This window comes from Enhydra lutris, unplaced genomic scaffold (genome assembly GCF_002288905.1).
Source record: "Enhydra lutris kenyoni isolate GAN:26980312 unplaced genomic scaffold, ASM228890v2 scaffoldscaffold4, whole genome shotgun sequence".
NCBI lineage: Eukaryota > Metazoa > Chordata > Mammalia > Carnivora > Mustelidae > Enhydra > Enhydra lutris.
This window is the reverse complement of record NW_019154088.1, coordinates 37,167,803-37,304,363: the sequence shown is the minus strand read 5'-3', so window position 1 is coordinate 37,304,363 and position 136,561 is coordinate 37,167,803. Positions and strand designations below refer to the sequence as shown.

Here is a 136,561-nt window from a genome sequence, read left to right as displayed (position 1 = left end):
GAGAGGGAGAAGCAGGCTCCCTGCTGAGCAAGGAGCCCGATGTGGGACTCGATCCCAGGACGCTGGGATCATGACCTGAGCCGAAGGCAGCTGCTTAACCAACTGAGCCACCCAGGCGTCCCTTTCGTTTCTTTTTTTTAAAAAAGATTTTATTTATTTATTTGATAGAGAGATAGTGAGAGAGGGAACACAAGCAGGAGGAGTGGGAGAGGGAGAAGCAGGCTTCCCAACAGATAAGGGAGCCCTATGAAGGGCTCGATCCCAGGGCCCTGGGATTATGACCTGAGCCGAAGGCAGATGCTTAACGACTGAGCAGGTCGTTAGGTGCCCCTGCCTTTTCTGTTTTAATTGGTTGCTGGTCTTTCAGTGATTTTTGATTTTTTTGGTTTGTTTTTTAAAGTAGGTTCCACACCCAGCATGGAGCCCAGTGTGGGGCTTTCACTCATAACCCCGAGATCAAGATCTGAGGTGAAATCAAGACTTAAATGCTCAACCTACTGAGCCACCCAGGTGCCGCAATTTTTAGAGCTTTTACATTTTTTGGATCAGTTACTTTTTTTTTTTTTTTTTTAATAAACATATATTTTTATCCCCAGGGGTACAGGTCTGTGAATCGCCAGGTGGATCAGTTACTTTTAAATGAGATAAACACACAAACTGTAGGGCCAAGAAGCAGTTGGCACATGATTTATGATTAGAATAAAGCCATGGGAAATATAAGTATACCTTCAAAATGAATATCAAAATGAATATGAAACCAGAATATGAAAGCTACTAAGCATTTTTAAGCCCCTGTGTCATGTTTTCCTTTGTTTCCTGGACTACGCAAAACACATAACCCTTTAATGCTTAATCATTAAAAAAAAACCCCTGAATCCTATCTAACTCAGGAAGTTATCACATAGCTAAAACTTAAGAGATACAAAGCCCACCTAAGAAAAGTCATAGTACGGGGCGCCTGGGTGGCTCAGCTGGCTAAGCATCTGCAATCATCTCAGGTCACGATCCCAGAGTCCTGGGATGGAGTCTCACGTTGGGCTTCCTGCTCTGTGAGCCTGCTTCTCCCTCTCCCTGCCACTCCCCCTGCTTGTACTCTTTCTGTGTCAAATAAATAAATCTTAAAAAAAGAAAGAAAGAGGGGCGCCTGGGTGGCTCAGTGGGTTAAAGCCTCTGCCTTCGGCTCAGGACATGATACCAGCGTCCTGGGATTGAGCCCCGTATCGGGCTCTCTGCTCAGCAGGGAGCCTGCTTCCTCCTCTCTCTCTCTGCCTGCCTCTCTGCCTACTTGTGACCTCTGTCAAATAAATAAATAAAATCTTTAAAAAAAAAAAAAGAAAGAAAGAAAGGTAGGTCACAGTACATTGTTTCAGAAACTGGGCTGCACATTTTTTTTTTTTTTAAAGATTTTATTTATTTATTTGAGAGAGAGACAGTGAGAGAGAGCATGAGCGAGGAGAAGGTCAGAGAGAGAAGCAGACTCCCCATGGAGCTGGGAGCCCGATGTGGGACTCGATCCTGGGACCCCAGGATCATGACCTGAGCCGAAGGCAGTCGTCCAACCAACTGAGCCACCCAGGCGTCCCTGGGCTGCACATTTTTAAGTAAGAGAGCCAATTAGCTAGGTCATAGCTTGGCAAACATTTTCTATAAAGAGCCAGACAGTATTTTAGGCTTTGCAGGCCATACACTCAGTAACTTAGTATTATTTAAAAAACACTCTTGGCTCATAGGCTACACAAAAACAGGCTGCAAACTAGATTTGGCCTAGGTTATAGTTTCAGAATCTTTGTATCAAATCATACACCAAAAGTAGAACTCTTTTGGTTTATCCACAGATCACCTACTTGCACATAATCGATTCCAGGACCTTCACTGGTAGCTGGTCCAACAGCCCCTTCAGCACATAACCTTTCACCCAGACAAAATTTTTTCCAGCCTTCTTCATCTTCAGATTTTGGCTAAAAGAAAAAAAAAATTATCTTATATCTATGTTGTTTTTGTTTTTAACTGAATAGTTAACTGAATAGTTAAAAAAAAAAAAAAAGTGAAGTCTTTTATATTCCTACCACTTCAACAGAAAGATATGGTGCCTATTATGGGATGAATTTGTCCCCCCAAAATTTGTATGTTGAAGCCCTACCCTCCAGTATCTTAGAATGTGACTGTATTTGGACAAGGCCTTTATAATGGATTATGTTAAAATCGGGCTTTTAGGGTGGGCTTTCATCATATGACCAATGTCCTTCTAAGAAGAGGAAATTTAGGGGTGCCTGAGTGGTACAGTCAGTTAAGTGTCCAACTTTTGGTTTATGTGCCAGTGGTGATCTCAGGCCCCTCGTTGGGCTCCATGCTCAGAGTGCAGAGTCTGCTTGAGACTCTTTCCCCTTCTCCCTTTGCCCTTCCCCACATGTACACACACTCTCTCTAGAATAAATAAATCTGGGACTCCTGGGTGGTCAGTTGGTTAGGCAGCTGCCTTCAGCTCAGGTCATGATCCCAGCATCCTGGGATCAAATCCCGCATTGGGCTCCTTGCTCGGCAGGGAACCTACTTCTCTCTCTGTCTCTGCCTGCCACTCTGTCTGCCTGTGCTCGCTTGCTCTCTCTGACAAATAAATAAATAAAATCTTTAAAATGAAAGAAATCTTAAAAAAAAAAAAAGGAAATGTAGACATAACAAGAGGCACTAAAGATGCCTGTGCACATAGGAAAGACCATGTGAGGACACAGCCACATGGCCACCTGCAAGCCAAAGAGACTTCAGGAGGAACAAAACATGTTAATACTTTCATCTTAGACTTGTAGCCTAGAGAACTGTGAGAAAATAAATTACTGTTTGCTAAAACACCCGGTCTGTGGTGTTTTATTATGGCAGCCCTAGCAAATTAATAAAGTGCCCAAGTGTTACACATCATGTGGGATGTGTTTAGTTTGGATCACACTTTAATGGATACTGACAAACAAGGGTTTTTTCAAGAGGATGATGAAGATGGAAACTAGTACGGGAAAAAAATGCACTAAAAACACTTATAAGAATGAAGGATGTTTATACCAGGGAAGGAGACAGAATTATATGCTTCACATACTTGAAAGGACAGTCCAACCAAAGAAAGATTTATTCTACACTACCAAATGCAGTTCCAAGGGGGAGAAGCACTGATAAAAAATTTTATTTGCACATTACTTTGCACAGGTGTAGTCTTCCCCTCTGAGGACAAATAGCTTTCATTAGAGTCTCAGGACAAACATGAGACCCCTGAAAGATTAAAACCTATTGTACTAGAACACTGTATCTCCCCTTTCCTTTACTCCATTAGGTCAGAGACTATTTCTATTTCAGGTAACACTGAATACCCTGATTACTAAAAATAGGTCCTTAAGGGCACCTGGGTGGCTCAGTGGGTTAAGCCGCTGCCTTCGGCTCAGGTCATGATCTCAGGTTCCTGGGATCAAGTCCCGCATCGGGCTCTCTGCTCAGCGGGGAGTCTGCTTCCCTCTCTCTCTCTCTCTGCCTGCCTCTCTGCCTACTTGTGAACTCTGTCTGTCAAATAAATGAATAAAATCTTTAAAAAAAAAAAATAGGTACTTAATAAATGACTGACTAAATCAGTAAATAAATGTTTGTATTTACCTTGTTGCTTTAAATAAACTATTAGAGTGCTCTACTTAAAAAATTCATTTTATTATTTATGTAACATTTATTTTTGCCATGATGAACATGGTATTACTATTTCACTGTTTTCTTGGATCATTCAACCACGTTCAGTCATTTACATTTTTGACAAAATTGTATTGTCATATTACTGATGCAGCTTCTTTTTGAATTAGTAAGCATCTACCCAAAAGTCCTTATACTGAGCAAGAAAAAAATGTGTCTACTCACTTACCCCCTTCTCCCTCCACTACCTTTTCCCAGGAGGCCTCAAAGCAGAGAAAAGCTTTATAGACAAACTTTGGTTTGAATCTCAGCTATACCTTTTATGAGTTAAATGATCTTAGGCAAGTGATGTTAGTTTGTTTCACACTTTTCCTAGAGCAGAGCTTTCAACTGGCAGGAAGAAGCAAGTAGAGTCCATATACTGAATTTCTCAGCTTTCAGCTCAAGTCTAGGGCTATGCAAGCAGCCTCCTCCATTTATCCGAAGGTGTTACCATGTAAAAGATATTAGGAAGCACTGCCTAGAGGAAGCTTCTAAGATCTGAAATCTATGAACTACATGAAACTGGGAGCAAAACCCTGGTTGCACACAATTTTTTTTTCTGAACATAAACAGCTTTTGTGTGATTCTCAGGAAGAATATCATATTCCCTAAAAAAGTTAGAAGTCTTGTCCTAGAACAATGTATCCATCTCTTCTCCAACTCCCCTTTTTATTCAGTAGTCCAGATATAACATACCTCCTGAAGTTGACAATTGTATCTAAGCTGCTAAAGCACAGAAAATACTACTTTCTAATATGCACAACAGGCTTTACTAAAATGTCACTGGTATTGGCACCATTACCTTACCAGGAAAATCCAATAAGCCTTTATTCAATCTTTTTGTAAATACTGAAAATGCATTTATTTTCTAAAAAATCAAGGTCTAGAAGAACCCTTAAAAATTTGTAGAGGCTTGGGGTGCCAGGGTGGCTCAGTGGGTTGAGCCTATGCCTTCAGCTCAGGTCATGATCCAGGGGTCCTAGGATTGAGCTCCGCATCGGGCTCTGTGCTCAGCAGGGAGCCTGCTTTTCCCCCCCAACCCCCGCCTCTCTGCCTGCCTCTCTGCCTACTTGTGATCTCTGTCTGCCAAATAAATAAATAAATAAATCTTAAAAAAAAATTGTGGATTAAAACTGTTATAAAAATAACAACTTGCATTACTGATTATATACTATTTTTTTTTAAATTTTTAAAGATTTTTATTTATTTATTTATTTGACAGACAAGAGATCACAAGTAGGCAGAGAGGCAGGCAGAGAAGAGAGGAGGAAGCAGGCTCCCGGTGGAGCAGAGAGCCCGATGTGGGGCTCAATCCCAGGACCCTGGGATCATGACCTGAGCTGAAGGCAGAGGCTTAACCCACTGAGCCACGCAGCCCCAATTATATACTACTTTTAAGGCTACTAATACAACAGAATTATTTCTACTAATGGTCAATGAAAAAGAACAAAAGTAATATAAACTAACTAAGTGAATCTTTAAAGTATGGCAGTAAATATGGACTATTTCAAATAGGTACACACTGTACAATTTAAACAAAGAAACTTACATACCATGGTCACATTACTGTCTAACTGTTGTGATTTCCAGTGACTCCTGTGTCTGATCACACTCTAAAGAAAGAAAAGTTAGGCAAGTGATCTTCAGAGAATGGATACCTGAAAAGAAAACAATTGTGCAACATCCTAACAATCCTGAAACTTGGAAGCTGGGTTTCAAACTGTATTATGTCTAATGATCATAATCTGGTAATTGATTCATAAATATTTTAACTTTATCCTTCAGAATAACGAATCTTGGGGTGCCTGGGTGGCTCAGTCAGTTAAGTGACTAACTCTTGGTTTTGACTCAGGGCATGATCTCCTGGGTCATGGGACTGAGGCCCTCCTCAGGCTCCACACTCATTGCCCACCAAGGAGTCTGCCTAAAGATTCTCTCTGCCTGCTCCTTCCCCCACTCACATGCCTGCCTGCATGTGTGTGTGCTCTCAAATAAATAAATCTAAAAAAAAAAAGAAGAAGAAGAAGAAGGAGCAGGAATCTTATTTTTCCAAATATAGTCTAAGAACGAAATAAATCTTGAGGGAGGAAGATAGAAGGGGTCTAATTTTTTTTTTTATTCAATTAGCCAATATATATTACATCATTAGTTTCTGATGTAGAGTTCAATAATTCATCAGCTGCTTATAACACCCAATGCTCATCACATCATGTGTCCTCCTTAAAGCCCATCATCCAATTACCCCATCCTCCACACACCTCCCCCCCAGCAACCCTCAGTTTGTTTCCTATAGTTAAGAGTCTCTCATGGATTGTCTCCCTCTCTGATGACTTCCCATTCAGTTTTCCCTCCCCTCCCCCCGATCCTCTGTGCTGTGTATCATATTTCACATATGAGTGAAACCATATAATGGTCTTTCTCTGATGGAAGGGGTTTAATTTGATTAAATAATTAAAGTACACTTACTTGTCGAACAGATGAAAACTGTGCCACTTGTTGTTGCTGCCACTGAAGTGTGGGAGAATATCCTTCTGGAGCAGGCTGGCATCCTGAAAGCTGGAGATCAGTTCATAAATATTAGAATCAATGTTAGTGTTATAACTAGAATCTCATGCCTCTACAAAGTAAAAGCAGAATCAAAATGAAGAGTAATAAATGATTAAGGTTATATAAGAAAGATACTATACACTTGCAGATGCAAAAAAGTAGGCCCTTCTCTTTTCTATGTCCAAGTTTAAACATTAGGAAAAGATCCCTGTAGAGTCATTTCAATAAGAGCAATCTGAAACGGTTCATAGTTGGAATTTCTAACCTAAGAAATCTAAATTATATGGGCCCTGAAGATATAATTTAGTCCTACCTTTCTATAATTAAAAAAAAAAAAAAACAGTTTGAAATAGAAGAGATATATCCCAAACTAAAGAATGTTGGTATAGGAAGAATGTACTCAAATAATCTAAGACACTTGACTTTACAAAGGCTACTTTAACTTTCTAACACAGCATAACAGTTCAAAACTGATGACAGATTGCCTTGAAATAAAAGTGTATATTTCAAAAGCAAGGTATGTAAGACATTCTCATCCATCACCTAAAAATTTCTGAGAAGAAATTATATGAAACAGTATAGTATCTGAATTAAAAATATCCCGATAATAAACACTAGACAAAGAAATTACTTAGAACATAAAAGGAAAAGGACTTATCAAAATTTAAAAGCTGCTGCTCTCCTTTGACCTTAGGTTAAATAGCATGACCTTAGAGAGACCTTCTGCAACAACTCTACCTTGTTACTTATTGGTCATTACACATGCTAATTTTCTTCATATCAATAGTTGCAATATACAATTACTCTGTTTGCTTGTTTACTGTCTTCTTCAGGAGAATGTAAACTCTACTAAGGTGGGGATTTTTCTGTCTCATTCTCTGTTGTATTCCCAGTGCCTGGCACAACCTAGTTGCTTAATAAAAAATGTGCTGGTTAAATAAAAGAACAAAAATGTTTCTGGTGTGCAAGTAATTAGAAAAAATTTAAGATACTTGAGTTTCCCTTCTTAAAAAACAAAACCCAGTCAAATTCAGAACATGCAAACTACACTAAATAACGTTAAACACTAGTCTAAGAATAATTATGAAAGCAAGTGGAAAAAGGTTCCCTAAAAATAAACGATAATGTAAGTAACCTATTTAAAGAGTCCTTTAGGACTGCCCTAAAGTATGAGGAGTCTCCACGAATGCCAGCGTTACTGAAAACCTCTCTGGAGGCAGTAAATGCCAACTGTCCTTTTGGGGAAAATGTACAAGCTAATGTCTAATGTTACAGGGAATAGTGAAATCTTACATATATCATAGAGATATTGTGAGACCATAGGAAAAGCATTGATCTTTCCGTTTGGGCGGGGGAGGAGAAAAGGGAAGAATCCCGGGCTGGGTAATAAAACTCACAGAAACATTCACACTTTGCTTCCTTTTCAACTTCTTTGGATCAATCTGAGCTACCACAACATCTGGACATCGAGCTGCTTCGATCCTACAAATAAGTAATAAATGCAAGAAATGTGATTACGGCTGTGCTTTGTTCATGGGCAGTAAAAGGAGCGATCCATTTCTACGGTTCTTTACGAAATCTTAATAATAGTACAGAATTGCAGTTGACGTACTAAACAATGTATTTCCAAAATTAACTGGACTGAAATCAAGGAAATCTGAAAGTACACATCTTGACATGGGTAAACAGAATTACGTTCATAAAAACTCGCCCAGTTAAAGAAGTAATCAAGTGATCTTGATTCGACCCTACCTCGCGTTAGGCTGGGAAGGGAAACAGAGGCGGGGAGGGGTGGTGTAGAGCTGTGCCCAGGGGCAGAGCGGACGACCAGCCCACCCTTCCAGGACCGAGTCACTTACTGGACCCGCCTCAGGTATTCCTGAGGCGTCCTCGGGGGTACGGAGGGATCAAAACTTTCTGTCAAGTCGCAGGGCTCCACTGGCAACAGCCTGGGCATCAACTCTTCTACTGCAAACTCCGCCGGTACCCACGCCATGGTTTTTAATCCAACCAGTCCCACTCAGCGCATGCGCCAAATCTAGGTCACGGCGCAGGCGCAGAGGTAGGCACCTTCGGCGCGGAGTCAAAGGACGCAGGGCTTAGGAGGCGTAATTGCACTTGAGGAAGCCTGCTGGTTGTCCCTAAGGTTAAGGTTCCGGTGGTGTAAGAAGACAGTGAATTTAGTTCCTCGAAGAAGTGGTTTTGAAGTGTTTCTGTTTTCCCTGTTCTCTCGTACAAGGCGAGGGTAAAGACTGAGGATTATTAATCTTTATGCATCTGCAGGAGTGAGGAATCCTTGAATATTTTTTGAATTAAGGAGCAGTGCCCCTGGTAGACACATCACGTATATTTCCTCGTTTAATTTTTAAACCAACTTTTTGAAGTAAGTGGTATTGTGGTATTATTCCGGTTTTGTAGAGGAGGAAATCGATGGGTTTAAGTACTACAACTGTGACTTTTTCCCAAAGGGGAAGATCCATTTCAACCCGGATTTATCTGATGCCAAATGAATGAGAAATTAATTTTCCAGAAGAATTTCATGTGCTTGGCTACTTGAAAGATCGCTTTATACTTGCCTGAAATAAGTATTAGTTCTTGAGTAGCCATTACTTTCTTCTTTTTCTTTGGAGAAATATGAATTGTAAAAGGATAAAACTAATGTTAATTCCCTAAAGTTACCATGGTTAATCTTAGGGCCAATCTTGTGAGGCAGGTAGTATTATCTCCATTTTACAGGTGAAACAAGCCAGAAATGAATTAAGTAACTTGTGCTGAGTGACAAATGCCAAGAAACAATGAAAGTATTATATTTCATTCTTTCTAAACAAGCTCTAAGTGAATACAATTGACTTTTATTTTCTAACATTATGTTTATTTTTAAGGCTTTATTTATTTATTTTAAAAGATTTTATTTATTTATTTGACAGACAGAGATCACAAGTAGGCAGAGAGGCAGGCAGAGAGAGAGAGGGAGAAGCAGGCTCCCTGCTGAGCAGAGAGCCCGATGCGGGGCTTGATCCAAGGACCCTGAGATCATGACCTGAGCTGACGGCAGAGGCTTAACCCATTGAGTCACCCAGGCGCTCCAGAATGTAGTTTGGTGATTTTGGAAGAAATAAAGTTAAAGAGACATATGAAGATTCTTGTCCCCATTTTGATAAAAATCAAGAAAAAATTAGGAAATGTAATCAATTACTTCATTTTGGATTTTTTTCTTTTCTTATTTTTTAGGATTTTATTTACTTATTTGACCGAGGGAGAGATGGTGGAAGAGGGAACACAAGCAGGGGAAGCCGGAGAGAAGCAGGTTTCCTGCCAAGCAAGGAGCCCTGGATGCTCGGCTTGATCCCAGGACCCCCGGATCATTACCCCAGCCGAAGGCAGATGTCTAACGACTGAGCCACCTAGGCACCCCTTCATTTCTGGATTTTCTTACTTTTTTTGTGTGTGGGGGGAACCTTACTTGTTAGCATTTTCCACCCACTTTTTGGATACAAGAACAAATAACTTCCTAGGAAACCAATGAACCACCAAAGGAACTATGTTTAACACTGGATTTCATGTATAGGTACGTGGTGTAACTACACATAGATGAATGAAGAAAGGAGAAGAATAGCAGAATGGAACACAGGTTGTCAGTAATTATTTTCCAAAAGAAGGGATGAGTAATAAAGTACTCGAATGATTTGAAATAGTTCTAAAATTTAAAATACACAGGAATGAATTCATTCAGGAAAGAAGAAGGTAAGTTAAAAATTCATAAGGGTTGCTTTCTGCTACTGCAGTGGAGTAAGAAAGATTTATACAGGAAAAAAAGGGAAGGCTTTAGATATGCCCTGGTTGGAGACTGTGACATTTGAAAGCTCTAGGTGGGCTACTGTAAGAAAGGTAAAATTTCTCCTCCACCCTCTTAGGGTCTCTGGCTGGGCCTAGTAATTAAACTGACATAAGACTGCTTAACAAGAGAAAAGCATAAAAATTTTATTGAGTATTTCTTACACGTATGTGGAACCCTTTAAAGAAAAATCAAGACTCCAGTAAGGTTGGACTGAAAGCTTATATAATGGGTTGCACAAAGTAAATTTTTAGGGGCACCTGGGTGGCTCAGTGGGTTAAGCCTCTGCCTTCAGCTCAGGTCATGATCTCAGGGTCCTGGGATCGAGCCCTGCATCGGGCTCTCTGCTTGGTGGGGGGCCTGCTTCCCTCTTTCTCTGCCTGCTTCTCTGCCTACTTGTGATCTCTGTCTGTCAAATAAATAAAATCTTTAAAAAAAAAAAGTAAATTTTTATAATGTAACAACACAAAGGAATTTGGGCTGGGGCGGTTAATTGTGGGAAAGTAACCAGGAAGATAAGGGTTTAGTTTATATATATATTTTTTAAAGATTTTATTTACTTATTTGACAGACAGAGATCACAAGTAGGCAGAGAGGCAGGCAGAGAGAGGAAGGGAAGCAAGGCAGGGAGCCCCATGTGGGGCTTGATCCCAGGACCCTGGGATCAGGACCTGAGCCGAAGGCAGAGGCTTTAACCCACTGAGCCACCCAGGCGCCCCAAGGGTTTAGTTTAATAAGGTTTGTTTGTACACATTTATCTCAGCTTCAACTTCCCATCTCTCCTAATAGGAAAATCCTGCTGGTATAGGGAGGGTACCCTTCACATGACAGTTTTATTTCCTGATTTCAGGGAAAAAAAGGAAGGTCAGAGGTGCCTTTCTTGCATATGCTTTTTTTCAAGGACCTTTAACTCAAAATAATTAATATGCTAAGGTAGCATATTAGGGTAGCATTCTCTGACCCCACTATTCTACCTAGAAGAGGGACATTCCATAAAATTGGTTAAAGGTGCATATTTGGCTTTCTTTGGTTGGTTGGTCCTAAATTGGAAGCAGGGAAAAATATTAGGAGAGCTGTCAATTGTTAATCAAGTCGTGGCTATCATGGGACAATTATTATGAGGTTTTTGTTTGGCTTCCTGGATTGTTTCTAGAGATAGCAGTATGACCTACTACAAATTTAACTTCTAGGCTGCTTTTCCTGGCTGGTTACTGCAGATTATAGGTCAGAGTCCTATATATAATACACATATATATATATACATATATACATATGTATGTATATATATGTATATGTGTGTGTGTGTGTGTGTGTGTGTGTGTAGGTCTGGCCATTGTCCATTTGTATATTGAATCTTAGCAGGTAGATGAAAGACTGTTCAGGACCTTATTACTAGAAGAAATAGGTCATGTTGGAAAAGTTGAAGGAGGTCAATATGGTTGATGCATAGAGAGTAGGGAGTGAATGGTGCTAGACAGGGTTGTGAGAAACATAGCTGTATGTAGTTATGTATGCGGCACCTTCTTACTGTGTTTTGGGGGTTCTCAGTGCCCTCCAACCACAGACTACCAGAACACTCCTGTAGTCACATGATTATTGAGACTAGGGTTATGTTTCAGTAAAAGGATGCTAAAACTAACTTACTTATCATAGGATTTGGGCCTTGGTGATTTGGGGCTGTGATGCAGCTTTACTGTCAGGAAATGGGAGTAATTCTGAGTCTGACTGCTGGTTTAAAACCTATGGGTGATTTTTCATGCCTGATAATAGCAGTTAAAAAGGCTTTACCTGGCAGGCTTCACAGGCGAAAACTGCCCTACCCATACCAGACTTGGTGCACAGCCAGTGCATGGCAGTCTCTGAAGAGAGTTGCAGTCAGACTCAGTCCCTCCTAGCTGGCAGTGCTCTTAAGCATAGTTGCATTCCTAGCCAGGTGTCCTCATTTGGAGGTCTCCCTATCGGGAAAATGACCCATTCCCTCAGTACCTAGTACTTTTCCATTCCTACCACCCTTTCCTCCCCAACCCTCACAATGGCTCTGGTTCTATAAATCTGCACTTGTTAGGGACTCCCTCAACAGTAAGATGACCCACAAGTTTGCACTGATCCACCTGGCCCTCAAATAGAGGGAGAGTTTGTTCCTTGGGGTGATGAACAGGCTCTTGCTTATACAATCATAGTAAGTGATTAGTGGCTTCACCATTAATTCCGTTTTGGTTCATTGTTGATTTAATTGCCTACTTTGACATCTAGCAGCTGAATTCTTTCTCTAGCTCATCTGAGCACAAATTCTGTGATTAGGTATCTTAGTAATTCTTTTTTCTTAAGATTTCATTTATTTATTTATTTATTTATTTATTTTTAAAGATTTTATTTATTTATTTGACAGAGATCACAAGTAGGCAGAGAGGCAGGCAGAGAGAGAGAGAGGAGGAAGCAGGCTACCTGATAAACAGAGAGCCCGACGCGGGGCTCGATCTCAGGACCCCGGGATCATGACCTGAGCCGAAGGCAGAGGACTTAACCCACTGAGCCACCCAGGCGCCCCTCATTTATTTATTTGAGAGAGAGAGCGAGAGAGAGCACAGGAGCAGGGGCAGAGGGAGAGGAGTGAGAGAAGCAGACTCCGCTGCTAAGTAGGGGGCCCGACACCAGGCTCCATCCCAGGATCATGACCTGAGCAGAAGGCTGACGCTTGAGGAACGACTGAGCCACCCAGGCACTCCTGATTAAATAAACTCTTAGTAATCATTTTGGACTTGATCAGAGTGGCAGGATGAAGTGATGTTGAAATATAGTATTGGTGGGTCACTCTGTGGAACAGAAACACCTGCTGTTTGAACAAGAGCGAGAAACTTTTTTTTTTTTTTAAGATTTTATTTATTTATTTGACAGACAGAGATCACAAGTAGGCAGAGAAGCTGGCAGAGAGAGAGGAGGAAGCAGGCTCCCCGCTGAGCAGAGAGCCCGATGTGGGGCTCGATTTCAGGACCCTGGGATCATGACCTGAGCTGAAGGCAGAGGCTTTAACCCACTGAGCCACCCAGGCGCCCCAAGAGCGAGAAACTTTGAAAGCAAGTCTTGTTAACATTTAAAGGGGAAAACACAGACATGAAATGAAAACTCAGTGTTATAGGTTTTAAATGGGCATCAGCACCTTGACCTTGGATATGCTATTTAACCTCTTTTATCTTTACTTTCATTGTTATGTATAGGGGTTAGACCAAATGATCACTAAGTTCTATTTGAATTTAGAATTCTGTAACTCTCGTGTGTAATTTATAAATTAGCCTTATTTATAATTACTATATTGAATGTGATTCTAGTGTGTGTGCACACACTAGAGCACACTAGTCCAATATATATGGACTTGACGCACTACTGATGCTGAAAATTCAAAGTTAGAACAATCTGAGTATTGCTTTTTCTAGTGAGTACTACAAAAATAGTTGGTGAGTGCCTTATAATGTCACAGTCTGAACAAATGAAAGAGAATCCACATTAGAAAAAACTGCAGGCACTTGATTTATATTAGAAAATGTGTTAAACAAACAAACAAAAAACTGGGGAAAGCTCCATCTGGTGGTGATCATATGAAATTCCAAGCAAATTACATTATTATATTTCCCTTGACTCTTCAAAGTTCTGGAATCGTCAGTTGAGAAACATCTTTGGGGGACATGTGGGTGGCTCAGGGGGTTAAAGCCTCTGCCTTTGGCTCAGTCATGATCCTGGGTCCTGGGATCGAGTCCCGAATTAGGCTCTCCGCCCAGCGGGGAGCCTGCTTCCTCCTCTGTCTCTGCCTGCCTCTCTGCCTAATTGTGATCTCTGTCAAATAAAAAAAATAAATAAATCTTTAAAAAAACAAAAAACAAGAAACATCTTTGGGTTCAGAAGTAGGCAGGAAAATACTGGTTGTTACACACTAACTATTATTTAAGGTAATTAATGACTGAAAACAAAGTCATAGGGTGTTCAGAATACTTGATCCTAGATAGTCCTAGGGAAAAAAGTTTCAAGGTCAAATATCTTTGGGAAATGTATGTATTTATTTATTTATTTTTTTAAAGATTTTATTTATTCACTCGACAGACAGAGATCACAAGTAGGCGGAGAAGCAGGCAGAGAGAGGAGGAAGCAGGCTCCCCGCTGAGCAGAGAGCCGGATGTGAGGCTCAATCCCAGGACTCTGAGCCGAAGGCAGAGGCTTTAACCCACTGAGACACCCTGGAGGCCTGGGAAGTGTATTTAAATGCTGTCCTTAGGGCGGGTGACTCAGTGGGTTAAGCCTCTGCCTTCGGCTCCTGTCATGATCTCAGGATCCTTGGATCGAGTCCCGCATGGGGCTCTCTGCTCAGTGGGGAGCCTGCTTCCTCCTCTCTCTCTCTGCCTGCCTCTCTGCTACTTGTGATCTCTGTCAAATAAATAAATAAAATCTTAAAAAAAATGCTGTGCTTAAAGATTCACAATGAATATTAGCATATTAAAACCCCTGACGTCAGAAGACCTATTTTACGTAATTTCACTGGTGTTACCAGACCTTATTTGACTCTAGAAGCTCTCCCCCGCTCTCTCTCTCTCTCTTTAAAGATTTATTTTAGAGAGAGGGGCAGAGAGAGAGAGGGAAAGAGAGAATCTCAAGCAAATTCTCTCCTGAGTGCAGACCCCCATGCAGGACTTGATCTTAAGACTCTGAGATCATGGGGCACCTGGGTGGCTCAGTGGGTTGAGCCTCTGCCTTCAGCTCAGGTCATGATCTCAGGGCCTTGGGATCAAGCCCCACATTACGCTCTTTGCTCAGCGGAGAGCCTGCTTCCCCATGCCTCTCTGCCTACTTGTGATCTCTCTGTGTCAAATAAATAAGTAAAATCTTTAAAAAAAGAAAAAAAGAAGACCCTGAAATCCTGACCTGAGCTGAAATGAAGAGTGGACACTTAACTGACTGTGCCACCCAAGCGCCCCTTCTCTTTTTATATATATATATTTTAAAGATTTTATTTATTTATTTGAGTGAGAGAGACAGAGACAGAGAGCAGGAGCAGGGCAGAGGGAGAAGCAGACTCCCTGCTGAGCAGGGAACCCGGCTTGATATTAGGACCCTGGGATCATGACCCGAGCTGAGTCGATGGCAGATGTTTAACCCACTGAGCCACCCAGGAGCCCTACTCTCTCTTTTTTAATTTTTTTTTTAAGATTTTATTTATTTATTTGAGAGCAAGAGAGAAAGCGTGAGAAGGGGGAGAGTCAGAGGGAGAAGCAGACTCCCTGCCAAGCAGGGAGCCCAATGCGGAACTCGATCGGGGGACTCCAGGATCACGATCTGAGCTGAAGGCAGTCGCTTAACCAACTGAGCCACCCAGGTGCCCCTCTCTCTTTTTTTTTTTTAAGAGGAGATAGAATGTTGAATACACTGCAAGGGAGCAGCAGGTAGGACAGCAGAGAAGAGGCTCTCTGCCTCCCTCTCTTTTTTAACATTCTCTGGCATTTTGAAAATGCCAGTTTGAAAAAGTAATGATCTTAGAGTATTGGGTTTTAAAAAAAGGAATTTTGTTTATTGCAGCATTATTTGCAATGGCCAAATTATGGAAGCAACCCAAGTGTCTATTGATAAATGAATGGGTGAAGGACATGTGTATGTACACATACACACACACAAAGACATGCACAACGGGATATTCTGCCATAAAAAAAGAATAAAATCTTGCCATTTGCAACAAAATGGTTGGATCTAGAGAGTATAATTTTGTTGTTGTTGTATTTAATTTTTTATTTATTTGACACAGAGAGAGAGAGAGACAGCGAGAGAGGGAACACGAGCAGGGGGAGTGGGAGAGGCAGAAGCAGGCTTCCTGCTGAGCAGGGAGTCCAATGTAGGGCTCAATCGCAGGACCCTGAGATCATGACCCAAGCTGAAGGCAGATACTTAACCAACTGAGCCACCCAGGCACCCATGGAATTAAAATTTTTAAAAATAATGAAAATAAAAAAGTTTTTTGGGGGGGCTTATGTCAGATTTTATATTTTTATAATTAATGCCAAAGCTTAAAAATGATGATAGTAATAATTTTTTAAAGATTTATTTACTTATCTGGGTGGGGGGGCAGAGGGAGAGAGAGAAAGAATCTCAAGCAGACCCTGTTGCTGACTGCAGAGCCCAACAATGTAAGGCTTGATCTCATGATCCTGAGATCATTACCTGAGCTGAAATCAATAGTCAGATTTTTTTTTTCCCCCTAAAGACTTTATTTATTATTTGTCAGAGGGGGAGAGAGAGAAAGAACAAGCACAAGCGGGGGAGCGGTAGGCAGAGAGAAAAGCAGGCTCCTCAAGGAGCCTAAAGTGGGCCTCAGTCCCAGGACCCTGGCATCATGACCTGAGCTGAAGGCAGACACTTAACTTACTGAGTCACCCAGGCATCCCAATAGTCAGATACCTAACCAACTGTGCCGGGCACCCCAATAATAATAATAATAATAATAATAATAATAATATATAATTATTTAGGTTTTCATGCTCATTCTTTAATTTTTTTTTTTAATGCTGCAAAATGGTGGTTATATAAAAGCATGGGACAAGACCTATGGGCAGAAAGAGCTGCTGCTCATTCATGAACATTTAAGGAAAAATTATTTTGTGCCAGGACCTGTAGTGGTGTAATGAAAGTAAACAATTATAGTCAGTTGCATGTTGGTAAATGTTTAACAACCTTCAGATTCACAGATTAATCCCAAATGCCTTGGGCCAGGGATGTCTATAGATTATGTTAGAAAGCCAGAGAAGGTTGTTTTAGGAGAGTCTTCCCTTTCTCCAATTCCTAGTCTAACTCTCCTTTCCCAGTAGCTCAAGATATTTTCCATTCTTTCTCTATTCTTCTCTTCCTCAAATCAAAACCTCTTAACTTTCAGTATACCAAGAAAAATAGTCTTTACAATTTATAATCTGAGTCCAATGGACTCTATAATTTTTACATCTTCATGAGATATTTATACAAATTAGAGTAAAGAGATATTCAAAGCTGTTATAAAAAGAGTAAGCTTGTATAAAAAGAGTAAAGGCATAATGGAAAACAACTGTATTGGAAATTTAATTATGTAAATATAGCAAATCCCAATTTTTATTCCATATTTTCCTGGTTTTGTAGACATACCCAAAATGAGCAATGTCCTCTGAATGCAACTGCGATGCATGAGTATGGAACATACCCATCTTGTAAATAGTGACTGCAGATTTCAAATGCATCACTACTATATCCTAGCTAATTGTTACGTTTGGTTCTTCATGCATTTGTATCATTAAAACATAGGACTTGAGGACTTTTTTGAGACCTTTAAAGTCTCGTAATTTTTGTTGAAAAGACGACAGCCATCTTTTTTTTTTGCTCTGTAATTGCAAATTTTTTGTATTTTTAGTTTTATAAATAGGCCTGTTTTGCCTACTGTACCTGGTACATAGTGTTCAGGAAATATTTGTTGCACTAAGTGAATAAACGAACTTTTCACTTTGTTTGTTTTTTTAGGGGAGATGTAGTTTTGTGGTTTTAGCAATCAACCAGGGCTCTACATGAGGGGATGTCCTACCGGACGCCGCCCCCGCCCCACCTCGAGTTGAGGAGTCTGAATGGCGACAGAAGTTCCTACTCTCGCCTGTGGCCCTCAGGGAGTGGGATCTGCCCTAGATCCGTGGAAAGGGTGAAGGCGCTCCAATTCCGCTGGGGCCACTCTCCCTTCAGGTGGTCTCCAACCTGGTCAGTTTCGGTTGCCTCGCCCCCCAGGTTCCGTCACCGCCCCTTCCCTCCCCTTTCTCCTTCTCGTCTCCACCCTCACGGCTCCGCCCGGGTGCCGCGCCCTCCCATTAGTTCGCTCATCCGATAGCCCCGCCCTGGCTCCGTGCACGCCCCTTCCCCTCCCCTCTCTCCTCCTAGTGCCCTATCTCCGCTGCATTCCGCCGGGTCCCGCACTCTCCCCTTCGGTTCCCTGGCGCGGTCGTCCCGCCCCTCCAACCCATTGACGTGGCAGAGGCGGCACCAGCCATGTTGGCCCAGCGGTGTTCTGCGCGGAGGCCGGGGGCGGGGCGGCGCCGGCCGTGATTGCAGTGCCACGGTTGCTCTGGGTCGGCTGAAGGGACCGATTTTGCAAGGTGGTGGCTGCGGCCGGCGCGGATCTCGTTTGGAGGCCCTGGGGTAAGGACCGGCTTCGGGTCTTCCTCCTCCCGGCTCCCCGGAGAGGCCGCGGGCGCTCAGCGGAAAGCGGGGGAGGGGAAGCTGTGCTGCTGTGGGCCGGCAGGCGGGTGGGCCGGGGTCTCTTGGGGCTGGTGCCCGCTCTGCCCTCTTGGGGTGCTCCGGAACAGACGGGGGCGCCGGCGGCAGCGACCGGCCGGCGGGGGCACCTTTGAATCCTGACCTCTTCACCATCTCAGCCACCACTCCGCTTCGTTCTTCCGGGCCTGGGGGCCCGGGCCCTTCACCAAGCTCCCCTGGGTAAGGTGCGAAAGATGGGAGTCGGGTGAAAAACGGCAGTTCAGCATCTCGCCCAGCACCCACCCCCGACTCCCGGGCGACCTGCCTTCCTCGCCCCAGCTTATCACTGCTTCTGGACACTTGGCTTCTCGGTTCATGCCTTCCCTGATCTGAAGTGCCCTAGACTTTGAACCCAGGTGACTTCGTCACGGGTAGTTCGGCCTTGGGAGTCGAAGAGGATAAGGAGAATTAAGTGGCAGGTCAAGCTAACGCCTTAGGCCTCGATTACAAGTGGTGTGCAGTTTTCAGATCGGACCAGTCTTTTCTGTTGTGCTAGCGTTTTCCCGTTTTGGTGGGAAAGGAAAAGTACAGTCTACATGTAGTCTCTGGGGTATGTTGAATTCACGTGAATTTCCTCAACCTCCACCCGGTAAAGCCGCGTATATCCAGACAAATTAACTTGGTTAAAAAAAGTTTTAGGTTTAATATGGATTTAAGTATAAATGTTAAGTTTTCCTTCTCTTCCTTTCCAGTAGTCTAACATCGTTTTGGAAGTCCGACCATTTTTATTTGACTCATAGAGTTTTAGAGTTAGAAGGGGCCTTGTAGTAAAAAGCCTCAACCCCTCATCTTACCTGAGAAATTGAGGATCAGAGAAGTTAAGTTATTTGTTCAAGATCATAAATTTAGGCATGGAAAGCAGTTGAAAACACTTCATTGAGGATTTTACAACTGGAAAGTAGAGAGGCACACTTAATTGGTAAGCACATATGATTGGAAGAAATTCAGATTTTACTTGCAATTTAGGATATTTTTCACTTGGGATCTATAAAAGTGCTATAATTGGAATATTGCAAACTCCTGATTTTTATTGAATAGAAAAAGCTTTAAAAGTACTGTGGGCATGTGTTTGATATGGTAGGTTAAAGAGACATGATGTTTTGCTTCTTTGCTTTTAGTTATATCATGAGAAATTATTTAACTAAAGTAAGTTCTGCTGATTATACATAAGTTGTCCTGGGAAATGAGACATTTCTTTAGCATAGTCTTTTGTGTTTTGTACCACTTTAAAAAATATTATGACTACTATTTTATTTTTTTTATTTTTTTAATGACTAGTATTTTAAATCTCCATCCTAATACAGTGTCTGAATCATATTTATTTGGTTTTAACATAAGATTAGGTGATAAGAGTGCTGATGAAATAATGCTATTTTATAAAAAGCTAGTTTGTGGGGTGCCTGGGTGGCTCAGGGGTTAAAGCCTCTGCCTTCGGCTGGGGTCATGATCCCAGGTCCTGGGATCGAGCCCCGCATCGGGCTCTCTGCTTAGCGGGGAGCCTGCTTCTTCCTCTCTCTCTCTCTCTCTCTCCCCGCCTGCCTCTATGCCTACTTGTGATCTCTGTCAAATAAATAAATAAAAATAAAATCTTTAAAAAAAAAAACTAGTTTGTGAAAGGAATTTATTTTAGATATGCCATTGTTGGATATGGGGTCCAGAGTGGAAAGGTTTGTACTAGAATTAGTGATTTTAAAATTGAGCCATTCCTACCTTGGAAAGGTGAGGGAAGTTGGGGAGGTGTTGTGCATGGCCATGTAACTGGACCAGTTAAGAAGAAGTAGGTGGGACTTTTTCAAAATACTGCTGAAAAGTGAGAATGTACAAAATACAATAGATGTGATTTAGTAAACAAATATGATCTTAGAGCAGAGAGGAAAAGGAGGGTAATTGTGCTCAGATATCACACAGGTGATATTTAGTATTTCATAATAAAAAGCACGGATGTTAGGATACAGCCTTGTTACTTGTAGAAACTTAAACCTGTCTATTGTGTGTAAATGTCTTTATGTTAAATCTAATAGAGCCTTTCTCTACTAGGCTCTCTGATTGAATTGAACCCTAATGTCCTAAGACCTTGCTTCTTAGGACCCCTTTGTACTCTTGAACATTGTTGAGGATCCAAAACAAAACCCAAAAAAACCCAACTACCCCCCTCCCCCGAAAAACCCACCCTGCCTTAATAGAAGACAGGTGGATTTTCATATTTACTTCTGCATTCAGTCTATTGTAATAGGTTATTTTGCTTAAATTGTATGAAAGAAGTCTTGCCTTACTTAGATACATAGTTGGAAAAAGGAGGAATATTTTAATAACTTTTCCAGATAATTGTGCATATTCTTTTTTCATACTACACTACAACCTGACAGTTTTAATTCAGAAATCAAGGGTTAATAGCAGTGTGAATAATGAAATCTTAGAAATGAACTTTTTGTACTATATTGCATTGAAATTCATTGGTCTGTCCTGCACTTTGAATGGATCTCTATCCATGCATGATTTTGTAATATCATGAACTGATCATTTGGGAGATTTGCCTTACTGAATAAAGTATATTTTCCAAATGTTGACATGTTTCATTATACAATAGAAAATTCACATTAGTATCAGCACTGATCTTATCAGAAAAATCTTTACATATTAGCCAGCTGTGAAGCTCAGGGTCATGGACACCGGTTTTCATAAATTTTGATATTTGCAGGGTGCCTGGGTGGTTCAGTGGGTTAAGCATCTGCCTTCTGTTCAGGTCATGATCCCAGGACCTTGAGATGGAGCCCCACATTGGACTTCTTGCTCAGCAGTGAGCCTGCTTTTCCCTCTCCCTCTGTCTGCCACTCTCCCTGCTTGTACACTTTCTGTGTATTTATCTGTCAAAGAAATAAATAAAATCTTGAACATTTTTTTTCTTTATATTTGCTTGAAAGCTCACATTTTATCCTGGTTAATAACTACTGTCAGTTATTTTCCAGGTGACAGACTTACTTCATCAGTTGAGAAAATGTATGCCAAATACCTAAGTATTAGTTATGTACTATTTTTGGAGAATTGAGAAAATAGTCAAAACATTTTTTGTGATTTTATGGTTCAGATGAAAAACCCTGATTGGTCTAGTATTTTATTAGGTATTGTAATGCTTTTTGGTGATGCATTTTATTTATTTATTTTTTTGTATTTAAAAAATTAAAAAAATTAAAAAAATTAAAAAAAAAAAAGATTTTATTTATTTATTTATTTGACACAGAGAGAGAGATCACAAGTAGGCAGAGAGGCAGGCAGAGGGAGAAGGGGAAACAGGCTCCCCGCTGAGCAGAGAGCCTGATGTGGGCAGGATCCCAGGACCCTGAGATCATGACCTGAGCCGAAGGTAGAGGCTCAACCCACTGAACCACCCAGACGCCCCTAAAATTTTTTTGATGATACATTTTAGATTACATAGATTCTATTATATATGCAAAAATGGAAAACTTCATTTGGTTTTTGTTCTGTAGAAATAATGGGAGGGATTGCATAGTCCTGGAATTTATATTCACATACATAGCCTGGAAGCTGTTGGTAAGAACGATTTCTCTCCCAGAGGAGGTTGTTTCTTCTTTAAAACTGTGGTTGGCATCTAACTGTCCTCTGACTATTCCAGACTTTTGTTTTATCATGATTTTTCAACACCTACTTTTTCTTGGGAACTTGTACTGTCCTTCTTGAATCTGGCTTCTGTATTTACCTTGAAGATCGGCTTTTCTAAACAGGTTAGTTATTTTAGGATTCCTCTCTATCCCTTACCAATCTTTGAAAAATCTGTGTTTGCTTTTGATTAGCATATAGTTTTCTGGTTGTCTGTGAGATTCTGATAGGAATACAGTGTTTAATTTTTTTTTATATATATGTATGTGTATATATATTTAAAGATTTTATTTATTTATTTGATAGGCAGTGAAAGAGGGAACAGAAGCAGGGGGAGAGGGAGAGGGAGAAGCAGGCTTCCTGCTGAGCAGGGAGCCCAATTGGGGGGGAGGTGCCCATTCCAGGACACTGGGATCATGCTGAGCAAAAGGCAGATGCTCCTAATTTTTCTTTTTTTAACAAAGATATATTTAATATAGAACATTCTTATGTCTTTTAAATAAAAGAAAATTCTTAGCTGCCAAGGAAGAGAAATAACCTAGATTTGTTAAGCTTCGCTTTCTGTAATACTTATTAACAAAATCTATTTGAAAATGTTCCTAAAATTAAAACCATTATATTCAGTATGCTTTTTTCAAATAATATCTTTTCTTCCCTCAGTTACATTTTAGAATCAGTTCCTCGTGCTATTGTCATTCTTAGCAACTTCAGTATTCCTGTTGGCTCTTTTGGTACCCTACCTTCCTAATTCTTCAGTTCTTGGTATCTTTCATCTCTCCTTCAAATCTTTGGCCAGCCACATAACAATTTAAACTCTCTATCCTCTCAGAACTTTAAATTTTACAATTTCCTTCCTTTACAAATCACTGTTGCAGTTTGAGAATGTGAGATAGAACTAACTGTTGTCTAGGTAGGAAGGCTGGCATTCTAGATAGGCAGTAAGAAGAGTAACAAGATGGAGATATGTCTTGATACTGGGCCCTAATGAGAGCGGAATCCTCCTTCTATTAAATTTAAGAGAGTATATTGAAATTGTGTGTATCAAATTGGAGTTTAAAATGCTCTCCTTGGGGCACCTGGGTGGTTCAGTGGGTTAGGCCTCTGCCATCGGCTCAGGTTGTAATCCCAGGGTCCTGGGATCGAGCCCCGCATTGGGCTCTCTGCACAGCAGGAAGCCTGTTTCCCCCTCTCTCTCTGCCTCCTCTCTGCCTACTTGTGATCTCTCTTTCTGTCAAATAAATAAATAAAATCTTAAAAAAAAAATAAAATGCTCTCCTAAGTTTGAAAGTTAAAAATATTCTTTTTTTTTTTTTTTTAAGATTTTATTCATTTATTTGTCAGAGATAGAGTACATGCAGGCAGAGTGGCAGGCAGAGGCAGAGCGAGAAGCAGGCTCCCTGCGGAGCAAGGAGCCCGATGTGGGGCTTGATCCCAGGACACTGGGATCATGACCTGAGCCAAAGGCAGCCGCTTAACTGACTGAGCCACCCAGGCATCCCTAAAAATATTCTTAATTAAGTTTCTGCAAAAGAAGTCAAATGGCTTATGTAGAACACCACTTAGCAAGCATTTTACTTATTGTGCCACAAATGGTCCTATATTCACACAATAGAAAAATTTACCTGTCTCAAACAGAAGTACTCAGTTTTAGAAAAATGTTTTTGTTATGCACTGTTAAGCATTCTCTTCTAGCAGGTTTTGTAGAAACATGTCATCTTCTGGTTAGAAAACCATATGAGCTTTAGAATTTAATGTTTTTGATAATCTGTTCATTAGAATAATGTAACTTAGAGGGCTGATACCGAAAACATAGGCTCTAAATTTACCCCCATCTTTGACTTTCTTTCCTACACACCTTAAATAAATAGGACACCTATTATACTTTTTTTTTTTTTTTTTTAAGAATGACTGAAAAAGGATGAAATACCTCTTACTGGGCCTAATGAACACTTAGTTCTGTAGAGTCATTCATTTGTTATAAGTGAGATTATTGTTGCTTGCTAATTTTTTTTCTGAGATTTCTCATTTTTCTTGGATGAATATGGCGGACAGTGGAAAAAAATACTTTAGTTTTTTAAGAGGATTTTTAGGGGCGCCTAGATGGCTCAGTCGGTTGTGTCTGTCTTCCGCTTAGGGGCTCAGGGTGTGATCCCAGTGTCAGGCCCCCCTGTTCAGCCGGGAGCCTGCTTCTCCCTCTCCTTCTGCCTGCTGCTCTCCCTGCTTGTGCTCTGTTTGTCCCATAAATAAATAAAATCTTAAAAAGAATAAGATTTTTAAACATCTTTAATTTTGTCGCAGAAGTAAGCATCACGCACTACGATGACAACGTATTTGGAATTCATCCAACAAAATGAAGAACGAGATGGAGTCCGATTTAGTTGGAATGTTTGGCCATCAAGTCGACTGGAAGCTACAAGAATGGTCGTTCCAGTAGCAGCCCTATTTACACCACTGAAGGAGAGACCTGATTTACCGCCTATTCAATATGAACCTGTTCTGTGTAGTAGGACCACTTGCCGTGCAGTTTTGAATCCTTTATGGTAATTAAAATATATTGAAAAAACTAATGTTGCAATCCTATTTAAGATTATAGTTTCTTGTGCATTTATATGAAGGTGTTTGTTTTGTTATAGTTATTTTTTCAAATTAGGGTAGTCACATCCAAGGAGCTGTAAAATTGAAGGATATTCTAGTTGTAGTGAGTTGATAAGAGACCAAAGGTAAAATTATCACTATATGAACTGTTAGATCCTATCACTAGTATTGCTAGGTACTGGTGATGGCTGTGCATCATTAGACCCATCTTGTGTCATTAGAAAAGTCATAATTGAGTGGTATGGTGTTGAAAATGTTATGATTTTTTATTTAAGATTTTATTTATTTATTTGACAGACAGAGATCACAAGTAGGCAGAGAAGCAGGCAGGGAAAGAGGAGGCCTTAACCCACTGAGCCACCCAGGCGCCCCTGAAAATGTTATGATTTCTTAATGCATAAACCAGAATATCAAGAATCATCTTTTACTCCTCTTTCCACCCTCTCTCCCTACTCAGTCCACTAACAACTCTGAATCTGCCTCTGGAACATTACTGATTCTGTCTCTCATATTCAGTCTCTGCTAGTACATTCTACTTCAAAGTATACCATCTTTTTTTCTGGACAATTTTCTGGACACCCTGTTTCCATTCTTGTCTTTTAGCAGTTTATTCTTTATCCAGAAGCTAAAGTGTTACAAATGGATATCAGATGATTAAAATCCTTTAATAGTGTCTTATAGACTGAAAATCCAAACTGTTTGTCAAGACTTATAAAACCCTTTATCATCTAGCCTTTGTATATTTCTGCCTTCATCTTATCCATTTCCTTTATTCTTATCTACATTATACCTTACCCTCTTTCTGATCCTTGAACATACGAAATTTATTCCTACCTTGAAACTTGTGCAATAGCTATATATTCTGCCTGGATTGTTCTGCCTGGATTGACTGCTTCCTTTCCATTTAGACCACATTTCAGTTGTTTATTTAAGAAGGCTTTCTTTTAAAGTACCCCTCCCAAACACATTCTTACACCCTGCTTTATTATCTTTAATCTCTATTATCACTGTCTGAAAGTATCTTCTGTATTTATGCACCTACTTTTCTATTGTATGTTTTTCTGTTCTAGATTATAAACTCAGTGATAACAGGGACCTTTGATCTCTTGTTTACTGCTGTATTATCAGTACCTGGAATAATGGCGGGTACATATAAAGTATTCAAGAAATATACTTCTGAATTAAATAAATATTTTCTAGATCTGAGTGTAGAAGTTACTAAATTATTTGAAGAAAAAAGGATTATCTTAATTTTACTGATACTTGCTATGTATTAAAAGTTCATTTAGGTAAACTTTGCTAAAAGTATGAATTAGGTACTGGCAACATCTAGAAGTAATAGCTTTTAAAGATCTCTTTAACTATTTGAATGTTTTCATGTTTCAGAAAAATTAATTTATTAAAATTAAATCATTGTACAGTTGAACTGAAACATGAGCTCTGTTTTATCTTTTCTTAAAACAGTCAGGTGGATTATCGAGCAAAACTCTGGGCTTGCAACTTTTGTTATCAAAGGAATCAGGTAAGAAAACTCGCAATGCAGATGTTAATGCTTTGGTACTAATCTAAATATGTAGAAAAATGTGTATTAAAAAAAGATGAAATAAATTTTCATATGAAAAACACTTTTTAGTAACTAAATGATCAGAAAATTATTTGCAGTTTAGAATTTCATTACTCTTTCTGGCAAGTAACTTGTTAAAAATTTCTTTTTTCCCTCCATAGTTTCCACCTACTTATGCTGGTATATCTGAACTGAATCAACCCGCTGAGCTTTTACCTCAGTTTTCTAGCATCGAATATGTAGTTCTGGTAAGAGCACAAGAATAAATCCTTAAGAAGGTTTTAAATATCTAGTAATTTACTTTATACCAAAATAATTGTTAAATTCAGATGAATTAATGGGCATCATTCTTGATTCTCACATTGAATTGATGGAGCTTTTAAGAGGTAAGAACTGTCTTGGTCAATTTGAATAAGATAGTCTCTCTGTTGTAGTCATTTAATCGGTTGCCAGGATATTGGGTGATGGGATGATTTGCTGTATTGAGTAGACCAATAAATAGTACAGAGTCAGTGTTGCTGTGTAGTTGGAAGGTTAGTTCAGAAATACTTAAGTCAATATGATGCTAGAACCTGACGGTATATCTCCAAGTCTAATTAATAAAGTTACTCTTGCATTGGTCCTTGTTAAGAAAGTCATTTTTCTTCCCTTTCTGAAAGGCTTTACATAGTAGTTTACATATATAAGTATTAAAGTTATAATATTCTTTGTAAGTGTTGTAGAGAAAGCAGAATATGGATCACTTGAGCCAGTAAGTAATTTGTCCAGCCTACCTAGTTTCCAGGTCTCTTGCCGTAAAATTCAGGTTTGGATAATTACTTTATAAAAATCACCTTATTTTGTTTTTAAGCTTTATAGCTATTGTTTTCTTATTTTGAGAGAAATAAATACTTGTATAGGAGATGAAGCCTCATGCAATTAAATGAAACCAAAAGCTTTTGAAACTATAAATAATGTTTGTAAATTTAGTTTTTCTCTTGATATGTCTTAGATGTCTCTGTGTGTATATAACTTGTTTCATTTCTGAAATAACTTAAGATTGCATTGTATGAATGAACTATAAATTATTTTTTTGAACTGTAAATTATTTAATTAGTCCTCTACTAATTATGCTTGTATATTGTGCTGAGTGTTAATACATTAACATTATTTTCTTATTATTGCAACATTTTTTAAAAGCGTGGTCCTCAGATGCCTTTGATATTCCTCTATGTGGTTGATACTTGCATGGAAGATGAAGATTTACAAGCCCTGAAAGAATCTATGCAGATGTCATTAAGTCTTTTACCACCTACAGCCTTGGTTGGACTTATTACTTTTGGGAGAATGGTACAGGTTCATGAACTTGGATGTGAGGGCATTTCAAAAAGCTACGTGTTCAGAGGAACAAAAGACCTGTCTGCCAAACAACTTCAGGTAAGCAGCAAGAATGGTAGTTTGAACCTTGTCTGTGGGCATCACTCCATAAATGTCTGTAAATGCATTCTGGATAGAAGTTTGTAGAAAATATTTTTATAATAATGACTAATTGTATTATTATCATTATATTACAAAGCCTTTAAATTTAATGTTGGTATCAGTTTTCCTTCAGTTGTCTGAAATTGTTATTATACAGATTGAACCCCTCACTTTTAATGGTGAAACTGAAGGTATTTTGCTAGAGATTTGAAGGGCTTACGGAATTCATGCTAAAGACTGAGGGAAAGCAACCACAGAATATTACCTTTTGCTTCTTGACATCTCATTTAGGACCTAAACACTTTTTTTTTTTTTAAAGATTTTATTTATTTGTCAGCGAGAGAGCACAAGCAGAGGGAGGAGTGGCAGGCAGAGGGAGAAGCAGGCTTCCTGCCGAGCAGGGAGCCCGATGTGGGACTCCATCCCAGGACTCTGGGATCATAACCTGAGCCGAAAACACACGCTTACCTGACTGAGCTGCCCAGGTGTCCCATGACCCAAACACTTTTATTAGGTTTGGCAAAGGGAATATTTTAAGGCTTGAGGGTTATTAATGTATGAACTAAGAGTATATATTTTTTCATACACTAGGACTTCTTTATTTTGGGGGCAATTGAAGCTTTTCTTCCAAGATAGGGAGTTATGTGTGGCTTACTAGGATCATGTGGGGATATTTTTCAATATATATTTTTGCTTAGAGATTTTGCTAGACTCTAAGAGTGTAAATGAACATGTGCTTGTATTGGGAAGTTATTAATAGGGTAAGATTGTTCACATAAGTATTTTGAAAAACTCTGTGATTCTGATACAACTCCCAGTTAAGAATAGTTATCCTAGAAGATGATAGGTAAGCCTTGTACAAAGTAGACAGACATGAAGTCAGACTTTGGAGCATCCAGGTAGTCCAAAATGAAAAAGAAAAGAAGATTTTAGGAATGGATTTAAATGATTCTAATTTGAAGGTTGGCAGACTGGGGTAGTGGTGCGACAGTTAATTGAGATAGAAAATAGTGGAGAAATTTGCAGGTTTGGATGGGGAGGGTAATGAACAGTGAATAGGATCATGAATAAGATTTGAGGAGGTGGAGAAAATTAGAGTCTGTTCTTTTTTTTTTTAAAGGTTTTGTTTATTTATTTGACAGACAGAGATCACGAGTAGGTAGAGAGGCAGGCAGAGAGAGAGGGAAGCAGGCTCCCCGAGGAGCAGAGAGCCCGACGTGGGGCTCGATCCCAGGACTCCAGGATCATGACCCGGGCCGAAGGCAGAGGCTTTAACCCACTGAGCTACCCAGGCACCCCTAGAGTTTGGTCTTTTAAGAGGTTTGTTGAAGGTAAGCTTAGCAATAGTGTGGGAACTTGAGAGAGGGAACTGAGTTCACGGGTTTACTCTAGGAGGGACACTTGAATGTGTTTACACACAGGAGGGAAAGAGAAATTAAAGAGGGTGAGTGAAAGGTGAGGTTTCCGAAGAGGTGATGGGGATTCCTTCAGGAGCATAGGAAGCAGAGTACCTTGGAGTGCAGGATCATTTGTTTCTATGAGACAGGAGAGAAAGTGGGCAAGTTTTAGTCTTTCTATGCCTTAGGTTTTTTTTGGTTGTAGAAGAGAGGTAATAATGGTATCTACCTTACTTCGTGGTCATGCAAATTAAATGGATTGTGCCTGTAAGTATTTGCTGTTGTTTTTTTTAACTGTAATTTTTTTTTTAAGTTGTTTAATGTTAACCTCTGATTGTAGAGTACATTTTACTTAAATTATATAATACATACGTAACACATAATATTCCTCCTTTTTTGTAGCAGGCAATAAATGCCTACAGACTAAATTTTTTTTTTCCATTAAAATGTTTTTATTTTTCTTCTCTATTTTCTCAAAAAGAGCTTGGTCTCTGCTCCCCAAATAGTCCTGGATTCAAATCTTAAACTCTTCCAGTTATGCGGTCTTGGTTTGATCTCCTTGCTTGTTTTCTTATCCTTTGTGGAAAGGGATAAATACCTGTTTTACAAGACTGTTATTAGTACTAAGTGAAGTGACATGAGAGTACTCAGAATTGTATAAACTCTTAACAAGGCTTTCCGGCAAAACCTGGATTAATATATTGCTTTACCACTTACTAGTTGTGTAACCTTTAGCAGGTTATGTAGCCTTTCTGAGTGTCAGTTTTCATTTTTAAAGTAAGGATTAAAAAATCTACTTCATTATTGTTCTGTGAAGAAATAGTGTATATAAGGAATTTGGCACAGAATCTAACATGCAGTAAGTTGTTAGTAAAAAGTTGTTTTTCCTGCTAAGAGTATAGGAAATACTGTAGTACTAGTTCAGTATTTTTTCTTTCCAAATATTTAGACTTTATGATTTTCTGTTACATACTTTTACTCTATCACTTCATGACTAAGCATTTCTAAATTCAAGAAGACTTTAGTAAAATAATATTTTCATGTGTCTAGAAAGGAATTTTGTGCACATTTAAAATTCAAAATGAAACTGGCAGTTTGGTTAGGCAGTAGGTTAAAAATTAAAAAATATAGACATACAAGGTATATGTACCTTATAATCCCATTTATATGATTCCTTGTACCTTTCCTTTATAACATTTATTACAATTGCAATTTTATACTTTTTTATGTATTGATTTTATTAACTGCTATTTGTTTTGTCAGATTTTAATTTCATAAGGTCAGGGACTGTATATATTTTACTACCACTAGATTTTCTGGCACATAGCAGACTCTTGAAATATAGTTGCTCAAAGGGGTGGATGAATATGAGTTAAGAAATACATTCAAGTTACCCAGTAACTTTTTGACTATTAATTAGAAAGAATTTCTGAGCTAGTATCCCTCTTTGCTTCTGTAGCACCTTGTACTTTGCTCTCTTATTGTGATTATTTCATTGTACTGTTATTGTTTACCTGACAGTCTTCCCACCTGGACCTTTTGCTTTCTGAGGAAAGAGACTTTTTGTTCTTCATTTTTGTGTTCCTACTACCTAGCATAGCACCTTGCACATGTTAAGTAGTTGATACATCTTTGTAGGAGTAATTGAATGGATATCACAGAAATCATCTCTTTACAGGAAATGCTGGGACTCTCTAAAGTACCTGTTACTCAAGCAACACGTGGTCCTCAGGTACAGCAGCCACCTCCTTCCAATAGGTAATAATTAAATATGGCAAAGTTAATTTTACAATTTGTGCAGCTCTTTTAAGCATCCCGTACCCTTAATTTGAACATAGACATTCAGTGATACTATGTTGTTAAATATTTTTAGTAATATAAATACATTGCTTTAGTATATTTTCTAAAGAGATGAGGCAGAATCATGTCACCAAAATGGTTTCTCATCATTACAATGTTAAGGAGTTACTTTAGTTTTGATATGATCCTAATCTTCTGTTTTTAAGTTCATAAAAACTTTTCTGCTTGAAGGCCGCCAAGCAAAAAAATAGGGCCTCAAGAGCTTTTCAGGGGTGCCTGGATGGCTCAGTCATTAGGAGTCTGCCTGAGGCTCAGTCCTGGGATCAAGCCCTACTCAGGCTTCCTGCTCCGCAGGAAGCCTGCTTCTCCCTCTTCCACTCCCCCAGCTTGTGTTCCCTCTCTCGCTGTCTCTCTCTGTCAAGTGAATAAATAAAATCTTTAAAAAAAAAAAGCTTTCATTTTGCTTTTTAAGCTTTTGAGGTAGTTTTTTTCCCCCTAAACTTACTAATCAGAGGTGGTATTACTAAAATTGAGTTGATGTATATTATAATTATTTCAGTAGCCTTAAAACGTTCTCGACTGGTAAATAAAAGATGCAGTCCTGATACTCGGTGTGAGAGCGTTTCGCTTATAGCAGTTGTACTCAGACTGTGGTTCTGAACCAGCAGATAGCATCACCTGGGAACTTATTTGAAAATCAAAGTCTTGGACCCTACCCCTGACCTACTGAAACAAAGCTGTGCAACCAGCAATCTATTAAAATAAAACCTCCCACCAATTCTGATGCACACAAAAGTTAGAAAACCATTGGTCTCATTTGCAACGACGTGGATGGAACTAGAGGGTATTATGCTGAGCAAAATAAGTCAATCAGAGAAAGAAAATTGTCATATGATCTCCCTGATATGAGGAACTTGAGAGGCAGGGTGGGGGGTGTTGAGGGGTAGGGAAGGAAAAAAATGCAACAAGATGGGATTGGAAGGGAGACAAACCATAAAAAACTTTTATTCTCACAAAATAAACTGAGGGTTGCTGAGGGGCAAGGGGGGGTTGCTGAGGGGCAAGGGGGGGTATGGAGAGGGTGGGGTTATGGACATTGGGGAGGGTATGTGCTATGGTGAGTGCTGTGAAGTGTGTAAATCTGGCGATTCACAGACCTGTACCCCTGGGGCTAATAATACATTATATGTTAATAAAAATAATCATAATACAAAAAAGGAAACCATTGGTCTGCTATGTATTTAAATTACTTTTTTCTATTTCTTTCTTTTTTTTTTTTTTTTTTCTTTTTAAGAGAGAAAGAACAGGTGAGCTGGGGGAGGTGGGGGGAAGAACAGAGGGAGAGAAAGAAGCAGGCTCCCGGCCGAGCTTTTGGTTATAGTGTTTCATTAGTCATCACAAGCCTATTCAATTAGAGGTTAATATGAGTTATTTTAATATGATGAACACCTGTCTCCTATTTCATAGAAAAGAGCTTAAACAGAGGCACCTGGGTGGCTCAGTCAGTTAAGCATCTGTCTTCCATTCAGGTCATGAACCTTCAGGCCCTATGCCCAGCTTGATCTCAGGACCCTGGGATCATGACCTGAGCAAAAGGTAGATGCTTAACCAGCTGTGCCACACAGGCGCCCCATGCTTTTCTCTTTCTAAAAAAGTAGACAGCTTGGTTCTTAAACTCTCACCCACAAACATTTATAAATGACTTTTTTTTTTTTTTTTAAGATTTTTTATTTATTTATTTGTCAGAGAGAGAGGGAGAGAGAGCAAGCACAGGCAGACAGAATGGCAGGCAGAGGCAGAGGGAGAAGCAGGCTCCCCGACGAGCAAGGAGCCTGATGTGGGACTCGATCCCAGGACGCTGGGATCATGACCTGAGCCGAAGGCAGCTGCTTAACCAACTGAGCCACCCAGGCGTCCCTATAAATGACTTTTTATTTAATTTTGTTTTACAGATTCTTGCAGCCAGTACAGAAAATAGACATGAATCTCACAGACCTTCTGGGAGAACTGCAGCGAGACCCTTGGCCTGTACCACAGGGAAAGAGACCCTTGCGTTCCTCTGGAGTGGCACTCTCCATAGCTGTGGGACTACTTGAGGTAGTGACGATAGCTCTGTTTTGGAATGTAAATGTATATGTATGTGTATCAGTAATATGTACAAGGTAATGTTGAGTGAAAAAATCAGGTCATTAGGACAGCAAGTATATAATTATATTTGAAGTTGGACCTGCAGGGTATCCTTTTGTGTCCAGAGAGGCACCTAGAAGGGTGTTTGTCCAAATATTAACAGTGGTAGAATAAGGGGAATTTCACTTTTAAGTAGTATTTGAAAATTTTACACATCTCTTAGGCTTTGTAATTATAGTTAGAACTTTATAATTATAAAAATGCTTTTTAAAATTGTGAAATGATAGCAAATTTACAGAAAAGTTGTAAAGAACTTTTTTCTCCTTGAACTATTTAAGTTGCTAGTATGTTCTCAATCCCTTGAATACTTGAGTTGTATTTTCTATAAATGAGGATGTTTTCCTACATAACCACAATACAATTATGAAAATCAGAGTGTTAACACTGATACATTACTACAACCTAATTTTCAGACCTCATTCAATTATTTCAATAATTTCTTTTACAAAAGAGATACAGTTCAGAGACATGTATTTAGTGGTATGTCCATTTAGTCTCCTTCGGTCGGGTACAGTTCCTCAGCTTTGCGTTTCCTTTCATGACCTTGATGCTTTGGAAGATTCAGTCCAGTTATTTCATAGATTCTCTCAAATGAGGTTTGTTTTGATGTATCCTCACAATTAGATTCAGGTCTTGCATGATTGGCAGGAGTATCAGAGAAATAATGCTGTGTTCTCATTACACCCTATGAGGTGACCCATGATTTTCATTTGCCCCATTCAAGGTGATATAATCACCACGATCACTTACTAAGATTGTGTCTGCAGGTTTCTCCACTGTAGAATTACTTTTAAAATTTCTCCTCCTTTTGTGATTAATAAACATTAGATGGTAAGGAACTTGAAACCATGCAAATATCCCATTCTTCATCAAACTTACAGTTTATTTATTAATACCATTATGGAGTTTACATCTCCTTCTCTCTGTGTATAGTTACTCTACTTTGTCCCATAATTAGAAAAATTTATATAATCATTTTAGAAATGCTTTTATTTGCAATTTCCCTAGTCAGTTACTGGACAAAAATACAGAGCACATTTTTCATGTTATGTTATAGCTTCAGAAAAGAAAGAAATGACAACTTTGTTATCCATTGTGTTTGGATTCCTTAAATTTCTGGTCTACTGATAGCAGTCTTATTTTAAAAATAATACCATTTTTTTCTCATGTCACTGGTACTTGGTAGGAAGGAGAGGTAGATTGGAATGCTTAGTCCATCATCTTGAACTAGAAACATAAGGTATGCTTGTGTTTTAAACATAAAAAGTAAAACAACAACAACAAAAAATAGAAGATGTGCTCTTGGGGCACCTGGGTGGCGCAGTGGGTTAAGCCTCTGCCTTTGGCTCGGGTTTATGACCTCAGGGTCCTGGGATTAAGCCCCGCATCGCATTGGGCTCTCTGCTCAGCAGGGAGCCTGCTTCCCCCTCTCTTTCTGCCTGCTTCTCTGCCTACTTGTGATCTCTGTCTGTCAAATGAATAAATAAAATCTTTAAAAAAAAAAAAAAAAAGATGCTTTCTTTCACTCTTTCTCTACTCCTCCCAGTCAGGCTTTAAAGTAAGTAGGAGAAGCATCCTTGTTTAGAGAGATCAGGTTTATAGATTATTTTAAAGTTAGGAAGGCACTATTGTTAAGGATAGGATTTCAAAAGAAAGGTATTCAAATAAATACCTTGTTTTTAAATTTCACTTTACAACATTTGGTTATTTCCTGAAAAATATATGCTTTCCTGTTTTCTAGAAAGAATATATCAAAATTCACTTTTAGAAATGTATATCCTTATATTTTCTTTTAAATTCTTTTGACAAGTTACTTTTTTGCCAATAGTGTACTTTTCCCAACACTGGTGCTCGTATCATGATGTTCATTGGTGGTCCAGCCACTCAAGGGCCCGGAATGGTGGTTGGTGATGAACTGAAGACACCTATAAGATCATGGCATGATATTGAAAAAGACAATGCCAAATATGTTAAAAAGGGAACTAAGGTAATTTTGGTTTTTAAGCCTTTTTGCTTTAGTAGAAAAATTCATTTTATGGAAGAGGAAGTATACAAATACTTGATGATAAGTGATCTGATATTGTGAAGTCTGATATTGTTACTACTATTCAGAATTGGAGAAATAGTGTTTTTTTCCTTGATAATTTTTCTGGTTTTAAATATTTAAAGACTTAATAGCACCAATAAGTATCTCTTTAAAGAATATTCTAGAGAGAAGCTCTGTGTGCCTTTTTAAACACTCATTTTTAAAGAATATTCTGCCTGCTTTGGAAAAATTCCTTGCATTTTCCTTTTTCATTTCCAAGAGGCTGTCTTGTAGATACATACATTGTTCATAGCCTGAATAGTCCATTATTTTCTTGTGAGTTGTTTTCTGTTCATGTTACTTCAATTTTATTTGGGTTTGTGGCAATATATTCTCATTTTGACTGTGGACTCCCTTGAATTGGTTTTGCTGTTAATGTCCCTTTTTAAAAAAGAAATTCTCTGGAGTTGACAATTTTATTTTAGTTTTGCTGTATTATCTCTTTTCTTTTTGGTAGTCATTATATATAATATTTTTAAAAGTATAACAACATGATTTTTGTCACTCTTTTTCCCTGCTACCTAATTTCCCTTTTGAGCTTGGAATTTTTATTAGAGCTTCAAAAAGTATTTCTTTTATTGTTTATCTAATAGCTTTTGTTACTGTCTTTCTGTACTTGATGTTTTTGTTGCCTGGATGTGGATTTAGCCAGGAAAACCAGTTCTGTGTTCTACTATGTTCATGTATGAAGAGCAAGATATTTGGTATGCCTTTTCTCCAAAGTTAGCTTCATTTAGGAGTATATTTAGAAAGAATTCTTAAAATGTGAAAGTGTCACACTTATAGAAGTTATTATATCACTTTATGAATAATTTTTTATCATAGAAAATTAAATTAGAACATCATATTTAAATTCTAATGGATTGTTCTTTTAGAATTTTTTATGTTATTTTGATCTCTTTATGGAAAAATGATTTATAGGATGGTTAAGTTTGTGCATTGCTTTGATTTGATTAAAAAAATCTTTTGTAGCATTTTGAAGCATTGGCTAATCGAGCTGCTACGACTGGTCATGTTATCGATATCTATGCATGTGCGTTAGATCAGACAGGTCTCCTGGAGATGAAATGCTGTCCCAACCTTACTGGGTATGTATTTACAGTGTTTACGGTTTTTGCAATTATAGACTGATAAATTACAGTTTACAAATATAAACCGATAATGAGAGTTTAGGAAAAAGAGTCATCATCCTGCCACTCCAGGACAACTATTAACAGTTTTTGATACTCCTTTCAGTAAAGCTCACTTTAAATTTTTTCTGAAATTCAGTTATAAAGGCACAAGTTCTGTTTGAAAAGCTGTCTTGATATTGTGCATTGTTTTATTATTGTAGCAGCTTTTTTTTTTAAAGATTTTATTTATTTATTTGACATACAGATATCACAAGTAGGCAGAGAGGCAGGCGGGGTGGGGTGGGGAGCAGGCTCCCCACCAAGCAGAGAGCCCGACGCAAGACTCGATTCCAGGACCCTGAGATCATGACCTGAGCTAAAGGCAGAGGCCCAACCCAGTGAGCCAACCAGGCCCCCCTGTAGTAGCTTTTTGAGATATATTTCACACACCATAAAATTTCCCGTTTAAAGCTTACAATTTAATGTTTTGTTTTTGGTTATTTACAGGTCAAGCAACCATCATCAAGTTTTGTTTTAGAACATTATGCTACCCCAGAAAGTAGCTCTGTACCCATTAGCAGTCATTTCCCTTCCCTGCTTCCTTGTTCCCTACCCCCACCCCCGCTCCCCGCCACCCCTCAGTCTGGACCACTAATCTACTCTCTGTCTATAGATTTGCCTGTTCTTGATCTTAGGGGGAAACTGTTTCATCTTTCACCGTTATGTGTGATGTTAGCTGTGGGGCTTTGTAGATAGGTTTATCAGGTTGAAGAATTTTCTGTCCTTAGTTGAGATTTTTTTCATCAAGGGTGTTAGATTTGTAGCTGGAGTGGGGTAAGTGAGAAGGACAGATTGTGAAGGTCTTTTGACTGTTGTAAGGCTTCAGATTTTACTTTGAGTGAGATGCAAAGTCATTGGAGAGTTTTCAGTTGAGATGTGATATGATCTGATGTAATGTTTTAAAGGGACCATTTGACTTCAGCTGTCTACAGTAGAGATATATAGGGATACAGGAATACCAAGTGGTGGCTGAGAAGTGGTTGGATTTTGGGTATATTTAGAAGTAGAAGATTTGCTGATAGGTTGGATCTGGGGTTTGGGAAAATCAGAGGGAGTGTACTGGAAGGATTGCCTTTTGTTGAATAAGACTGTGGAAAGGAGTATTTGCGGAGAAGATTGGGAGTTCAGTTCTGAATATGTTTGGTTTCAGATGCCATTTGACATCCATGAGGAGGTATTGAGTAGGCAATCAGATATTACAACATAGAGTGCAGGAGATAGGTCTGGGCTGGAGATAAAAATGTGGGAACTTTCAGAATTTTGGTGTTTCTTTTTTTTAAAATAGCAATAAAAATGGTAGGGTTGTAAGATTTTGCAATTTAACACCACAAAGATGATTGGTGAACTTCCTAAGAGCAGTGAAAGTTGACTTAGAGTGAACTAGAAGAATAAGAAGATGGGATTGGTAACAGCTGGTATAGATTACAACTTTTCTAACTTTCACATATGTAGGTCAGCTGGGTATCTTGTTAAAGTGCAGATTCTGGATTTACTGTGCGTGGGTTGAGACTTGGAATTCTTTTATACAGAATCCTTGGTGATGCCAATATTGCTGGACCAGGGGCCACACTGAGTAGTTAAAGGTATAGATAGCTATTTCATAGTGGTTTGCTGTAAAGGGGGAAAAATTAGTGGGGTGGTATAAGTTGTCCTTAATGTATTTTGCATTACCAGGTTTAGTGATAACAGAACATCATAGATGGACATGTTTGTTGAAATAGAAAGTCTGAAAGAATTTATATACTGCTATTGGAATTAAAATGTTAAGTTGTTAAGACTTCTAGATAAAGGTCAGCATACAAAATTCAACTATATTTTTGTATACTGGTGACAAACATAGAGAAAACAGCATTTACAAAGATATAATATAGGGGCGTCTGGGTGACTCAGTCTGTTAAGTGTCTGCCTTCGGCTCGAGTCATGATCCCAGGGTCTTGGGATCCGAGCCTCATGTCTGTCTCCCTGCTCAACGGGGAGTCTGCCTCTCCTTGTCCATCTGCCTCTCCCTCAGCTCATGCTCTCTCTCTCATGTGCACATGCTCTCTCACTCTCAAATAGATAAAATCTTTAAAAAAAGAATGTATAATAGCATCAGAGATAAGAGTTCCATAGTATCAAAATTAAAATTATCATTAATTATGACATATCAGTTTTATTCTTTGGCCTATTATAAATTTTGATTATATTTTGTTTTAAAGCTACTTAAAGTATTTTAAAAATATGAGGAAATATATGTAAATATTTGTATACATGTGAGTATATGGGTGTGTGTATCCTCTTTTTGAATGAGAAGCAGAAAGTTCTACATATCTTTACCAACTTTGCATTTTCACTTATACCCTACAAAGTGGTCTGTAGGAGTTTATTACCTCATTGTGTGGATGTGCCATATTTTATTCAACTAGTCTCTAATAGATGATCATCCGGATTGTTATCTGGAGTGTTTCTGATCTTTTATTACTAGAAATAGTGAATACTCTTGTGCGTATATTCTTCTTTTGTTTTTGTTTTCCAGAATATCTTTGGGTTAGATTCCCAATAGTGGGTTGGCTAGAGTAAAGAGAAAACACATAGGTAATTTTGTTAGATATTGTCAAATTCTGCATTCAGGTTCCATCGTTTTGCACTCCCATCTGTGTTTCCATAGTCTCATCAACAGAATATGTTGTCAAACTGTGATTTTTGCCGATCTGTTAGAACAAAATGGTATCTCAGAATTATTTTTGACAGTTAATGTTTTTTAAAACTTAAAAAAAAATTAAAATAGGTATATGCTTACTGAAAAAAATCAAGCAGTATATAAGAGCTTAAAGTGAAAACGGTCCTTAAGTCTCCTATTCTAACAGAGTGTGATCCTGTTAAGTTTGATGTGATATACACAGGGACAGTATATGCAAATATATACATACACAGGTATATATTTGTTTTTAAGAATGAGAACATGGGCCGTAAACTGTCAGGTATCTTCAGTATGGAGAACTGGGTGGCTGGAATGGGAGAGACGTATTTGCTACCATGCACCATTTTGTACCTTTTGAATTTTGTAATGTGTGGCTGTATTATCTGTTTATAAAGGAATGTTAGTAAATTACTGAGGACCAATGCAAGTGTTAGGGGCACTCAGATACCCTTGGGATTGAGATTATTTGTGGGGTGAAGATAGTCTCATATATTTGAGTTTTTTAAAAATTGATGATAATATAGCACATTTTGGAAAGCATCTTCAAAATTTGTTGGTAGTACTGAGAGGTAATTTACTTTTCTGTTTTTAACACATGGACCCAATACTTGTGTCACTTACATTATTTTTTGTTCTTTCCATGCAGAGGATACATGGTAATGGGTGATTCTTTCAACACTTCCTTATTCAAGCAGACTTTTCAAAGAGTCTTTACCAAAGATATGCATGGACAGTTTAAAATGGGCTTTGGTGGTACATTAGAAATAAAGGTAAGAGCCAAAACTTGATATGTATGGTATGTTATCAAAGAAATTTGTAGGCTTGAGTGTGATTTTAAAATATCATTAATCAAATTCAATATATGTATTAAAAATAGTGGTGGTTTTATTTCAAAAACCAGAATTAGAGATTTTACCAGAAAAATGTCATCATTAAATGTACATGAAATTATACTTGAGCATTTCCAAATAATTGTTAGAAAGAAAGATACTATATAGGTAAACTTCCATTTTAACTGTGCTTTATCTTTTTAGTGTTGTGTTTGCTATTGTTAATGCTAGATTTTTTTTAATTGTAGGAGTTAGTAACTAACTTAAAAGAAACCTGTTCTGTTCTATTTAGGTAATCAGTAATTGTTTTATGGTTGGTAGGTTGTTGATATTGGTCACTTCTGTCATTCACTTCAAATTTGGATTTGAAGAGTCCAAAGGCTTGGGGTACCTGGTTGGCACAGTCGGTTGGGCATCGGACTCTTGGTTTTAGCTCAGGTTGTGGGATTGAGCTCCGCGTCGGGCTCAAGACTAAGAGGGGAGTATGCTTGAGATTCTTTCTTGCCATCCTTTGTCCCTCCCCTCTCCTCTTTCTCTCTAAAATAAATAAATCTTTAAACAAAACAAAACCCCAAAGGCTTAGTGTTAGTTACAAGTGTATTACAAACACATTGATTTTGAATTTCCATTAAATGTTTCTTATTAATCTTTTTATTTGAATGCTTGCTCTATGTCCAGCATTAAAAAAGGAAATTACAAATTATAGAGATCTCAAGGGATATATAGGGCACAGGTTTTATTAAGAAGAAACTCAATCTTGGGGCACCTGGTTGGCTTGGGCAGTAGAGTGTGCATTTCTTGATCTCAGATCTTGAATTCACGTTCCACCTTGGATGCGAAGCTTACTTAAAAAAAAAGTTTTGATAGAAAGATAAGATTAACACTTGTGATAGAGTGAAATAACAGATTATAAAAGTCCTACAAATGTTTAGGGAAGAAACACAAATATACGCAGGACACAGTTTACTCTTGATAAATGGTTTTTTTTTTTTTTTTTAAAGATTTTATTTATTTATTTATTTGACAGACAGAGATCACAAGTAGGCAGAGAGGCAGGCAGAGAGAGAGAGAGAGAGGAGGAAGCAGGCTCCCTGCAGAGCAGAGAGCCCGATGCGGGACTCGATCCCAGGACCCTGAGATCATGACCTGAGCTGAAGGCAGAGGCTTAACCCACTGAGCCACCCACGTGCCCGATAAATGGTTTTATAGTAATTTACAGTGGTTTTGAAAGATGGCAGAATTAAAGCTGGTTGAGGAGAACACATTTTAGTTAGGATCCCGTTTGAGGAGAGGTAAAGAAGTGAGAATCAACATGGTATATTTGGGGAAACTTCCCAGTGAGTGAATGGTTTTTATTGCAATGTAAGGGAAATAGTTTCAGTTATGTGGTTGGTTGTAGTTTGGAGATGCATGTCTAGGCCAAAGAAGCCATTGTAAATTAATGAAGAACAGTGTTTTCGAGTAAAATTTGTCTGCCTGTGATATTCAGTTTGTTGGGGAAAAGAATCTCAAGAAATTTTTTTTTTTTTTACGATTTTATTTATTTATTTGGCAGACAGAGTGACACAAGCAGGGGGAGTGGCAGAGGGAAAGGGAGAAGCAGGCTTACTGCTGATCAGAGAGCCTGACCTGGAGCTTGATGTGGAGCTCAATCCCAGGATCCTGGGATCATGACCTGAGCTGAAGGCAGATACTCAAAAGACTGAGCCACCCAGGCACCCCCTAATTTTTTTGATAGAAAGAACAATAGCTTGAATTTTGGTGTCAGTAGAAATTGGAAAGAAACCAATCTTGGTGACAGATTTTCAAAGGGAGGAAAAACAGAAGATAGCATTTAAGGTTTTGAATTAGGATGTATGAATTTTGGATATGGTATTATTTTGAATTGAGGGTGAGGTTCCCAAATGGAGTCCTCCTATGGGCAGTAGGAAGTAGAGTATTAAAGTTAGGTCAGGGCTAGATTTTAAATTTGGGCATTATCAATCTAGAAGTACCTGATGATTCATTATTTCTAATATTAATATTTTTTCGTTGACTTTTGAGTTTTAAATATGGAAAAAATGTCTATTCTTATATACTTGTAGTTGAGTGTATGTTTGAGTTTGTCTTTGAGTACACTGAGGTTTTCACTGTATTCTTAATTTGCAGACCTCAAGGGAAATAAAGATTTCAGGAGCTATTGGACCTTGTGTGTCTCTCAATTCTAAAGGACCTTGTGTATCTGAAAATGTAAGTCATCTTTAAAAAGAAAATACAGTTAATTCAAATGGCAGACCAACAAGAGACCTAGAGTGGCAGCCTATAGCATTCCTTTCAGAATTATTGTGTGGGCTAAGTTTCAGTAGAATGTGGTTCAGTTTCCATTTCCATTGGTATAATCTACTTGTGCTCATTCCTTTTGCATATCCCTTTTACCATCTACCCCTAAATCTAAACCTTGTTTAAATTTGTACTGTCAGCAATCTATTTTTTTTTTGCCCAAGTTATTCCTTGTCCCATTATGTCTAGAAAAACTGAACAACTGATTTAAAAATTTGGAGACCTTTGAAAGTCAAATCCGAAATTTTTTTTGTTAGTAGGATTTCCAGGAAAGTAACCAAATTAGCCAGATTTGAGTTTCAATTCCTTTCTTTTTTGTTATCCCATCTAGTGGCCATATAATACACTTTAAAATGGTAGAATTAATATAGCTATAGAGAGGATGATGAGACAGATAACAAAGTGAGTAATCATCTCTAAAAATATAGAGTTTAAAAGTTACTTTTAAGCAATTTTCATGGTAAAAATTGATACTAAAGTGTGTTTTTTTTTTTTAAATCAGACTGCTTACATTATGGAATTCCGATCTAGAGAACCTGTATTCATATGTGCATATATTATGAGTTAAATCGATATCACTTTACACAGATCAATTAGTTGGATAGAAGGATAGTGTTAATTGTAATTACTTCATTAAATGGTATATGCTTTTTTAAAGTCATTAAATGGTGTATACTTTTTTTTTTTAGATTTTATTTATTTATTTATTTGACAGAGATCACAAGTAGGTAGAGAGGCAGGCAGAGAGAGAGAGGAGGAAGCAGGCTCCTCGCTGAGCAGAGAGCCCGACACGGATCTTGATCCCAGGACCCTGAGATCATGACCTGAGCCGAAGGCAGAGGCTTAAACCACTGAGCCACCCAGGCGCCCCTAAATGGTATATACTTTTAGGGTTGCCTGGGTGGCTCCATTGGTTAAGCATCTGCCATTAGCTCAGGTCATTATCCCAGGGCCCTGGGATCAAGGCCTGCATGGAGCTCCTTGCTTAGTGGGGAGCCTGCTTTTCCTTCTCCCTCTCCATCAGCCTGCCACTCCCCCTGCTTGTGTTCTCTCTCTGTCAAATAAATAAAAATCTTTAAGAATTAGGAAAAAAGTAAATGATGTATACTTTTTAAGTCTGCAATATGAAGAGCTTGTATCAATACTTAGCAAGAACTTGAATTATTTTATAATTTTATTTTGTAAAAATTGCTTAATTTTATTTAATGATATATTTATATGACTTCAAAAAATCTTAAGCTTTTAACATTCATTAAATTAGAAATGTGAAATTTTTTTTTTTTTTTAAAGATTTTATTTATTGATTTGACAGAGAGAGATCACAGGCAGGCCGAGAGACAGGCAGAGAGAGAGTGGGAAGCAGAGAGCCCCAGGCAGGGCTTGATCCCAGGACCCTGAGATCATGACCTGAGCTGAAGGCAGAGGCTTAACCCACTGAGCCACACAGGCACCCCAAAACAGTTTTTCTTAACTGCAGTTTTTTCTTCCCCTTTTTACCTTACTATATATTGTAGTAGTAGGGATGCCTAGGTTGCTCAGTCAGTTCAGTCCTGGGATCAAGTCCTGCATCAGCCTCCTTGCTCAGCGGGGAGCCTGCTTCTCCCTCTTCTTCCTGCTTGTGCTCTCTCACTCCCTTTCTCTCTGACAAATAAATAAAATATTAAGAAAAAAAAAGAAATGTGAAACAGTTTTTCTTACTTCAGGTTTTTCCTCCCCTTTTTACCTTACTATATGTTATAGTACTAGATTGGGGGTACGTGGCTGGCTCATTCAGTGGAGCATGCAACTGTAGATCTTGGGGTTGTGAGTTCAAGCCCCACCCTGGGTATATAGATTACTTAAAAGTACAGTCTTTAGAAAAATTGTGTTCTCTAGCTTTCACATATACTCTTTTATTTTTACAGGAGATAGGAACAGGTGGCACTTGTCAATGGAAGATATGTGGACTCAGTCCCACTACAACCTTAGCTATCTATTTTGAGGTTGTCAATCAGGTATGACTTTTTATATTATAAGTACTCAATTTAGGCCATAAATGTTTCATATTTTTTCCAGTACTAATTATGACTTGAAACTTAATCTGTTTTGGAATTTTTGTTACTCATTTTCTGTTTCTCAAGGCTAAACTTCTTGGTGAGAGGATTAACTATAATAGAGATGTTAGGGAAACCCACAAATGCCCAACATTGGACAACCCAACTTTTAGTCTCAGTTTTTTTTTCTTTTTTTCTGTCTTAATATAAAATTGAAGCATAAATAAAATCTTAAATTCTGTTCTAGTTATGCATTTTTGTAATTAGTGATTGAGGTCCTCCTAGTTGTCACAAGGTATATAAAGATATATGAAGTCCCTACAAGAAAGTTTAATATATCAAAATTCATAGAAAAAGATTGGAGGTAAAGTAATATGTGAAAAATTTTTTTCTGATATAGGAAGAAGTTATATTAAAGAATGATGTAATGTACAAATTATTGTGTTATATACCAATAGAGATTAGGCATAAAATGAACCACAGAGGTTCATGGTTAGCCTTCCCAAGATACAGAAGTTTTTTTGTTTAACCATCAGAATTTATGAAAAAGAGGTAGCTCTTACTGACCAGTCAGTCAATAAAGCAAGAATCCTTATTGTTAAAGGTCATGAAAGTTTCTTGTATTGACCACCTGCTATTTCTTTCTAAGGATCATTATTATAAATTACTGTTGGGCTCTTCTTATTAATAGTTTTCCATTGGTCATCAGTTCATCATGTGGTTTTCTTCCTAAAAGTTCTGTTTTCATTTCCTATACTGAGGGGAGAAGGACTTGGTTCTCTTTATCCAGCTATGATTTGGCAAAATTGCCTTGCTATGCCTTTGTATCTGTTAATTTCTTTACACTTACCCCTTCATTTTGTTCTTTTACCTCTTCCGATTATATATTACTTGAAATTGATATCCTAAATGGACTCACTTCTCTTTTTTTTGTCCTTTTTCCCCTTTCCCAGATCCATTTCTCTTATATGTGGTAAATCACAACTGTTTGGTATGCACTGGAAATAAGCATCCTTCTAATCGATTTTAGAATGACTTTCATTAATGCTAGGGAAACTGTATAACATTGTAATAGATTTTACTTAGTTTTTACTCTTATTTTTACATAGCATAATGCTCCAATTCCTCAAGGAGGACGTGGTGCAATCCAGTTCGTGACTCAGTATCAGCATTCAAGTGGGCAGAGACGCATCCGAGTGACCACCATCGCTAGGAAGTGAGTTGTATTTGTTAGACACTTAATTTACATATCAAAACTATTCTGGGTCCTGTTTCCAAACTGGGTTTCTGTTTTGAGCATTATCTCTAACTAGAAAGTGGACATTTATGATTAATAGCATTTTATTTTTTTAATTCAGCTTATTGGCTAAAATATTCATTGTTAGGAACCATAATTTTAAAAAAATGACTCCTAAGACACATTCTTCAAAATATTTTTGTATTTACCATAGTCCTCGGAGAGGAGGAGAAAAACTAATAAACATTATCCTATAATAGGCAATAATAATATGTATTTACGTGTAGCATAATATAGCATAATAATAGCATTACTTTTCAATTGATAATAAAGTTCTTAGCTACTTTTATCATTGTATATTTTTTTCAAGTTTTTATTAGCTATTTAATTCATTTACCAAACCTTTATTCATTGTCTTCTTTGTGATTAGGTACTTCTGGGGCAGGCTATGGAATGCAAAGGACTTGAACATACTTGGTCTGCTATATGATAAAGAATAGTCCAGTCCTTAGAATTCTCTGTAGTGAAGGGACAGTTGTTTTTTTTTTTTTCTTCCAATTTTTTGGAGACTAATACTTTTATTAAATACAATAAAAATGAATTATTAGAAAATATAACTTTACAAATTCAAAATATATGTCTCTATTTTATTATTAGATTTACTAGACAAAAAATTATTTTATTAAATTGCTTAAAAATTTCTAAACATTTATTCTCAGTTTCTGTTCTTATCTCATGGCAAACTGACACTAGATTTGCGTACCACACTTTGTATAGCACTGCTTGAGTCCCCAAAAGGTGAAAGTCTTTCAACAGTTAATATTATAAGGTAGTATTTTATGTAACAAAGTAATGTCCTATATTTCTTGAGGTAGTTACAATTCCCAAAGAAAGTGATAAGATATACCAGATCCCTTTTCTTGCTCATCTCTATATGATGTATTTTCTGAGTAAGGCAAAAGAGAGAGTTGATTAGGATAAACTTACCTGATTTAAGCATGTGCTAGAAAATGGACACAGAAGGCATCAAAGCTTGTTTTATTGAACTGTATTTAAACTCTGGCTTCATTCCTGAAAACCATGAGATTGTTTTGGTGAGTGATGGACATTAGCCTTATGCTTAAACTGAGTATTAGTTGGTTGGATTGTCTTTTGGTTAGCAAAGGATTGTACATAGGTTTGTTGTCCTGCTCTGCTACCTTGGTTGGACTTAAAATCCTGGACCAGTTTTTTGGAAGTTTTGATTCTTGGCAAACATGTCAATTTATTTATTTTTTATTTTTTTATTATTTATTTATTTTTTAAAAGATTTTTATTTATTTGACAAATGGAGATCACAAGTAGGCAGAGAGGCAGGTGGAGAGAGAGGAGGAAGCAGGCTCCCCGCCAAGCAGAGAGCCCGATGTGGGGCCCAATCCCAGAACCCTGGGATCATGAACTGAGCTGAAGGCAGAGGCTTTAACCCACTGAGCCCCCCAGGCACCCCCATATCAATTTATTTATGCCCCCTCACACACACACATGCATGCACGCACATGCATGTGCAACTTAAATTGGACATTCAAAACATTTACTTAAGGAAACAACTGGACATACCAACTGAGGGATATTTTATAAAGCTACTGACTTAGACTTGTCAAAAATGTCTTAGAAGGCAAGAAAAGCATTAGTAACCAGTCCAGATTAAAGGAGACTGAAGAGATGTTATGACTAAAGCCAGTATGTGATTCTGGGTAAAATCCTGTGTCAGGAAAAGTTTTGCTGTAGAGGACACTACGGAGACAATTAGACAAATTTGAATGTGGTTCATATATGGGATAATGTTACATCAGTGTTTAATTTCATGAATTTGATAATTAAGGCTTTATAAGAATAGAAGATAATTTTCTTGATCTTAAGAGATACACACTGAAGTTTTCAAGGGAGAGGGTCATATCTCTAACTTACCCAAGAAGTTTGACAAAGGAAAGAGTATGTGTATGAAGGAAGAGAGAATGATAAAGCAAATGTGTTAAAATGCTAACAATTGATAAATCTAGATGATGGATGTATAGGAGTTTATTCTAATCATAGATTTTTTTTTTTTTTTAAGATTTATTTGTTTATTTGAGAGAAAGAGAGCATGAGTGGGAGGGGCAGAGAGAGAACAGGAGACAATCTCAAGCAAACTGCACTGAGCGTGGAGCTGGACACAGGGCTTCATCTCACAACCCTGAGATCATGACCTGAGCCAAGACCAAGACTCAAGTTGCTTAACTGACCTCCCAGGCACCCCTCTAGTCATAGCTTTTATGTTTAAAATACATTTTAAAAGAATATATATTTATTTATTTGAGAGAGCGAGTATGTACATGAGTAGGGGGACGGGCAGAGGAGGAAGGGGAGAGAGAATCCTCAAGCAGACTCCCCACTTAGTTCGGAGCTCAACTCAGGACTTGATGGCAGGACCCTGAGATCATGACTTGAGCCCAAATCTCAAGCTTGGCCACTTAACTGACTGAGCCACTCAGGCATCCCTATTTAAAATATTCTTAAAGTGAAAAGTTTTAAAAAGTTAGGTAATAATCCAGTTAAGAAATGGGCGGCAAAAGACCTGAATAGATATTTTTCCAAAGAAGACACACGGATGGTTAATAGACATATGAAAAGATGCTCAACATCACTCATCATCAGGGAAAAACAAGTAAAAACTACAGTGAGATACATATACCTTACACCTGTCAGAATAGTTAAAATTAACAACACAGGAAACAACAGATACTTGCGAGGATGTTAAGGAAAGAGGAACCCTCTTACACTGTTAGTCGGAATGCTAACTGGTGCAGCCACTCTGGAAAATAGTGTGGAGGTTCCTCAAAAAGTTAAAAATAGAATTACCCTACCCCCAGCAATTACACTACTAGGGATTTACCGAAAGGATATAAAGATACTGATTCAAAGGAATACATGCATCCCGATGTTTATTTATTTTTATTTTTTTAAAGATTTTTATTTATTTGACAGACAGTGAGAGCAGGAACTCAAGCAGTGGGAATGGGAGAGGGGGGAGCAGGCTTCCTGCTGAGCGGGGAGTCCGATGTGGGGCTCAGTCCCAGGACCCTGGGATCAAGACCTGAGCTGAAGGCAGCCGCTTACTGACTGAGCCACCCAGGCGCCCTGAATCTCAGTGTTTATAACAGCATTATCAATAATAGCCCAATCATTGAAAGAGCCCAAATGCCCATCAACTGATGAATGGATAAAGAAGAAGTGATATAAATATATATACACACACACACGGAATATCACTCAACCTTCAAAAAGAATGAAATCTTGCCATTTTCAATGATGTGTGTAGAACTAGAGTGTATTATGCTCTATATGTATATGTATATGTAAATGAAATAAGTCAGAGAAAGACAAATACTTCTGATTACACTCATATGTAGAATTTAAGAAATGGGACATATGAGCATAGCGGGGAAAGAGGGGGAGAGACAAACCATAAAACAGACTTTTTTTTTTAAAGTAGGTTCCATCCTAGGGGTTGAACTCATGATCCTGAGATCAAGACCCGAGCTGCAATCAGGAGTCTAATGCTTAACTGACTGAACCACCCAGGTGCCCCTAAAACATTTTCTTAACTATAGAGTACAAACAGGGTTGCTGGAGGAGAGAGGTGGTCAGGGAATGGGCTAAATGGGTGATGGGCAGTAAGAAGGGGACTTGTTTTGTTTAGCACTGGGTGTTACATGTAAGTGATGTGTCACTAAATTCTACTCCTGAAAATAATACTACACTATATAAGTAACTGGGGTTTAAACAAAAATCTGAAACAAAACAACAAAAAAAGTTAGGTAAATTTTTTAAGAGAAAGGGAACTCTCTTGTGAGAAATTTCATGGGTTTATATATTTTCAGTTTGTACAGAATTTATGAGGTTATTATAGAGATATATATTATGTGTGTTTTGGTGCCATTTATGTCATTATGTCTCATCAAAACACCCATCTTTTCAAATTAACTTTGAAAAGTTAATTAATTCAAATTAACTTTGAAAATAATCAGCACTTATTTATTTTTTTATTTTTTAGGAGTATGATTTTAGGGGCCTAGGCAAGTGTAATTGTTTAAGTGAATAAGCCATGTGAAAATAAAGGACTCAGGTTCCTGAGGTACAGTCAAAAGGTAGCCCTATTTTGGGGCGCCTGGGTGGCTCAGTGGGTTAAGCCTCTGCCTTCGGCTCGGGTCATGATCTCAGGGTTCTGGGATCGAGCCCCACATCGGGCTCTCTGCTCAGCGGGAAGCCTGCTTCCCCCTCTCTCTCTGTCTGCCCCTCTGCCTACTTGTGATCCCCCTCTCTCTGTCAAATAAAAAAAAAATTAAAAAAAAAACAAACTTGATTCTAAGGGCATAATTTTTAAGTTATAGCTAAATAAGTTTTAATTAGTAAATATGCATGTGCTTACTTGTCAATGTAGTTAAAATGTCATCTTTATGTTTCATTTTGAAGCAAGTGAATATCATGGTCATCCAAGCTGGGAAAATACTGATTTGGATAATTTTGTTTTTAGTTCTTTGAGTTTTTTAAATTAAAACTTAAAAAATAACTGAACTATTAGTATAACCATTGTTTAAGTTGTATTAAAAATAATTTCAAAATTACTAGTTCTTACTCTTTTTCTCATTCTCATTCTTTTTTTGCCTCTTGCCTGTTTCACTAGACTGAGATACTTAACAGTTGTTAGTCATCTAGAAAATATTAAAAAATTGTTTGTTTGAAACAAAAATAGAGGAAGAAGGGAGAAGAATTTTGAATATGTTACTGCCTAAATTTTCATGGGATCACTTCTTACATTTTTGAGTCATGCAAAAGTGGTCTAGCTTTTCAAAAGCGCTTAAGTATTACCAGACTTGGTTAAAGTGAGGTACTTTAGAATTAGGATCAGCTGAAGTATTTCAAAACTCTGTGAAACATTAAAGTAACAAACAAATATAAACTGTTGCTGTGTCTACCCAAGATCAATTTGACTGGATTGGATTTATAAAACATGTGAATTTAATAAATTACTGCTATTTTTATACATAATAGCAAATTAGTCCCTTAAAGTAAAATTTTCAGTTACTAACTTTTGATTAGTTTTGGTCATTGTATTAACATGGAGAGAAAAGAATACATAGAAACTTCAATTATATAATTTTTATCATTAATAATTGAATTAAAGACCAAATGAGAAAACTTTCTAAATAATTTTGTTCATTTTCCAGGTTAGTAAATGAGAATTATTTAGGCTGGGGGAAAACTTTTATTTTTTGTTTTATTTCCATGTTGCTGCCTTTAGAAAATTGAAGAAATAATTTCAAAGTCTGACATAGAGACTTGTGTATCTGTGTGCACATGCACCCAAACACATATACCTGTGCCATTTTTTTACTTGTAAAAGTCTTAATGTTTTAAGGAATGTGTTTGGAGATCTGTCTTTACAATTATTTTTGAGGGCTTTATTAGATTTGGATATGTTTTTCTGAAAAATAATGCTATACTGAAACTGCTATTAGTGATTTTAAAATGCTCGTTTTCTAGGTAATGTTGGAGTTTTCAAGTATTGAAGTAATTTTCTGCATCATTTTAATTTAAGTCTGTGTGGTAGCCAACTGTGATATTGTAACTTTAGTAATTCAACAGTATCTCTATGCTTTCTTCTTGCCTTTAGCTGGGCAGATGCTCAAACTCAAATCCAAAACATTGCTGCATCTTTTGACCAGGAGGCAGCTGCCATTCTTATGGCCCGGCTGGCAATCTATAGAGCAGAAACAGAGGAAGGACCAGATGTGCTCAGATGGCTAGACAGACAGCTCATTCGACTGGTAAGAAGTAAACATAGCGCTTTTCTCAATTTGAATGCTTTTGTTTGTCGTATTTGTTGCTTTTGTTAAGTATCTCTTTCAACATACTTAACAGTTTAACTGAAATACTCTATGGGAGATTCCTAATCAAGTTGCTGAGAAAGGCATAGTACATTTATCTCTTCCAGTAAACTAAAATACATTTTTTTCCTTAAAACTAAAGAGTGACACTTAAGTAACCTATTCTTTTTCTTTCTTTTTTTGGGGCTAGAATCATATTGTTCCAGATTTAATCCTAAATTATTGAAATGTTTTTTTCTTAGTGCCTTTTTGGATATTTTTTCTTCATTGCTATGATTTTAGTTTATTTTTACTTAAGAGAAGTTAATTGTGACATAAAAATTGTATACATTAACATACAAAAATATAGGTAAGTCTTGATTATTTGAATCTATATTAGCAAGTTAGTGTTAGTACAGTTACTGGTAATGCTGATTTACTTGGGTTTTTAATGTGGCAGGAATCCAATACTTACATTTTGACCTAGAATTCTTAATTAAGTTCTAGTCTTTTTTTTTTTTTTTTTAAAGATTTATTTATTTATTTGAGAGGGAGAGAGAGAGAGCATGAGCACATAGAGGGAAAGGGAGAAGGAGAAATAAACTCTTCACTGAGCAGAGATCCCGATGCAGGGCTCAATGTGGGGCTTGAACCCAGCACGCTGAGATCATGACCTGAGCCAAAAGCAGACACTTAACCAAGTGAACCACTCAGACACCCCTCAAAATTCTGTTCTTTTTTTTTTTTTTTTAAATTTAATTTTTTTAGTGTTTCAAGATTCATTGTTCATGCACCACACTCAGTGCTCCATTTTTACTCAGCAAACTCTGGCCTATTATTTTAGTCAAACACCCTGTTGAGAACTCTCTCTGCTAAGCTATCAGATTTCTGTTTGTAATAGGACGTTTTGTCCTCTTTGTTTAGATTTTCAGGTAGTTTTTTAAAACATTCTTTTTTTTTTTTGTCAGAGAGAGAGAGCGAGCGAGCGAGCACAGGCAGACAGGCAGGCAGAGAGGCAGGCAGAGTCAGGGGAGAAGCAGGCTCCCTGCCGAGCAAGGAGCCCAATGTGGGACTCGATCCCAGGACGCTGGGACCATGACCTGAACCGAAGGCAGCTGCTAAACCAACTGACCCATCCAGGCGTCCCAGTTTTTTAAAACATTCTTGAGTGAACTAGTCTTTGTTTAGTATAATTAGTCATTTTTGTAGCATCATCCAGGACTTTTTTTTTCACTTTACCTTCAAGGGGGTTTTTATATTAAATTCTCTGTGATAAAAGCAGTGTTATAGTATCAGCACGTCTTTTTTTTTTTACAAGAAGAGGCGTAAAACCTCTCATAGAGTTAATCACAGATTGAACACCCTCGGTACAAATGCCAACTCATTTCCTCCAAGATGAACCATTATTTCTAGATAGGAAGATAAAATATTAAATATATTTTGACTTTTGCTAGTTTAGAACAACAGAAACATTTTCTTTCTTTTTTTTTTTTTTAAGATTTTATTTACTTATTTGACAGACAGAGATCACAAGTAGGCAGAGAGGCAGGCAGAGAGAGAGGAAGGAAAGCAGGCTCCCTGCTGAGCAGAGAGCCCGATGTGGGGCTGGATCCCAGGACCCTGGAATCATGACCTGAGCCAAAGGCAGAGGCTTTAACCCACTGAGCCACCCAGGCACCCCAGCAGAAACATTTTCTTGAATCACACTATCATTTAGCAATTTGACATGACATTAGTGAAATCTGTTGACTCATCAACCTGAATAGAAAAGCTATTATTTTTCAGCTGATTGTGTAAACCTCTTCAGTATCATGTGACATGTTATCAATGCATTCACTTATTGTAGTGTTTTAAAATGGAACTTTTTCATTTTCTCAACTGCATCTTTTTTTTTAAGATTTATTTATTTTGTTTTTTATTTTTTTTAATATTTATTTATTTATTTATTTATTTATTTAATTCCTTTGAGACAGCGCATGAGCAAGTGGAGAGGCAGAGGGAGAGGGAGAAGCAGCAGGACCCTGGGATCATGACCAGAACTGGAGGCAGACACTCAACCATCTGAGCCACCCAGGCACCCCAAGATTTATTTATTTTAGAGAGCGCGTGCTTGTGTGAGTGGAGGGAAGGGCAGAGGGAGAGAGAGTCTTAAGGCAGATACCCCACTGAGCACCGAGCCCGACATGGGGCTTTGTCTCATGAGTCATGAGATCATGACTTGAGCCAAAACCAAGACAGAAGCTTAACCAGCTGAGCCACCCAGATACCTCACAGATTGCATCTCATCCCAGCATTTTACTTATTATAATTTTACATATTGGTATTATTAGGTTTTATCACTAGTTCTGTGACTTTTCCTTTTCTGGGTAAGAACTTAGTAATCTGAAGAATCTTGCTTCCTGAACCTTTTCAATGAACATGACTTTGTTTTAATAAATACTTTATTGTTTTAAGAAGGTATTTGAAGTAATCACCTTTATTTGCCAGATGACTGTGGTTTGTAATAAAGTGCTTTTGCTGTTTTGGTAGAACTATTACTGCATTTTTAGGTTATCACACGTGATACAAAACTGAGTAGTACAGCTTGGGTTATCAGCCCTCATAAAACCCGTTGATGGGGTGCCTGGGTGTCTCATTTGTTAAGCATCTGCCTTTGGCTCTCTGGGATCAAGACCTGCATTGTGCTCCCTGCTCAGCAGGACGCCTACTTTTCCCTCTCCCACTCCCTCTGCTTATGTTCTGTCTCTCTCTGTCAAATAATAAGTAAAATCTTTAAAAAAACAAAACCCATTAATTAGTAGCTTTCATTGTAAAGATCAACCTTTTCTGTGTCCCTTATTGCCTAAGTGTAGTGAAATGACTCAGAAGATTGTAATTCTTAGGAATTCTCTGTGGGCTTATGTTGAATCTTTGTCTTCTATCTCACACCTGAACTTCAAAATTTGCCATATTGTTTGACATGCTTGTAAAACATAAACACTATTAATATATAAAACAGAATGGTTTTGTAAAGAACTAAATGAGATACTTACATAAACTATGAAATTACAAAACCTACAACATAATTCACTTCTACGCATTCTGTAATTTTGTAGCATTAAAACAGGAGCACGAGGCTTCTGAGGATAGAGAATAGATGAGTCATGGGATGATGAAAATTTTACTCTTATCTTTTGCCACACCAGTGTAGCTTCTTTGTTCCTATCAGTCAGTTGGCAAATGTATGTAAGAGGAAGTTGGTGGAGGTAATTTGAAGGAGAGGCTGACCTTACCAGACTAGTGCCCTGCTTTCTGTGCAAAATAGCTTTCACCAGTTACTGGTGGCCTCCCTTACATGTCAAAAACTGAGAATGGAGTTCTCCAAATGAACATAGTGCTACTGCATACTGACACATGGGACTGAAAGGTGGCTTAAAGAAATTGCTAACAGGATAACTTGGAAACTGTCTGTCCTGTGGCTGGCGTCATATGGTATGCAAAGTTCAGAAAACAAATTAAAAAAAAAAAAGTTTCGGGGCACCTGGGTGGCTCAGTTGGTTAAGCCTTCGGCTCAGGTGGTGATCCCGGGATTCTGGGATCGAGCCCCGTGTCGGGCTCCTTGCTTCAGGGGGAGCCTGCTTCTTCTTCTGCCCGCCGCTCCCACTGCTTGTTCTCACACTCTCTCTCTCCCTCTCTCTCTCTGTATAATAAATAAATAAAATTTTGTAAAAAAGTCTTGTGGAACCCCTAGCTACTGAGGGGCCCTCATCTATGGTAAAAGTGGTGAGAATATGATCTTTACATTCTTTTAATTGATTGAATCAAATTAGCATACAGTTGAAGTAAAGCTCCCAGTGATGATCAGTGAACCTTAGTTACAGAGGCTGTTCTAAGATTCATTTTTTGTACTGATTCCTCATTGCTAAAATTTTAGTTCTAACAGTGATAACAACACAAATAGAGAAGGAGTTAATAATACCTTTTAGGTACTATACTTCTGTAAGTTTTTTCCTAATGAAAAAAATCTGTGAAATTACACTAACTTCTTTCCTCAATTTGGCATAGTGAATATAATGTTTTCTTTTTTCTTGATGACTTAGACTAATTTTTGTTAAAAATAAACATCTTTTTGGGGGCACCTGGGTGGCTGGCTCAGATCGAAATCTCAGGATCATGAGATCGAGTTCGACATTGTGCTCCGTGCTTGGTGCGAAATCTGCTTGAGATTCTTTTTCCCTTTCCCTCTGCCACTCCTGCTCATGCTCTGTCTCTCTGTAAAATAAATAAATCTTTTTAAAAAGCCAGTCATCTTTTTAAAAATTGTTTTGTAGATGATGGGAAAATTATGGCCAGATTGGTGCTGTAGCACATTTGCTTCTGACCCTTTTATTTTATTTTATTATTATTTTTTTTAAAGATTTTATTTATTCATTTGACAGGTATAGATCATAAGTAGGCAGAGAAGCAGGCAGAGAGAGAGGAGGAAGCAGGCTCCCTGCTGAGCAGAGAGCCCGATTCGGGGCTCGATCCCAGGACCCTGGGATCATGACCCGAGCCAAAGGCCTTAACCCACTGAGCCACCCAGGTGCCCCCTGACCCTTTTAATATAAGTCCTTGCTCCCCTTGGTCATAATCACTTAAGATACTGGTATCAACATTTGATCTGTCACCTCCATCCAGTCTCTTGTTTGGATTCCTCTTGTGCCCACCTCCATGGATCTGTTCCTTACCTTTTTTTGTTGCTGTGCCTTTTTTGACTCCTGACCTTTTCTATTGAATGGCACCCTTTTTACAACTTAAACCTGATAATTTGATTTTTTTCCCCCCATCTTTGACCTTTGGTTTACCCACTAACCACAAATTGTATTTTCCCTTTAGCTGTGCTGCTAGCTACAGTGGATAAACAGTTCATCTGATTAGACTTGGCTCAGGAAATCGCTGTTGTATAAGACCCTTGGACTTTCCTAGCAAATCCTACCCCTGCCAGGTTTTTTCTTGTTATACCAGTGGGACCAGGCACTTTAGTTGTGCTCTTTTGTGTGTGTGCGTGTGTGTGTGTGTGTGTGTGTGTGTTTAGAGAGAGCGAGTAGGGGTGGGGGAGCAGACAGAGACTCTTAAGCAGTTTCCACAGCCAGGTCAGAGCCCGACACAGAGCTTGATCTCACAACCCTGAAATCATGACCTGAACCAAATCAAGAGTCAGCCTCTCAACCAACTGAACCATGCAGGCACCCCTGTTGTGCTGTTTTAAAAGATGACCACATTTGTCATACCATATTCTTTTAGAGGTTAGGCACTGACCAGTAGGGCCCTTTTATATGTCTGCCTTTGTGTGTAAATAGTTAACTGAATTAAAGACGGGACTAGATTTCTTATAAGTGTTGTTATTTTCCTCAAGAAAATTATATTATTATTGCTTTTTCTGCCCGATCTTATTACTTCTAAATAACTCAAGCCATGGATCTTTGATATACCTCCTTTATTCTTAAATCTGTTTTTTTTTTTTTTTTCCCATCTGTGTTAGTGTTTTGGTTAGGTTGTTAATAAGGACTATTCCTCATGATTCCAATAATTAATGCTAGGGCACTTGATATGTGTTCAAAAAAGTTTTTAAGAAGTAATTCAAAGTGGGATGCCTGGGTGGCTGTTAAGTCTCTTAAGTGTCTGCCTTCAGCTCAGGTCATGATCCCAGGGTCCTAGAATCAAATCCTGCATCAGGGTCCTTACTAAGCTGGGAGCCTGCTTCTCCCTCTGCCTGCTACTCCCCCTGCTTGCGCGTGCATGCTCTCTCTCTCAGAAATAAATAAATAAAACCTTAAAAAAAAAGTAACTCAACGATTAGAAATGTATGTTTTTAAGAAGTTTTGCAAATTTTATATTATTATCTGTAGTAAAGTTTGGTTATATTTATCAAAAAATAGGTTAATACACATTTAACTTCTTTTTTTTTTTTTTAAAGACTTTATTTATTTATTTGACAGACTGCAAGTAGGCAGAGAGGCAGGCAGAGAGAGAGAGAGGAAGCAGGTTCCCTGCTGAGCAGAGAGACCGACACAGGTCTCGATCCCAGGACCCTGGGATCATGACCTGAGCTGAAGGCAGAGGCTTTAACCCACTGAGCCACCCAGGTGCCCCCACATTTAACTTCTGGATGCAGTTTTTTTGTTTTTGTTTTTTTTTTTAGAGGGAGGGTGGGAGGAGCAGAGGGAGAGAGAGAATTTTAAGCAGGCTCCACACCCAGTGTGGGGCCTGATACAGGACTGGATCACACAACCCTGAGATCATGACCTTGAGCCAGTGCTTAACTGACTGAGTCACCCAGGTGCCCCTGATGCAGAAGGATTTTTTACATGAAATAAAAAGCAGGAACTGTTAAATAAAAATATTAAAAGATTTTATTATAGGGGCACCTGCATGTCTCAGTTGGTTAAACGTCCGACTCTTGATTTTGGCTCAGATCAGGATCTCAGGGTTGTGGGATTGAGCCCTGAATCAGGCTCTAAAATCAACAGGGAGTCTGCTTCAGATTCTTTCCCTCTTCCTCTGCCCTTGTTCTCTCTCTCTAAAATAAATAAATCTTTTTTTGTTATTACTTTTTATTATGTTAGTCACCTACATCATTACTTTTTGATGTAGTGTTCCAAGATTCATAAAAATAAACAAATCTTAAAAAAAAAATAAAAGGTTTTATTACATTAAAATGGAATAAGAAATCTGTGTGGTAGGGGCACCTAGGTGGCTCAGCTGATTAAGTATCTGCCTTTGGTTCAGGTTATGATCCCCAGGGTTCTGGATGGAGCCTGGTGTCAGGCTCCCTGCCCAGCAAGGGAGTCTGCTTCTCCCTCTGCCTCTGTCCTTCTTCCCAGCTTGTACCCTCTCCCTCTTTCTCTCAAATAAATAAAATCTTTGTGGTAAAAAGAGAAAAAAAATCTGTGTGGTAAAAATACCATTATCAAAATTTAATGCCAACTTGTATGTATGGCTTACATCTTTGACATATTCTTATATGTATAACAGAATGTGGAAATTTTCATATACATATATGTATATGTATGTTTATATGCTCTTACAAATCAGTAAGATTTGGGCAAAAAAATCAGTAAAGTTCATGAATAAGGAATTAGCCAAAGAAGGAATGCAAGTGACCAGTCAACATATGAAAAAATTACCAATCTTATTTATAATCAATGTTAGAAAATAGAAGATAATAATTTTTATCTGTTAAACTGGCAAGAATTAGAAAAACACAGTAAAGCTTAAAAGTTGGTTCGTATTCAGGGAAACGGACAGCTTGTAGGTTTGAAGTATGAGCTGTATTGTAAACATCTGTATTACCTTATATATAGAAGGCAATTGATGACATACAACAGAAGCTTAAAAACTGCCTTTTAGGGGCGCCTGGGTGACTCAGTGGGTTAAAACCTCTGCCTTCAGCTCAGGTCCTGATCCCAGGCTCCTGGGATCGAGACCCAGGTCGGGCTCTCTGCTCAGCAGGGAGCCTGCTTCCCTTCCTATCTCTCTCTCTGCCTACTTGTGATCTGTCAAATAAATAAATAAATCTTTAAGAAAACAAAACAAATCTGCCTTTTACCTAGAAATTCTACCTCTAAGAATTTATTCTCGAGATAAAACAGGATAAATATAAATGCTAATAATGAGGGATTGGATAAGATTGTTATGGTGTATATTTTAATATAGTGGAATCCTAGTCAGCCATTAAAAATGAAATGATAGATTATATTTAGTGATATGAAAATAAATATTCATAATACAAGCAAAAATGGACATAAGTATCAAATGCATCCCACTCTAAAAATCAGCCTTTTGGACGTCCCTGGTTATCTAAGCATAAAAGTCAACAATGTTTTTGTTACCCTTATTAACCATAACATCAGATTTTCCCAACACTTTAACAGAATTCCGGCACAGTTTAAAATGTATATATTGTAATGCTATCAGTAGTTCTGAATAATGTGTGACTACTGGTTTTGCTCACAGTATCTTTTCAGTGTATTTCAGTGTATTTGACATTTTAGATTTCAAGAGTATCTGATACTCAGATCAGCAAATCTGGAGAGCTTTCTGCAGTGGTGAAAATGTGTAATCTGCATTGTCCCTTACCGAAGTGTTCACTACGTACATAGAGCTGTTGAGCTCTTGATATATGGCTAGTGCAATTGAGAGGAGCTGGACTTTTATTTAATTTCAGTTTATTTAAATTGCTTCATATAGCTATGGCTATCATATTGTACAGTGGAGATTACTCTCTTAATCTGTAAGTTCGTCAGTGAAATATTATTAGGGGCATTAAAGAAACAATACTCTTATTTCCAGATACCAAGATCTATTTTCGGAGGATTAGCTCTACAACTATAGCTTTTCTTGCGTGACAGTGATTCTGAAATGAATTTCCTTGGAAGCCAAAAATGTGATCAAACCAATTATGCCTTTTTATGTGCTCTATACAGCACAGATGACTTCAAAAATCATATAGTTGAACATTCCAGGAAGCAAAAGCAACTGCACTAACTATAGCAGCGAACTCTTTGCTAGTTTTTACTTGTTATTTGTGCCCTTGATCGTATGTGAGTGCCATGCTGAACACTGCCAGGATATAGACCTATTACATAAGTACTGTAAACATTTTTTCAGATCAGAGACTGCACAAGAACAAGAAGAGGAAGCTAATGTTTGTTGAGTGCTCAGTGTTAGTCATTGTGCTAAGCACTTTCTCATGGATTATCTCAGTTATTTAGTTGCCTTTTGTCACATTCTCATGGAGGGCTTTCTTGCTTGCTAGTGTATGTGCTTCCCTTTACTTTATTTCCTTCTAATTTCAGCCTTTGTGTTTTTTCTTTGTTTACCAGTTTACCTGTTCATCTCAGATTTTTTCCTCAGCTCTTCTTTCTCTTTTGGCATTGTTTCTTTTGTACAATTTTATATCATCGACTTGCTTTTGTTATAACCACTATGGTATTTTGATAGTTGCATCTTCCTGTCAGTAGGCTCTTGTCCTTCATAGGCAGAGTCTTAAGGGGCACGTATTGAGCTCTTTTGGCCATTATCTAAGAACTCTTTATTTGCTATCAGAGATGCTTAGTTAAAAAAAAAATCCAAACATTGAAGATGAGTTGTTACTGCATTGGAGCAATGTTTTGTTTGCTGCTTAAATTCAAATGTATTTCTTTTGGTGTAATCCTTCTCTTGGTAAGTAAATTCCAATTTTATCCCATATCAAGTATCTGCCTTCTAAAGAGTAATAGCTCTTTTAAAAAAAAATATTTTTAATTTATTTATTTGAGAGAGAGAGAGAGTGCTAGAAGAGGGGAGAGGCAGAGGGAGAGGAAGAGGGAGAAACAGACTCCTTGCTGAGCCGGAAGCCCCGAGTAGAGGCTCAATCCCAGGACCCTGGGATCATGACCTTAGCTGAAGGCAGATGCTTAACTAATTGAGCCACCAAGGAACCCCAAGAGTAATAACTTTTAAACAATAGAATATTTATGGATAAGAGAGTTAGTTGTATTCCAGGGAATATATTACTAACACATTTTATTTTATTTTATTTAGTGTCAGAAATTTGGAGAGTATCACAAAGATGATCCAAGTTCCTTCAGATTTTCAGAAACTTTCTCCCTTTATCCACAGGTGAGTAGATAAAAAGTCCATGTTCTTTTCTTAGTTTCTCTGTTGTATAAGAATATAGGACCTGTTGTATTGGGTTATTCTTTTGGTAGTGTTTTAAGTTTTGGGATAGCTGAGAAATTAATATTGTGCTTGTGTAGTCATTGAAAAGCATATAATATGTTTATGAGGGCCTTCAAAACAGTCATTTATTTGTGGTGAAAGAAATTTACACTGGAACTCTACTCTGGAATAGAATTAGGTGTGAGGTAGATTAGCTTTCTGTCTGATATAAGGGATCTAATTACAATAGTACCAAAAGGTAGTAACTTGACCAGTTAGTCTTACAGCGTGGTACCATTACCTGAGAACAATTTTATGGGGATATACCAGGTAAATAAAAACGAAGCTAATTTGATTTATCTTACAGGACTTTTTCCACTTGTGTTGTAGACTCTACCTGACTTATTTTGATAGATATTTTTTGAAAGTCTAGGTTTTTTATCTGATAAGTAACAGAGAACATTTATTCAGCTGAGGTCTTGAAGAAAAGAACTTTAGGAGAATAAAGATGACTGCCACAGATCTTACTTTCCAGATGCTTTCAGTCTGAAGGGTGAGATCTGAAATATGTATAACAGAACAGAAAGGGAGAAAAATGCTATGAGAGATATACAAAATTTAAAGGAAATTTAAAGGAATCCTTCCAAGTGAATGGTGTGATACATCTTTATAGAAGAGGTGTCATTTTAGCTTAGCCTGGAAGGATGATTATATTGAGATGTGGAAATTCAAATTTTAGCCCATGAACACCTTGCTCAAAGCTTCAACTTTGTTTTCAGAACTACTCTCATTTTTTATTGATCTGTAGTGTAGAAACTTCATGTTTATACAGGGAGATGTCCCTAAACCTCTGGTTGCAGTTTTGGAGAACTAGGAAAGGGCAGAGTCTCTTTGTCTTAAGGCAGGCAAAACCCTGTCTCAGGCCTCTCATATTAGTAGCAGAAACTAATAGGAAAGAGAATGTGGGCATTAGCCTCAGTATTTGATTGAATGCCGAACTGTTTCCTTTCTTTCTCTTCTCTCCCAACTCCAAGCCTTCTTTTTAGGCTTTTGACAGTTGATAGATCTCCTGAGAGATCTGGGCCTCTTATTTTTTCCCCTCTATTGGAAATCACAGAGGACCCAGAAATTATTTTTTTCTTTGGGCTTTCAAAGCCTAATGCTCTTCTAAAAGGTAACATAGACTAAATTTAGAGAAGGTTTTTATTTCTGAAATATCTATCCCCAGATTTACCAATTACACATTGCTGTGAGTAAACAGAAATGGCCGAAGTGGTAAGGGTTGAGAGAGCCTCTCAGTGAATTCTGATCACTGAACAGAAAAGGAATGAAAGTGTCACTGAGTAGCATATGCTGGGAGAGACCTGTGGAATGAGTCCCAAGCAGGGGCATCATGTTGGCACTTGAGCCCTAAGGGCAGAGGGAAGTGGAGAGAAGTAACTGAAAGACAAGTAAGAGTTCTTTGGAGAGCTGATTCTATTGATTGTATCTGAGACCCTTTGATTGTATCAAAGCACAATTTTGCTGTCCTTTATTCAGCCAGACTCTTCCCCATTTTATTCTCTTTCATATGAGGAGTGGGTGGAAGGAAAGTGAAAGGAGAAAGAAGTAATGAGACAAGTCTAAAGAATGTTTCTTAGGAATGAGGAAGAACTTAAATGTTAAGAAACAAGTGGGTGTATTTAAGTCCTTTTTTTTTCTTTCCTCCCCCAAATCATTGCAGACCCTTCCCAGTGCAACTTTTGGGAGCTCTCAAAAAGTAGAAAATTTGTTAATCTATTTTTTATATTCTCTTGGAGTCTTTTGATGGTGGTAAGGAATAGTAATAAAGAAGTTCAGAGATGTGGCCAGAGAGATGGGGGATAAAAACAATGCTGATAAAGCACCATGTACTATCAGCCTCTGAATAATCTAGATCTGAGCAAGGAGTTTTTTGTTCCTAGTCATGTCCTTTTGAGTCATCTCTTTTCCTTTAATTTTTTTGTTTCATATTTTCAAGTAACTTATAAAGATCATGAATAAGATTCTTAAGAATACAATTTAGAGGGGCGCCTGGGTGGCTCAGTGGTTAAAGCCTCTGCTTTCGGCTCGGGTCATGATCTCAGGGTCCTTGGATCGAGCCCCGCATTGGGGGGGGTCTCTGCTCAGCAGGGAGTCTGCTTCCTCCTCTCTCTCTGCCTGCCTCTTTGCCTACTTGTGATCTCTATCTGTCAAATGAATAAATAAAATCTTAAAAAAAAAAGAATACAATTTAGAATGTCCTTATTGTAACTTGTTTTGTCTTGATAGTTCTAATCAAATGCTTTTGTAATAGTAAACTCCTATTGCAGTAAAATCAGTAAAAACTATCTCACATGTTTTTTCTTGTAGTTTATGTTTCATTTAAGAAGATCTCCTTTCTTACAAGTTTTTAACAATAGTCCTGACGAGAGTTCATATTATCGCCACCATTTTATGCGTCAAGATTTGACCCAGTCTCTAATTATGATTCAGCCTATTCTGTATGCATATTCTTTTAGTGGACCCCCAGAGGTAAGAGAGACAGAAAACAAAAATTGGTTTCATTAATGTGATGTATGTGATTAAAAAGTGAAAACAACTAAGTTTTTTTTGGAATATAGTTACTAAATACAGGAATTTAGTTCAAGAAGTTATTGTTATTCATATATTCACTTAAAAATATTTGAGTGCTTACTATATGCTAGGTTGAGTTACTAAATGCAGGAATTTAATTCAAGAAGTTAGGTTATTCATATATTCACTTAAAAATATTTGAGTGCTTACTATATGCTAGGTTGCACTAGGAAATTATTTTAAAAATATAAAAAGTGAGGTGGGAGAGACTTTTAAGATAAATTTGTGTAATTTCGTTGATCAAATCCTCTAGGTTTTATGATTATTCTTATGTCTTTAATGATATGATGGTAATGATGATTCTAGAACCTGTAGCTTATTCCAGAGTATGGTGTCTAATAATTAGGACATTCTGTCCAAAGAAAATCTCTTGCTTAAATATCATCTCATTCTCCTGTAGCTTTTTTTGAACATAGATACAGTTAATTATAAAGATGTATATTTAGAAAGGTAATAATAAAGTCATACATTTAGATTTCTTAGCAAACTGTTCCACTTACTTTAGCCAACTATTAAATAAACAGTTTTTCTATTTTGAAGTTAAAATTGTCTGTTTTACCACTTATAAGTATGCAATGACTGTATTTAAAAATATTTAAGAATGGTCAGCATAAAGAGAATTTTTATAATATCACCTGATTAATGATCTCCCATGATTCCTTTATTATTGTGTTTGTAAAAAATATTGTATAAAGCATTTTGTTACTATAATTGTTTTTAGTAGTTTGTCATAGCGTCTTCTTTCCTGGAAAATATGTATTGTTAATGTGATGGTCTAGCTATGTATTAGGTTTTATAGTTCTTTGAATCAGGAAAGAAAGTGTTAGAGATTTATTTTTTCTTATTTCAGAGTAATACATGTAAATTATAGATACTTGAAAAATGTACATAAGTGTTTAGAGGAAATTTGGAATTGTACAGTCTCTACTGTCTGCTCCTGTTAAATTCCAACCTTCCCATTTAATCCATGAATCCCATTAGCTTCATTTACTTAAGAGTTTGCTTTTGGAGTTATTCTCTTTCTTCCATCATCCCTTGCTCTTCCTCTGGATCATTCTCATTAGCAAAGAAATCTGAGTCACATTCACGTTAAAAACCAACAGACAGGGTGACTGGGTTATGGACACTGGGGAGGGTATATGCTATGGTGAGTGCTGTGTAGTGTGTAAGCCTGATGATTCACAGACCTATACCCTTGGGGCTAATAATACATTATATGTTAATTAAAAAAAAAAAAGAAAAAAAAAACCCAACAGACAGAACCACTCTTGACTTCACATTTTCTCTAATTGCCACCCATTTCTCTGGTCTCAGTTGCAGCTAAACTCAGAAAGTTACCTGTTGTCTCTATGATGATCACACCTCACATTCTCTTCTCAACCTACATTATTCAGATTCTTGTCCTTAGCATTACACTGAAACAACTCTTACCAGGTCACCAATGGCCTATGTCTTGCCAGAACTCTCGACAGCATTTATTTACCTAATGAGGACTCTACTCGAAAACCTTTTGTTTAAAGCTTCTCTGACACCTGCAATACCTACTGGTTTTCCTCCTAATCACTGCCTGTTCCTTCTCAGTTTCCTTTTGCTGTCTTCTCCTTTTCAGATCTTTTGAAGTGTAGGCATGCTCCGGGGCCCAGTCTCTGGCATTTGCTCTGTATTCCCTCTGTGGTGTAGATACATACTGTGATGCGATATGATCACATAGCTTTCATTACCATCTTCATGCATGTGATATCAAAATTTATGTCATTAGTTCTGGCCACTCCCTTACATTTCCTACTCTGAACTGTTTTTCCATCTCTAAATTTGCTCTTTCCCAAGCCTCTCCCCTCTTACTCAGTGGGGCCATCATCAGGCTTAGGAGTGGAAATTTCCTGATTTCCTCTTGGCTCTACTCTGTTTTTTAATTGTTGTCTCTGTTTTTGTGACTTCTTAGAAAATTAAAATGTACTGCAAGAATTCATGATAGCCTATGGTGAGTGTGTGAAGTGCGTAAACCTGGCGATTCACAAGACCTGTACCCCTGGGGCTAATAATACATTATATGTTAATAAAAAAATTAAAAATTTAACATAAAAAAAGAATTCATGATAGCAAGATGTTTTCGAGTTATAAGATATAAATTTAAAATGTTAAAGATATTCTCAAAAGGTCTGTTTTGTAACTTTATTTATTTTTCCATCCTCTTGTTCTCTCACTGTTTTCTTCTGTTAGCCGGTTCTTCTTGATAGCAGCAGCATTCTTGCAGATCGCATTCTTCTCATGGACACGTTCTTCCAGATTTTGATTTATCATGGTGAGGTAAGATTCCATGACATTGAAAGCTATGCACATAGGTGCAATAGAGTCTTTTTATTCATGGAAGCTTTCTCTTCTTTACTGAATGACTACTGTTTCTTCTCTAATAAACTTTTATTTCCATTTTTATATAATAGGTATAAAATATGGTTCTTCCTGCCACAGGTTTTTAGACTTCATTTGCAGTTGACCTACCTGTGCTTGTTTTGTCCATTTGTCCATGTACGATTTGATAAATGGATTTTACACAAAGCATAGTGCTGTGAAATTAAAAGCATTGATGTGTACATAGGCATGCCATACTTCTGGTTTTTACCTGAGACATTGAGAAGGGAAAAGCCTTTGTCAGTAGGGAGGGTCTCCCTTTCATTATTTGATGTAATCATTTAAAAAGTATTCCATTTAATGCACTGAAAGTACTTAAAAAATTTATTCCACATGATCTGAAAACTCATTTAAAGCATAAGTGAGGGGCACCTGGGTGGCTCAGTGGGTTAAAGCCTCAGGTCATGATCCCGGGGTCCTGGGATTAAGCCCTGCATCAGGCTCTCTGCTCAGTGGGGAGCTTGCTTTCTCCTCTCTCTCTCTGCCTGCTTGTGATCCCTGTCAAATAAATACAATCTTAAAAAAAAAAATAAATCATAAGTGAATTAGAAGTAAAATTTATACCTTTACTTAATTGGAATGGTACATGACTGAAAAGAGCAGAATATCTGAGTAGCCATTAAGCTTTAGTCCAAGTATTTAGCAGAACTCTGTTCATTCCTGCATTATTTGTTCAGCCAGTAATTAAAATGTTTTCTCTGTGTAAGAAAGCATTGTATTCTGGATGCCTTGAAAGATACAAAGATTCTTTTTTTACAGACCAACACTCAAACTTCTAGTCTAGAATTCTAGTAACTTGTGCAGACTTATTTTTCCTATTATTTTAATTATAAATGATTTTAGATTTGTACAGTAATTGTGGAGGTGTACTCAAAATATCCTTTTAAGTAATATGATCTACGCCTTTTAAAAGATTTATTGATTATTATTTTTAATTGGTACCAGTACTAATATATATATGTATATATTAAGATTTTATTTATTTATTTGACAGAGAGAGAGATCACAAGTAGGCAGAGAGGCAGAGAGGAGGGGGAGGCAGGCTCCCTGCTGAGCAGAGAGCCCGATGTGGGGCCTGATCCCAGGACCCTGAGATCATGACCTGAGCTGAAGGCAGAGGCTTTAACCCACCAAGCCACCCAGGTGCCCCTGTAATTTAATTTTTAAGGATAATGCCTATTATATGACAGAGAGAGGTATTTTGCTGCCTTTTTTTTTTTTAAGATTTTATTGATTTATTCGACAGAGAGAGATCACAATTAAGCAGAGAGGCAGGCAGAGTGAGAGGGGGAAGCAGGCTCGCCGCCGAGCAGAGAGCCCGATGTGGGGCTTGATCCCAGGACCCTGGGACCACAACCTGAGCCGAAGGCAGAGGCTTTAATCCACCCAGCCACCCAGGCGCCCCTGCTTTTTTTTTTTTTTAAATAGCTTGTTAATGTGCTTAAAGGAGAAATCTGAAATGCACATCACTGTTCCTCTGTTAAATACAGGAATATAAAGCCATATAGAGTATATATTGACTGATGCAGTTAAGTTAGAAATGAAGACAAATTTAAATTTTTGGATGATTTAATTACATGATTTTTGGAGCCATTTGCCTTAATAAAAGAATTGATTGAGATGCTCTACTACAGGTCTGTTGTCTTTATAATGTTATTGCTATCATCACTAAATTTTTTCTGTTTATCTATCTTGCCAGAATGTAAAGCCATTGATAAAGACTTTGTAATAGTAGGTGGTTAATTTTGAAGTCTCTGGGAAATCTTCTGTTAACAGAAGTCCCCCTTGTTCATCATAAACTTAAATAAATAGGTTTTAGCTAATAATATAATGTTTAAAATTTTTTCTGGTTTATTATTTCTTTTTACTTTTAAAGGAGAAGAAATGCTCTAATTTTGTATCTATTTACCCAAGGATACAAAAATTAGTGTTCTTGATTTGATAACTGATAAATGAAACAATGATTATAATTTTCTTATTTTCTGAGGATCAATTCCTTTGGAAAAACCTCTTAAAGGTTTTGGGTTGGCAAGAAATTAATAATTCCTTTAATTGCTTTAAAATTAGACCATTGCACAGTGGCGCAAGTCAGGATACCAGGACATGCCAGAATATGAAAATTTCCGCCATCTTCTACAAGCCCCGGTGGATGATGCACAGGAGATTCTTCACTCCAGATTTCCGATGCCGAGATACATCGACACTGAACATGGAGGTAGCCAGGTGAGTATAGTTAATGTTTTGTTGTTAGTATTGTAATGAGTTGTTCCTACTTGCTTTCTTGACTTTAATTTGAAAAGACTGCTTCATAAGGCAAGGAAAGGGGAAGAAGATGGGTAAAAGGTTTTTTTTTTTGTTTTGTTTTAGCATTGAGAGCAAAGCAGTGATTATTGGCCAGCTGCCTAAAGCTAGCAATTTCCACCACCTTCTGCCACCAGCCCACATTTAATAACAGAGCCAGGATGATGTTATGGTGGCACGTCTGCTTTAGTTGAGCAAGAAGAACAACTTGGAAGAAAATGTAGTGTACCTTTCTTAGTATAATTCCGTTAATTCTGTTTATTTAGTGAAGAAGTCTATGAATATGAACTTTACGGTAACATTTTCTGTTTTCCTCATTTTGTCATTTCAGTGCTCTAGAAAATGTCATGTAATGGGAAAGTATATTACAGAAGGCTTTGTGGTTTTTAGAGTTAGGAGGATTTAATAAGGTACATGTACATATACACATAGCCCTTCAGGACCTTTCAGAAGGCTAGGCTTAAGACCCCGTAACATATACTGTTTTATTTATCTATTTATTTGTTCATTTATTTATTTTAAATTTTTTAATTAACATATAATATATTATTTGCCCCAGGGGTACAGGTCTGTGAATTATCAGGCTTACACATTTCATAGCACTCACCATAGCACATACCCTCTCCAATGTCCATAACCCAACCAGTCTCTCCCTACCCTTCTTCCCCCAGCAACCCTCAGTTTGTTTTGTTAGATAGAGTCTCTTATGGTTTGTCTCCTTCCTGATCCCATCTTGTTTTTTTCCTTGCCAACCCCCCCAAAATTCCTCATTTCAGAGAGATCATATGATAATTGTCTTTCTCTGATTGACTTATTTTGCTTAGCATAATACCCTCTAGTTCTATCCACATCATTGTAAATGGTAGGATTTCGGTTTTTTTTTGATGGCTGCATAGTATTCCATTGTATATATATACCACATCTTCTTCATCCATTCATCTGTTGATGGACATCTAGGTTCTTTCCATAGTTTGGCTATCCCTTAACATATACTCTTTTTTTTTTTTTTTTTAAAATCCCTTAACATATACTCTTAAAATAATTTTTATTTCTTCCTTGTAATTTTATTAGAACTATAATAAATTAATTATAGGTTATTGTAAGTTTGTTTCACTTGCTAAAGGCAGGGACCTTGCTTTGATTATTGTTTCCCTAGTGCTTAGCACAGTATTATAAAATAGGTGGTAAATATTAGTAGCTATTATTCAGAAATGGTAGCAGTTATTTTTAGAGCTTTATTATATTTCTAATAAGAGATACCATGTATTGAGAATTTGTAAAGCTGTTAGTACTTTATACACCTTATCTCATTTGATCCTCATAACAGTGCTATTGTTATCTCCATTTTACAGATAATAACACCAAGACTTAGGTTACTTGTGGCCAAGGAAACACAGTAAATGGAGAAGCTAGTATTTGAATCTAGGTGTTCTCACTTCAGAGCCAGTGCTCTGGTGTTAAACTACTTACTCATAGAGTAGAAAAAGATTTTATGTGATACTAAATTTCAGAAGATATGACTGCCTGTGTTTTTCCAGTGTGAAATAATAATTTATGCCTAGTTCTTTCCTTGATGTCTCATCATGTGTGGTGCTATTTTCCTCTTTTATTCTGGTTTTCATGATTATAAGTCTTAGTGGAGAGATGGTTAAAATGTTGGGTAAGTTGTCTTATGGAATAGCCTACAGTCTAAGAAAGTTTGAGAGTCATTGTTTAAAGTAAAAGAATGTATAAGATACCCTTTGCTTTTTCAAGTCTCTGATGATGTTTCAGACCAGGTATTTAGTACATTCCACACTAATCTTGTTGCACACATAAATTTTATCTGCTCAGTTTTGGATTCAACAGTTTATTATTTGTTGTTATGAATGTATGATTTGGAGAGAAGAGACTGCATTTATTTATTTGTAACATGTAGTGGCCCACATATTTCCAAAATTTAGTTTATTTTTTTGAAAGTTGCCTTTTAATAAAATTAATTTTACCAAAACATATTAAATAAAGTTGATTTTAGATCGCATAATGTGTTCAGTTCATATTGATTAAATCTCTTTTTGATGGATAACGTTATTTCATCTTTGTTTTTAAGGCCCGTTTCCTGCTTTCAAAAGTCAACCCTTCCCAGACTCATAATAATATGTATGCCTGGGGACAGGTAAGTGTAAATAGTGGATATTGGAAATTACTTCTTGTGTATTTATAGTTTGTTATTTTAGTGAGAGCTATATTTTCCCCTATGTATTTGCTAATGATTTCTTTTGGCAGAGTAATGAAAAAATGAGTAGAAAATAGAATTAGCATTTGGTGGCATCAGAGAAAATAAAAAGTGATCATATCAAATAGGTAGAATTACTTCATATTCCTAGTTTAGGACTACGCCCTTGAGATAAAAAGCAATATAGTGTATAATATAGGGAGTGACGATTTAAGCTTAATGCTAAGACATGAACTATAAAAGGCCACATATAATAAATTGGAAGAGGTCAGGGATTGTAATTGAACAAGAGAGGCGGAGGTCTGGAAATCTCTGTTAATATATTTTGATTTGTTACAAGTCCTACCTCTTGGTACAATATATCAGCATTTATCAAGTATCCAATATACAGGACTCTGTATTGGTACTTTCCAGTCCATAATGATCATCCTTGCTTTTTTTTTTTTCTTTTTAATGTTTCAACTTTTTAGTTTAAATTCCAGTTAGTTAACATATAGTGTAATACTGCTTTCAGAAGTAGAATTTAGTGATTCATCACTTTGATCATCTCTGCTTTTAAGGAGCTGGTAATCTAGCATTAGAGATAATACACGTATCTTTAAGTAATTAAAATATAAGTCAGTATGAGATATGTTCCTTTTAGAAAGATATTTAGAAAAATATTACAGGGTTTAGCAGAGGAAGAGGGCTTTGAAGAGAGCACATGGTGGCAGCAGGAGACTGTCTGTGATCAGAAAAGGCAACATTTCCTTTTAGAATGGTTACCATTTCAAGAAGTAGAAATTGTGCGAGGAATTCCAGGTAGAGGGCAGTGTAGACTGTGTGAGGTACATAGCACACAGGATGAATAGAACAATAAACTGGAAATGTATCATGTGGCTAAATTGTGGAGGATCTTACATGCCAGGTTGAATGCTGAGGAGCTGAGTCTTTATTTAGTAAATAATAAAATGTTACTGAAGGTTTTTGGACAGGGTCAAATTTGAGTCTTAGATAATATAGGTGAATGTTAGGGTTAATTGAGAGCAGTATGTAGATTGAAACTATATTTTGAAGTAATCCAGATGAGGGTGAATGAAGGCAGGATGGTGAAAAGGAATATATTTTGGTGATATTTTAGGAGTGGAACCAGTGAGATTTGGTTAGAAGTTGCAGGAAAGTAAAAATTACTCTAAAGCAAGACAGCTAAATGCAAAATCTGAATTCTTTTTTTTTTTTTTTTAGATTTTATTTATTTATTGGACATAGAGATCACAAGTAGGCAGAGAGTCAGGCAGAGAGAGAGGGGGAAGCAGGCTCTCTGCTGAGCAGAGAGCCCGATGCGGGGCTCGATCCCAGGACCCTGAGATCATGACCTGAGCTGAAGGCAGAGGCTTAACCCACTGAGCCACCCAGGCGCCCCCCAAATCTGAATTCTGATTGGACTCTGGATTAGAGAAAATAACTATAAAGAACATAATTGGGATAACTTGTGAAATCTGAATATGGACTCTATATCAATTACTAGTATAATACTATCACGTTTCTTGATTGTGATACTATTGTTGTAGTTATATAGGTGATTGTCCATGACCTTGGAGATCTATCCTAAAGGGAGTAAAATATCATGATGTCTTCAACTTATGGAAATTACTCAACAAAAGAAAGAAAAGAAAAGGAAACATATATAGAAACATAAAGCAAATGTGGCAAAATGTTAATCATTGAGTTTAGGTATAGGGTATGTGGGTGTTCATTGTACTTTTTTCTCAACTTTTCTACAAGTTTGAATTTTTAAAAAATAAATAGTTGAGGGAGAACAAGGTAATACAGGATTTTGAGCCTGGGTAACTAGGAGAACGTGTGCCAGGGAGTGGGAAAGCAGAGAGAAATGTTTGATTTCAGGTACACTGAATTTGAGATAACATTTAGATGGCCAAATTGAGGAGGCTATTAGAAATTTGGGTTTGGTGATCAGGGCAAGGATGTGAAAATTGATCATGGACAAGTGATACTTAAAGTCATCACAGCGGATACTTGTTCAAGAGGGAGTAAAGAGGCAAAAGAAGGATGAGATAAACCTTGAGGAATTACAAGTGGTTGGAGTATTTTATAATAGAGAGGTGGAAGGAAAATGAAAATAATACCATACCATGGGGCGCCCGGGTGGCTCAGTTGTTAAGCGTCTGCCTTCAGCTTGGGTCATGATCCCAGGGTCCTGGGATTGAGCCCCATATAGGGCTCCCTGCTCGGCGGGAAGCCTGCTTCTTCCTCTAACACTCCTTATGCTTGTGTTCCCTCTTTGCTGTGTCTCTCTGTGTCAAATAGATAAATAAAATCTTAAAAGAAAAAAAAGAATACCATACCATGTCATAATAGGTGAAGGAGGGCTTTATAGAAAGAAGAAAGGGGGTTAACAAATTCTGAGATGCTGCAGACCTTAAAGGAGGGTGAAGACTTAGAAAGGTGGATGGATTTGAAGACTAGACGGTCATTTGTGGTCCTGGTAAGCAGTTTTAAGTAGTAGTTGAGTACAAGGCAGATCATAAGGAATTAGTGGCGGTAAAGGAGTGGAGGTTGTAAGGAGGTTGCAATCTAGTTTGAGTTCGGGTGGTAGGATAGAAAGATGATTCTTATTAGGATAAGGGCACAGAACTTACTTGTAGTCCAAGTGTAAGGTGCTGACCAAAGAACAGCTTATAGATGTTTAAGATCTTCAAAAGCAGACAGTGTGATCACAAGCACTGTGTGGAGTTGAAGCATTGGTACAGAGGCAGGACATTCCTTCTACGGAACCAAATGGTAGGAAGGGTAATGACAGAGAAAGATGTTGGGGACAGAACGCTCATATTGGGTAATTGCCTGTTTCTTTTAGATAATAGTGGATTATTCATTAAGAGTGAGACATGCTAGGGCTAAAGGACTAGAAAATAGAAAAGATTTAAAAACAGCTATATGGAATAGCTGTTTAGAAATAGAAATAGAAAGCAACAGCAGGCGAGTAAAAGGCTTTTATAGCAGTGAGGACCCATTTTATTTCCTAACAATTTCTAGAGTTTGCTTCCATTATGTTTAACCATGCTTTGTAGTTCAGGCATTGCATCAAAGGTGGAAGATTTTGGGGGTGATTTAGTGCTGGAGATAAGAAAGATGGACACATTAAAGGGAGTGCAATAATTTAGAGCAATGTTAAATGACTATGAGGTCCAGGTTGGGTAGAAGATGTAGTAATTAGGATTAAGGCCCCTTCCCTCTAAATACAGAGGTGCTTCAAAATGTTGCCCTGATTTCTTTGCATACATTGTTTTTCTGGGTGATTACATACACCCCTATGGCTTCAGCTTTCATCTGAGGCTAACTTAACAAATCTCCATCTTTGGTTTGACTTCACCTTGAGCTGTAGATTGGAATTTCTGTAACTGTCTGTTACACATCACTGGAGCTTCCTTTAGACATTTCATAAGCAACATGTTCCAACTTGAATTTATCTCTTTTATACCATCTTATTCTGCGTGACTTTCCTATTTTTACAAAGGGCGACACTACTCTCTCAGTTCCCAAGACTTGGAACTTTAGTCATTTGCATTTTATTTTCTCCCTTCTATCCCTAATTATTCACAAATGGTTTGGTCTCTTTCTCCTATCCATTATCTCCTTTTTCTGTCACTAACTGAGGTCAAGCGCTTGTTACTTTTAACATAGACTGTCAGTGCTTTTAGCCCTGTTTCTTCCATTTTGACAGTGGCCACAGTGGTCTGGAAGCAGTTCTAAGTCAAGAGAACTGTGTAGAAATCTTTAATCTTTGCGGCACCTGGGTGGCTCAGTTGGTTTCGTGTCTGACTGTTGGTTTCGGCTTAGGTCATGATCTCAGAGTCGTGAGATCAAGCCCTGGGTCGGGCTCTGTGCTCAGCGCAGTCTGCTGAAGATTCTCTCTCTCCCTCTGCCCCTCCCCCGGCTCATGTGCTTGCTCACTCTTAAATAAATAAATAACATAAAATTAAAAAAAAAAAAAGGAATCTTTAATCTTTAATAATCCCCTTTGGAATTACATACAGACTCTTTATACTGCTTTTGAGGGTTCTTTATTGCATAATCCAAAGAAGTTTTCTCACTTTTAGCTATAATTTTAGAATTTCTTATTCTTTGAATACAGTAAGCATGTTACCATCTTTGTGACTCGTCCCTATCACCACATGGTAGCCATCGTTTAAGGCTGAGTTCAGAGTTCATTGACTCCACGAAACTTTCTCTTTCTCTTTTTCTTTTTTCTTTTTTTAAAAGATATTTATTTGAGAGAGAGAGAGCACAAGCAGTGGGGAGGGGTAGAGGGAGAAGCAGACACCTTGCTCACCAGGGAGCCTGATGTGGAGCTCAATTCTAGGACCCTGGGATCATGACATGAGCCAAAGGCAGACGTTTAACTGACTGAGCCACCCAGGCACCATCCATGAAACTTTTTCGATGATTACATGACTCATTTGGTATAATATGCCTGCCCCTTCATTCCTTTTTTTTTTCATCCATTTCTGATGTCCCTAAGGAGTGATGACTGTGTCATTTTAATTTTTGACTTTCCACAGTGCCTTAACATAGCATGTATTGAGTATAGTAGATTTGGGCAGGAGAACAGAGATTAGAGTATTGGAGCTTTGTGGAGGTATTTAAGAGTTAAGGAGCCTTTATGATATAGATAAAAAAAATTGAATCCATGATCTAAAACTCCTGAAAGGTAAGGTTTTTATAGCAAGGAAAGGAGCTTATTCTTGGGAAGTGTGGAAGGGGTATAGCATGTGAGAGAAAAAAATTATGCCTGTGTAATGCATATACACATTATCAATATCAACCTTGCCATTCCACTTGCTATGAAATGAAAAGTCAAGTATACTATTATGACATGGAAGTTTGGAATACAGAATGTACCATGAATCAGCCTTTCCGTTATGGTTGAGTCATCTGGGTATTGGACTTAGTTCTGGATCTCACAACTTAAGAGAAACTTACTTAAGAAAATTGCAAGAAGATAGGAAAGTAGGACCAATTACTAAAGTTCATGGAAATGGTGATTAGTCATAATGAAGAAGGGGAAGTTAAAAGACGCTTTAAAATAGTATTCATCAGGGGTTCCCTATCAACTGCCCTTAGAGGCCAGGGGAGTAACAAATGGGTGAAGTTCTTTTTAGAAAATCTCATACTCTCAGTGTGAAGAGGCAATACTTGGGGGTTAGGGGACTCGGGTGGACTACGGTTTGTAGGAAAAACACAGATATCCTTTTTTAGAAGGGGTAGCTGTTCCTCCCCTCTAGCTGATTGTTGTCATTTACATAATTTGTTTTAACAAAGTGTTGTGAGCCCACATTAATGCAGATCAAATAAAATACATCTTTGTGACTGAATTTGTACATTATTAAAAAGCATGGTTTAGTTCATGGAGATAAAACTTGGTTCTTGCTTCTCTGGGTTTAAATTACAACATGGGGGTGCCTGGTTGGCTCAGTCAGTAAGCTTGTGACTCTTGATCTTGGGTTGTGAGTTCAAGCCCCATATTGGGTTTGGGGCCTATTAAAAAAAAATTATAACATGGAGATGTAGTTGGTATGTTTATAAAGAACTTGTTGAGCTGGTAAACATGGAGAGGCATCATTCTGGGCTGGTAGTTGAAAACTATAAGTTACTTATCATTGCCTTTTCTTCTTTGTCTATTATAGAGTTTAATAATATGTGCAGTAAGACTCAGTAAATATTAGGTATTAGTTTTCCTTGTTATCAATGGGGAAAAATAAGTCTTAAGATATTTTATTTTTATTTTTAATAATTTTTAAAAAAGATTTATTTATTTATTTGACAGAGACATAGAGGGAGAGGGAACAAAAGCAGGGAGAGTGGGAGAGGGAGAAGCAGACTTCCTGCCAAGCAGAGAGCTGGATGTGGGGTTCGATCCCAGGACCCTGGGATCTTGACCTGAGCCGAAGGCAGATGCTTAACAACTGAGCCACCCAGATGCCCCAGGATATTTTATTTTTAAAGATTTATTTGTTTATTTTAGAGAGAAGGGGAGAGGATCTCAAGCATACTCCCTGATGAGTGTGGAGCCCGATATAGGACTCAGTCCCATAACCCCTGAGATCATGACCTGAGGTGAAATCAAGAGTTGGTTGCCTAACTGACTGAGCCACCTGGGTGCCCCAAAGATATTTTAAAATAGGAAAGAAAACCTATTTTAAACTTTGAAGTTTAATTATTATGACCTGTAAGTAGAGGCATTAGAGGCATAAATGAGAGCCCTAAGGTCTTTATTGGCCTATGCTTTTTGTAAGAGAAATTATGTTAATATTTATTTGCTTATTTATTTGACAGAGAGAGACAGCGAGAGAGGGAACACAAGCAGGGGGAGTAGGAGAGGGAGAAGCAGACTCCCCACTGAGCAAGGAGCCTGATGTGGGGCTGGATCCCAGGAGTCTGGGATCATGACCTGAGCCGAAGGCAGATGCTTAACAACTGAGCCACCTAGGCGCCCCAGTGTTAGTATTTTTATAGATAATAATAATAATAACTGATAAACTGAATCTGTACTGTTTTAGTTCCCATGCTGAGCTTCTTATGCACTTCTGTTTAATCATTAAAACACTCTCATGGAGTGGTAACTATTAACTCTATTTTTCAGAAGAGGAAATTAGGCTTAAATAGCGTAAATAACTTAGCCAAGATCACATAGCTAAACCGTGCAGGGTTTGGACTTAACTATACGCCATCTGACTGGAGAATATGAATTTTTAATCATTAAGCTAAATCGATGATTGCAGTTTAGGGAGTTAACTTGGTAGCCAAGCATTTTACTAAAAATTATACAATCTTGCACTTTAGTTTTCTTTTTGTCAGAAATCAAGTACCCAGTGGTAAGTTTTATCCGTAGATGGCCTGAAGAGGGCACCACTGCAACACTGCTTCCCCACTGCTTCTGTGCTTCATACACTGAGTGATAGAAAAGCTTGGATCTTACTGCCCAATCATGGATATAGTTGAAGAAGAAAAAAGGTGCAGTTGAAAAATTAAGATCAGCTGCAAATTTTTGATAAGTTTGAGTTGAGCATTAGTATTTGTAATTTCAAATAAGATCTCTACAGTATATAAATTAGAAAATTGATGTGTGTTTTGTCTTGACTGGTTGAAATAGATCTGGGATTGGGTGAATTGAGGTGGAAAACGTGTAAATTGAAAGAAAATCAGGAATAGTTACCAAAAAAAAAGGAAGAGCTACCAGCTTATTATGAGTCTAGGTCATATTTTTGAGGCCTTTGCTTCTCTGTGTTAACTGTGAATGTATAATAAGGAAAAATATTTCAGTGTTATAAAATAATATATTTCTCAGAAGAGGTAATAATAGCTCACACGTTTATTCCTGCTGTGTATGTCAGGTATTGTGCTGTTTCTTTACACAGTTGAACTCATTTAATCATTATAACATCCATATGAAATAGGTCCTTTTGTTATCCTTATTTTACAAATGAGGAAACTCAGACACACGGAGGTTATGTAACTTCTCTTCCTCAAAGTCATACAGGCAGTAAGTGGCTGAGTAAAGAATTGAGCCAATGCACTCTGTCTCCAAACTCCAAATTCTTATTCCCAGTGCTGTTGTCTCCCTTCATTGTCTAGTTTTTCAAGTTTTTTGAATTTGAAAAAACATAATAAAATTGATTTTCCTTTATTCAGGAGAGATTATGGCACATCTGTGGCAATACCAGACTAGAATTTTTGAAAGATATAAATCCCAGTCTCCTATTTGTTACTTAGTTGCTGATCTCTGAAAATTACTCATTTGTTTTAGATTTTTTATATTTACTTATAAATGAGAACTTAAGTATCAGGTGAAAAATTTAAAAATCCACATAGAAAATCTTTCAGAAAACTTTTTTCTTGCTACAATAGATTTCACTATTAGTGGTTTGGATTACCAAAGTCATCCTACCAACATAGTTTTTATTAAAATAGAAGTTAGGAATTTTCCTTAACTCTTGTTAATTACTTAGAACCTACAGAGATCAATTAAAATGACTTGAATGAAAATGATAAGCATAGTTTATTTTTTTTTTAAAGATTTTATTTATTTATTTGAGAGAGAGAAAGCACGAGGAGGGGGAGGGCCAGAGAGAGAAGCAGACTTCCTACTGAGCAGGGAGACTGATGTGAACTCGATGGAGGACTCCAGGATCATGTCCTGAGCCGAAGGCAGTCGCTTAACCAACTGAACCACCCAGGTGCCCAGCATAGTTTATTTAAAAAATACTGTAAATATGCTTCCTTCCAGCTGGCATGTCTATTAAAATATGTGCAATTTCTTTGTTTTTATTTTTTTTTAAAGATTTTATTTTTTTTTTTTTAAAGATTTTATTTATTCATTTGACAGACAGAGATCACAAGTAGGCAGAGAGGCAGGCAGAGAGAGAGAGAGAGAGAGAGGGGAAAGCAGGCTCCCTGCTGAGCAGAGCGCCCTGATGCGGGGCTTGATCCCAGGACCCTGAGATCATGACCTGAGCTGAAGGCAGAGGCTTAACCCACTGAGCCACCCAGGTGCCCCAAAGATTTTATTTATTTGAGAGAGAGCATATGAACAGGAGGAGAAAGAATGGGGCTGGGGAGAGGGAGAAAGAATCTCTTAAACAGATTCCTCACTGAGCACAGAACCGGACATGGGGCTCAATGCCGAGACTCGGAGACCATGACCTGGGTGGAAACCATTCAGAGAGTTCGAGAATTCAAGAGTCAAATGCTCAATCGACTGAGCCACACAGGCACCCCAAAATATGTGCAATTTCAATTTTACTTAGTAGTCAGGCAGCAGTAATCTCACTAAGACATGTATTTATTCCTTAGTAGTGATAAAGCTCCAATACATTCAAGACAAATGAACACTTTACTACTGTAAAGATTAAATTGGTTACATAGCTATTCCGATTCTGTAGTGCAAATCTGGTGGTGTCCCCTTGGGGCAGTGCATGCTCCACAGGTTAATGGACACGGTTCACAGCAAACCTGTCCCCAACTTCAGATGCCAGCTGCAAGTGGGATCCCTGCACTTCTGACCAACTAGCTACAAATTGTGTGTGTGTGTGTTTGGGGGTTATTAGTGCTCCCCACACCTCCCCCCACCTCATGTTTGACAACTCCCTAGAACAACTCACAGAAGCACTGTATTTATGATCACAGTTTTATTACAAAGATTGCAATTAAATACCAGCAAAGAGATCGCACAGAATGAGATCTAGGAGGGCTCCAGATACAGAGCTTCTGTGTTCTTTCCCCATGGAATGAGAATGTGTTATCCTCCTAGCATATTGATAAATCTGTTAGATAGAAGCTCCACTGAGCATTGGTATCCAGAGTTTGTTCCTTTACTACGAAGCCTGATTGATTGAATCTCCAGTTCCCTTCCTCTTCTTTTCCTTCCCTTGACTTCACTTTCCCTCCCTAAAGGTCAGGCTATCCTAAATCCCCAGCCCTTTGATCACATGTTGATCTTTCTGGTGACTGGCCCCCATCCTGATTCATCTCATCTTAAAGCCTGAACTCAGGTGTGATCGGAGGGGCTCATGAATAATAAGACACTATTAGGACATTCCAAGGATGTAGAGACTTTCTCAGAGGAGCCAGGGGCAAAGGCCAGTCAGATTATTTTTACAACAGGAGCATAGGCATTAGTCTGCTTACAGTGATTCCTTGTCTGTTGCAAACATTTGCTTTTACATTTTAAGGGACGTTTTAATCATAGCAAGTATCTTTCTTTTCCTCTAGGAGTCTGGAGCACCTATTCTTACAGATGATGTTAGTTTACAAGTGTTTATGGATCACTTGAAGAAACTTGCTGTGTCAAGTGCTGCTTGAAGTGCTAAACATATTAAGGACTCTTAAGAGGATGAAATAATATTTCAATTTCCTTTTTTTCCTTTTTCATTTTATCTGTGGAATCCAACAGAGGTATCTCTCTAGACTCTATGGTTTAAGACAACATGTGGAAAAATGTTCACATTTGTAGATTAAGCTGGAATATAAGAGCAATAAGAACAAATTTATTTTGCTTGCCACAGTATTATGACTGGGTTTAGAAATCTGAGATCTTTATAACTTAATTATGTTAGAGAGTAAAAATAGAGTTGGCCTTGTACTACAGAGATAGAACTCATTTGTGTATTGCAGAAAAATCCAAAGTGGCACTGAATGTCCTTGCTGATTTTTTGAAAACTTGTTTCTTGGTTTTAACCAGAAAGTAAACAAAATCATCAATAGTTATGATAAATGCGAACATTTTTGCCTGTTTATTGAAATATATCTGTGATTTTCAAGCACTTATGCATATACTTTTTCTGTACTTATTCTGTTAAGGCAGATTTATTTTTATGATGATTTGTTTAGGAATTATTTGACTTTATATAAGGTAATTTTCATGAAGATAATTTAATGTTTTTGGTCATTTGGAAAAATAGTTTAGAGATGAAAAGTTTCTGGGGTAACAGTTCCATAACTGACAAAAAATGTGGAATTCCCATAAAGTACCCAACTTACATGATTAAACATGATAATTTTTTTAAGAAGGGTGATTGAAAATAAACCATTTTGTCATAATGCATTTTAGGAAGTCTGCAGTAAAATAACTGTTGTCACTACTAAACCAAAATTGATTTTTACTGCATGGTTATGTTCTTTCCCCTTGTTTTTCTGAGGTAAATTTTACATTATATCCTACAGTATTTTAACACTATTTTGGGAGTTTACATATTACTTCTTATTTTTGCTTCCATTTTGTGAAATGTATTAAGTTGTTCTCATTGAAACAGTATTATATAATATTTTGTTGAATGATATCATGTGATGCTCAGTTTTATTTTGATTTATTCATTAGTATCATTCACTTTTACCTTTTAAAGTTTACTTGTAGCAAATGTTTACATTGCTAAAGCCAGATGTTTGACAATGAAATTTATATCAAGTACTGCAAATAAAAGGTGGTGCTATGATAAATGCTTAGAAGGACAGTTTGATGATTGTACTTGCATGAACACAATCATATGATAAAACAGAAACTTAAAAAAATGTTTATATGTTATATTCAATTAAATAAATTGCTCTGTTCCATTTTATTTGATTTGAACTGTGCTAGGCCTAAATACCAATAAAATATACTTTTTCTGTGTTTTCCTGCTTATTTCGAAGTCTAGTAAAGCCTGAGAAGCCTAATGTGGAATTAGAGCAGTTATAAAACCTGCTATGAATAGATTACAAAGTGTTCATTTTTTTTAAATGGCAGCTTTATTGAGATATAATTCACATACCACATAGTTCACACATTTAAAGTGTACAGCTCAGTGGTTTTTAGAATACTCAGAGTTGTGTGATCATCACCACAATCAATTTGAGAGCATTTTCATCTTCCCCAAAGTAGTTTTTGCTATAAGGAAATTGTGTTTTGGAGTTAGCATATTTTGAATTGAATTAAGCCCCCGTGATGGTGATACATGTTTAATTTGCGTGGCCCCTTAATTTATGCTCTTTAAGAACACATTGCTATTCTTTTTTTTTTTTTTAATTTATTTGACAGAGAGAGATCACAAGTAGATGGAGAGGCAGGCAGAGAGAGAGAGAGAGGGAAGCAGGCTCCCTGCTGAGCAAAGAGCCCCATGCGGGACTCGATCCCAGGACCCCGAGATCATGACCTAAGCCAAAGGCAGCGGCTTAACCCACTGAGCCACCCAGGTGCCCCCACATTGGTATTCTTGAGTGATAAGTCAGTACTTGCCCCCACACTGTGCTTTCCTTCCAAATCAATTACAGCTGAAGCTGCTAAAGTACCTCTGTATTTAAGGATAAGGAGGAACAAATAGAGCATCATACCCTTTTAACTTACCCTGTTATTCATATATTCACTTAAAAATATTTGAGTGCTTACTATATGCTAGGTTGAGTTACTAAATGCAGGAATTTAATTCAAGAAGTTAGGTTATTCATATATTCACTTAAAAATATTTGAGTGCTTACTATATGCTAGGTTGCACTAGGAAATTATTTTAAAAATATAAAAAGTGAGGTGGGAGAGACTTTTAAGATAAATTTGTGTAATTTCGTTGATCAAATCCTCTAGGTTTTATGATTATTCTTATGTCTTTAATGATATGATGGTAATGATGATTCTAGAACCTGTAGCTTATTCCAGAGTATGGTGTCTAATAATTAGGACATTCTGTCCAAAGAAAATCTCTTGCTTAAATATCATCTCATTCTCCTGTAGCTTTTTTTGAACATAGATACAGTTAATTATAAAGATGTATATTTAGAAAGGTAATAATAAAGTCATACATTTAGATTTCTTAGCAAACTGTTCCACTTACTTTAGCCAACTATTAAATAAACAGTTTTTCTATTTTGAAGTTAAAATTGTCTGTTTTACCACTTATAAGTATGCAATGACTGTATTTAAAAATATTTAAGAATGGTCAGCATAAAGAGAATTTTTATAATATCACCTGATTAATGATCTCCCATGATTCCTTTATTATTGTGTTTGTAAAAAATATTGTATAAAGCATTTTGTTACTATAATTGTTTTTAGTAGTTTGTCATAGCGTCTTCTTTCCTGGAAAATATGTATTGTTAATGTGATGGTCTAGCTATGTATTAGGTTTTATAGTTCTTTGAATCAGGAAAGAAAGTGTTAGAGATTTATTTTTTCTTATTTCAGAGTAATACATGTAAATTATAGATACTTGAAAAATGTACATAAGTGTTTAGAGGAAATTTGGAATTGTACAGTCTCTACTGTCTGCTCCTGTTAAATTCCAACCTTCCCATTTAATCCATGAATCCCATTAGCTTCATTTACTTAAGAGTTTGCTTTTGGAGTTATTCTCTTTCTTCCATCATCCCTTGCTCTTCCTCTGGATCATTCTCATTAGCAAAGAAATCTGAGTCACATTCACGTTAAAAACCAACAGACAGGGTGACTGGGTTATGGACACTGGGGAGGGTATATGCTATGGTGAGTGCTGTGTAGTGTGTAAGCCTGATGATTCACAGACCTATACCCTTGGGGCTAATAATACATTATATGTTAATTAAAAAAAAAAAAGAAAAAAAAAACCCAACAGACAGAACCACTCTTGACTTCACATTTTCTCTAATTGCCACCCATTTCTCTGGTCTCAGTTGCAGCTAAACTCAGAAAGTTACCTGTTGTCTCTATGATGATCACACCTCACATTCTCTTCTCAACCTACATTATTCAGATTCTTGTCCTTAGCATTACACTGAAACAACTCTTACCAGGTCACCAATGGCCTATGTCTTGCCAGAACTCTCGACAGCATTTATTTACCTAATGAGGACTCTACTCGAAAACCTTTTGTTTAAAGCTTCTCTGACACCTGCAATACCTACTGGTTTTCCTCCTAATCACTGCCTGTTCCTTCTCAGTTTCCTTTTGCTGTCTTCTCCTTTTCAGATCTTTTGAAGTGTAGGCATGCTCCGGGGCCCAGTCTCTGGCATTTGCTCTGTATTCCCTCTGTGGTGTAGATACATACTGTGATGCGATATGATCACATAGCTTTCATTACCATCTTCATGCATGTGATATCAAAATTTATGTCATTAGTTCTGGCCACTCCCTTACATTTCCTACTCTGAACTGTTTTTCCATCTCTAAATTTGCTCTTTCCCAAGCCTCTCCCCTCTTACTCAGTGGGGCCATCATCAGGCTTAGGAGTGGAAATTTCCTGATTTCCTCTTGGCTCTACTCTGTTTTTTAATTGTTGTCTCTGTTTTTGTGACTTCTTAGAAAATTAAAATGTACTGTAAGAATTCATGATAGCCTATGGTGAGTGTGTGAAGTGCGTAAACCTGGCGATTCACAAGACCTGTACCCCTGGGGCTAATAATACATTATATGTTAATAAAAAAATTAAAAATTTAACATAAAAAAAGAATTCATGATAGCAAGATGTTTTCGAGTTATAAGATATAAATTTAAAATGTTAAAGATATTCTCAAAAGGTCTGTTTTGTAACTTTATTTATTTTTCCATCCTCTTGTTCTCTCACTGTTTTCTTCTGTTAGCCGGTTCTTCTTGATAGCAGCAGCATTCTTGCAGATCGCATTCTTCTCATGGACACGTTCTTCCAGATTTTGATTTATCATGGTGAGGTAAGATTCCATGACATTGAAAGCTATGCACATAGGTGCAATAGAGTCTTTTTATTCATGGAAGCTTTCTCTTCTTTACTGAATGACTACTGTTTCTTCTCTAATAAACTTTTATTTCCATTTTTATATAATAGGTATAAAATATGGTTCTTCCTGCCACAGGTTTTTAGACTTCATTTGCAGTTGACCTACCTGTGCTTGTTTTGTCCATTTGTCCATGTACGATTTGATAAATGGATTTTACACAAAGCATAGTGCTGTGAAATTAAAAGCATTGATGTGTACATAGGCATGCCATACTTCTGGTTTTTACCTGAGACATTGAGAAGGGAAAAGCCTTTGTCAGTAGGGAGGGTCTCCCTTTCATTATTTGATGTAATCATTTAAAAAGTATTCCATTTAATGCACTGAAAGTACTTAAAAAATTTATTCCACATGATCTGAAAACTCATTTAAAGCATAAGTGAGGGGCACCTGGGTGGCTCAGTGGGTTAAAGCCTCAGGTCATGATCCCGGGGTCCTGGGATTAAGCCCTGCATCAGGCTCTCTGCTCAGTGGGGAGCTTGCTTTCTCCTCTCTCTCTCTGCCTGCTTGTGATCCCTGTCAAATAAATACAATCTTAAAAAAAAAAATAAATCATAAGTGAATTAGAAGTAAAATTTATACCTTTACTTAATTGGAATGGTACATGACTGAAAAGAGCAGAATATCTGAGTAGCCATTAAGCTTTAGTCCAAGTATTTAGCAGAACTCTGTTCATTCCTGCATTATTTGTTCAGCCAGTAATTAAAATGTTTTCTCTGTGTAAGAAAGCATTGTATTCTGGATGCCTTGAAAGATACAAAGATTCTTTTTTTACAGACCAACACTCAAACTTCTAGTCTAGAATTCTAGTAACTTGTGCAGACTTATTTTTCCTATTATTTTAATTATAAATGATTTTAGATTTGTACAGTAATTGTGGAGGTGTACTCAAAATATCCTTTTAAGTAATATGATCTACGCCTTTTAAAAGATTTATTGATTATTATTTTTAATTGGTACCAGTACTAATATATATATGTATATATTAAGATTTTATTTATTTATTTGACAGAGAGAGAGATCACAAGTAGGCAGAGAGGCAGAGAGGAGGGGGAGGCAGGCTCCCTGCTGAGCAGAGAGCCCGATGTGGGGCCTGATCCCAGGACCCTGAGATCATGACCTGAGCTGAAGGCAGAGGCTTTAACCCACCAAGCCACCCAGGTGCCCCTGTAATTTAATTTTTAAGGATAATGCCTATTATATGACAGAGAGAGGTATTTTGCTGCCTTTTTTTTTTTTAAGATTTTATTGATTTATTCGACAGAGAGAGATCACAATTAAGCAGAGAGGCAGGCAGAGTGAGAGGGGGAAGCAGGCTCGCCGCCGAGCAGAGAGCCCGATGTGGGGCTTGATCCCAGGACCCTGGGACCACAACCTGAGCCGAAGGCAGAGGCTTTAATCCACCCAGCCACCCAGGCGCCCCTGCTTTTTTTTTTTTTTTAAATAGCTTGTTAATGTGCTTAAAGGAGAAATCTGAAATGCACATCACTGTTCCTCTGTTAAATACAGGAATATAAAGCCATATAGAGTATATATTGACTGATGCAGTTAAGTTAGAAATGAAGACAAATTTAAATTTTTGGATGATTTAATTACATGATTTTTGGAGCCATTTGCCTTAATAAAAGAATTGATTGAGATGCTCTACTACAGGTCTGTTGTCTTTATAATGTTATTGCTATCATCACTAAATTTTTTCTGTTTATCTATCTTGCCAGAATGTAAAGCCATTGATAAAGACTTTGTAATAGTAGGTGGTTAATTTTGAAGTCTCTGGGAAATCTTCTGTTAACAGAAGTCCCCCTTGTTCATCATAAACTTAAATAAATAGGTTTTAGCTAATAATATAATGTTTAAAATTTTTTCTGGTTTATTATTTCTTTTTACTTTTAAAGGAGAAGAAATGCTCTAATTTTGTATCTATTTACCCAAGGATACAAAAATTAGTGTTCTTGATTTGATAACTGATAAATGAAACAATGATTATAATTTTCTTATTTTCTGAGGATCAATTCCTTTGGAAAAACCTCTTAAAGGTTTTGGGTTGGCAAGAAATTAATAATTCCTTTAATTGCTTTAAAATTAGACCATTGCACAGTGGCGCAAGTCAGGATACCAGGACATGCCAGAATATGAAAATTTCCGCCATCTTCTACAAGCCCCGGTGGATGATGCACAGGAGATTCTTCACTCCAGATTTCCGATGCCGAGATACATCGACACTGAACATGGAGGTAGCCAGGTGAGTATAGTTAATGTTTTGTTGTTAGTATTGTAATGAGTTGTTCCTACTTGCTTTCTTGACTTTAATTTGAAAAGACTGCTTCATAAGGCAAGGAAAGGGGAAGAAGATGGGTAAAAGGTTTTTTTTTTTGTTTTGTTTTAGCATTGAGAGCAAAGCAGTGATTATTGGCCAGCTGCCTAAAGCTAGCAATTTCCACCACCTTCTGCCACCAGCCCACATTTAATAACAGAGCCAGGATGATGTTATGGTGGCACGTCTGCTTTAGTTGAGCAAGAAGAACAACTTGGAAGAAAATGTAGTGTACCTTTCTTAGTATAATTCCGTTAATTCTGTTTATTTAGTGAAGAAGTCTATGAATATGAACTTTACGGTAACATTTTCTGTTTTCCTCATTTTGTCATTTCAGTGCTCTAGAAAATGTCATGTAATGGGAAAGTATATTACAGAAGGCTTTGTGGTTTTTAGAGTTAGGAGGATTTAATAAGGTACATGTACATATACACATAGCCCTTCAGGACCTTTCAGAAGGCTAGGCTTAAGACCCCGTAACATATACTGTTTTATTTATCTATTTATTTGTTCATTTATTTATTTTAAATTTTTTAATTAACATATAATATATTATTTGCCCCAGGGGTACAGGTCTGTGAATTATCAGGCTTACACATTTCATAGCACTCACCATAGCACATACCCTCTCCAATGTCCATAACCCAACCAGTCTCTCCCTACCCTTCTTCCCCCAGCAACCCTCAGTTTGTTTTGTTAGATAGAGTCTCTTATGGTTTGTCTCCTTCCTGATCCCATCTTGTTTTTTTCCTTGCCAACCCCCCCAAAATTCCTCATTTCAGAGAGATCATATGATAATTGTCTTTCTCTGATTGACTTATTTTGCTTAGCATAATACCCTCTAGTTCTATCCACATCATTGTAAATGGTAGGATTTCGGTTTTTTTTTGATGGCTGCATAGTATTCCATTGTATATATATACCACATCTTCTTCATCCATTCATCTGTTGATGGACATCTAGGTTCTTTCCATAGTTTGGCTATCCCTTAACATATACTCTTTTTTTTTTTTTTTTTAAAATCCCTTAACATATACTCTTAAAATAATTTTTATTTCTTCCTTGTAATTTTATTAGAACTATAATAAATTAATTATAGGTTATTGTAAGTTTGTTTCACTTGCTAAAGGCAGGGACCTTGCTTTGATTATTGTTTCCCTAGTGCTTAGCACAGTATTATAAAATAGGTGGTAAATATTAGTAGCTATTATTCAGAAATGGTAGCAGTTATTTTTAGAGCTTTATTATATTTCTAATAAGAGATACCATGTATTGAGAATTTGTAAAGCTGTTAGTACTTTATACACCTTATCTCATTTGATCCTCATAACAGTGCTATTGTTATCTCCATTTTACAGATAATAACACCAAGACTTAGGTTACTTGTGGCCAAGGAAACACAGTAAATGGAGAAGCTAGTATTTGAATCTAGGTGTTCTCACTTCAGAGCCAGTGCTCTGGTGTTAAACTACTTACTCATAGAGTAGAAAAAGATTTTATGTGATACTAAATTTCAGAAGATATGACTGCCTGTGTTTTTCCAGTGTGAAATAATAATTTATGCCTAGTTCTTTCCTTGATGTCTCATCATGTGTGGTGCTATTTTCCTCTTTTATTCTGGTTTTCATGATTATAAGTCTTAGTGGAGAGATGGTTAAAATGTTGGGTAAGTTGTCTTATGGAATAGCCTACAGTCTAAGAAAGTTTGAGAGTCATTGTTTAAAGTAAAAGAATGTATAAGATACCCTTTGCTTTTTCAAGTCTCTGATGATGTTTCAGACCAGGTATTTAGTACATTCCACACTAATCTTGTTGCACACATAAATTTTATCTGCTCAGTTTTGGATTCAACAGTTTATTATTTGTTGTTATGAATGTATGATTTGGAGAGAAGAGACTGCATTTATTTATTTGTAACATGTAGTGGCCCACATATTTCCAAAATTTAGTTTATTTTTTTGAAAGTTGCCTTTTAATAAAATTAATTTTACCAAAACATATTAAATAAAGTTGATTTTAGATCGCATAATGTGTTCAGTTCATATTGATTAAATCTCTTTTTGATGGATAACGTTATTTCATCTTTGTTTTTAAGGCCCGTTTCCTGCTTTCAAAAGTCAACCCTTCCCAGACTCATAATAATATGTATGCCTGGGGACAGGTAAGTGTAAATAGTGGATATTGGAAATTACTTCTTGTGTATTTATAGTTTGTTATTTTAGTGAGAGCTATATTTTCCCCTATGTATTTGCTAATGATTTCTTTTGGCAGAGTAATGAAAAAATGAGTAGAAAATAGAATTAGCATTTGGTGGCATCAGAGAAAATAAAAAGTGATCATATCAAATAGGTAGAATTACTTCATATTCCTAGTTTAGGACTACGCCCTTGAGATAAAAAGCAATATAGTGTATAATATAGGGAGTGACGATTTAAGCTTAATGCTAAGACATGAACTATAAAAGGCCACATATAATAAATTGGAAGAGGTCAGGGATTGTAATTGAACAAGAGAGGCGGAGGTCTGGAAATCTCTGTTAATATATTTTGATTTGTTACAAGTCCTACCTCTTGGTACAATATATCAGCATTTATCAAGTATCCAATATACAGGACTCTGTATTGGTACTTTCCAGTCCATAATGATCATCCTTGCTTTTTTTTTTTTCTTTTTAATGTTTCAACTTTTTAGTTTAAATTCCAGTTAGTTAACATATAGTGTAATACTGCTTTCAGAAGTAGAATTTAGTGATTCATCACTTTGATCATCTCTGCTTTTAAGGAGCTGGTAATCTAGCATTAGAGATAATACACGTATCTTTAAGTAATTAAAATATAAGTCAGTATGAGATATGTTCCTTTTAGAAAGATATTTAGAAAAATATCACAGGGTTTAGCAGAGGAAGAGGGCTTTGAAGAGAGCACATGGTGGCAGCAGGAGACTGTCTGTGATCAGAAAAGGCAACATTTCCTTTTAGAATGGTTACCATTTCAAGAAGTAGAAATTGTGCGAGGAATTCCAGGTAGAGGGCAGTGTAGACTGTGTGAGGTACATAGCACACAGGATGAATAGAACAATAAACTGGAAATGTATCATGTGGCTAAATTGTGGAGGATCTTACATGCCAGGTTGAATGCTGAGGAGCTGAGTCTTTATTTAGTAAATAATAAAATGTTACTGAAGGTTTTTGGACAGGGTCAAATTTGAGTCTTAGATAATATAGGTGAATGTTAGGGTTAATTGAGAGCAGTATGTAGATTGAAACTATATTTTGAAGTAATCCAGATGAGGGTGAATGAAGGCAGGATGGTGAAAAGGAATATATTTTGGTGATATTTTAGGAGTGGAACCAGTGAGATTTGGTTAGAAGTTGCAGGAAAGTAAAAATTACTCTAAAGCAAGACAGCTAAATGCAAAATCTGAATTCTTTTTTTTTTTTTTTTAGATTTTATTTATTTATTGGACATAGAGATCACAAGTAGGCAGAGAGTCAGGCAGAGAGAGAGGGGGAAGCAGGCTCTCTGCTGAGCAGAGAGCCCGATGCGGGGCTCGATCCCAGGACCCTGAGATCATGACCTGAGCTGAAGGCAGAGGCTTAACCCACTGAGCCACCCAGGCGCCCCCCAAATCTGAATTCTGATTGGACTCTGGATTAGAGAAAATAACTATAAAGAACATAATTGGGATAACTTGTGAAATCTGAATATGGACTCTATATCAATTACTAGTATAATACTATCACGTTTCTTGATTGTGATACTATTGTTGTAGTTATATAGGTGATTGTCCATGACCTTGGAGATCTATCCTAAAGGGAGTAAAATATCATGATGTCTTCAACTTATGGAAATTACTCAACAAAAGAAAGAAAAGAAAAGGAAACATATATAGAAACATAAAGCAAATGTGGCAAAATGTTAATCATTGAGTTTAGGTATAGGGTATGTGGGTGTTCATTGTACTTTTTTCTCAACTTTTCTACAAGTTTGAATTTTTAAAAAATAAATAGTTGAGGGAGAACAAGGTAATACAGGATTTTGAGCCTGGGTAACTAGGAGAACGTGTGCCAGGGAGTGGGAAAGCAGAGAGAAATGTTTGATTTCAGGTACACTGAATTTGAGATAACATTTAGATGGCCAAATTGAGGAGGCTATTAGAAATTTGGGTTTGGTGATCAGGGCAAGGATGTGAAAATTGATCATGGACAAGTGATACTTAAAGTCATCACAGCGGATACTTGTTCAAGAGGGAGTAAAGAGGCAAAAGAAGGATGAGATAAACCTTGAGGAATTACAAGTGGTTGGAGTATTTTATAATAGAGAGGTGGAAGGAAAATGAAAATAATACCATACCATGGGGCGCCCGGGTGGCTCAGTTGTTAAGCGTCTGCCTTCAGCTTGGGTCATGATCCCAGGGTCCTGGGATTGAGCCCCATATAGGGCTCCCTGCTCGGCGGGAAGCCTGCTTCTTCCTCTAACACTCCTTATGCTTGTGTTCCCTCTTTGCTGTGTCTCTCTGTGTCAAATAGATAAATAAAATCTTAAAAGAAAAAAAAGAATACCATACCATGTCATAATAGGTGAAGGAGGGCTTTATAGAAAGAAGAAAGGGGGTTAACAAATTCTGAGATGCTGCAGACCTTAAAGGAGGGTGAAGACTTAGAAAGGTGGATGGATTTGAAGACTAGACGGTCATTTGTGGTCCTGGTAAGCAGTTTTAAGTAGTAGTTGAGTACAAGGCAGATCATAAGGAATTAGTGGCGGTAAAGGAGTGGAGGTTGTAAGGAGGTTGCAATCTAGTTTGAGTTCGGGTGGTAGGATAGAAAGATGATTCTTATTAGGATAAGGGCACAGAACTTACTTGTAGTCCAAGTGTAAGGTGCTGACCAAAGAACAGCTTATAGATGTTTAAGATCTTCAAAAGCAGACAGTGTGATCACAAGCACTGTGTGGAGTTGAAGCATTGGTACAGAGGCAGGACATTCCTTCTACGGAACCAAATGGTAGGAAGGGTAATGACAGAGAAAGATGTTGGGGACAGAACGCTCATATTGGGTAATTGCCTGTTTCTTTTAGATAATAGTGGATTATTCATTAAGAGTGAGACATGCTAGGGCTAAAGGACTAGAAAATAGAAAAGATTTAAAAACAGCTATATGGAATAGCTGTTTAGAAATAGAAATAGAAAGCAACAGCAGGCGAGTAAAAGGCTTTTATAGCAGTGAGGACCCATTTTATTTCCTAACAATTTCTAGAGTTTGCTTCCATTATGTTTAACCATGCTTTGTAGTTCAGGCATTGCATCAAAGGTGGAAGATTTTGGGGGTGATTTAGTGCTGGAGATAAGAAAGATGGACACATTAAAGGGAGTGCAATAATTTAGAGCAATGTTAAATGACTATGAGGTCCAGGTTGGGTAGAAGATGTAGTAATTAGGATTAAGGCCCCTTCCCTCTAAATACAGAGGTGCTTCAAAATGTTGCCCTGATTTCTTTGCATACATTGTTTTTCTGGGTGATTACATACACCCCTATGGCTTCAGCTTTCATCTGAGGCTAACTTAACAAATCTCCATCTTTGGTTTGACTTCACCTTGAGCTGTAGATTGGAATTTCTGTAACTGTCTGTTACACATCACTGGAGCTTCCTTTAGACATTTCATAAGCAACATGTTCCAACTTGAATTTATCTCTTTTATACCATCTTATTCTGCGTGACTTTCCTATTTTTACAAAGGGCGACACTACTCTCTCAGTTCCCAAGACTTGGAACTTTAGTCATTTGCATTTTATTTTCTCCCTTCTATCCCTAATTATTCACAAATGGTTTGGTCTCTTTCTCCTATCCATTATCTCCTTTTTCTGTCACTAACTGAGGTCAAGCGCTTGTTACTTTTAACATAGACTGTCAGTGCTTTTAGCCCTGTTTCTTCCATTTTGACAGTGGCCACAGTGGTCTGGAAGCAGTTCTAAGTCAAGAGAACTGTGTAGAAATCTTTAATCTTTGCGGCACCTGGGTGGCTCAGTTGGTTTCGTGTCTGACTGTTGGTTTCGGCTTAGGTCATGATCTCAGAGTCGTGAGATCAAGCCCTGGGTCGGGCTCTGTGCTCAGCGCAGTCTGCTGAAGATTCTCTCTCTCCCTCTGCCCCTCCCCCGGCTCATGTGCTTGCTCACTCTTAAATAAATAAATAACATAAAATTAAAAAAAAAAAAAGGAATCTTTAATCTTTAATAATCCCCTTTGGAATTACATACAGACTCTTTATACTGCTTTTGAGGGTTCTTTATTGCATAATCCAAAGAAGTTTTCTCACTTTTAGCTATAATTTTAGAATTTCTTATTCTTTGAATACAGTAAGCATGTTACCATCTTTGTGACTCGTCCCTATCACCACATGGTAGCCATCGTTTAAGGCTGAGTTCAGAGTTCATTGACTCCACGAAACTTTCTCTTTCTCTTTTTCTTTTTTCTTTTTTTAAAAGATATTTATTTGAGAGAGAGAGAGCACAAGCAGTGGGGAGGGGTAGAGGGAGAAGCAGACACCTTGCTCACCAGGGAGCCTGATGTGGAGCTCAATTCTAGGACCCTGGGATCATGACATGAGCCAAAGGCAGACGTTTAACTGACTGAGCCACCCAGGCACCATCCATGAAACTTTTTCGATGATTACATGACTCATTTGGTATAATATGCCTGCCCCTTCATTCCTTTTTTTTTTCATCCATTTCTGATGTCCCTAAGGAGTGATGACTGTGTCATTTTAATTTTTGACTTTCCACAGTGCCTTAACATAGCATGTATTGAGTATAGTAGATTTGGGCAGGAGAACAGAGATTAGAGTATTGGAGCTTTGTGGAGGTATTTAAGAGTTAAGGAGCCTTTATGATATAGATAAAAAAAATTGAATCCATGATCTAAAACTCCTGAAAGGTAAGGTTTTTATAGCAAGGAAAGGAGCTTATTCTTGGGAAGTGTGGAAGGGGTATAGCATGTGAGAGAAAAAAATTATGCCTGTGTAATGCATATACACATTATCAATATCAACCTTGCCATTCCACTTGCTATGAAATGAAAAGTCAAGTATACTATTATGACATGGAAGTTTGGAATACAGAATGTACCATGAATCAGCCTTTCCGTTATGGTTGAGTCATCTGGGTATTGGACTTAGTTCTGGATCTCACAACTTAAGAGAAACTTACTTAAGAAAATTGCAAGAAGATAGGAAAGTAGGACCAATTACTAAAGTTCATGGAAATGGTGATTAGTCATAATGAAGAAGGGGAAGTTAAAAGACGCTTTAAAATAGTATTCATCAGGGGTTCCCTATCAACTGCCCTTAGAGGCCAGGGGAGTAACAAATGGGTGAAGTTCTTTTTAGAAAATCTCATACTCTCAGTGTGAAGAGGCAATACTTGGGGGTTAGGGGACTCGGGTGGACTACGGTTTGTAGGAAAAACACAGATATCCTTTTTTAGAAGGGGTAGCTGTTCCTCCCCTCTAGCTGATTGTTGTCATTTACATAATTTGTTTTAACAAAGTGTTGTGAGCCCACATTAATGCAGATCAAATAAAATACATCTTTGTGACTGAATTTGTACATTATTAAAAAGCATGGTTTAGTTCATGGAGATAAAACTTGGTTCTTGCTTCTCTGGGTTTAAATTACAACATGGGGGTGCCTGGTTGGCTCAGTCAGTAAGCTTGTGACTCTTGATCTTGGGTTGTGAGTTCAAGCCCCATATTGGGTTTGGGGCCTATTAAAAAAAAATTATAACATGGAGATGTAGTTGGTATGTTTATAAAGAACTTGTTGAGCTGGTAAACATGGAGAGGCATCATTCTGGGCTGGTAGTTGAAAACTATAAGTTACTTATCATTGCCTTTTCTTCTTTGTCTATTATAGAGTTTAATAATATGTGCAGTAAGACTCAGTAAATATTAGGTATTAGTTTTCCTTGTTATCAATGGGGAAAAATAAGTCTTAAGATATTTTATTTTTATTTTTAATAATTTTTAAAAAAGATTTATTTATTTATTTGACAGAGACATAGAGGGAGAGGGAACAAAAGCAGGGAGAGTGGGAGAGGGAGAAGCAGACTTCCTGCCAAGCAGAGAGCTGGATGTGGGGTTCGATCCCAGGACCCTGGGATCTTGACCTGAGCCGAAGGCAGATGCTTAACAACTGAGCCACCCAGATGCCCCAGGATATTTTATTTTTAAAGATTTATTTGTTTATTTTAGAGAGAAGGGGAGAGGATCTCAAGCATACTCCCTGATGAGTGTGGAGCCCGATATAGGACTCAGTCCCATAACCCCTGAGATCATGACCTGAGGTGAAATCAAGAGTTGGTTGCCTAACTGACTGAGCCACCTGGGTGCCCCAAAGATATTTTAAAATAGGAAAGAAAACCTATTTTAAACTTTGAAGTTTAATTATTATGACCTGTAAGTAGAGGCATTAGAGGCATAAATGAGAGCCCTAAGGTCTTTATTGGCCTATGCTTTTTGTAAGAGAAATTATGTTAATATTTATTTGCTTATTTATTTGACAGAGAGAGACAGCGAGAGAGGGAACACAAGCAGGGGGAGTAGGAGAGGGAGAAGCAGACTCCCCACTGAGCAAGGAGCCTGATGTGGGGCTGGATCCCAGGAGTCTGGGATCATGACCTGAGCCGAAGGCAGATGCTTAACAACTGAGCCACCTAGGCGCCCCAGTGTTAGTATTTTTATAGATAATAATAATAATAACTGATAAACTGAATCTGTACTGTTTTAGTTCCCATGCTGAGCTTCTTATGCACTTCTGTTTAATCATTAAAACACTCTCATGGAGTGGTAACTATTAACTCTATTTTTCAGAAGAGGAAATTAGGCTTAAATAGCGTAAATAACTTAGCCAAGATCACATAGCTAAACCGTGCAGGGTTTGGACTTAACTATACGCCATCTGACTGGAGAATATGAATTTTTAATCATTAAGCTAAATCGATGATTGCAGTTTAGGGAGTTAACTTGGTAGCCAAGCATTTTACTAAAAATTATACAATCTTGCACTTTAGTTTTCTTTTTGTCAGAAATCAAGTACCCAGTGGTAAGTTTTATCCGTAGATGGCCTGAAGAGGGCACCACTGCAACACTGCTTCCCCACTGCTTCTGTGCTTCATACACTGAGTGATAGAAAAGCTTGGATCTTACTGCCCAATCATGGATATAGTTGAAGAAGAAAAAAGGTGCAGTTGAAAAATTAAGATCAGCTGCAAATTTTTGATAAGTTTGAGTTGAGCATTAGTATTTGTAATTTCAAATAAGATCTCTACAGTATATAAATTAGAAAATTGATGTGTGTTTTGTCTTGACTGGTTGAAATAGATCTGGGATTGGGTGAATTGAGGTGGAAAACGTGTAAATTGAAAGAAAATCAGGAATAGTTACCAAAAAAAAAGGAAGAGCTACCAGCTTATTATGAGTCTAGGTCATATTTTTGAGGCCTTTGCTTCTCTGTGTTAACTGTGAATGTATAATAAGGAAAAATATTTCAGTGTTATAAAATAATATATTTCTCAGAAGAGGTAATAATAGCTCACACGTTTATTCCTGCTGTGTATGTCAGGTATTGTGCTGTTTCTTTACACAGTTGAACTCATTTAATCATTATAACATCCATATGAAATAGGTCCTTTTGTTATCCTTATTTTACAAATGAGGAAACTCAGACACACGGAGGTTATGTAACTTCTCTTCCTCAAAGTCATACAGGCAGTAAGTGGCTGAGTAAAGAATTGAGCCAATGCACTCTGTCTCCAAACTCCAAATTCTTATTCCCAGTGCTGTTGTCTCCCTTCATTGTCTAGTTTTTCAAGTTTTTTGAATTTGAAAAAACATAATAAAATTGATTTTCCTTTATTCAGGAGAGATTATGGCACATCTGTGGCAATACCAGACTAGAATTTTTGAAAGATATAAATCCCAGTCTCCTATTTGTTACTTAGTTGCTGATCTCTGAAAATTACTCATTTGTTTTAGATTTTTTATATTTACTTATAAATGAGAACTTAAGTATCAGGTGAAAAATTTAAAAATCCACATAGAAAATCTTTCAGAAAACTTTTTTCTTGCTACAATAGATTTCACTATTAGTGGTTTGGATTACCAAAGTCATCCTACCAACATAGTTTTTATTAAAATAGAAGTTAGGAATTTTCCTTAACTCTTGTTAATTACTTAGAACCTACAGAGATCAATTAAAATGACTTGAATGAAAATGATAAGCATAGTTTATTTTTTTTTTAAAGATTTTATTTATTTATTTGAGAGAGAGAAAGCACGAGGAGGGGGAGGGCCAGAGAGAGAAGCAGACTTCCTACTGAGCAGGGAGACTGATGTGAACTCGATGGAGGACTCCAGGATCATGTCCTGAGCCGAAGGCAGTCGCTTAACCAACTGAACCACCCAGGTGCCCAGCATAGTTTATTTAAAAAATACTGTAAATATGCTTCCTTCCAGCTGGCATGTCTATTAAAATATGTGCAATTTCTTTGTTTTTATTTTTTTTAAAGATTTTATTTTTTTTTTTTTAAAGATTTTATTTATTCATTTGACAGACAGAGATCACAAGTAGGCAGAGAGGCAGGCAGAGAGAGAGAGAGAGAGAGAGGGGAAAGCAGGCTCCCTGCTGAGCAGAGCGCCCTGATGCGGGGCTTGATCCCAGGACCCTGAGATCATGACCTGAGCTGAAGGCAGAGGCTTAACCCACTGAGCCACCCAGGTGCCCCAAAGATTTTATTTATTTGAGAGAGAGCATATGAACAGGAGGAGAAAGAATGGGGCTGGGGAGAGGGAGAAAGAATCTCTTAAACAGATTCCTCACTGAGCACAGAACCGGACATGGGGCTCAATGCCGAGACTCGGAGACCATGACCTGGGTGGAAACCATTCAGAGAGTTCGAGAATTCAAGAGTCAAATGCTCAATCGACTGAGCCACACAGGCACCCCAAAATATGTGCAATTTCAATTTTACTTAGTAGTCAGGCAGCAGTAATCTCACTAAGACATGTATTTATTCCTTAGTAGTGATAAAGCTCCAATACATTCAAGACAAATGAACACTTTACTACTGTAAAGATTAAATTGGTTACATAGCTATTCCGATTCTGTAGTGCAAATCTGGTGGTGTCCCCTTGGGGCAGTGCATGCTCCACAGGTTAATGGACACGGTTCACAGCAAACCTGTCCCCAACTTCAGATGCCAGCTGCAAGTGGGATCCCTGCACTTCTGACCAACTAGCTACAAATTGTGTGTGTGTGTGTTTGGGGGTTATTAGTGCTCCCCACACCTCCCCCCACCTCATGTTTGACAACTCCCTAGAACAACTCACAGAAGCACTGTATTTATGATCACAGTTTTATTACAAAGATTGCAATTAAATACCAGCAAAGAGATCGCACAGAATGAGATCTAGGAGGGCTCCAGATACAGAGCTTCTGTGTTCTTTCCCCATGGAATGAGAATGTGTTATCCTCCTAGCATATTGATAAATCTGTTAGATAGAAGCTCCACTGAGCATTGGTATCCAGAGTTTGTTCCTTTACTACGAAGCCTGATTGATTGAATCTCCAGTTCCCTTCCTCTTCTTTTCCTTCCCTTGACTTCACTTTCCCTCCCTAAAGGTCAGGCTATCCTAAATCCCCAGCCCTTTGATCACATGTTGATCTTTCTGGTGACTGGCCCCCATCCTGATTCATCTCATCTTAAAGCCTGAACTCAGGTGTGATCGGAGGGGCTCATGAATAATAAGACACTATTAGGACATTCCAAGGATGTAGAGACTTTCTCAGAGGAGCCAGGGGCAAAGGCCAGTCAGATTATTTTTACAACAGGAGCATAGGCATTAGTCTGCTTACAGTGATTCCTTGTCTGTTGCAAACATTTGCTTTTACATTTTAAGGGACGTTTTAATCATAGCAAGTATCTTTCTTTTCCTCTAGGAGTCTGGAGCACCTATTCTTACAGATGATGTTAGTTTACAAGTGTTTATGGATCACTTGAAGAAACTTGCTGTGTCAAGTGCTGCTTGAAGTGCTAAACATATTAAGGACTCTTAAGAGGATGAAATAATATTTCAATTTCCTTTTTTTCCTTTTTCATTTTATCTGTGGAATCCAACAGAGGTATCTCTCTAGACTCTATGGTTTAAGACAACATGTGGAAAAATGTTCACATTTGTAGATTAAGCTGGAATATAAGAGCAATAAGAACAAATTTATTTTGCTTGCCACAGTATTATGACTGGGTTTAGAAATCTGAGATCTTTATAACTTAATTATGTTAGAGAGTAAAAATAGAGTTGGCCTTGTACTACAGAGATAGAACTCATTTGTGTATTGCAGAAAAATCCAAAGTGGCACTGAATGTCCTTGCTGATTTTTTGAAAACTTGTTTCTTGGTTTTAACCAGAAAGTAAACAAAATCATCAATAGTTATGATAAATGCGAACATTTTTGCCTGTTTATTGAAATATATCTGTGATTTTCAAGCACTTATGCATATACTTTTTCTGTACTTATTCTGTTAAGGCAGATTTATTTTTATGATGATTTGTTTAGGAATTATTTGACTTTATATAAGGTAATTTTCATGAAGATAATTTAATGTTTTTGGTCATTTGGAAAAATAGTTTAGAGATGAAAAGTTTCTGGGGTAACAGTTCCATAACTGACAAAAAATGTGGAATTCCCATAAAGTACCCAACTTACATGATTAAACATGATAATTTTTTTAAGAAGGGTGATTGAAAATAAACCATTTTGTCATAATGCATTTTAGGAAGTCTGCAGTAAAATAACTGTTGTCACTACTAAACCAAAATTGATTTTTACTGCATGGTTATGTTCTTTCCCCTTGTTTTTCTGAGGTAAATTTTACATTATATCCTACAGTATTTTAACACTATTTTGGGAGTTTACATATTACTTCTTATTTTTGCTTCCATTTTGTGAAATGTATTAAGTTGTTCTCATTGAAACAGTATTATATAATATTTTGTTGAATGATATCATGTGATGCTCAGTTTTATTTTGATTTATTCATTAGTATCATTCACTTTTACCTTTTAAAGTTTACTTGTAGCAAATGTTTACATTGCTAAAGCCAGATGTTTGACAATGAAATTTATATCAAGTACTGCAAATAAAAGGTGGTGCTATGATAAATGCTTAGAAGGACAGTTTGATGATTGTACTTGCATGAACACAATCATATGATAAAACAGAAACTTAAAAAAATGTTTATATGTTATATTCAATTAAATAAATTGCTCTGTTCCATTTTATTTGATTTGAACTGTGCTAGGCCTAAATACCAATAAAATATACTTTTTCTGTGTTTTCCTGCTTATTTCGAAGTCTAGTAAAGCCTGAGAAGCCTAATGTGGAATTAGAGCAGTTATAAAACCTGCTATGAATAGATTACAAAGTGTTCATTTTTTTTAAATGGCAGCTTTATTGAGATATAATTCACATACCACATAGTTCACACATTTAAAGTGTACAGCTCAGTGGTTTTTAGAATACTCAGAGTTGTGTGATCATCACCACAATCAATTTGAGAGCATTTTCATCTTCCCCAAAGTAGTTTTTGCTATAAGGAAATTGTGTTTTGGAGTTAGCATATTTTGAATTGAATTAAGCCCCCGTGATGGTGATACATGTTTAATTTGCGTGGCCCCTTAATTTATGCTCTTTAAGAACACATTGCTATTCTTTTTTTTTTTTTTAATTTATTTGACAGAGAGAGATCACAAGTAGATGGAGAGGCAGGCAGAGAGAGAGAGAGAGGGAAGCAGGCTCCCTGCTGAGCAAAGAGCCCCATGCGGGACTCGATCCCAGGACCCCGAGATCATGACCTAAGCCAAAGGCAGCGGCTTAACCCACTGAGCCACCCAGGTGCCCCCACATTGGTATTCTTGAGTGATAAGTCAGTACTTGCCCCCACACTGTGCTTTCCTTCCAAATCAATTACAGCTGAAGCTGCTAAAGTACCTCTGTATTTAAGGATAAGGAGGAACAAATAGAGCATCATACCCTTTTAACTTACCCTTTGAAAGAAAGCACCTGAGATCTTTGTGTATAATTTAGCTATTACTAAATTGCTAACTATTTAGATTGTTGAAGAAAGAAATGTTTAACCCCCCTTTTTTTTTTTTTTTTAAGATTTTATTTATTTATTTGTCAGAGAGAGAGAGGGCGAGAGAGCAAGCACAGGCAGACAGAATGGCAGGCAGAGGCAGAGGGAGAAGCAGGCTCCCTGATGAGCAAGGAGCCCGATGTGGGACTCGATCCCAGGACGCTGGGATCATGACCTGAGCCGAAGGCAGCTGCTTAACCAACTGAGCCACCCAGGCGTCCCCAATGTTTAACCCTTTTAATGAAATTTAGAGTGGATAAAGAGTATTTGCTAAATTGTTAGCAGCACTGAGAAGCTTTGGTATGTCCACAACTATTTTGGAATTCACTGTTGAACCTACTACCCCTAGTGGTCTTATTTCTAAAAGCAACTTTAGACGTCATCTGTGTACACTTATATTTTGTTATAACAAGATAAAATTATTCTTTTATTGGCTGATTCCAAAAGTGAGCTGATATTTTCTCTATCCAGTGCCCCACTTGATACACTTCCCTCTTACATTCCCTAACCCATGGACTGCACTTAATGAATACTTCTTGTTCTGTCCAGGCCAGAAACCACTGAATCATTTTCAGTTCTTACTCTTTACAACATATTTAATGACCAGACTCTACCAGTTCTGCCTCTCTAACATCTCCCTGTTGTATTTGTTGTTTTTCATTTTATTGCTCTTCTACCTTCATTAGATCGCACGTGGTTGGTACAACAGCCTTCTAACCAGTGTGTTTTCCCCAGTCTCCTCCAGCCCTCTCTTCAATTCACTGAAATACAGATCTGATTATGTCATTCCCTTTGCCCTCATAGTGAAATCCAGACACTTTGACATGGTAGCATTGGATACTACCAAATCAATCGGATCTTAGATCTCACTTAGAAAATTAGCACAAAGGACACAGTTGAAAAGGTATAGTATTGGAGAGGGGTCTCTAGTTCTACCTAAGCATTTAGTCTTAGGTGTGGCATTTGGGATTTAATACAGTGACAAAAGCAAATGCATTCTTCACTGGCTGTTACAAATTAAATGCTGTGGCTTATTACACTTGATTTTATTTTAAATGAAAATAATTATTCAGTTACTTTTCAAACACTACCAACAAATTAGGATTATTTGCTTTCTAATCCCTATATTTGCATTTGTATTTTCATTTTCCATTTTTCCAACATATATGCATACATTTTGTACTTTTATGTGTTTGATTTGTATTCGTCTTGAGCATTTTATCAGGTAATTCAGATGTTTCTCTTGTTTGCTTTTTAATAGCTTATCTTATGAAATTAAAACATTTTCCTTATGTTCATTCTTCCATTCTTTAATAGGGAAACAAACTTTGGTCTAGGCTTAATATATTAATACCTGGTGAATATAATAATCGGTATGCAATACTAGATATGGAATAATGAAGTCACATTACTAAATAAATTCAGAATTTTTTTCTTCCCCATATATGGATTATACTGACATAAAGCCCAATTATTTGGGTTGCGAATGTGACACTGGGGAAGTTTTTCCTCTAAGAAAACATTAAAAAAGCCCCCCAAAACTGTAAAATGTCTAAGCATCTGAAAGAAGTATTAATTTTAGGCTTTGTTAAATCAACATAGAATTAGCTATGTATTTTTGTCTTTTTATTATTACATCTTTTTTTTTTAAGATTTTATTTATCAGAGAGAGAGAACACAAGCAAGGGGAGTGGCAAGCAGAGGGAAAAGGAGGCTCCCCCACTGGGCAGGGAGCCCAATGCGGGACTCCATCTCGGGACTCTGGGATCATGACCTGAGCAGAAGGCAGACACTTAACTAAGCCACCCAGGTGCCCCTAGCTTTTTTTTTTTTTAAGATTTTATTTATTTGAGGGCGCCTGGGTGGCTCAGTGGGTTAAGCCTCTGCCTTTGGCTCAGGTCATGATCCCAGGGTCTTGGGATTGAGCCCTGCATCGGGCTCTCTGCTCAGCAGGGAGCCTGCTTCCTCCTCTCTCTTTCTCTGCCTGCCTCTCTGCCTACTTGTGATCTCTCTCTGTCAAATAAATAAGTAAAATCTTTAAAGAAAAAAAAAAGATTTTATTTATTTGACAGACAACCAGAGAGGGAACACAAGCAGGGGGACTGCGAGAGGGAGAAGCAAGCTTCCCACAGAGTAGGGAGCCAGACATTGGGCTCGATCCCAGTACCCTGGGCAGATGCTTAATGACTGAGCCATCCAGGCGCCCTTCTAGCTATGTATTTTTAAAAGTTAAGGATAACAAAGATCAAACCAGGATATAAAACTTTCAGACCTGAATATATAACTTCCAAACCTGTGGAGGAAAAGAAGCGATAAAAGCAATCTCATAAAAAAAAAAAAAAAAAAAAACACAACAAAAAAGGTGAAAAAGGCAACAAAAGAAAAGCATGGTAAATAAAAGACATAAAAAAGAAAAAATGAGGGGTGCCCGAATGGCTCAGTCGTTAAGCATCTGCTTTCAGCTCAGGTCATGATCCCAGGATCTGGGATCGAACCCCCACATTGAGCTCTCTGCTTGGCGGGAAGCTCGCTTCTCCCTCTCCCACTCCCCCTACTTGTGTTCCTGCTCTCACTTCTCTCTCTCTGTCAAACAAAGAAAATCTTAAAAAAAAAAAACAACCACCCGAATTAATACTTTTTATTTATTTTTAAAGATTTTATTTATTTGTCAGAGAGATAGAGAAAGAGAGAGACAGTGTGTGCACAAGCAGGCAGAGAGGCAGGCAGAGGCAGAGAGAAGCAGGCTCCCTGTGGGACTAGATCACAGGACCCTGGGATCATGACCTGAGCCAAAGGCAGCGGCTTAACCGACTGAGCCACCCAGGCATCCTGGATTAATACGTGAGAATATAAATGAGAATATTTATACTTGAGAATATAAAATTGAGAATATTTAATGGTCTTTCACTGTAATGAACAAAATCATATGTAGTATTTTGAACCTTCTGTAAATTTGTCTTAAGACTTCATAAAAATTGATCTGTTCATGTATCCATGCTTTACTGAGTATAGTTAGACTTGTCAATCTTTTTTCACTGTTGATTGTGAAGAATACATTTCAAAAGCTTTTTTTTCATTTGAAGCAAAAGATACACAAATAGGAAAATGCTCAAAGGTAGGTTTGATATATTCATAAACTATCTTCACAAATTTCATGAATTCCTAAATTCTTAAAACTTTCTTCAAAACTGATGCTAGCAGCTTTCAAAAAGCTTCTTAGTAGAAAGATTTCCACTGCGATATATAAGCTAGACAATTCAAGATAAATTCCTATTATGTTTGATAAAACCCTCCAAAGTCTTGCAAAAATGAGTGCAAATGGCTGAATGATGGTGCACATTGGCATTATTTGATCAATTGGTTTTGAAAAAATGTTCATTTATAGATAAAGACATTTGAATATTGCTGTTTTAATTTCTTCTGGCCATGTAAGACAAACATCTTATGTTACTTTACATGAGTTCTTTGAAATTTGATTCTTCAGTGTAAATGTCTATTCCCTTACATTTTGTTATTGCATATTTAATTGCTTTCTCTACAGTTTCTATGTGCTGATCTAAAGCCTAGTGTCTTACTCTACATCGTACAAGCCTGATTTAGACTGTGTCTACTTTGAGTTTTGATTAACCTCATCTAAAACTTTACACCAAGAGAAATCTCTAAATTTTGCCAATGATTTAATGGTTTATTTTCTTGTTGGTCTTTTAGTTTAAAAAAAAAAACAAAAAAACAACAACCAGCAGTTAAAAAGACAAATTTGACTTGTAAAGATATCAAATTCAGTAAAAGATTCCATGCAGGCACTACAAATGTGCACTTGGAAAAATTACACTTCAAAGTTCACACTCCGTTTTGCTATTTTAACTCCACAAACAAAAAAACTCCCAAGTTTAGACTGAGAGAATCGTTTCTTTGTCTTTGTGATTACTAGGTTAGTGTGGTTTACTTGAACCTATTGTTTAAGCAATGGGATATTTACTACCATGGGTATTGAAGAAATAAACTCTCTGCACCCCCACCTAGGGAGCTGAAATGATTCAAAATGTGTTATTAACTTACCCTCCAAGTTTAAGGGTGTCTATGTATGTTGGGACTGGACTCTATCTAACTGGAAGTTCTCTGAATTAAGTTCCATACAGAACACAATGTTTATTAAAGGATAAGTAATAAAAATGTGCTAATTGGAAGGTTACAAACATGTTAAAACTCAGCAGTAGCCATAGCAAATGTACATTTTTTTTTTTTTCTTCCCAAGTTTTTAGATTTTAGATTTTAGGCCAATAAAAGCCTTTTTTCAGCTTGGAGTATTTTGTCACTGACATTATTTGTAATTGCTGGCATAGAATGATAAACCTGTCTTTGTTACACCACTGTGTTTGGAAACTAAACAATAAAGTTTGATTTACTCACGAATTAAATAAGAAATTTCAGTGATTATAAAATATTTAGAACTGAAAAATAAAAATGCTATGTATCAAAACTTGTGGTATGGGAAAAAAGGTTATTAGAGGGATATATGTTATTTTAAATGCAACCAGAGAAAAAGGATTGGAAATAAACTTTGCATTCAACTCAAGAAAATAAAGAACAACAAATCTAAAAAAAGAAGAAGAAAGGAAATAATGATATCTGATTTTTAATGAGAAAACAAAACAAAAATCAATGGAGATTTTCCATAAAACAAAAGAGAAAAGCTTTAAAGTGTTAAGCCCATTTTTAAAGCTGAGAAGGAAATTGAGTATCTGCTCATCCTCTGAATAGTAAAATGGTATTTTTTTTAAAAAATGGAAGACTTAATAATCCTTTAAAAATTTTTGTTCAGGCCAATTAAGAAGTGTAATTGTTTAGTTGTTTAATGACCAAGCCATCCAAAATTTTTCCTCCAGTGAATCTCAGGGAATATTAGATGTTACAATCATGTGTTTACTACTCAGAAATGTAGAAGTAGTTTCAAACTAGAGAAATTGTGGAATCTTGGAGTTCAAAGAGTCCATTGAAGTCAAGCCCTATCTCTTTATCCAATTTAAGAATTCTCTGTCACTGTTCTGGATGGTTGATCATCTGACCTCTGTATACAGAACACTTTCAATGACAAGTAAAACAAGATAGCTGTAAATTGCTGAATGCTACAGATGACTTAACCCTTTTAGAGAAAAGATAATGTTAGTGAATTGGGAAGGAATAACATGCCACCTACCAAAATAAGCCCTGACCAGAATTTGATGGAGAACTTTTAAATCTGTTTTACACAACACATTCTGAGGGATGATAATCATTGACCTACAAAGCCATCTGGCACTCTCTGATACTGTCATTAAAAGAAAGCAGGCAGCCCATAATGCAGGAGGTGTTTGCCAATTTAGAAAAACACTTCTAAGCAGGACATCGTGCACTCACTTTCTAACAGAGCATTCTGTATTTTCCAACTGCAATAGCAAGAGTATTTAGGTAAAGAAGTGTGCATTGCAGAGACGTGAATCTGTTTCCTATAGGAAATGTGGCTTGCTCTGCTGGGGAAAATGCTGTTCTCTGATCTGTGTCAAGATCTCGCTCAGCTGCCTCACCAGAGTGAAGCAGCCGCAGAACAATCCTTATGTAGTTGCTTAACCTGTTCTGGGGACTGCACTATTTGTTTTGGCAAAGTAGGGAGATCCATAAAATCAACAGTTTTTCTAGGGGCTAGAGATTTTTCTAAGAGAAACAAATCTGGAGATTACCTTTGAGTTACAGTCAGGATGTCATTTTGAAGTGCTAAGTCTACTGATTAAAGACCCTCCAAAAGTAAAGGTTCACATTTCACTTTATTGAGTGCATTAGAGCAGATAGTTCCTGCCTTTGAGGAAATGTAAAAATAACTTAATCTGCAAAGGTTTAAAAATTAATCTCCATAAAATCCCTGTGAGATGCTGATAGGTCAAATAGTTTGCATGTTTGAAAACATTTGTGAAGAAGTAAAATTCAACAGAGACGAATCCCTGAGCAGTACTTCTCAAACTTGAACATGCATAGGAATCACCTACAGATGGTCATTGAATGGAGATTTTGAAGTAGGTCTGAGATGGAGTCTGAGATTTTGCATTTCTAGCAAGTTCCCCAGGTTACTGTGCTGCTTTCTGGACCACAATTTAAATAGCAAGTTCTGCTAAAAGCAACATTTTCACCATGTGTTGGGACTTCCATACAAAGAAACCCAACAGTTGGTTGGAAATGTGCATTCTGGAATCAGGAAACAGGTCTGGGAACCATAAGCCTAGAATTGATAGCTGAAGCTAGGAGATTAGATGAAGTCGCTTTTATTAATTATTTACTAAGTGCTAACAAGGTATATAGGGAGCACATCAGACAGTCTTCCTCAGCTGAGTGCCATTATGTATGCCATCATGTATGGTCTCTTGCAGTGTTTAATTCTAAAATTCTATTTTTAATGAGAACATTAAGCCAACTGATTTATCAAATATATCTTTTTCAGCAAGGAAGTATTTCTATTAAAAAGGCTATCAGGTTACTAAAATATTAATAGTAGTACAATATCATATGATCAAAGAGAATGTTTTCGTTGAATCCTGAGTTTTGATAATACCCAGAATTAGGTTCTGTATTTTAAGAGGGGTTTTGAAAAAAATCAGATCCTGACTAATATACTATGAAATGGTTTAATTAACAACTGCCTTTAATTATTATTATTATTTTTTAAAAAGGTTTATTTATTAATTTATTTGACAGAGAGATAGAGAGCACAAGTAGGCAGAGAGGCAGGCAGAGAGAGAGAGGAGGAAGCAGGCACTCCACTGAGCAGGGAGCCCGAGGCGGGGCTAGATCCCAGGACCCTAGGATCATGACCTGAGCTGAAGACAGCCGCTTAACCGACTGAGCCACCCAGAAGCCCCGCCTTTAATTATTTTAAGAAGATACATCCCATTTTTTTTTTATGACCATGAAATAGACTGCCAAGGCCTGTTATGAAATATTCTTAATTAGATATGTTTATTAGTTGCTTAGAGAACCATTATGGATTAGGGTAGACACGGATCTTCCTAGAATTAGAAAAATAAATTTTGACAGCCTGAGCAGACTTTAGACCAACAGGCTACTGATTCATGTCTGTTGTGTCTTCTCATCTGCTTATATATTTATAGTGAGTCTTTTCAATTATGTTTACTTATTGAGTGTCACACACGCTTTTGACATGGCTTGTTGTAAATGACTCTAATGATTAGCTTCTATTTGGAGTCTAAAGTCCAGCACGGTTTCAGGGAACTGATGTTTCATTATTGCCGGTCCTCTGGCTGGAACATTCATGGCACCCACTGTGCTTACTCAGCTTCTGCTGGTGACACCTGCATCTGCTTCTCCATCTGCACCTTGCAGTTCTGAGTCGCTATTGTTAGCCGTCTGTAAAACTTAAGAATCTGAGTGTACCTAATGCACTCAATCCAGTTAGGAAACTAACTGGATTGAAAAAAAAAAAGTCTCCACTTCTCTGCAGGACCTTCCATAAAATAACAGCTCTGTGGAATGATGTGGGGATTTCTTATGATTAAGTAGATGATGAGGCCGTGATTGTCAAACAGATATATTTAAACATGTCCATAGAATACTTTTATTTATTAAGGACATAATCACAAAATGTGTTTAATAATGATGTAGCTATGATATGTGTTCTATAAAGCTCTGTTTCTGTCATAGATGTTAAAACCCATTTTTATAAAGAAAACCTAAAGTTACCACTCCAGAGGAAGAAAATCAAATCCTTACCGTAGTACTGGAGACACGTCAATCATCGCGCCCGCTACATTCAGGATGCCTTCCTGGTGGCAGCCTTCTGCTGAGCTAGGCAGCCAGCCCCAGTCTCTTTCCTAAGCAAAGAGATGGGATCAAATTTTCTAAAGGCACCTAAACCACGGACTGGCTGGTGAGCTATGAAGTGAGTTGGCGTGAAAAACTTCCCTCTGTAAGGATAACGGTAACTAACTAGACCAATTATACTCTCCTCCTCTAAAAGCTGATTAGAAAACTCCAGAGAACAGCAGCCATTCTGTAATGAGAGAAAAAATGATAGAGAAGAAACAATAAGTGGAAGAGGCACATTGACAGTGGAACATTTGGGCGAAGATTCATTGAACTCTGGCTGGGAAATTGTTCCTAGATTGCCTTGAATCCTGTGCAATGGCTATTTCTGGAATCCTTTCACCCTGGTTGCCAAATGTGCCCTTACAACAAATCACCACTATTTGAGAAGAATTAAATTACTGATGAAACAAAGATCACGGTAGCCACAGTGATTTACCTTTTGGAGCTGATATTGCAAAGAATAGGGATTCAGTATTCCTGAAACTCATCAGACAAAGCAAGAGTATGGCACATTGGACACAGTCCCAGAAGATGCAGTGTTTTATCTGTCCAGGCACCTGGTTTAGGTGTCTAACACTACCCAGCAGGATTCCTAACTTACAGCTTTCTGACAACAGAAGCCTTAGTATCAATGAGTAATGGGAGTTACATATGATTCACTCCACATCTTTGTAACTAGTGCATTGAATGAGTAGGATTGTGAGCCATAAGTATGAAAGCTATTGTATTTTGTCTCTGTCCCTTTAAAGTTGTTCAACATATGTAGTTTCCCACCCCTCAGCCCCTTGTTGGAGACTGATCATTTTGGGGTGACTCTCACCAAATAGACTCAAAGATCACTCTAAGTCATAGACATAGCCCCACTTACTAGTAACCAGGTCCTATGCTAGGTGGGAAATATGTATCACCTTTTATATTTCTGCCCGATGGCCTTACAGCTCCCTTTGGAACCTGCTGTCTATGTTATCTTGACATCTTAGTTCCAAGCCACTCACCGCATACTTATCCATAAGAAGGGTGCGAGCGGTATACGCACAGAGAATCCCACGGTCAGTTTCTGGTTCTTCTCTCACAGATAGTTCTTCATCAGCATGTGTTGGAAATAGTTCTGTTTTCTGACACATTCTTTGCCCAGATTTTCTCCCGGGTCCCACCCACTCAACTCTTCCTCCACAGTCTGTTTCGTGATATATAAGTTCTGACTGTAGAACCTTTATTCCTACTTACAGGAATTGCTTATAAACTGCTCAGAGTAAACCTTAAGCTCTGAATCTTCAACCATTTCTTACGAAAAACTATGCTGGCCTCTAAAACTCGGCACAAAGCCATCAGCCTGCTTTTCTTATTAATGAGAATGGTGGTGACACAACGCAGCAGCTTTCTGTAGAATGTTGTGCGGTTATGTTCTTTTCTGCGTGCCGGGTCTGTCCTGCTGGGTGGGGATTCCTTGTGGGCTGGAACCCTGGGAAGTGTATTTGGTGACGAGAGTCCCTCCCTGCCTGGAGTCAGGACTAAGAACGGACACTCCTTCTCACAACTCTATGACACCTTGTGTAGCATCAGTGTTTCTTGGCAGTTGTAGCTAAAAAATAGCTCAGAGATATTACCATTCAATCACTTTATATGCAATAGTATGTAGGTTACCTAAGTGCTCAGAGACTAGAGATAGAAATGATTTATAGAGCAGTGCTTTGTGCTAAAAATACCAGTTGCTGATGATTCTAGAAAGTTAGAACTAACCTGCCAGTCAGGTATCTTCAGGGAGGAAGGCATATTTAGTCATTTATCCTATCAATGAAAGATTTGCTATGTGTTTGATGACTCATATAGTAGAATATATTTGTCATTTATTTCTGAATCCTGCAATTTTACAAAATTAATAAACTTGTATTTCTAGCCAATAAATTTTAGAAGGATGTGAAACAATCCTTCTAAATCATGAGATCGAGTTCCCTTTTGGGCTCTGCCCTCAGCTGGGAGTCTGCTTCAGAGATTCTCTCTCCTTCTGCTCCTCCCCTTGCTCCTGTTCTTTATCTTTCTCTAAAATAAATAAATAAAATCTTAAAAAAAAAAAACTTGTCAAGAGACAAAAGGAGTGCGCCCGTATTGCATGGAGCACTGGGTGTGGTTCATAAACATTGAATATTGGAACACTGAAAAAAAAACCTCTAGACATGCAAAAAAAAATTATTCTGTGTTTTTTTTTTTCTGTTGAGGAATGTGTTATTACATTTCTCTATTATTTTCATTTTCTACTTATTCATGAAATTGCTGAACTAGCTCTTGAATTGAGTGAACATTTTAATTCACTCTGAGTTTTTATGTAAAGCTTCCAGTGAACGAAGAAGAGAATCACTAAAGGAAGAAATAAATAATAATATAATAAAAATAGCAAAGAGAGCATTTCAGAGAAACAGGTTAGGAAATGCTAAGGATAAAATAAATTTCAATCAAGAGGACTACAGCTTGAAGGCCTAACACTTTTTCACCTCAGGGGGGCAGTAGCTACTACATAACTGGAAACTCAAATACTGTTTTCAGTATCTTTCTCTTCCAACTTCAATTCTGAACTTTTCTAATTTTTATGTGACTCTTTTTTCTATCAACACCCATGCTTTACTATTTGTTTTTTGAAACCTAATCCCTATTACTGTCTGAAATAATTGGACCCTAAAAGAAAAACATAGTTTGTTGAAAGGGTACAAAATTGGAGAGTATGACTTTAATTCCACATCATGAATGACAAGCTTTCAAAATCTGAGTTCTTAGAAGAAAATTATAAATACTTGACTTTTTTATTTGTTCTGTAAATCAATTCTCTTAAAAGCAGCAATTGTGATACAGTAAGAGAGGCTGGGTTGGGATTTTGAGGTCACGTATCATCCTGGCATCTCTAGATGTGATCACAATTTTTTTTTTTCTTTTAAAGATTTGTTTATTTTAGGGAGAGAATGCATTGGGAGGGGGGCAGAGGAAGAGGAAGAGAGAATCTTAAGCAAACTCCACACTGAGCTCAGGGCCTAATGCTAGACTCCATCTCACGATCCTGAGATCATGACCTGAGCCGAAATCAAGAGTTGGTACTTAACAACTGAGCCACCCAGGTGCCCCGTCTCTTGACAACTTTTGTTTCACATCCTTCTAAAATCAAGTTACCTACGTCATATAGTGTTGTGTGAGGAATAAATGATTGAGGGCTTGTAACATGCAGAGTCAGGCCTCCCTTGACAATGATGACAGCCAACAACTGCAGGGCATTTAGTAAGTGCCAGGCAGTGTTCTTTCTTTTTTCCCTTTCCTTAAAGGTTTTATTTATTTGAGAGAGAGAGAGAGAGAGACTGTGGGAGTGTGAATGAGCATGCATGAGTGTGCACGAGTGTGCATGAACCAGGGAGAGGAAGAGGGAGAGGGAACAGCAGACTCCCCACTGAGTGCAGAGCCCTGTGGGGCTCTTCCCAGAACTTCGAGATCTTGACCTGAGCAGAAGTCAGGTGTTTAAGGGACTGAGCCCCTCAGGTGCCCCCCAGGCAGTGTTCTTTGTGCTAAGGATAACCTCTAAGACAGGCACTATTATAATTCCCAGTTTGTCAAAGGGGAAACTAAGGCACAGAGTGGTTAACCAACTTACTCACGATCACATTGCTGCTGAGAGGTAGACTAGAGATGTACGTCCAGAGAGTTTGCTCCAGAATCCATGCTCCTTCTTTGTTCGGTTCCCTGAGGGTGGTTAAAATTCCTGTGGAGCTTTGTAGTGGTCCAGAGATCAGGGAAGTATGTTGGTAGAGGTCATTGGGAGGATGTGACCTCCAGTTGACCTGTGAGCTAGCCCCAGGCAATTGGAGGCTCCTCATCCTCCTTGTCCTTATAATGTGGATTTCTCCCGCCATTCTCTCTTTTGGGCCGGTTTCCGTAACACAGCCTTGATTGGTGTTAACTGAACCCAGTTAAGGCGGTTGTAGAAACTTAAAAGATTCTGGCGAGTGGGTGCAGAGATCTCCTTGGCTCGCGACCGCTGGAGACGAGCTTCGTAAGTAAGTTCTCTTGCTTATTATAAGGGCCACTTCCCTAGCTGGAGTGGCCTGTCTCTTTTTTCAGTCTCTCCTTGCCCTCGGTGTACGGGGGCAAGTTTACAAACCCCGCAAACGGTCATTTGGTCGCCACTGACTTCTGGCTGGAAGGCAGTCCCATCTGTTCTTTGGCCCTCTGCCTTTTCCTCGCTGGGTGTCGCTCCTGTCACTTCTGGGCTGTTTCTCTTGGTGGTGCTCTGGGAAAGTCCGGCTGTGACCCCTTGCCGATCAGGCTCCCTCTCACACCTGCTCACACTGGTCCTCCTGGCCGTCCCAAAGCCAGCCAGTCCGCACTGGCCACTGGCTGCAGGCCATTGCCGCTCTAAGCGGAGATGACCTCTTGCTCAGGTGCTGATTTTCAAGCACCTTCTGCACCTTTCATTAAGCGGTTTGAAACCTCTTTCCAGCTCCCTGCCTGAACCCTGGTACACCTGAGCAGGACTGAAGCTCTGTTCTCTCAGGCCTTCTCCACACCCCTATCTACTTTACTGTAATCACCTGTAGAATAGAACAAAGACTCAAGGCTTTTTTGACTGGGGATTTATACTTACTTGGATCTCTAATACTTATACCTTCGACCAAGCACTTTGGTGCTGGGCTGAGAGCCAAGGCTTCCCATTCATGTCTTAAATCTCCCTCTTTTACTACTACCCATCTCCTACTTTCCACTTCCTCAATTCCGAAGCTCCTGATTTCCTTTTTTTTTTTTTTCTTTTTAAGATTTTATTTATTTTTGTGCACACGCGAGGGAGAGAGAGAGTGAGCATGCACATGTGCACGCAGGAGCTGTGGTGGGGGGTTGGAGTGGTGGGAAGGGGCAGAAGGGGAAGCAGACTCCCCGCTGAGCAGGGAGCCCAATGTGGAACTTGATCCCAGCACCCTGAGATTATGACCTGAGCCAGCAGATGCTTAACCGACTGAGCCACCCACGTGCCCCGATTTTGCTATTTTTAATGGAAATATAGTCTATTTCCCCCACTATCGCTGCCATCAGTGTTGTCAGGCCCAATGAGAGTATAACAGCATATTCCCGGGCCCTGGTACTATGTCAGACATGTGTAGCAAAGAGAATGTTGGGACCTGCAAGAAACTCTAACAAGAAATTCTCTAGCAAGACTGTAGGGGCTCATTTCATTTGGGTAATTTCTGCTCCCAGTTAATACCCTGGGAAAATACAGTAGATAAAACTGGTGAGATAGACGGGGGTCTGATCCAGAAGGGCAATATATGATCAGAGCAGAAAAGTCTGAAGGGTGTCAACCTGAAGGGTGGTAAGGCTGGATGTAATCAACAGAGGGGCACATGGGAAGGACTTGTGGTCATCTAGGCAAGACCGGTGATGCTTGGAGGAGGGTAGTGGAAGTAGTAGGACTACCTGGAGATTGGTACGGGAGGGAGAGGAGACAGACAGCCTGTGCCTGGAGGTATCTCACTGTACCTGGAGGTAGCTAGAAAATTCACTTGTGTTATTTATTTTTTAACATCTTTATTGAGGTATGTTTGATATATAAAAATTGTGTGTGTTTAAGGGGTACAACTTGATGTTTTGATATATGTACACATTGTAAAAAACCCATCACAACCCAGCTAAATAACTTACCCATCATCTCTACATAGTTACCATTTTGTATTTGTGTGTATGGTGAAAGATTTAAATTGAGATCTATCCTCTTAGCAAATTTCAAGTATACAAGCAGTATTGTTGCAATTTCCTTCTTTTCAAAGGCTGAATAATAATTTGTTATGTGTGTGTGTGTGTAATATATGTATAAAATTGAACATTATTCAGCTTAAAAAAGAAGGAAATCCTGCCATTTTCAATGATATAGATGAATCTGGAAGACATTACACTAAGTGAAATAAACCAGACCCAGAAAGACAAATAATACATACTTAACTATCCTTCATTAAAAAGTATTTTATTTATTTATTTGACACAGAGAGAGACAGCAAGAGAGGGAACACAGCAAGGGGAATGTGAGAGGGAGAAGCAGGCTTCCTGCAGAGCAGGGAGCCCGATGTGGGGCTCGATCCCAGGACTCTGGGGTCACAACCTGAGCTGAAGGCAGATGTTTAAGAGCTGAGCCACCCAGGTGTCCCCCCCTTTTAGAGAGTGAGCGAGTGAGAATGGTGGGGGGTAGTTGGGGGAGGGGCAGAAGGAGAGGAAGATGCTGGGCTTGATCCTTTGATTCCGGAATCAGTACCTGAGCCGAAGGCATACCCTTAACCAACTGAGCCACACCCAGGATCCCCTCCGCATACTTGTTCTTAAGGATGCTTTCCCAGTGAAATCTTCCCTGACTTCCCATGGCTTGCTCCCGTAGATACTGGTACATGGTTGGTATTATAAATTTTTTTTTTTTTTTTTTAACCTATGTCTCTTTCCCACTTGAATGTGCTGTCCCTATTGAGGGCAGTAATTTTTGCCAGTTTCTCTATTTCCAGGGTTTATTAGATTGCTTGGCTCATAAAAGGCTATCAAATATCTGTTGAATAAATGAATGAACGAATGAATAGATGTACCAGAATAGTGGGTCTTACACTGTGAAAAGTTATGGCCAACACTTGGTACATAAATTCCCTGACAGACATAAATGAAAACCACCTGGATCCTGCAGTGCAGACGAGGGCAGTGCTCTAGAGCTGACACAGCAAGAATGTCAAGGCACGGAACCTAAACAGTAGGGACAGGCAACTTGGCTTCTGGAGGAGCAAAAGCTGTTTCTGGATTTTAATGTGCTTGGGATATTAACAAATCAGGGAGACATCTATTCTAGGCTTCTCTGACCCGCCGAGCTAAAGTTCTAGTGTGCCACCGTGAAAATCAAGGGAAGTATTGGGGAGCTGCATCTAGCCACCTGCATACCCTTTGCCCTGACTGTTTGCTGTGTTGGGACTAAACCGAAATAAAAAAAACTTAAGCCACTTGGAAATCTTCAGTGTTACCTTCACCTCAAAACAAAAGCAACTTTAAAATTGTCTAGCCTAGTGCAGCCACTGCCCGTGTGCAGCCTTGATTATTGTTAGATTTTTTTTGATTTTTGCCAAACTCACCAGTGTGAAACTGTATTTTATTGTTTGAGCGAGATTTTCAAGACTTTTAATCTTGTATTTTAAAGAAGTTCTCATCTCTCAATTCCTGATCCTCTGGGAGTACTTTCTGTCTTTGCTGATTAGAGTCAACAGAATTTTATCCATTTTATGGGTTTTTCCAAAGAACCATCTTTGGGGTGCGCCTGGGTGGCTTAGTCAGTTCGGTGTCCGACTCTTGGCTTTGGCTCAGGTCATGGTTTCAGGGTGGTGAGATGGAGCCTGCATAGGGCTCCCCGCTCAGGAGCGGTCTGCTCAAGATTCTCATCCTCTGCCCCTTCCTCTGCTCATGCATGCACTTGCGTGCTCTCTCTCAAATAAGTAAATAAATCTTAAAAAACAAACAAACAAATCATCTTTGGGGTTATTTATCAATTCCATTTTCTTATTCATTATTGTCTTCCTTTATTAATTCCTTCTTTGTGTTTACCCTTGAGTTGCTTTATTGCTTTCTTGTAAGTGCTCAGCTCATTTATTTTTTAATTTTTATTTATTTATTTTTTTAAAGATTTTATTTATTTCTTTGACAGAGAGAGACAGAGAGCACAAACAGGGGGAGTAGCAGGCAGAGGGAGAAGGAGAAGCAGGCTCCGCATAGAGCAGGGGGACCCTGATGTGGGGCTCCATCCCAGGACCCCGGGACCATGACCTGGGGCCCAAGACAGTGGCTCAACCAACTGAGCCACCCAGGCACCCTCAGCTCATTTATTTTAATGTTTTCTTGCTTAATATTTAAAATGTTTATTAATATTTTTCATCTGAGTATCTCATTGGTGATAGTATATCCTTTTATATGTGGTGTTCTCATTTTGGTTATCTCTAAATTGATCCTGATCGTAGATGATTTTTCAAATTTTTCTTTTATGTAGTAGGTTTTTAAGGGGGTGGTGTTGGTTTATGGGCTATGTAACGTGATATACATACCTATTAACATGATCTTATTATGAATTTCTTTTTTTTTTTAAGATTTTATTTATTTATTTGACAGAAAGAGACAATGAAAGCGGGACCACAAGCAGGGGGAGTGGGAGAGGGAAAGCTGGCCTCCCGAGGATCAGGAAGCCTGATGTGGGGTTGATCCCAGGACCCTGGCATCATGACCTGAGGCTAAGGCAGAAGCTTAACGACAGAGCCACCCAGGTGCCCCATGAATTTCCTTAAAAAAAAAAAAAAAAAAAAAAAAAAAAAAATTTTATTTATTTTTATTTGTGTGTGTGTGTGAGAGAGAGAGAGACAGAGAGAGACAGAGAGTGTGAGCACCAGCAGTGGGGGCAGAGGGAAAAGCAGACTCCCCGCTGAGCAGGGAGCCCAATGTGGGACTCATGACCTGAGCTGAAGGCAGCCAGTTAACTGACTAAACCACCCAGGCACCCTTATTGTGGATTTCTTGAAACACTGTCCTTGTTTATTTTTTATCTACTTGATTTGTCAGGATAGAGATTGTGTCAAAGTCCCCTACTACTAAGAAGTTGATGAAAATGTATTCTTGTATTTCTGAGGACATATTCCCTGTATGGGTTTCAGTGCAATCCTAGTCAGCATGTAATGATTTGACTGCTGTGCTGGTACTCAGGGCCATCTTACTTACTAATATGAGATGATCCTATTTGCCCCGTGTGAGGTTTTTGGCCTTAAGTTCCCCTTTTAATTTGATATTAGTATTTTCATTGCTGTTTGCTTGCTTCCTTGCTTTATTTATTTAGTTATATTTACTTCATTTATTTGACAGAGAGAGACACAGTGAGAGAGGGAACACAAGCAGGGGAAGTGGGAGAAGGAGAAGCAGGCTTCCCACCACTGAGCAGGGAGCCTGATGCAGGGTTCGATCCCAGGACCCTGGAATCAGGACCTGAACTGAAGGCAGATGCTTAAGGACTGAGCCACCCAGGTGCTCCGATCGCTGCTTCTTTTATACCTGCCTTTGTCTTTCCAACATTTTTTCTTCCCTCTTTTATCCCTTTATGTCACTTTATATTAGATGGGACTTTTAAACACAATCTGCAAGCCATTTGACTATAAGACATTTGGTTTTACTTTTCATCTTGTTTCATGTTTTATCCCCCCCCCCTTTTTTGCATTTTCATTGTTTTGAAGTATAGATCTCATTTGCTTTGCTTTGATCTTCTTTTGGAGATACTCGCACACATATTTAAATTCTGTTAGTGGTACTTAGTTTTCCAAAAGCATTCTTTTTTTTTTAAAGGATTTTATGTATTTATTTGACAGAGAGAGATCACAAGTAGGCAGAGAGGCAGGCAGAGAGAGGAAGGGAAGCAGGCTCCCTGCCGAGCAGAGAGCTCCATGTGGGGCTCGATCCGAGGATTGATCCCAGGACCCTGGGATCATGACCTGAGCCGAAGGCAGAGGCTTTAACCCACTGAGCCACCCAGGTGCCCCTCCTTAAATCTTTTAAACAATTTTCTCCACTGACCTCTGGCCTTGAGGTTGAGGTACATTGTGTTTTAATCCAGAGCAGGGATAATAGGTGATGGCTTGGTGTAATGCTTCATAGGCCTGACTTCGGTACCTCACAGACAGGGGCTCAAGGCTTCTATTTACCTCTTACCTGCCTACAGCTTCCGAGCCACAAGATCATAGGAAAGTTGGGTCTTGGTTTTCCCACCATCATCAAGAAGAGAACTGATGTTGATATTTAACCTCCTATATTGTAAGGATTCAGTGGGCTATTTATCTAAAGTGCTTGGCCTAGCACCTGTTACGTTACTCAGTTACCGTTTATTGGATTTCCCCTTCTGTTTTATTTTGGACTTTTTTTCCTGGCGATATCATTTGTCTAAATTTCAACCTCTTTCTTTTTCCTCCATGGTCATCATCTCACCTCTCATTGTTTTCATCTTTGGTCTCTACCTCTGTATTTTAGTAGAGGATACAAGTTTCCCTTCCTTTTTTTTTTCTCTTATCAAACCTACCTTTTCTGTCAACCTAGATTTAATTCTGCTAATATGTTTCCAACACTTTTTAAAGTGGTGAACTATGATGCACATATAGAGGAGTATCTACATCCTGAATGTACGGCTGGAGAAATTATAAGAAGATGAACTGTGTGTACGAGCTCAGGTCAGAAATACAATACTGCAACACTCCCAGGCAGCCCACAGACCTCATTCCAAGCACAAAGCCTTTGTTTTCCTCAAAGATCATGCACTTCTCACTTTGGTGATAACCACTGCCTTACTTTTTCTTTTTTAATAGTTTGACTGTCTATATATGTATCCCTAAATATTGTAGTTTAGCTTTTGAACTTTAAATACACGTAATCAATCAATATGAAGGTTTTGTCTGGCTTCTTCCACAAGGCAGGATACTTGTGACGTTCATGTGTGACATAGTGAGTAGTTTTACGTTTCTCAGTTTCATTTCTGAAGAGTATTCTATCGTTTGTGTATACTACTATATTATCCCATCTACAGTTGGACAGTTAGGTTGTTTGTTTTTGCTACTACAAGCAATGCTGCTACAAACATTCTTTAAAAACTTTTTAAAAATAAAACTGTATATATTTAAGCTATGCAACATGGTGATTTGAGATATCATAGTGAAATGATTACTTCAGTCAAGCTAATCAACATATCTTTTTAAAAAAGGACTTATTTATTTATTTGGGAGAGGGGGCAGGGGGAGAGGGAAAGAGAGAATCCCATGCAGACTCTGTGCTCATCGTGGAACCTGATGTAGGGTTCAATCCCACAACCCTGAGATCATTATCCGAGCTGCCACCAAGAGTCAGTTGCCCAACTGATGGAGCCACCCAGGTGCCCCTAATCCACATCTCTTTTCCTCACATACAGTTTTTTGTATGTGATTACAGCCCCCCAAATCTACTCTCTTAGCAAATTTCCAATATTCAGTATAGTATTATTAACTTGAAATGTGTATCCTGATGTCCCTGTGACATTTCTTTGGGTAAATATTCTATCTAGGACAGGGTTTGTTGGGTAATAGGGCATGCATATAATCAACCCCGTAGATATTGTCAAACTCTTCACCAAAACAGTGCCGTGGGCCAGAGTGCTTTCAGTCTCTTTCAGATCATTCATCATTTTGCCATCTCATTTCTGCCTGCTCCTTTCTTGTCCCGCTTCTCTTGTTAACCCTGTGCCTTTTTACATTGTCCTTAAAAGGCTAGTCAGAGTTGGGAAATTTTCTTCTGGAATATAAAAAGATTTTATTTTCGGAGGTTCGCTCTTTTTTTCCTGGTCTCTTCCATATGGTTCTCTTTTGCTTTATCCTGTAATTTCTTCCCATAGACTCATGTTGGCTTTTCTTCTTTTTTCCCCCTTGAACAAGGTGAGATGAATCCAGACTGTGTATTTGTCATCAGGCTGGTGAGGAGGCCTTTTATTATTTTCCCCTCGCCTGTATCTCCCACAAAAATGTGTTGCTGTATTGATACGGTCCAAAGATGTTTTGATATGGTCTCTTTTTCAGAGGAGATTAATGTTTTTTCTGGTCTCTCTTTCTGAGAAGGGCAGGTTAATGCACTGAGCCTTCCACCTAGCTCCCCATTTCTAAGTAGGCATTTGTTTCACTGACACACCATCTATCTCTAATGCTTGATTCTGTGATACATGAAGCATCATGATATGTAAAAACTACAATTCCCAGCCGTCAGGCTTCCTATGGCAGAAGCCACAGCTGCCCCCAGTCCCTCACTGCATCTTCTCGCAGCTCTGCACACATACTGACCACCCAGCTCTGCCTGCCCTTTACAGTCTCTGCCTGGGTACAGAGATTTGGGGTAGCAGGGTAGGGAAGGAGAGGCTTGTGTGATACTGTATATGGCACACAGAGGAGCACCCAGGGGAACAGAGAGGGCAGCTGCCTTTTTCTCTGGTTGGTACATTCTTTTTTTTTTTTTTTTAAGAATACTAAAAAAAATTTTTTTTAAAGACTTTATTTCTCAGATAGAGACACAGTAAGAGATGGAACACAAGCAGGGGGAGGGGGAAAGGGAGAAGCAGGCTTCCTGCCCAGCAGGGAGCCCAATGCAGGGTTCGATCCTAGGACCCTGGGACCATGACCTGAGCTGAAGGCAGCTGCTTAATGGCTGAACCACACAGGCACCCCAGGAATATTTAAAATTTTAATACAGTTCAAATCATTGTGCCAGGTTCATTTCAGCCCATCACTCCCAGACTTGGGGGCAGGGATGGCTTCAGTGTCTCTACCTTCTTCTGGTATGTGATGACCAGGGTATAAATGTTATCTTCTGCTTATCGAACTTTAAGCTTCACATTATCCTTATTTTATCAGTCTTGATGGGTTCAGTATCCTTTCGCCAGGGTATGAGCCAAAAGTCCTTGATGTTTTCGGTTTTGCAAGGCATGTCTGGGGTTGGGGAGGGAGGGAGCAGTGGGTGCGGGGTGGTGGTGGGGCATGCCGCCGGCACCTCCAGGAGGGACACTCACAATGAGAGGCAAGAAGGGAGGACACAAATGCAGTTGTTACATTCTTTTGGACTCTGAGTCAATGAACTGAAGGTGGGGGGAATAGAAAGATCTTTCTTTTTAACTGAAGGGCAAAGCCTGCTGTTGGGGCATTGGGGTAGTGGTTGGGAAGGGGCCTGAGGGCACCCTTTGGGCAGCTGGTCATCTGTTGATGTGGGTGGTCTGTACACAGAGGAGTTTAGTTGGTAAAAATCCAATGCATAACTTATGATACATGAGCTTTTCTGTATCTATATTATACTCTAATAAAAAATCTTGTTGTTTGTTTCAGTAAAAAAAAAATCTGTATTTTTTTTTCCCCAAGCAGCTTCTTTATCATGATGCAAACCAGAGTATGTGGTGTGATGAACAACAAATAGGTCTTTCTGTTTATGCATTTTCACATGCCTTGGGCTTTGTTTGATTCCACTAAGAGTCAGCCATGAGGTTATTGATCACTAAGTTATATGTGTGGTGGGTTTTGTCTTATATTCTCATGGCTCTTTCAGCAGTGCAAACATAGGAGCAGCTCTATGGGAAAATGTTAACCAGATTCTACTTTGACCTGGAAGCCATAACATTACATTTAATTAGCAAAGTAGAAAATACGAAGGCAAGGTATATATTCTTAAATCTAGTGAACTGTATCAGCTGGAAACATTATAGTAAGGATGCATGAAGACCTGTTGAAAGAATCAAATCTAAATCTACCTTGTCATTTTATGGGGTAATGGTACCCATTTTAGGATGACTACTGAGATTTTTAAAACCTTTTGAGATATTAAATTGGTTTTATGCCTCAGCATTAAAGAAGATAGTTGATGACATCTAGTGAATTGAAGATGTCAAGATAGACAGTCCACGTAATTAAAAATGTATCATCTTTCACATACCATTAGTAGGACAGGTGGTACCCTGAGGAGTAAAAACTACCAGTTTTTCCTCAATTAGTTATATTTTTAAATGGACCAGGACAGTGGTTTTCAAACCTGACTGTGTATCAAAATCATTTGGGGAGCTTGTGAAAAATGCAGACTTACTCACTGTCACACCCAGACTTACTGAGCCGGCATAGCCATGGATACCAGGATATGTATGCACTTTCATGCATTGCACTGGAGCATAGAGTCTCTCTTCTTGCTTTTCTAGGATTCCGAGACACTGTCCTTACAACTACATCTGGCCCAGAGGGATTGTTGGGTCTGGTCTCCTGGTCCCAAGGGCCCCTTTCACCCAGACTGTCCTGAAGGGAAAGCGGCTATCTTTCGAGAAGGAATTGTTGAAACTTTGTAACAATTCTGGGAGTTGGGATGGATTTTAGGAAAGAGGAGGCAGTGTCAGTACAGGAGTGTCATGCATGGGGATCTGAAATTTGAGTGTATGGGGTCACGGAAGCAGATCAAGATCCCGTGGAAAACCACCGCTGAAGCTGGCGCTGTTGATGACGCCGCACATGATGCGGGCAGCGTGATGGAGTAGGGACAACAAGGTCATTGGCAGTACCAAGTTTAGTATTTGAATCCAAGTTTTTTTTTTTTTTTAAAGATTTTATTTATTTATTTGACAGAGAGAGATCACAAGCAGGCAGAGATGCAGGCAGAGAGAGAGGAGGAAGCAGGCTCCCCGCGGAACAAAGAGCCCGACGCGGGGCTCGATTCCAGGACCCCGAGATCACGACCCGAGCCTAAGGCAGAGGCTTCAACCCACTGAGCCACCCAGGTGCCCCTGAATCCAAGTTTTTACACTTCACAACCGTTTAACCAAGTTAGTAAGAGCTTCAGTTTTCTCATCAGTAGAAAATGCAGGAAAATAATATCTACCTCATTAGGTTGTTGTTGAGAAAACGAAATGTGAATGTGAAAATGCCTTGGTGTATGTAACACCTGGGGCATAGAAGGTTCTCAAGAAATGTGTTTTTTCTCTTTCTCCATGCATTCTCCTTCTTTTCAATCCACTCTTTTGAGTTTTTAAAATTTTTTTTCAGATGGACCGAATGGTACTTAACATCTTTTTAAAAATTGAGGTATAATTGACATCTCACATATTAGTTTCAAATGCACAACATAATGATTCAATATTTGTACACACTGTGGAATGATCACTGCAATAACTCTAGTTACCATCAATCCCCACAAAAGTTATAAAATCTAAATTTAAATTTTTTTACTGTGATGAGAACTTTTAAGATTTATTCTCTTAGCAACTTTCAAATATGAAATATAATATTATTAACAAGAGTCACCATGCCATACATTACATCCCCGTGACTTATTTGTTTTATTACTTTAAGTTTGTGCTTCTTGATCCCCTTCACCCATTTCACCCTCAACCCCCTTCCTCTCTGGCAGTCACCTGTCTGTCCTCTGTATCCATGAGTTCTGTTTTGTTTGTTCATTTGTTTTGTTTCTTTATGAGTTTTTAATGTCACATTTGCTATGGTAGTTTTTTAGCAAAAGTAATAAAAAAATGAATTCTGTTCATTCATTCAACAAATATATTATGAAGATTTTATTTATTTGGCAGAGAGAAAGAGAGAGAGAGAGAGAGAGAACAAGTAGGGGGAGGGGCAGGCAGAGGCAGAGGGAGAAGCAGCCTCCTTGCTCGCTGTGGGGCTCAATCCCTGGACCCTGATATCATGACCTGAGCTGAAAGCAGATGCTTAACCATCTGAACTACCCAGACACCCTCAACAAATATTTTTCCCAAATACCTGTTTCAGTTATCCATTATTGCATAATAAATCCCAAAACTTAGTGTCTTAAAACAATTAAAAAAAAACCCTTAATTTTCTTATAGTTCTGCAGTATGGGCTCAGCTGTAGAGTTCTTTTGATCTGATTTATTTTTTTTTAAGATTTTATTTATTTATTTGACAGAGATCACAAGTAGGCAGAGAGGTAGGCAGGGAGAGAGAGGAGGAAGCAGGCTCTCCATGGAGCAGAGAGCCTGATGTGGGGCTTGATCCCAGGACTCTGGGATCATGATCTGAGCCGAAGGCAGAGGCTTTAACCCACTGAGCCACCTAGGCGCCCCTCTTTTGATCTTATTGATGGTCACTCCTGTGGTTCAGTCAACTTCTGAAGCAGCTGGGGGCTGAACTAAATTGGGACAATGGGATGACTGTCCTTCAACAGAGCAGCCCAGCTTCTTATACAGAACTCCCACAGGTTCAAAAGCAGAAGTTCCAGACCTTCTCTAGGGTTAGGCCAGGGGTCGACAGTGTCACTTCCAATTCTGTGATTAACACCAGTCACATGGTATACTCTAAATGAGGAGGGAAGCACGCAGATGTGTGGATATTGGTTGTTGTGGTTCACTGTGAAACACTGATATAATAGACTGTCACAGTGAGTATTGCTGTGTAGATATTGACAAAGGGGCAGGGATACAAGGAAGTGACACTGATGTCAAAATGTTACATTCTAGGGACACCTGTGTGGCTCACTCAGTTAAGCATCTGACCATTGGGACCATTGAGGTCATGATCTCAGGGGTCATGAGATGGAGCCTGGCATAGGGTCTGTGCTCATCGGGGAGTCTGCTTGAAGATTCTTACCCTCTGCCCCTCCTCCCAACTTGTTCTCTCTCTCTCTCTCTCTCTCAAATAAATAAATAAATTTAAAAAAAAGAGGTCACATTCTAGTTGGAGTTATGGCTGATATACAAGCACTTCTAAATAACACTGAATTAAAGATATTAGGTCCTTACTGTCATTGTCAAATATGTGCCAAGAGAATTCGGTATGGGGATGAGTGCTGAGGCAAAGTACGGATGCATGGTGAACGAGGTGGATTCTTGAGACATGGGTAGAAGTTTCCCTGGGAGCAAGGTGGTAAGCTGTGTGCTTCAGTGGTCTTTAAACTCTGTAATGGTTCATACTCCACACCTGGGAAATTTAATATCCTTTGAATATAAATTTGAATAGGTGCTTTGTTTTAGAATCTTTTTAGGTCACCAGCATTCCTCAGATACCTTCTGGTTTGTTAGGTGCAGGTTAGCTCAGGAGGAAAAGAAACACGGACACATGCAGCACGAGCAAAGAGGATAAATCTTGGCAAACAGGACTGAGACAAGACCCTATGTCATTCTAGGGCTGGTCTACTTTAGGGGGACACGCATTTGTATTTTCTGCAGGGACGATGCCCACATTTCCATTGTTGGTGTTGTCTAAAAACACAACAACTAAGGTCATCTTCTGCTCTTGAAATCTTGTTTGCCTCAGGGTGCCTGGTGGCTCTGTGGGTTGAGTGTCTTCCTTTGGTTCAGGTCATGATCCCAGGGTCCTAGGATCAAGTCCTGCTTCAGTCTCCTTCTTTCCCTCTCTTTCTCTCCCAAATAAGTAACTAAAATCTTTTTAAAAAAATCCCGTTTTCCTCACAAGATAGGATTTTCAGTTTAAAATTTTGTTCCTTCAAAGAGATCGATAGTCTCACTATTCTATAATTATCTTCATGTGTATTTTAAAATGTCAGGCATATCATTAGATATTTGGTGCTGTGTCTTTGAGCTAGTATCATGGAAAGAAACCAAGCATTTCGAGCCAAAAGACTTAGGTTTAACTTCCGATACCTAAATTCCCTTACCTCTCTGGCTGTTTCCTTGTAGTGAAGCAGGTTTCCACAATAATATAAACTTTCCCAACTAACTCACCAAGTTGGGAGGAGAATTAAATGACATAATGACACATAAATGACCAAACATTCTTAAAGTAAACATTTTAGAATATCATATAAATCTTTTTTAGCTACTTAAATTCCATTGTGGAATAAGTAAAATATTTATTAGTATTGTTACCCAATGTTGAAAATTGTAAGAACTCAAACTTTGAGTGAATTAATGCAGGACATAGAAAAGCCGCCCTGGGTTAACAGCACATTTATCAGTTTGGGGCTGAATACGTGATAATGTGAATGTTAGCTAAATTAACCATATGTTCATTGGTAATTTGAGAGTCAGCATGCTTAGACAATGGCTTTTAAATCTGTAGAAGGTTATTCACTGGTATGGGGCCTCCATGGCTGCGATGCTAGAAAACTTCAGTAAACATGGGTAAATGGTTTTTGCAAGCCCTCAGATTGGGAGAACAGATTTTTAAAAAATATCTTATTTTTTAAATAAGAGAGAGGGAGGGAGAGAGAGAGTGAGCAGGAGGCAGAGAGAGAATCTAAAGCAGGCTCTCCACTGAGCACAGAGCCCTACGTGGGACTTAATTCCATGACCACAGGATGGTGACCTGAGCTGATACCAAGACTCAGCTGCTTAACTGACTGAGTCACCCAGGTGCCCCAGATAGAACAGATTTGAAAGACTTCAGTACACTGAAGTACCATCACATTATAACCTCAACTGGTTATACCTCTCAAAAAATTTAATCTTTGGGATGCCTGGGTGGCTCAGTTGCTAAGCCTCTGCCTTTGGCTCAGGTCATGATCCCAGGGTCCTGGAATCAAGCCCCGCATTGGGCTCCCTGCTCTGCGGGAGGCCTGCTTCTCCCTCTCCCACTTCCCTTGCTTGTGTTCCCTCTCTCTGTCTCTCTGTCAAATAAGTAAAATCTTAAAAAAAGGCATATATCTTTTTTTTAAAAAATATTTTATTTATTTATTTGACAGAGAGAGATCACAAGTAGGCAGAGAGAGAGAGAGAGTAGGAAGCAGGCTCCCCACTGAGCAGAGAGCCCGATGCGGGACTCTATCCCAGGACCCTGAGATCATGACCTGAGCTGAAGGCAGAGGCTTAACCCACTGAGCCACCCAGGTGCCCCAAAGGCTTATATCTTTTAAAACAAAAGATAATCTTCAAGTGAAAATCTTAAAATTGCCAAATTTGCTTTTTATCTTATTCTGATAAAGTCATAAGAAGGCCCTTATGAGAAACAAAACAAAACAAAACAAAACAAAACCACAATACAAAATACTGAAATAGTCTAGGACAAAGGTTGGCAAACTATGGTCCATGAACCGATTCTGGTCCTCTACCTGTTTCTGTATGGTCTTGCAAACTAAGAATATTTCTCCGTTCTAAATTGTTGAAAGAAAATATTTTATGTCATGTGAAAATGATGTGAAATTCAAATTTCAGTGCCTGTCAGTAAAATTTTATTGTAAGTCAGCTTTGGACTTCGGTTTACACGTTGTCTGCAGCTGCTTTCATGCCCCAAACAGCAGAGTCAAATAGCTACAATGGAGACCGTAGGGCCGCAAAGTTTAGAATGTGTGCTGTTTGCCCCCTTGCAGAAAAAGTTCACTGATTCCAGCTCTGGGGTCTTTAAAAAGGAAGCAGAGCAGCAGGAATTGTCCCCACAGCATAAGGAGTGACTGATATTTGGGATTTCCTGATAGGCAATGAGGAGCCACAGGGGCCTATCACCCTTGAGAACAAGGTCTGTTGGCCCCAATGATGGGAATTTCTTCCCTGTGTATGGAGGTTGTCAGTCCTGTAGAGACTTTGAGCTTTTCTCTGGGCGTCTCATTGTTCACACAAGAGGAATTCCCTTATTCGATGAGTATATATAGAATACGTAGTAATGACGTATTTCATAATACAAGGCCAGGTGGTGAAGGATAGTGGAAGTGTCTGACTTCCAGGAACATACTGTCTGGGCAGGCAAAGCAACATGTACACACATAAATCTGGAACATAGGAGTGCTAAATCAGGAAGACAACTTTTATTTTTGTCTGCATAGCGTTGTTTCTTTTGGAACCAGAAGCCATCTTTTCTTTTGGGATCCTTTCTTCCCCCTTCTCAGTGCATGGGCTTTGGGTGGAGCTTATTTTTTTTTTCCCCCCTTCTAAGGTTGTATTTACTTATATGAGAAAGAGAGCACAACGACGGGGTGGGTGGGGCAGAGGGAGAGGGAGAGGCAGACTCCCTGACGGGCAAGGAGCACAACAACAAGGACGTGAGCCAAAGGCAGATGCTTAACCAAATGAGCCACCCAGGTGCCCTGCATGGGGTTGATCTTGACCCCTGTGCCAGAGGTGAGCCTGTAACTCAGGGCTGGGCCTCTCGCTACCAGCTTCAGGACTTTTTCCAGAACTTTGGGGAAGAGGGTCTCTTTTCCTGGGGTCTCCAACTCCTAGGATTATGTAAGCCAACTTGTGGAGAGAGCTTGCCTGGGAAAGACACTACATAGAGGAAAAGCAAAGCCAAAGGGATGGAGAAGGAGGCAGAGATCCTGATGACACTGAGGGAACCTCTGAACACAGATGGCTCTTAATTCCTTCTCCTTCCTCTTATGGGAACCAAAGTGGCCCATTTATTAGATTTCTTGTCAGTACAAAGATAAGACAATGTAGGCCACGGTGAGTGGATAGATAGAAAGATGCAGGAAGTCAGTGATGAGCAGGGTCAGAGCAGCTGATGTGACTGGGAAGATGTCGCAGGTGTGGTAGACCTCTCTGGGCTTGGGAGGGTGGAGGTGGGCAGGCGTGGTGAAGGGGGAGAAACAAGGGTCCAGGGAAAGAGAGAAGAAAAGTCTTTCACTCTTATCCACTCTTTTTTTTTTTTTTAAGATTTTATTTATTCATTTGACAGACAGAGATCACAAGTAGGCAGAGAGAGAGGAGGAAGCAGGCTCCCCGCTGAGCAAAGAGCCCAATGCGGGGCTCGATCCCACGACCCTGAGATTATGACCTGAGCTGAAGGCAGAGGCTTTAACCCACTGAGTCACCCAGGCGCCCCTCTTATCCACTCTTGAAATGCAAGCGATCAGCTGTGAGAAAGAGAGGCGTAGGGTAAAGCAATTTCAAAGTCAAGTCTCACAAAAGTGCCAGTTAACGAGACTTCCTCTTATCCCAGATCTTCATGGCTTCAGTTATTTTTCTTGGTAAAGGCAGACTCAGTTTCTCTTAGAATACTACACGGGGAGTAAAATGAAATGCAAAGGGAGAAAGACAGCAGTTATTAATGGATTCTTCCGAAGAGTAGTTCAGATGATAGCAGAGAGAAAAAAAAATGCTTTGCCTCCATGAAGGTTGAGTGGGGGCCCCTCTCCCCTCTCCTGGTTTCCTCGCAGCCAGTCCTCGCAGACACAATAATATCAGATCTGGTCCTTAGCATTTGAAAGGGGAATTTGACCTTTAAGTTTGAAAGGAAATGAGAAACAAAGGGATTACATAATTAAAAATCTGTTTCTGTCTCTTAAAAGCAATTCAATTTAGGTCAGGAGCCAACAGTCTTCCTTTCCTTCTAATTGTTTTACCTTGGCTTCGGGTACCCTGTTCTTGTTTCTCCTGTGAATAGCTCATTAGTGTTGGGCACATGTTCCCCTTGGGCGCACCGCGTTAATGGGAAAATAATGGAGGCAGCATTGTTATCCCTGAGTTCATATTGGATCCAAAATAGAACGATGAATGAGAGTGTGTGCCTCCTACATGTCTGTTAGCAGCAAACTCTCAACTGTGGTTTATTTTCTGTTTGACCTTGGTAAACCTACCATTAAGAAGGATGGGGTGAAACTATGTGAAATAAAGGGCTGTCTCCGTCTACCCAGGTCATCTTCCTTCCTTTTAACATTTATGAAAAGAGACCAAGTAGATATGAGAAAAAAAAAAAAAGAATCATGCAAATGGAGATTTGAATATCATTGATATTAAATCAATACTGAACAACTCCACCAATTACTTAGGTACAATTCTAGGAATACACGATAAAAAAGATAAGTCCCTGAGAAGTACAGACGACTAACTGAAATTTCATTTTGGACTAGGTAATCCATTCACAGGTTTCAGACACCCTGTCCCCCTCAGCTCAGCTGTTTCTTCACAGGTGAACCTGTTACAAGTTTCCTGTTTACCTTTCAGATAACTTTTATGCACATAGGTGCCTGTCTAATGTGTCTTCTTCATTTTCCTTTCTTTTGTGAACAATTGGTTGCATACTCTACATTTTCTGCCTCTTGATTTTGCTTTTTCACTTAATTCATGTTGGGGATGTAAAAACTGCTTTTTTTTTTTTTTAAGATTTCATTCATTTATTTGAGAGAGAGCGTGCACACGTGTGATTGAGCGAGTGAGAGAGAGAAAGAGAGCATGAGTTGCAGAAGGGGCAGAGGGAGAGGGAGAAGCAGGCTCTCCACTGAGCACAGAGTCTGATGCGGGGCTCCATCCCAGAACCCTGAGATCATGACCTGAGCCAAAGGCAGATGCTTAAATGAGTGAGCCACACAGGTGTCCCAAGACTGATGATTTTAAAAGAGCACCAGATGTGGCCTCTGAGATTTGCATATAAATCTTATCACTGTATGTATTTATGGCATAATATTGCTTTACTAAGTGACAGAGTAAAAAAAAAAAGTAAATGCTGGGTTACTACTTAAATGATCAACTTCAGCCACAGCTACTCAGTTTTCTTCTTGGCAGTTCTCTTTACTTTTTACCCATGTAAGTCATGGTTCTTGTAGAAACATTAGCAAATAGAAATAAGCAAAAAGGAAGAAATCATTCATAATTGGTATCTCTCAAAAATATCCATTTACGTCTTGGTGATTAATCAAATCTTTCCTCTCTTCTCTCTCCCCTTTTCTCTCTGTACACATACACACATATTCAAAGATACATGAAAACATACATATTTTAAAAAAACAAAATCACATTTTACTTCTAGTTCCATAACCTGCTTTTCTTACCTAACAAGTTTCTGTGTCAGTAAAAGCAAGTCTAGACCATAGCTTTAAGTCCCAGAAAATTATTTCATTGTACAGATAGTCCATAAAATATTTAACCAATCCTCTGTGGTTGAACACTTCACCAACTTCAAGTATTTGCTATTGGAAAATGACTCACGCTTGTAACATTCTTAAGTGCCTAATGTCTTATTGAGAGATTTTTCAGATACTTAGTGGAAGTATCTATTTTCTCTTTGATTTCTTTCCTTTCCTCCCCTACCCTCCCACCCCAACCCTGTGTCTTTCTTTCTTTTTGTAGGGAGGTGGGAGGGGGAAAGTTTCTATCAGTAAGGCATTTAGTTCTGTCCTGGTAGGATAATGGGCCTAAATCAGGGTGGGCAGCTGCCAAGAGTCTAAGAGGAGCCTTTAACAGCTGGTGGGAGAGAAGAGAGGCTTCTGCCTCTGTAGACTCTCCATGGGCATTAAGGGACCATACAGCCCTGTCTCAGCACATGCCTCCCACATAGCATTTTTTTTTTTTTAAAGATTTTATTTATTTATTTGACAGAGAGAGCTCACAAGTAGGCAGAGAGGCAGGCAGAGAGAGAGGAGGAAGCAGGCTCCCTGCTGAGCCACGAGCCCGATGTAGGGCTTGATCCCAGGACCCTAAGATCATGACCTGAGCCCAGGGCAGAGGCTTAACCCACTGAGCCACCCAGGTGCCCCCACATAGCATTTTTTTTTTTTTTAAGATTTTATTTATTTATTTATTTGACACAGAGAGAGATCACAAGTAGGCAGAGAGACAGAGAGGGGAGGGGAAGCAGACTCCCCGCCGAGCAGAGAGCCCGATGTGGGACTTGATTCCAGGACTCCGGGATCACGACCCGAGCCGAAGGCAGAGGCTTAACCCGCTGAGCCACCCAGGCGCCCCACATAGCATTTTTGATGTAGTATTTGATAGATAGTTTTTTTTTTTTTTTACATAGTATTTTAATGAGAGTTCCCTGGTATCATAACGCACCATGCCAACTAAGTATTTAGCCTCCCAAGGTGATTATTTAGAAAGATAAGACTTTATCCGGATGCAGAAGTTCTGATATGTTTGTTTAAAACAAAAAGCCTCACTATCTCAGAGTGATGGTAGGCATTTCACCAGGATAGAGTCCCTAGATGGCGAAAGATGGGAGATAGAGTGGGATGCTGGAAACGAAACAAAAGGAAAGTCCCATACTTGAATCCTGTTGGAGAAGAAAAATACATTTGAATAGGGCAAGAGCAGCCGTAATTATATTATGTCTTAATTTGCATCTCACCTTCCTGGCAGGTCATGCAGGATAGCAGAAACAATTAGCATTTCATAATGCTGTAATCCTGTATTCTAGAAAAACAACCCATATGTGAAAGCCAAATGAATTCATGGAATTACAGTGCTGAACTCCCAGGCATCCTCCCTGGTTTGGTCATTGCACGTTTCGTATGTTCTGAAGCAGGGGAAGCAGACAAGATCGTGGAGATAAGGGCTTCCCTACTTTGAGAAAGATACAGTGTCCTAGTTTTCCTCCTGCTCATTCAGTGTGGGGTTTTGCACGTGTGTGAGTTGCGTCGGAGCTCCAGGCTTTTTCAATTAAGTCACGGTTTCTTTTCTTTTTTTTTTTTTTTAAAGATTTTTTTTTATTTATGCGGGGCTCGATCCCAGGACCCTGGGATCATGATCTGAGCCGAAGGCAGAGGCTTTAACCCACTGAGCCACCCAGGCGCCCCAAGTCACGGTTTCTATGAACACAAGATCACAGAGCAATGAGACCATCACTGAGAGTGAGGCACCAGGGCAGGCTTGGTCCTGTGGTGATAACTGATTCCTCTTCATCTCCCAAATCACCCAGCCTTAAGGTTTCAGAATGGGGATGTTATTTAAGGTTGATAAAGGTTGTTAAAGTAAAAACAACAACAAAACCCAAACAAACAAAACAGAAACTCTTTCTTTTTTTTTTTTAAATTAATTAATTAATTTATTTATTTGACAGAGAGAGCGATCACAAGTAGGCAGAGAGGCAGACAGAGAGAGAGGAGGAAGCAGGATCCCACAGAAACTCTTTCTTACCTCAAATGCAATTAATAGCTGCCTTTCTTGTTAAGTAGTTCAAAGCACTCCATAAAAAAAAAAATCCTAGGTTAGACAAGTAAGAGTCTCTGATACTTAAGACCTTGTCTTTCTAACCAATGTACAGTGGCATTCCATTTCCTAAACTACATCTGAGCATAAGAATTTTCTAGGGTCTGATTTTAAAGGTTTTCAGGGCATTCTGGTTAGAGAGTTTGGCCCCTTTGGGTTTTCTCCATCCAGCTCCACATCCCAGGAGGGTGACCTCTATTAACGTTCCATGGGTTCCTCCTTTCTGGCTTCTGGTTGGGTTCAGTGGGTAAGAGGTTAGAGGGAGGGAAGTTGGAGTACTTCCTGCTGGCCTCAGGGAGGGGAGGTAGGTAATGGCTGAAGCTAGTCTGGGGTATTGTACTGTCCCTCATGCTTTCCCTGCCACATCTTTGTAGAAAAAAAGTCATGGGTTGAATTGTATCTCCCTAGAGTTGTTAAGAGTCCCAACCCCAGAACCTGTGAATGTGTGACCTTTGGAAATTTGGGACGTCTTTGGAAATAGGGTCTTCACAGATGATCAAGTTAAGTTAGCTGAGGTCGTTAGGGTGGGCCTTATTCCAATGCACCTGGTGTCCTTATAGAAAAGGGAAATTTGGACCCAGAGATACACACACAGGGAGAATGTCATGCGAAAATGAAGGCAGAAATTCATGCAATGCATCTATAAGCCAAGGACCATCAAGGATGGCCAGCAAGCCACGAGCTGCTGGGGAGAGGCATGGAAGAGCTTCTCCTCACAGTCCTCAGAAGGAACGTCCCTTCTGGCCTCCAGATGTGTGAGACCACATATTTCTGTTGTTTAAGCCACCCAGTTTGTGATACTTTGTGATGGCAGCCCCAGGCAACTGATACAGTTTCTTCATTAAATTCTCAAATTATCCAATTTGTAGGTAGTGTCTCTTTTATGGGGGGGCTCTAGCTGATCCTCCTTCTAGGGCATTCTAATATTTTGGGGTAGTCCTAGGAATCTGTATGTTGACAAGCACCTTAGGTGACTCTTCAGATCCGGTCTGGGGAATCTGCTGGATTGGTGAAGGATATGGTCTTCGAGTCAGACTGACACGGGATCTGAAACTGGCTCTGTTTCCAGCTGGGGAAGCTTGGGTATGTTACGTAACCACTCTGAGCTTCAGTTTCTTCATCTGTAAAAATCTTATTATTTCAATCTAATTTTGTGCCCGTTTCCCTTTGCCAGTTCTGAGCTGGCCGACCTGGCCTCTTAACCCTGGTCCTCAAAGGTGACAAACCCTTTCCTGCTTTAGGGTTTTGCATGTGCTGTCCTCTGTCTACAGATCTCTTGCCCCAACTCATTTTTCAGGTTTTAGCTCAGATGTCACTCATTTAGAGGCCTTCTTTGATTTTTATAGTCTAAATTACATCTTCCACCTCATCTGAATTACTCTTTCATATAATTTCTTTTCCTTCATTGACTTCTCTTTTTCCTTCTCTTAAAAAAATGATGTCTTTTCTAGACTGCTCTGAGCACTCCATGAGGGTAGAGGTCATGTCTCTTTTGTTCGGTACCATTGTCGGGGCCAACGCGTGGTTTGAGGAGGGGGCTTGTACCTACTGTTAACTTTCCTTATTAAAGTGCCTTCAAGACACTTAAAATGTTCAGTCTAAATAAGAATAGTGCTTTTGTGCAAATGTAGTTCCAAGAGAAATCCCATAGCCTCTGATTATTTCCCTTACCACCTTCTTCATAGCATTTTGGATCCTGTATTATTGCTCTTAAACATTCCGCACCAAACACAGTGCCTGGCCTAGAGCGGACGCTCAAAAATATTTGTATGCAGATGACCCCTGCATATATTTGTAATTCTAGACCTACATCACTTTTCAGCTCTAGCTTTGAATTTCCAATTTTTTCCTACAACTCACTGATATCTGGTGATGGCTATTTCTGTAATTATTTTAGTGGGTTTTTGTTTTGCTGTCATTAAAAAAAACAATTGTACCGTGTGTCATTTTGAATTTAAAAATGTTAATTCAACTTTTTTGTTTTTTAGAGAGAGTGAGAGCGTGCATCTGGGGGAAGGAGGAGCAGAAGGACAGAGAGAGAGAAAGAGAACCTTAAGCAGCTTTCACACCAAGCAGGGCGTCCGATGTGGGGTTTGATCTCAACACCCTGAGATCATGACCTGAGCCGAAAATCAAGAGTCAGATGCTTAACCAACAGAGCCACCCACATCCCCCAATCTTTTTAAAAGCAGGTGGCAGATTATTTGGTAGATTCAAATAAATAATAAACTGTTGATTTAATATTTTCATTTACATCTTTAGTATCACCTCAAACTCAGCATGCTTATAACCAAACTCTTAGGCTGTTTCCACATTTACTCCCTTCCTGATTTCCTTACAATTCCCTTTGTTAGTGACATATTATTTTTTCAGCCAAACAAGTGAGAACCTTGTAGTATTCTTTGGTTCCCCTCTTTCCCCATATTCCTTCCTGCCATTAATTATTATGAGTCCGTTACCATCTTACTCTTGGCCCGTATCCCTTTCCCCTTTCTTTAATCACATCCTGATAGTTTCCCTAAATTCTGCCTCTCATCCTGCCCAAGCGCTCTGTAGTTTTCTAGAAGAGAAACGTATCTGGAATTCTCTAGAATGATTTTTCATTTTCTACAGAGTTCCAGCTCTCTGACCTGGTTTTCCAGGCCTTCCTCAGGCTGTCCACTACCCACAATTCCAGTCTCATTTCTTCCGCTTTCTTACATGTGTGTCAGATTTATCTACTCACTGTTTCAAGCTGTTGTGCTTCCTTTCAGTAAAAATAGCTTACTGAATTCCTTTAATATCTTTTCTTCCCTCAAGGGCGCCTGGAAGGCTCCCTTGGTAGATGGCCCTATCCTAGACCTAATGAAGATTTACAGAATGAGGTAGACATGTTCTTTGACCTTGAGAAGCTGTTGGGAAAATGAGGAGAAATGGATAGAGTTTGTTTCTCTGCTTTAGCTGTCTTTGTGATCAATATCTGTTTCTACTAAGTCAGCTTTATGGGGCCTAGAACTTGTGGTTAAAGACCAGATTGAATACTGCAGCCATGTTATGTATGTCCACTCATATTTTCCATGTTGGCTGGGCCAAGGGCTATCCATTCAGTGTGGTACCATCACTGAGGTTAAACATGTATAAAAGT

The 136,561-nt window shown here is 38.3% G+C and overlaps 3 protein-coding genes across 5 annotated transcripts in view; 2 read left to right on the top strand and 1 right to left on the bottom strand.

The window, feature by feature from the left end:
• The window catches only part of LOC111140527 (gem nuclear organelle associated protein 2), a 21,755-nt gene extending 13,447 nt beyond the window's left edge, over nucleotides 1–8,308 (bottom strand). Inside the window, exons 1-5 of the mRNA XM_022492757.1 lie at nucleotides 8,106–8,308; nucleotides 7,644–7,728; nucleotides 6,166–6,255; nucleotides 5,253–5,312; nucleotides 1,845–1,958 (exon numbers count right to left, since the gene is read on the bottom strand). Of these exons, the coding sequence (XP_022348465.1) occupies nucleotides 1,845–1,958; nucleotides 5,253–5,312; nucleotides 6,166–6,255; nucleotides 7,644–7,728; nucleotides 8,106–8,242 (486 nt within the window). The 5' untranslated portion in view covers nucleotides 8,243–8,308. The remainder of the gene's footprint in view (nucleotides 1–1,844; nucleotides 1,959–5,252; nucleotides 5,313–6,165; nucleotides 6,256–7,643; nucleotides 7,729–8,105) is intronic.
• Nucleotides 8,309–18,143: 9,835 nt separating this feature from the next.
• Nucleotides 18,144–81,650, top strand: LOC111161007 (protein transport protein Sec23A). 3 transcript variants are annotated; one of them, XM_022524438.1, is made up of 20 exons: nucleotides 18,144–18,259; nucleotides 24,290–24,531; nucleotides 26,051–26,108; nucleotides 26,312–26,398; nucleotides 27,330–27,566; nucleotides 30,684–30,763; nucleotides 32,758–32,902; nucleotides 34,821–34,979; nucleotides 36,051–36,166; nucleotides 39,577–39,700; nucleotides 41,909–41,989; nucleotides 43,984–44,073; nucleotides 45,222–45,328; nucleotides 51,042–51,195; nucleotides 60,781–60,858; nucleotides 63,268–63,429; nucleotides 65,752–65,838; nucleotides 68,008–68,163; nucleotides 70,331–70,396; nucleotides 80,225–81,620. In XM_022524438.1, exons 2-20 carry the CDS (start codon nucleotides 24,311–24,313, stop codon nucleotides 80,312–80,314), a joined length of 2,298 nt encoding a protein of 765 aa, XP_022380146.1. In that variant the 5' UTR covers nucleotides 18,144–18,259; nucleotides 24,290–24,310; the 3' UTR covers nucleotides 80,315–81,620. The 3 variants fall into 3 exon arrangements, with proteins under 3 accessions (XP_022380146.1, XP_022380164.1, XP_022380155.1); XM_022524456.1 differs by having other exon boundaries at nucleotides 18,213–18,251; nucleotides 68,008–68,085; nucleotides 70,367–70,396; nucleotides 80,225–81,650; XM_022524447.1 differs by having other exon boundaries at nucleotides 18,220–18,251; nucleotides 80,225–81,650.
• Nucleotides 81,651–82,599: 949 nt separating this feature from the next.
• On the top strand, nucleotides 82,600–100,399 carry LOC111139729 (protein transport protein Sec23A-like). The gene is made up of 5 exons (XM_022492091.1): nucleotides 82,600–82,638; nucleotides 84,533–84,619; nucleotides 86,790–86,945; nucleotides 89,113–89,178; nucleotides 99,006–100,399. The coding sequence occupies exons 1-5, from the start codon at nucleotides 82,600–82,602 to the stop codon at nucleotides 99,093–99,095; spliced, it is 438 nt and encodes a 145-aa protein (XP_022347799.1). The 3' UTR covers nucleotides 99,096–100,399.
• Nucleotides 100,400–136,561: the final 36,162 nt, after the last annotated feature.

What these genes read in the sequence shown, in the direction of transcription:
- LOC111161007 (XM_022524447.1), top strand. Translation starts at nt 24,311, where the DNA reads ATGACAACGTATTTGGAATTCATCCAACAAAATGAAGAACGAGATGGA. An exon ending in TGTCTGCCAAACAACTTCAG is followed by an intron (nt 27,567 to 30,683) that starts GTAAGCAGCAAG and finishes ATCTCTTTACAG; the next exon opens with GAAATGCTGGGACTCTCTAA. An exon ending in TTTTGATTTATCATGGTGAG is followed by an intron (nt 65,839 to 68,007) that starts GTAAGATTCCAT and finishes CTTTAAAATTAG; the next exon opens with ACCATTGCACAGTGGCGCAA.
- LOC111139729 (XM_022492091.1), top strand. Translation starts at nt 82,600, where the DNA reads ATGGTAATGATGATTCTAGAACCTGTAGCTTATTCCAGA. An exon ending in TTTTGATTTATCATGGTGAG is followed by an intron (nt 84,620 to 86,789) that starts GTAAGATTCCAT and finishes CTTTAAAATTAG; the next exon opens with ACCATTGCACAGTGGCGCAA. An exon ending in CTGAACATGGAGGTAGCCAG is followed by an intron (nt 86,946 to 89,112) that starts GTGAGTATAGTT and finishes TTTGTTTTTAAG; the next exon opens with GCCCGTTTCCTGCTTTCAAA.